General features: G+C 54.9%; 6 protein-coding genes across 11 annotated transcripts in view; 1 reads left to right on the top strand and 5 right to left on the bottom strand.

Moving 5' to 3' along the window:
• The first annotated feature begins 23023 nt into the window (after nt 1–23023).
• RPS19BP1 (ribosomal protein S19 binding protein 1) lies at nt 23024–27099 on the top strand. Of its 2 annotated transcripts, none has more exons than XM_082666506.1 (4): nt 23024–23117; nt 23280–23408; nt 26137–26234; nt 26628–27099. In XM_082666506.1, the coding sequence occupies exons 1-4, from the start codon at nt 23066–23068 to the stop codon at nt 26760–26762; spliced, it is 414 nt and encodes a 137-aa protein (XP_082522632.1). In that variant the 5' UTR covers nt 23024–23065; the 3' UTR covers nt 26763–27099. The 2 variants fall into 2 exon arrangements, with proteins under 2 accessions (XP_082522632.1, XP_082522631.1); XM_082666505.1 differs by having other exon boundaries at nt 26565–27099.
• Nucleotides 27100–30105: 3006 nt separating this feature from the next.
• On the bottom strand, nt 30106–32172 carry ATF4 (activating transcription factor 4). Its single transcript, XM_082666418.1, has 3 exons — nt 31987–32172; nt 31108–31425; nt 30106–31021 (listed from the first exon to the last, which is right to left on the bottom strand). Exons 2-3 carry the CDS (start codon nt 31331–31333, stop codon nt 30192–30194), a joined length of 1056 nt encoding a protein of 351 aa, XP_082522544.1. The 5' UTR covers nt 31334–31425; nt 31987–32172; the 3' UTR covers nt 30106–30191.
• A 2197-nt stretch (nt 32173–34369) lies between these two features.
• MIEF1 (mitochondrial elongation factor 1) lies at nt 34370–46634 on the bottom strand. Its single transcript, XM_082666270.1, has 5 exons — nt 46524–46634; nt 40655–40805; nt 39567–39744; nt 39105–39367; nt 34370–38598 (listed from the first exon to the last, which is right to left on the bottom strand). The coding sequence occupies exons 2-5, from the start codon at nt 40796–40798 to the stop codon at nt 37792–37794; spliced, it is 1392 nt and encodes a 463-aa protein (XP_082522396.1). The 5' UTR covers nt 40799–40805; nt 46524–46634; the 3' UTR covers nt 34370–37791.
• Nucleotides 46543–48883, bottom strand: MIURF (mitochondrial elongation factor 1 upstream open reading frame). The gene is made up of 2 exons (XM_082666271.1): nt 48750–48883; nt 46543–46880 (listed from the first exon to the last, which is right to left on the bottom strand). Exon 2 carries the CDS (start codon nt 46850–46852, stop codon nt 46640–46642), a length of 213 nt encoding a protein of 70 aa, XP_082522397.1. The 5' UTR covers nt 46853–46880; nt 48750–48883; the 3' UTR covers nt 46543–46639.
• Nucleotides 48884–69293: 20410 nt separating this feature from the next.
• MGAT3 (beta-1,4-mannosyl-glycoprotein 4-beta-N-acetylglucosaminyltransferase) lies at nt 69294–70895 on the bottom strand (the record flags this gene model as incomplete). The annotated part of the gene is made up of 1 exon (XM_082667045.1): nt 69294–70895. The coding sequence occupies one exon, from the start codon at nt 70893–70895 to the stop codon at nt 69294–69296; it is 1602 nt and encodes a 533-aa protein (XP_082523171.1).
• A 50927-nt stretch (nt 70896–121822) lies between these two features.
• Nucleotides 121823–129371, bottom strand: part of TAB1 (TGF-beta activated kinase 1 (MAP3K7) binding protein 1) — a 26221-nt gene continuing 18672 nt past the window's right edge. Inside the window, exons 8-11 of one of the 5 annotated variants that reach the window (XM_082666692.1) lie at nt 128152–128296; nt 126388–126614; nt 125227–125383; nt 121823–123640 (exon numbers count right to left, since the gene is read on the bottom strand). In XM_082666692.1, coding sequence (XP_082522818.1) covers nt 123437–123640; nt 125227–125383; nt 126388–126614; nt 128152–128296 — 733 coding nt within the window. In that variant the 3' untranslated portion in view covers nt 121823–123436. Of the gene's footprint in view, nt 123645–124945; nt 125390–126387; nt 126615–128151; nt 128297–129371 lie in introns of those variants that run through there. The other 4 variants (XM_082666691.1, XM_082666693.1, XM_082666694.1 and 1 more) reach the window with 4 other exon arrangements.

Here is a 129371-nt window from a genome sequence, read left to right as displayed (position 1 = left end):
AAATATTCACCGCTTCTTACCTTTTCGTCTGTCCAGGGAAACAAGACAAACCTTTGTCACCAGACCACAGTGCAAGGTCTTACAAGCACACACCAGAGTAGGCGGTGTCTCACAGGCATGAACTGAGCAGGCCAGAAGGTGTCCACCGGTGGGATGGATTTATTTCAGAATAGAGTGGGCTTCAGATCAGGAGTCTCGGGGAAGACCTCATCAAAGGCCAGAGGCTTGCACCGGGCCTCGAAGGCTTGTGCAGGATTGAGATAAGAGGAGACGGGGTGGGTGGAGAAATGGCATCGAGAAGGGAGAAAGGACATGCGCAAAGACATGGAGGTGGGAATGAGGTGGCGAGAGCAGGCACTCCATGCCCTGACCAGCTGAGTGCCCAGCTGTACAGCCCCAGGCCTGGGAGAGTGAAAGAGATCAGGCAGCAGGGCAGGGAGAAGATGCCGACTGTTGCTTGCTTCCTCTCCATTCTCCTCCGGCAACACTTAGGTTAAGTTCAAAGGCTGGACGGGACCCTGAGAAGCCACCAGACGGTGAGTTCTCAGGACTGGGGCTTTTCAGTCACAGTCTCCCAAAGTGACTGCTCAGCTGCCCCCACCCCAGCTGCATACCTGGAGTGACATAAATCTCACCATCTCGTGGGGCAGCTCCTTTGTTCTCTGTGCATCTCTGATCATTCAAGTTCTGTTTCAGATTTAAGGAGAAATTTGTGCCCCCCTCCATGATCCAAGTCCCTTTCCTGTCCCGACAGGACTAGCAACCCCTCCCAGCCTCCTTCAAGCATCCACACTGGCAGGAAGTCCTGCTTTATGTCCAACCTAAATGCTTTATGCTTCAACTAAAACCTTCATTGTCCAGTCCTTCACTCTTCTGCCCACCCCACCGCTCGTCACTGGGATGGGCTCTGTGGACATGCAGGGCGCACATAGACTAAAGGTCATGGAAGGACTGTTGACGAGGGGCGACCCTCAAAGCTGCTGGTGAACGGGAGTGCAATTCCAGGCCTCCGCAAGAAGCAAGGCTGTGGCCGTCTCTCCTGGAGGCCCTCGCTGGCTGCAGGAGCTTCATTTATTCATTATTGCTATTTATATTGGGCCTGGTATTTGCAGAAGGCTGCAGCAGCCGTGCACACTCATTAGGCCCCGCCGTGCCCTGGGAGCGGGAGCCTGCCAGGGCCCTGCCAGGAGGTAGGTGTGATGGGCCCCAGCCCGGAGTCCCCTAGTGCACCCACCTGACAGCTGGGCCAGGCTCCCTATCCCCTCCCCCAGGGACAAGACCCAATCCTTGTTGGACCCTCACTCCCTATTCCAGCAGCTGCTGGGCTTCTCTGCCCGTCCCCGAGGAGAACTTTCTAGCAATTGTAGCGGCTGGAAGGGTAGGGAACACCTGTCAATGGGCATAAGCAAGCTGGGACTAAAGGAAGCTGGGGCAGGATTCCTGCCCTAGGACATGAGATAGGTCCCTTCCAGGCCTAAAGATCCAAAGAGTACAGAGACAGAGATTCCAGTATCCTCAGAATCCACACGGATTTATTTCTCAAACACTTACAAAGCACTTTTCTGTGCCAGGCCCTGGTCTAAGCCCTTGACAAATATTATTAACGCGCTTAATCCTTTCCGCAGTCTTGTAAATTGTCACTACTATTTTACAGATGAGGAACCAGTGGCAGAGAGAAGTTAGGTGACTTGCTCAAGGTCACACAGCTAATAAATGGCAGAGCTGGTATTTGAATTCAGGGGACCAGGCTCCAGAGTCTGTGCTCTTAACGAGGATTCTGGATTCTAAGATTCAAAAACTCTGAGGCTTCCCTGGTGACGCAGTGGTTAAGAATCCGCCTGCCGATGCAGGAGACACGGGTTCGAGCCCTGGTCCAGGAAGATTCCCACATGCCGCGGAGCAACTAAGCCCGTGTGCCACAACTACTGAGCCTGCGCTCTAGAGCCAGTGAGCCACAACTACTGAGCCCACGTGCCACAACTACTGAAGCCCGCGCGCCTAGAGCCCGTGCTCTGCAACAAGAGAAGCCACCGCAATGAGAAGCCCGTGCACCGCAACGAAGAGTAGCCCCCACTCACCACAGCTAGAGAAAGCCCGCATGCAGCAACGAAGTCCCAACACAGCCAAAAATAAATAAATTTAATTAATTAATTAATTTAAAAAAAAAAAAAGGTTCAAAAACTCTAAGAGTCAAGGTTTCCAGGATTCCCAACAGGCAGAATAACCCCACCTACTAGAGCAGGGAGGGGATGGTCTGAGATACCCTCACATGGGCTACCCCGTGCCGCTTCGAGCACATTCCGCCGGGGCGTGGAGAGGGACTGCTCTCAGCCCAGTACCCTGGATGGCTAAGAACCAGGCCCTGGGAGCAGCCCACCATGATCAGAGCTAGGGATAGAAGAAAACCAATGGCAGAAAACGAACGTCAAAATTCCAAGAGCTTTTATTAAGCATCTACTGGGTACCGGGCCTGTGCCAGGGCTGAAGGACGTGACAAGATAGAAGGGTGACAGAAATGCTGACTGCGGATGAAACAGGGTGGAGATCTGGAGTCAGACTCAGAGGGAATGTGGGCCAAAGCTGGTCCCCCCAGAGGCAGGTGCTTGATGGGTTCAGAGAGGCCAAGGTGGACCCAGAGCTTAGTCTGGAGGGTCGTGGCTGGATTGGTCAGGGGAGAGAAGAACCGGAAGTTTCAGAGGGGAAAGAGCAGAGAGTGAAGGGAGAGGAGAGCAGATGAGAAGCCTGGGCCACAGGGAAGGAGAGCCCCTGGGAGGGGCCCCCAGAGAGGAGGACCCCGATGTGCCCGTCCCCTCTCCCCACAAGCCCCCAGAAAGTTGCTAGATGCACACAGGCCTTGTGAGAGTGGGGTTTTCAGTGTGGGAATGTCAAGAAAGGATGAAACCCCTTGGGAGCTGCTGTGCACAAGGCCAGCCCTGGGCAGGTCAGCCAGTTCATCCGCCAACTGGACGAAGCTGGCGGAAGCAAAGGCCAGAGCCAGAGGAGCCCAGGAGGACACTGGCATCCCTTCAGGGTCGCTGCAGCCACAGGAATCCTTCCCAGGCTGGAAGGGTGGTGGTCCAGCATCTCACCCAGCTGAGGAGAGGCAGCCCCCTCCCCCAGACAGGTGCCCATATCCTCTATCACCCCACTTAACCCGGCGAGAGGGATCATGGAGCTCATTTTACAGATGAGAGAACCAAGATCCAGAGAAATGAAGTCAATTGCCCAGGGTCACATAGCTAGTGAGCGGCAGAAACAGGATTCTACGCCACAGTGAGCGAGCGAGCGAGTGTGTGAGAGAGAGAGAGAGAGAGAGAGACAAGAAGAGGGAGGAGAGAAATTCATCCCCAACTGCCCAGGAAGGGGGCTGGAGGTGGCAGAGGGAGAGGGCACAGATCTCAGGACCCCCAGCTTCCTGCCAGGTGGGAGAGCCCTGACTCACAGCCAAAAGAAGCTTCCCAGATGGGGCTTGAAGAAGCTAGTCTGGGCGCAGCGGACAGGGCTGCCGGACGCCCCAGACGTCTGCAGTGGGTGGGGGCGGGGCAGGGGCAAGGAGAGGCGGCAGCTTCATTCCAGGGTGAACGGCAGCCCTGCCCAGACCCCCAGCCCAGACAGGACACCAGAAACCCCCTAACGTCCGACTAGCGCTTGACCATTGGCAGATCACCCCCTCTGTGCCTCACAGCATCGGGCGAGCGTAACCCGGCATGCAGTAGGTGCTCAGTATTTGCTCAGTGCATTCCTTGAATGCCAGCACTCAGTCATTTCCAGGTCCATGTTACTGATCAGGGACTTGCGGTGATGTGGCATGCGGACAGTCACTCCAGGTGGTCACTCAGTGACATTTATGAACCACCTACTCTGTGTCAGGTATTGGATGTATGGAGACGAATGAAACCCAGCCCAGCAGGGGGATGGCCATGTTCAGATAACCGGTGGTAAGCGCAGTGGAGAAGGGGGCCCATGAGGAAACCGTCTTTTCTGGTGGGGGAGGGTCAAAGCAGGCTTCACATGCAGAGCAACCCTCTGAAGGCTTGGGGGGGGGGGGCGGTGGGCGCAGCGGGCAGCGGGTGGGCAAGGGCTTTCCTGGCAGAACATTGCAGGAAGGTCATCTCAGGCAGGGGTCAGGAGGAGAAAGACCTGGGGCTGTGAAGGAGCAGAGCTCGTTTTGGGAAAAACCCTGCTTTGAATGCCAGGCCAAGGGGGTGCAAGGGGGGAGTGGCAAAGTCAGGTTTGTTGCGGAAGCCCGGACCTGGGTGCCATGTGAGAGCCCATCGCAGGAGGCAGGATGAGGGCCCAGAGGCCTAACTAGCCTGGGCTGTATGGCTGACAGGAGGGGTGGGGACAGACTTGAGGGACGCTTTGGAGGCAGAGGGACAGGACTTAGAAACTTAAGTAGGGAGGGCCCTGGTCTCTGGTCCTTCCCCAGGTGGACGGTGGTGCCTGACATCCCCCCCAGCCTGGGAAGGCAGACAGTGGGATGGGGGGTGAGACAGGCACAGTGAGGGAGACACAGCAAACGAAAGAGATGGGAGAGTATGAGATAAAGGACATGGGAAGAGAGAGGTGAAGGGAGAGACCAGAGACACAGTGGAGCCGGAGGGGAGAGCAACGGGAGGAACCAAGGGGAATCAGCCTCTGCTTTCTTCTCTCTGCCTCTGTCTCTGTGGGAGCGCTTCTCCTTTTTCCTGTTCCTCTTTCCCATCTCCCTTCCTCCTTTCTCTGACTCTGTCCATCTTTCTCCCTCCATCCCCCTCTGTCCATGTCCACCTCTCCTCCCAGTATTCCCCTGTCTCCCTAACTCGGGGGGCCACTCCCTCTCCATCTGTCTTCATCCTCTGTGTGTAAGTCTCCCTGCACACGTGCTCTCACTGTCTTTTTCTCTCTGCCCTTCCTGCTGTTTGGAGAAAGAATAATGGAGCAGGCATCTCTTCCCTTTATCCTCCGCTGGACAAACAAACGCTGGCACCCCTGCAGTCAGGCCTCCGGGAAGCCACCTTCAATGTCGCCCTCAAGGAGAGATGATTGGGGGCTGTGCGGGTGGGAGAGGGGCCCTGGGCTGCAGAGGCTACTCCAGGTTGCCCTCAGTCCTCACCCTGCAACCCCGGGACCCCTGCTGGCTCAGGATAGGCATTCGACGGAGCAGCTCCCTGCATGGTCGAAATTCTTCCTTTCCTTTAAGGGTCTGATCTTTGTTAAAACTGGAACCCACCTCACCCCACCTCCCACTCCCCTACCCGCCCCACCCCTGGCCCCGGGAAGAATCATGGAGCCCAGTTCCCCAGCCCTGGGGCCAGGTCTGTACCTATGCCAGCTCTGGGTTTTGGAGAATAATCCCCAGTCCTGCCCTCTGTCTGGCCTTGGTCTTGGGGGTTGGGAGGAGGGGATGAAAAGCCATGATCAAATGTCTCCACCTAGAGAGTGCCTTTGCGTCCTCAAGGCCAGCTCAGTCTCTTCCCCCCATCACACCAGACGAGTGTGGTCCTCACCCCTCACCCCCACCCTGAATTGACGGCCTAGCACTTTGTCCTGCCCCTGCCAGACTGGGACCCCTGCAAAGAAGGGCAGAGCTGGGCATAGAGCAGGTGGCAGGGGCTTGCTGAATGAATGAATGGATGAATGAATGAATGATTATCACACAGGAGGGTGTAACAGGGCCACTTTGTCTGTTTAGCAGCTCCTCTTGGAGCCCCAACTATGTGCCAGGCACAGTTTTAGGCCCTGGGGGTAGAGCAATGAACAAAATGAAGTCCTTGCCCTGTCACAGAGCTTACATTGTAGTCAACGAGTCAGAAAATACGTAAGATAAAAATGTGCAATATATAGTACATCAGATATGATCAGCCTGTAGAGAAAAATAAAGCTGGGGGGAAAGATAGACAGTGAGGATGGAGGGGTCATTTTAAGCGAGGTAGTCAGGGACATGATCAGACTCAGATCCTAAAAGATCATCCTGGCTGCTGCATAGCGACCAGGCTGGGAGGGGGCATTGCTCATCGGTCTCCGCACGCTCTAGGGCCAGAGGACTGATGCTTTCTCAGCAGGTCCCTGGTCCCTGATGCAAATGGCCCCTGACACCTGGGCCCACCTACCCAGCTGAGGGCCCAGACTCTTACTTCTCCCTGTGGGTGAGCAGAGCCTGGGGCTCAAGCTGCCCCACTTTATCTCAGCCCCTCCATCCATCTCTCATCTCCCATTCTCTTCCACCATCCCTAGGGCACACACATTCCCTTTATAAAACCTTTCCAGGAATCCTTCCATCTAGGGCGGAGACACAGACCATGGTCAGGGTGTTTGAGGGGTCCCCGGGGGAATGGAGGACACAGATGCACATCCTCAGGGGAGATCTGGAAGGCTTCCTGCAGAGAGTGGCTTTCAAGATGCACCTTGAAGGTGAGAGTAGCCATCCGCAGATTAAGATGGGGGGACACTTCCAGTGGGGGGCGGGGGGGTCGCAGAATCCAGCCTCCAATTCTATTTGAATGTCAAATTATATATACACAGTTGGGGAAGCAGTATGAGCTAACCCACTGAGGCAGAAAAGCGCACACCTGCTGGAGAGGCCTCAGGTGTTCTGGTAACCAGCATGACCTCACCACCTCCACATCCGTGAATTCCCTTGCTCCCCACCCCCAGCTTTTCAAGGTGAGCAGGGTCATCATGTTCCTCTGGCAGATGCAGAAGCAAGGACCAGAGAGGCCAACAGACTGGCCGAGGTCACACAGCAGAAAGCAACAGAGCTCAAAAGCCCAGCCTGGGTCCACTCTCTAGATAGTCTGGGGCTTGCAGCCACCCTGCTCCCAGTCTTTGGGGACCTTGACATCCCCCCGCACCCCAAGCCTCTGGGTAAAACTGGAGAGGGGTTCTCCACTACTTTCACTTCCGGGGTATAGAGCTGCACGCCCCCAGAGAAGAAGAAACACACAGAGACACACAATCCCCACACTCCTGTGTGTACACCACAAACACCACAGACAGCCTCACACATACACCCAAACAGATAGAATTTTTATTAAATACACCCTCACAGCAAGACACAGATTCGCACAGATACGTTCACACTCCCTCTCAAGTACACACAGCCACTTGAGCGTTACTGTTATTAGGTTCACACAAACACAAACACAGAGCAAAAATACCCTTTCTCAAAGGCACTCATGAAGGGAGAAAGGCATAGTTAGGTGTTAGAGAGACAGAGGGAAAGGGAAGGACGAGAAAGAGGAGGAAGGTGGAAAAATCGAGGGAGAGAGAGAGAGTGAGGGAACGGGCAGATCAGGGAGGGAGCGAGTTTAGAACATCCAGGAGGAGAGAGATTTAGGGAGAAAGATAGGAGAGGAGAGGGGAATGTTGGGGAGGAAAAATAAGGAGACAAGGAGGCAGTAAGGGGACGGAGGATGAAGACGGGAAAGAGGGAGAGGGAGCCTGTGATTGGAGCCTAACTTTAGCTGCAGCAGCGCTGATGACTCACACTGGGGGGGGGGGGGGGGGTGGAGCGTTGGGTTGGCTCCAGGCTTCTGTTTATATATCTCGATGAGCTAAATATACAGGCTAAGGGGTTCTTCTGTTCTGGTCCAGCAGCTCCTCTGCATTCTTCCTCCCGCCCTCACCTCCCCTCCCTAGCACACACAGGCACACACACGCGCGCGCGCGCGCACACACACACACACACACACTCAGAGCCCCTGCCTCTCCCTCCCCCAAGCCCACAGGGCCCTGCCTGTGCCCTCCTGCAGCCACCAGCACACGTCCTGCCCTTGCCTACAGCTCTCCCCACCAGTGTATTGGCTGCCAGGAGCTGACCATGGAGCTTGGCTCCAAGCTCAGGAATGACATGGTCCAAACTGCCCCTTTCTGATTTCAGGAGGTCAGGTGGGAGGGGTTGACACGTGTCCAAGGTCACACAGCATACAAGTAGATGAGCCCCACCAGAGCCTCCTGTGACTGCCAAGCCAGAAGCTCCCGCAGGAGACAGAGGTGAGGGCCTGAGGTGGTGGGACTGAGTGCCCAGGGGCAGGCAGGCTGGGGCCTGGAGAAGGGAGAGTGGAGCTTGGAGGGTGAGAAAGCGCGAGCCAGATTCTGCAGAACACGGAAGACATGGAACTGGGGCTGATGGTAGGGGGTGGTGACTGAGGGTCTTGGGAGAGAAGGAGAAAGAGGATTCCATTGGCGAAATCATCTCTGGACCCACAGGGAGCTCTTCTGTCATCATCAGCCCCCAAGCCCACTCCCTGCACCCAGACCTCCCGAGTTCGCGTGCATGGCTAGCCCACCACCCCGGTCATAAGCCTGTAGAATCCCGTCCTGCAGATCGCGGGCCGTGTCGCTGTCCGTGGTGCTGAACCTTTCCATGGCCTCTCCCAGGCCTGGACAGGGTCCATTCCCACCCAAACCTCTCCCAGCAGTTCAGCAGGGTTGAGGGATGAGATAGTGGTGGGAAGGAAGGGGGAGATGGAGACAAAGGACAGGGATTGTGAAGGAGGTGGCCTCGGCCAAAGGTTTTCAGGGAGAGAGAGCGATTTCTCCTTTGACATAATTTTCAAATAACCACAGTGACCAGGAACACCACAGCAAAGATGGCTGACGAGTCGCGGAACCAAGGCAGAGTGAGATGTCTGCAAATCTGGGCGAGTGTTGACACGCACAAATGAATCCAGGCCGGAGGGCGGAAACTGGGCAGCCTGAGAGTAATGTCCTCAGCAGACTTGAACCAAAACGCTTCTAGTTTTCCTGTGTTTTTATTACCCATCTTGATGAAAAGATTGTGCGTTTTCACACTGTCACAGAGCAAACAGAGCCGTGATTTCCGTTTCCCAGGGTACGTGGCTGGTTCATGTACTCCTCACAGCTCCATCACATTCCTGACAGTTCCGAAAATTTTTGTTTTCCTCTGGGAACATAGAAGCATGCTAACCCTCCCTTTCCCCATCACACGCCAGGCTCAGGAGCCCCGTTCCCTGGCACACACCTGCCCCCCCACCCCGCGCAATGCTCTAATTACACCTGCCCCCTCCCTATGCTGTCTCATGCCTCCAGGGCCTTTGCATATGCTGTTTCCACACACACACCTGAAGTGCCTTCCTTCCCCCTTTTCTCCTTCTAGGCCTAGTTTCTCTGTCTCCTCTGCTGGGCTCTGCAGGGCAGGAAGTACCACACTCATCTCAGTATCCCCAGCAGCCAGCATAGAGGCTGTCATACCCACTTACTGGGTTTCCCTTCCATTTAGATGAGTGAGCTGAACTGAAGAAACACTTGACTAAATATTCTAGGATTGGGGAGGAGGGGTGCAAATTGACTTTTCTAGCAAGGAGAGTGGTGCAGGTGTTCAAAGGGAGAGGTCTCCACGTTCTTAGACAGAAACTTACTGCATAAGGCAACCTTAAGGGAAGTTTAATACAATCCTCCCTCCCTGCTTTGTCTCATTTTGCAGAGGAGAAAACTGAGGCTGAGAGAGGAAGGGCCTTGGTGCACGGTTGTCCAGGGAGATAGTGGGCATCCCGAAGCTGCCCGAGACGACAGGGATGTCCTTCTGAATGGAGCAGGTGGGGAGGGGGCTGGCTCTCTCTTCCAGGCCCCTGGGCCCCAGCTTGACCATACATATCCCTTAGGAGAGAATCTATCAGCCCTGGCAGAAAGATGGCCCCACCCCCTCTCCTCCACCACCCCACCTGCCAGAGAATCCCAGCCTTCAAATAATGAACGATTCCTAATTTAATTACATCTTTAATTCATTTGGGTCTCTGAGGAGCTTTGAGCTGGAGTCTGAGGAAGTGCTCAATAGTTTCCGAGAGGGAGGGAGGATTTCCTTTCCTGTTTCAGGGAAGGGAGAAAGAGAGGCCGTAGTCCCCTTTTCCTCTGGGACTGTGTGTGTCCCCTACTTTCCCTGAAGGGAATCCCTCCATCAGACTTGGACTTTGAGACAAACAAGGTGCTGGCAGAGGGCAGGGTAGCAGCTGGTGGAGGAAGCAGTGGGTATTGGGGACCCCCCCGCTATTTTAAAAGACAGAGTGCTCACTCACACAGCAGGGAGTTGGTTGTGGACTCCCTTCCGTGTGCTGGGGCATCATAATCACTGCAATCATTTCTTGAGGGTCTTCTGTTGTCAGGCCCTGCATCCAACTTAACGTTTACCTCTCAATATTACCATCTGTGTTTTGCAAAAGAGGAAACCAAGGCTCCAAGGAGAGGAAATGACTTGCCCAAGACCATAAGGTAGGTAAGAGGCACAACCAGGACTCAACAGTTTTCTTTCTGGCTCGAAGCCGCTGCCCATAAACTCTACCTCCACCCCCACCCCGACCTGCCGCATCTCGGACAAGGAATCCCAGGAGATGTCTAATCCAAGGATGCTGACACTCCAGGGATGAACCTCTTGGAAGTATTTGGGAAATCTTGTGCCTATTGCAAATTTCATCAACATAATAATAAGGGCAGACATTTATACAGTCTTTACTGTGAGCTAGGCACTGTTCTAAGCACTTTCACGTATTACCTCATTTAACCTTCACATCAGTCCTATGAGGTAGGTGCTAGTATTATCACCCCCATTTTACAGATGAGGAGACTGAGGCACTGAGAGGCGAGCAACCTGGCTAAAGGTCACATACCTGGGAAGTAGTGGGTTCTTAGAGTCCTGCAGAGTAGGGTTTATAATCCTGACTTTAAAGATCAGGAAACAGGCTTAGAAGGGGCAGGGCATCTCTCAAAGACACACAGGAAATGACCTAACTTAAACTCACACCAGGTCTGACCAAGTTCCAGGCTCTCCATTGCACTGAGTAGGTGGGAACCTCAATTTCCTCATTTGTCAAATAGGTCAGACATCTGTGTCACAGATTAACTGGGAGGACCAGAGGTTAACTGGGAAAGCACTCTGTAAATGGATAGGCACCAAAAACATGATAGCTATGTTCCTAAGGCACTTAGAATGTGTTCATTTAATCCTCACAACAACTTACAGGGTTGACATTATGGTTAAGCACAATTTATGATGAGGAAACTAAAGCACAGAGAGTTTAAGTAATTTGCCTAAGGTCACACAGCCCATAGATGGTGGAGCTAAGATTTGAACCCAGGCAGCTGGTCCCAGAGTCATGCCCTTAACCACCATGCTCTGCTCCCTCCACCTGGGAGCATCAGGGAGGGTGGGGAAGGGATGGGAGCCAGTGATGAGACCTGGGAGGACACAGAAGGAGGTCATCTGGCAGAGAACAAGTGAGAGCAGAAGCAGAAGAGGGGACAATTCTGGGACCAGACCTGGGGCGGGGACACAGCCTAGCGCCCCACCCCAAGGACCGAGGGGTCTTAGGAGCCATTTGTGTAGAAGCCAAAGCCATGGGGCCCCAGGCACAAAGGTTTGTATGGTGGGGAGGGGGTGTGTTGCCAACCCAGGGGCCAGCAGATGGGGCAACAGCAGCCCTAAGGGCCACATGGGCCACCAGCTGGACAGGCAAAATGTGCCCAGCAACTCCTGCCACTAGGAAGCATCTGAAGGGGGACAGGCCTGGGGGCAGATGAGAGGCTGTCCAGAGGGGCTGATGACCTGTGCTGGGGCGTAGTCCTGGAGGTGGAGAGACAGGAGAGTCTGAGGTGATTTAGAAAGTTGAATGGACAGGACGGGTGACTCCTCTCATGGGGGGTAAAGGACAAGGGGAGAGTGGCACCCCAGTTTCTGGCTGACGTGAGACAGAGGAGAGGAGAAGCAGGTTTGGGGGAGGAAAGCAAACTCCAGTTGGGACAAGTTGAGGCTGAGAGGTTTATGCAACATGCAAGAGCAGAGGACACGCCCAGGAGGCCATGGAGACATGAGTCTGGGGCCCTAGAGAGAGGTCTGAGCTCATGTAGAAGCCATACAGCCTGGGATGGCTCAGCCACGGGCTGGTGGACTCACCAGCCTCCTTTTACCTGTTTCTCAGGAGAGGAGTTGAGTGGAGCTGCCAGGACCCTCTGGGGACATCTCCTGCCCCTGTCCACCAAGCCAGGGCCCCAGTGGGGGGGCCTGGGGGGCTGTCACCCAGGACTCCCTCCTAGACTGAGGCTGCAAGTTGCGCTGTCCTCAGGCTGGGCTTTGCCTCCCGTCCAGGCAATTCAAGAGACAAGACCTCAAGCACAGACGCTGGCAGACAGTGTAGGCACAAGGGGCTGACTTTACTGCAGTTTCTCCAAGTCTGAGAGCCATCCTGCCAGGGAACAGGATGCCTACTAAGGAGTGAGCTCCCCATGACAGGTTACAGCCACACAACTAATGAATGCTTCCTCCTCCCAACCAAGCCTTCCCACCCATCTCCCTGTCTTTGAGTCTGTGGACACCATCTGTACCCCACCCATCACACCAGGCTCTAGCGTCTCACATTCACACTCACTCTGCTCCCCTGTCACGCTTCCTGCCTCAAACCTCGCTCATACTGAATGAGGAAACAGTTTCCGGCACATAGTAAGTGCTCAGTAATATTTTTTACCTAACAAATGGCTTGACATTCATTCATTCATTCAACAAACATCTGCCAGGCACCACTTGAGGGTCTGCGGCTACAGGCAAGAACGAGATATAAACTGTTCCCCAGACAAGCAAAAGCTAAAGGAGTTCATCACCACTAAGCCAACCTTACAAGAAATGTTAAAGGGATTCCTCTAAAAAGAAAAGAAAAGGCCATAACTAGAAATACAAATATTATGAAAGAGAAAATCTCACAGTAAAGACAAACATATAATAAAGGCAGTAGAACAACCACCTATACAGCTAGTAAGAAGGTTAAAAGACAAAAGCAGTGAAACCGTCTATTCTACAATAATGAGTTAAGGGATACACAGAACAAAAAGATGTAAAATATGACGTCAAAAACATAAAATGTGGGAGGGGGAGTAAAAATGTAGCGCTTTTAGAACACACTCAAACTTAAGCGACCATCCACTTCCAAGAGATTGCCATACACATAGGTTGTTACATAAAACCTCATGGTAACCACAAACCAATAGCAGACACAAAAAATAGAGAAAGGAAGACAAACATAACAGTAAAGAAAGTCATCAGATCACAAGGGAAGAGAGAAGAGAAGAAAGGAACAGAGAAGAACAACAAGAACAACCAGAAGTAATTAACAAAATGGCAGTAAGTGTGCTATTACATTTAATAATTAATTTAAATGTAAATGGACTAAAGGCTTCAATCAAAAGACTCAGGGGAAAAAAGGGTGTATAGAAGCTCTGTGGCCCTCACATCATGATTGAGAAGACAGACAACCAACAAGAATAAGAAGTGGAAGTAGGGCTTCCCTGGTGGCGCAGTGGTTGAGAGTCCGCCTGCCAATGCAGGGGACATGGGTTCATGCCCCGGTCCGGGAAGATCCCACATGCCGCGGAGCGGCTGGGCCCGTGAGCCATGGCCGCTGAGCCTGCGCGTCCGGAGCCTGTGCTCCGCGACGGGAGAGGCCACAGCAGTGAGAGGCCCGCGTATCGCAAAAAAAAAAAGTGGAAGGAAAATATCTGGTGGTTAGACCTTGGTAAGTGCTGTGGAGGGAACAGCAGGGAGGGGTGCGGGGAGTGGGGTGTTGGGGGGCAGGCCACGGTAATTTGAAGATCCCAGGGTGATCCAGCTGTGGATCCATTACTGCCCCACGCTGGCTCGAGGCTTTACGTGCTAGCACTCCTGAGTCCTCACAGCCCTAGAAGGTGGGTGTCATTCTTTTCATTTTGCAGATGAGGAAACCGAGGCACAGGCAGGGTGGGTCTCTGGCCCCTGGTCTCACACAGGACCTGAACCAGGCTGTCTAGTTCCTGTGCTGGGAGGGTGGGGTGAGAGCGTCTTAGGAAAACCCTTCCAGGCAACCCGTGTGCCCTCACCCTCGGGAAGGGCAACATCACTGGGGTGTGACAGGCACAGTCCCACGGGGCTCCCCTCCCCCCGCCCCCGGAAGGGCCTCATGCTTAGTTTAATGCTCTGCTCTCAGCTCACCATCTCAATTATTTTTTAATAGTTATTATTTTTTTAATATTTATTTATTTAGTTAGTTAGTTATTGGGTTGTGCCGGGTCTTTAACTGTGGTACGCGGGATCTTCGTTGCGGTGTGTGGGATCTTTTAGTTGCGGCATGCGAACCCGTAGTTGCAGCACGTGGAATCTAGTTCCCTGACCAGGGATCGAGCCTGGGCCCCCTGCATTGGGAGCGTGGAGTCTTAACCACTGGACCACCAGGGAAGTTCCCCCATCTGAATTATTTTTGAACAAGGGGCCCCGCACTTTTCTTTTGCACTGGGATCCACAAATAGGTAGCCAGTCCTGCCCTCAGAGAAGAAGGCCTCTAACAGATGCTCCCCTCACTCCCAGCCCCTCTTCCTCAGGCCTGCCAGCCCTAATCACACAGTCAAGGGGCACTGTCACCCGTCTTCCCCAGGCTCCTTGACAGTGGTGGGGGCAGAGCATTCCTTCTCTGTGTCTCCAAAGCCCAGCGGGCAAAAGCAGACCCTCTGGGACTGTTGGCTGGGTTGGACCAGCTGGGTTGGGATGGAGTGAACTGGCCCCTCTTGCGGGTCCTTGGTGGAGTTATTGGTGCAAATCTCTAACAACTCTGCTTCCTTCTGGGAGATCTTGCGATTCCCCTCTGGCCACATCTGACTCCTGATGCCAGGCTCCTGACTGGGAGGCATCCTCTCAGGACACACCCAATTAGGGGCTCTGGGGTCCAGGGACGTCCCCACCACCCGCCCAGCCCCTGGCCCCTGCACCCTCAGCTCCACCTGTGTGGGGTGAAGAGAGTCAGACGTTTCACACCTTCTCTTTTCACGGGTTGGCAAAGAGGATCAAAGAGGGCTGCCTCTCCTGGGCTGAGAGCAAGGACGCACAGGAGTGCGATGAGAGCCCCAGCCTCTGACCCTTGTTCCTCTCTAAGTGCCCCCTCTGAGCATCTCAGGACGCTGGGACCTCCTCCTCTGTGGTTGAGGAAGCCCCAGAGGCCTGGCCAAAGTCTCAGTACACCCCCAGGCCTGAAGCTCCAGCTCCAGGCTTCTTCGTCCTCTGCATCCTTGAAGCCTGCGCCTGCAGGGGACCAGGGTTTTCACCACCGAGCAGACATGGGACCCTGAAGCCATGACAAAGCCTCCTCGTTCTGCCTCTGTTCATAAACCTCACATGACACCGGTCATTCCAGACCCCCAGCCTGACCTCCTGGAGGCTCCTGGGGACTGCCAGGAGGGAAACTGGGAGGTGTATTAGTCAGGATGTGACTGGCTGTGCTGTGGTAACAAATCGATCCTGAAATCTCAGAGCTATAAAAACTATAACAACAAAAGTTTATTGCTTGGGCTTCCCTGGTGGTGCAGTGGTTAAGAATCCGCCTGCCAATGCAGGCGACACGGGGTCGAGCCCTGGTCCGGGAAGATCCCACATGCCAAGCAGCAGCTAAGCCCGTGCGCCACAACTCCGAGCCCACGCTCCACAACTACTGAAGCCCGCGCTCCTAGAACCCATGCTCCGCAACAAGAGAAGCCACCGCAGTGAGAAGCCTCCACACCGCAATGAAGAGTAGCCCCTGCTCACCGCAACTAGAGAAAGCCCACATGCAGCAATGAAGACCCAACGCAGCCATAAATAAGTAAATAAATTTATTTAAAAAAAAAAAGAGTTTATTGCTTATCTGTGTCACAGTTCAACTGGACCATCCTCTGCCATCCACAGTATAATGTACCAAGGTCATGGTAGCAAGAAGCATGAGCTGAAGCTTGCAAGGGATGCTTGCAAGAGCCTGGCCAGGCCCAGAGTGGCATCATCCCCTCCACCAACACTCCATCAGCCAGAATTAATTTCCTACCCTACCTAATTGCAAAGGAAGCAGCGGTAGAGGTAGGGGAGCTGATGTAAACACCAGCACTGTCCAGTCATGACTGGTAAGAGAGTTAATGCACATTCTCTGGCCACTTCTGAGAACTGAGCCCCTGTCTTGTTCAGTATCTGGCCCCTCCAAGACCAGCCCCTAGAGCCCCACCCTTGTCCTTGCAGGGATGCAATCTTACCACTTTAGCATCAAGAACTCAAAATCAATCATCAGTCGCATTTTACAGCCGTTACTCCCCACCCCTGTCTTCCCCTCCCAGCACTTAGCATAAGGCCACAATCACCCAGAAGTTCAGGAGCTGAAAGGTTTGCACAGAACAGCCCATGCTCATTCTTTCTCTCGCTGTCATAATTGTTAATTTATCATTTATACTCTCAGCTATTTCTAAAGAGGGTTTCTTAGAAAGTGAAATAAAAGATTAGAAATCATTTAGGGAACAGGAATGAGCTAGATATATTAGAAAGTTGAAATGGACACATTACAGTTGAATAATACAGTAATGTAATACAATAATGTAATCGGTTACCTTTATTACTACAGCACAGTAATAATGCTATCCAACTGGAGCTTCCTAGCAACAGAGGCAAAAAGAGAAACAACTTCTCCCTCCATATAGGCATCCCTTCCTGCTTCTTTGGCCAGCGCTCTTTTCCCTTCCCAAAGCTCTTTCTGTTTATCCTCCCTTGTTTTCAGATCCACTGGGGATAGAGAGATCCCCCCACCACTTTTTAGGCACCCATGTCCCCCTTGCAAGGAAAGAACAGCATAAAGTCAAATGGCTAAGGACATGGAAGCAACCTAAGTGTCTGTCAACAGATGAATGGATAAGGAAGATGTGGCACACATACACAATGGAATATTACTCAGCCATAAAAAGGAACGAAATTCAGTTATTTGTAGCGAGGTGGATGAACCTAGAGTCTGTCCTACAGAGTGAAGTAAGTCAGAAAGATAAAAACAAATACTGTATGCTAACACATATGTATGGAATCTTAAAAAAACTGGAAAAAAAGGTTCTGGGCAGGACAGGAATAAAGATGCAGACATAGAGGACACAGGGAGGGGGAAGGGTAAGCTGGGATGAAGTGAGAGAGTGGCAGGGACATATATACACTACCAAACGTGAAACAGATAGCTAGTGGGAAGCAGCCGCATGGCACAGGGAGATCAGCTGGTGCTTTGTGACCACCTAGAGGGATGGGATAGGGAGGGAGGGAGGGGGATGCAAGAGGGAGGAGATATGGGGATATATGTATATGTATAGCTGATTCACTTTGTTATAAAGCAGAAACTAACACACCATTGTAAAGCAATTACACTCCAATAAAGATGTTAAAAAAAAGAGAGAGTCAAATGGTTACAGTATTAGTGTAAGGGAAGCTCCAACCTGAAGAACTGAGCGTACACAGGACTTGAAGGTCACTCTCACTCTTTTGGCTCTTGGTTAAGGGATGGAGCAGAGGCTAGAACTCCAGGGCAAGAGACACCTTATTCTTCACGGGGATGGGTCCAGGCCATGGCTTCATCAAGTACCCTGGAACTGCATCTGGAGGGCAGACGCCCCCTCCCCTGATGTCCTACACGTTAAATCACTGAATCCCCAGGATGACCCTGCGAGAGAGGCCTATATCCCCAGTTCGCAAATGGAGCTACTGAGGCCAAGAAGGGAAATGACTTCAGCAATGTTACCCAGCTTCCCCTAAAGACTGAGCCTCAGGGCAGGAGACCCCAAAACTGTGGACGAAATGCTCAGAGTTCTGAGAGGGGGAGGAGTGGGGTTCCCAGCCAGGCCCCAGCTTGGTCAGGAAGGTTCAGGAGATGGAGACCAGCTCCCCTCTCCCCAACCTCAGACTCCAGTTGCCATGACAACAGGGCCTCCATTCCGGGTGTTTGTTGGAAATTTGCATTTTAATGGAGATGTAATTAGAATTTAAAAGCTGAGGCTGGAAGGGACCGAATCCTTCCCAGTCCCTGGGGAGCCAGAACCCCCCCCTCCGACTACTCACCCTCTGCTCCACCCAGAGCCCTATTCTGACATTTTCACAACCGCTATAGTCCTGGCGTCTGTCCCCACTGCCCAGATGGGGACCCTGAGGCCCCGAGCAGAGAAGGGACTTATTCAGGATCTCACGGCGAGGACAAGTCCCCAAGGTCTGCTCTGCCCAAGGACCCCGTCCGTGGTGGTGAGGTCTCAGAGCAAGAGCTGGCTGGAGGCAGGGGTGCTGGCTGGCTGAGGGCCCCTCAAGTCCTCCCCTAACTCTTCCAGGCTCACCCTTCCTCTCCCTGTAATCTCACAACCTCTCAGTGGCCCTGGGGGCCTGGCAGGGCTGGGGGACTCCTCCCATCGCACCCCAGGGGGAACTGAGGCCCAAGGGATGTGCCACGGTCACACAGCAGCTTCGTGGCAGAGCTGTGCCTTTGGCTGGTCAGCGTTGAGCCCTTCAAAATATTCCACCCTTGACCCCCCACCCAGAGCCACTATCTGACCCCAGACCTCCGTGGAGAATTTCTAGCAGCTTCTTCCTGTGTCTTTACTAAGTTCTTAAAATCAGTCATGCCAGCAATTTTGTCTTTTCAAATCGTTGAACAGAAGCTACTCTGCCTCTGCCTGGACACCCCCAGACAGGCTGCTGTCCCTGGGGAGTGTCTATGCGCACCATCCTAAACTCCACAAACCCTGGGGTCCCAAACACAGGCCCTCAAGAGGCAGAAAAGGCTCACACCTGCTGAGAATGTAACACGAGTGTGTGAGCAGCACAGGACCCAGATCCCTTGTTCACCTAAAATCCACTTCCCTGCACATGGCCTGGCTCCTAGTATGGGCTCAGCAGATGTTTATTGAGTGAATAGAAGATTAAGTGCCGGGCCTGGTGATGAGAACATGCCATGCAAACTCCCACTGCACCCTCCCCCTCCACACACCCCTGAGGGAGACACCACCAGCGCCCACAAGAGCCCTTCCCCGGGTCACACAGCTGGTAGGTGGCAAAGGCTGCATTTGAACACAGACCCGCTCACTCCAGGCTCTGGAGCATTACTCTCCCCTTGTGCTGATCACAAAAGCATGGAGGTCCAGCAGCTACATACATGTGCAGGTCACACTCACAAACGTGGACACGGGTCCCACGGGCACACTGCTGGCCCACATGGCAATCCTTTATTTTCAAACATGTCGTGCTTACTCTGTGCCCAACGTGCTGTTCCAAGTATATACTTTGTACTCAGTCCTCACAGCCACCCTGCAAGGTAGGGACCGTTATTATAATCAACATACAGATGAGGAATCCAAGGCACAGAGAGGTTATGTGACTTGCCCAAAGTCACACAGCGAGTGAATGAAAAAGCCAGAATCGGAACCTACACAGCCTGGCTCCAGAACGCGTGCTCCCTCCAGACCTCAGGACCCCGGAGCCAGGAGCTCTGGGTCCCCACCACCCTCAGCCGTGGGAGGAGGGCTGGACAATATTTCTCAAAGCCCAATTCACAGAGGAGGAAACAGGTCTGGAGAAAGAAGGTGGCCTGCTTTGGGGTACACAGCTGTGTGAGCCCAGGCCAGGAAGCCCAGAGCATCTGCATCAGTCCCAGCTCCCTGGGGGTTCCCCCAGCCCTGCCCATCTCCCAACCCTTCCCTCTGCCCACGGTGCCCTCCCCCACCCGGGGGGACTGAGCAGGAGTGATTGCCTGGTGACAGCCTGGTCAGGAGGAAATGAGACCTGAGGCAGGAGCATCACCTCTCAGAAAAGAAAGCTCCAGAGACCCTGAGAGGGATGTGATGAAACCAGAGGCCGAAAGGAGCCCATTCCTCGCCCATTTAGAACCAGACAGCACAGAAATGGATTTTCTCTTGAGAGCTCTTGTGAACACACTTCAAAGCCACTGATGGCAGGAGTAGGAAGTGAGAGGGAGGGAGGGAGAGGGGCCTTGGAAGTAACGCAGGGCCAGGCAGCAGAGAGAAGGGAGAGGGCCAGGCGATCACCAGTCAGAAGAGGCAATTGGAAATTCCATTTGGGTTTTCAATTTGAAGGTGGAGAAAGGCCAGGAACTTGGGGGAAGGGGGGTGGTGACTGCATAAGAGAAGGAAAGAGTCAGAGATAAGGAGACAGAGACACACAGAAAGATGGGGAGGCAAAAGCAAATTACAAGATCCCAGGTGTCCCCCCCAACACAGAATTCAAAAAGGTCTCACACACACGCTCACCCACGCTATTGCTCAGGACTCAGAGACCTGGGTTCTAGTTTTCCCTCTGCTCTTGAAATACCCTGTGACCCTGCAGAAGACCCTACCTCCCTCTGAGCCTTGGGGATCCCCCCACCAAGGCCTAGTGAGGTTAAGTTGGTTCCAGAAAGGCCAGGAAGGAGACCGGGATGGGGCACGTGGGCGACAGAGGCTAGGGAAGTGGCCACCTCACTGTGATGCTCCTTCTGTGTGGCCCAGGGCCTGGGCTGAGCAGGCACCGAGGGGCATCCAGAGAAGGGCCAGGGCCCAGCGTTTCCACGTGTAGATGAGGCTGAGGGCAGGAAAGCACCCTGAAGCCAGGCAACCAGGACAGGAACCCACCTGTGAGACCTCACGACTCCCGCCCTCCACCCCCCACAGGGACAGGGACAGAGCAGGAGGGAGCTGCCCTTTCAGAGCCTGTCCCATCAGGGGTCCAAGACAGGCCTGGTACTTTTTAGGTGCCCATATGCGGGCACCTCTTTCTTGCTGAGTGGGGTGGACCCGTCTGTAACATCACTGACCCACCCGGTCCCTATTCGGGTAATAAGAGCTTTACCCGTATTAACTTACTTGCTCCTCACACCCACTTTATTACGGAGCTAAGTCCCATTTAACAGATGAACAAACTGAGGCACTGTCTATTAAGGGATTGAGCGAGTGAGTGCCCAGCTGTCATGTGCACACCTTTCCGGAAGAAAGCCTCATTTCCCCGCTGGGCAGCCCAGCCTGGTGGTTCTGCCTCAGCTTCCCCATTCAGTCTTGGAAGGCCGCGGGGCAGGGACAGCCGGAAGCCAGGGCCACGCAGGGCTGGTCGCAAAGAGCCAGCTGACGTCGAGGGGCGTCCAGACCCCACTCTCGGACACCCCAGCCTGGACGGCGGCGGACCAGATCGCGGTGCCGCGCCGCGCGAGAAAGCTGTCCTGCGGCGCCACCTAGTGGCCAGAGTGGCCGCTCGGCCCCTCCAGAGTCTGGCAGAGACGCTGCAGGAATCTACTGCTTCGCTGGGACATTGGAACACAAAATGTCCCTCCACCCTGGGGACCGTGTTCTGACCACCCCAGGTCGGGAGGAGAAAGAGGTACGGTGGAGTTTGGTCCTTTGCCCTCCTGAGGGGCGGACTCACTCATCCCACCTGGACATCTCTGCCTTCATCTATCTGATTCGTGCATTTATGGAGCCCTTACTGTATGCCAGGCTCTGTTCCAGGCGCTGGTGAACAAAGAAAGATCCCTGCCTTTGTAGAGTTTACAGTGGAGAATGGGTGAGGAAACAGTCACTAAACAATAAATGAGTGGGACTTCCCTTGTGGGCAGTGGTTAAGACTCCATGCTCCTCGTTCAGGGGGCCCAGGTTTGATCCCTGCTCAGGGAACTAGATCCCACATGCATACCACAACTAAGAGTTCGCATGCCACAACTAAGGAGCCCTCCTGCCACAGCTAGGACTCGGTGCAACAACAACAAAAAAAAAAATTAAAATAAAACAATAAATGAAGATAATAAAAGAAATTAAAAAACAATCTGGCTATTTCAGAAGCAGGAGAAAAAGAGCCTGTCTGACAGCATCACTGAGCTCCAGGGGACCCACAACCCTCAGGGCAAATCCGTGGAGCCTGATGCCAATGAAACCATGCAGCCCTCCTTGCTCCTCTGGGGTCACTCCTGTCCCAAGGGACATGCCCTCACTACAGGATCCTCCTGCCTGAGATACTCCCCTCCCACATGGCCGGCTCCTCTTCTCCTCCAGAGTCCTCCTGACTCCCACCCAGCGCCCCTGCAATGCTCTCCTGGGTGGGTGGCACTGGGGAGCAGTGCATAACTGCTCAGGCCAGGCTGTCTGTCTTGATTCCCAGCTCTGACACCACCTTGTGACCTGGACAGGTTCCTTGGCCTCTCTGTGCCCCTTTCCTCATTTGTAAAATGGGGGAAGCAGTTGTTCCTGCTCCAGAGGAGGGGAGGGCAGTGGTGGTATAAGTGAGTTAACAAATGTAAAACACTTAAGACAGCACCTTGACACAATGTTTGTTATTATTAACATCTGTTTAGGTTTTTCCCTCCTGGACTAGCTGATGGAGGTTAGTGAGGTTCATTCACAAAGGACCAACTGAGTCACCTCCATGTCCTACACGCTACAGTGTCATGTATACAAAAGGATCTCAGAACATGTTTGTACGGTGAATTCAGGGGTTCCCCCTCATTCACCACTGATTTATTGAGTGCCTTTTGCATGCCAAGTACTGGGCTAGGAGCTGCAGATGGAGCAGTGATCAAGACAGGTTTCCTCCCCACAGCAAGAAGAGTACTAATTTCTAAGCCAGAAGTTCTCAAACTATTTTGTCTAAGAACTCTTTACTCTTAAAAAAATTCAGGATCCCAAAGAGCTTTTGTATGTGTAACTAACAAGAGTTACCATGTTAGAAACTAAAACAAAATTTTAAAAAACTTATTAATTCATTTAAAACAACAATAACAAGCCCACACATTAACATAAGTGACATATTTTAATGAAAACAAAACAAAATAGTGGGAAAACACTGATATTGTTTTGCATTTTTGCAAATGTCTCTAATGGAAGATAGCTGGATTCTCATGCCCAACTAGATCTGTGCGATATGTTGCTCTGGTTGAAGTATAATACTTCCAAAAATACATTCCCCTTTTTCGTAAAAATTGAGAATACTAACTCTCCGTCCCGAGCGCGGCCTCGCCCACTACGGAGACGCCTGACGCGATAGGACTGACCCACCAGGCTGGGCTAGCGGTGGACGGCTTCCGGGAGAAGGCGGGGCCTGGCTCCCAAAGGGTCAGTGGGGTTGCGATTGGACGACAAATGCGTCCTTCGGCGCGTTGGCCCCGCCTCCAGATCCCGCCCAGTGGTAAACCTAACGCCTGCGTCCTAAGGAAGGTGGGCACTTCCGCCCGCCCACTGCGGAACCTTTTGTTCTAGCTCGCGTTTCCACCGAAACGATAAGGGCGGCCAAGGCGGAAGTAGTTGAGGCGTGTGGGCGGAGCTAAGCACCGCTATGTCGGTTTCCTTGCTGCGGCGAGGTTTGGAGCTTTTGGGGGTGCCTGAGGGTGAGGAGCTTCTTCCCAGAGACGTCCAGCCTGGGCGGGAAGGCGGCAGGGGCTGGGGGCAGGAGCCCCGAGGGTGCGAACGATCCAGACCGGGCTTAGCCTCGGTGGGATGGGAACCCTGAGCGCCCTCCGAACCGAGTCGGTTCCTCTCTTCCCCTACAGCCCCCAGGGACGCGCCAGGCCAAACCAAGATGAGCGAGGCTCCGATGAAGCGGACGCGGAAGGCAAAGGCGGCCCAGGCCCAGAAACTGCGGAACTCGGCCAAGGGAAAGGTGCCCAAATCGGCGCTGGGTGAGCTCGGGAAGGGGATGGACGCGCTGCTCCCGGGGTCGGGGGGCGGTGCCGGGGAGGAGGAGGCGCTAGAGTGAGGGCTTGAACTGTTACCCAGGAGTTTCTAGAATACCTGCTGTGCGACGGGCGTGGGGCGGGATCCTGGGAACACGGAGGTGAACGAATCACATTGTCCCGCCCTTCAAGGTCTACAGCCCTAGTAGGGAGAGAAGCATCGAAGAGTTTCAAAATCAGCGTATGGTTGCTGTGATAGGGTCTATGCATTAAGACTGTGGTGCTCTGAGAGGGACTTAGAATGAAAGGCCAAATCGGACTTCTCTGAGGAAGCAACAGTTAAGCCCAGACCCGATGGAAGTATACGAGTGAACCGGGGGAAGAGTATTCTAGAGAGAATGGCATATGCGGAGTCAGAAGTTTATTGCTTTTGAAATCTTGAAAAAAAAGAAGCCTGGTCAAAGTGACATACAGGGAACGAGGGTCAGAGATGGAGCATTAAATAAAATTAATACTCCGTGTGCCAGGTGCTGTTATAAGCCTCGTACAAATGTTTGCTCATGTAATTGCTCCCAGCAACCCTGTGAGGTCGGCACTATCATTACCTCCATTTTACAGAAGCAGAAACAGGCCCCTGCCCAGATAGTACAGGTAGAAACCAGGCAGATTGTCTCCAGAGCCCTGATCCCACCTACTGCTTCAAGATGCTATAGCCTGGGCGGTGGTGATGGTGCGGAGATAAGAGAATTGTGCAGGTGGAAGATGCGGTGAGGAGGGGGCATTGATGGCGTCAGTGGTGAATTGGCTGTGAGGATGGAGGCAGAGGGAGTCAGCGAGTACGGAATGTCTTGGGGGATGTGGCGCCACTTAACGAGACCTGCAGACTTGAGGAGCTGGAGTGGGCAGGAATGTAGGGTGTTTTTCACCTGTGGCAGGACTTGGTGAGCTCCTAGTGTCTTTGAATCCCCAGGGCCTCGTGCATAAAAGGTGTTCAAGTTGTTTGTTAAAAGAACTATGGTTGAGGTCTATCCCGATGGGGCTTTTTCTGTAAACCTACATCGTTGGAAACGCCTCATAGATTAACTGTGTGGTTTCCTTTACTCATAGAACTACCTGTTAGATCTGTGGGAAAGAACTACAAGACAGAGCTGCCAAGTAAACTATGAAAAACCTAACGAACTTTTTATCTTAGGTATTGGCATATCCCAATGATCTGTACTGTTCTAAGGTGTGATGGCTTAGGAGTGAATATGATTTGAACCTAATACATTTTTAGAGGATGTCAAATTCAGAACCAGGCAGATCCATCTCCTGACCCTAAACATGGTCCTAAAGTAAATCACTTGAGGAAATTGGATCCCAAAGATTACAGGTGGGGAATTTTGAAGTGTGTCCATATTTCATTGGAGATCAAAGAAGCCTAACTAAAAGAATTGTGGGCTGACTCATGATAACTTCTTTTTGAAAGGGCTATTTTATCTTGAAGATTTATGAGTTTGGAGGAACTAAGGGGAATGGCAGTGGAAAGAATCGAACGTGTGGAATTCCTTAAAAATTTATTGACTTAAATAACTGTCTGTGTTACACATAATAAAAAAAAACCCTTTAAAAAAAAAAGAAAGAACTATGAATTCTGAGGAAATACAGCATGAGCAAAAGTGTGGAGGCAGGAAAGTGAGCCTGGGTTGAGCCACAGTGGTGCTGGTGTGGAACAGGCACACAAGGGGCCCGAGGGAGGTCACGCCTCCATCCCAGCCCCCGCCCCACCACCCTGTCATGGCACATGACTGAGGACTGAGAGGATTCTCTCAACCCTCAGTGGCCAACCTAAAGAACACCTCTGTGGCTGCCACCTTGGTCTGAGCTACACACCATCTCTTGCCTGGATTATTGCAGAAGCCTCCTAACTGGTCTCCCTTCCACTGCCCCCTCCCCCAGTAATCTTGTTCTCACCATAGCAGCCGAAGTGATCCCGTAAAATCCTGAGTCAGACCTGTCTCTCCTCTGCCCTGCACCCACCAGGGTGAGAGCCTGAGTCTGTCAGTGCCTGCTCAGGCCCCACATGATCTGCTCCTTCCAGCTTCGTCTCCTCGGCTTCTCCCCTCTCTGTCCAACCACTTTCTGTTCTTCAAGCACATTAGTCACACTTCTGCTTCAGAGCCTTTGCACTGGCTGTTCCCTCTACCCAGAATGCTCTTCTCCCACAGTGTCACACTCTCTCCCTCCAGTCTTTGCTCAGAATTCATTTCAGTGAGGCCTTCTCAGAGCCTCCTGTTTGGAATTGCAACCCTCCCCCCAGCATCTCTCATTTCTGTTTACTATTCTCTTTTTCTCCATAAAATGATCACCCTCTGAAATACCATTTACCTTGTGTACCATCTCTCTTCCCACGGAATGGAAGTTCCATGAGGGCAGGACTTTTTGTCTGTTCTGTTTCCTGCTCTGTGCTCTTGCACCTAGAACAGTGGCTGACACACACACAGTAAGTGCCCAGGCCACCTTTGTGGAGTAAATCACTTGAGCAGGTGGAACCAAGGGGGACTTTGAGCAGGACCTGTGTGGGGTGTGGTTTTGACAGAAGAGCCCAGGCTGTTGCAGCAGCCTGGGGAAGGGACGACAGGGCTTTTGGTAGGGCCATGGGAGGTGGGAGTGGGGTGGGGAGATGTCAGGAGGGGACCCAGAAGGCTTCCAGGGAGTGAATCTGAAATGATGCCACCCTGCCTGCCATCCACAGCTGAGTTCCAGAAGCGAGAGCGTCGAGGTTACCTTGGAGTAAACCTGAGGTTTATGACTAGTGCAAGAAGCACAGTGGCCGAATCCGTCACCCAGCAGGTTCGTCAGGGGGATGGGCTGTGGGAAGGAACCTGGGGGGTGAGAACTGAGGCTGTTCCTGGGATCTGTGGGAGTCTCAGCCCTGAGCATAGGCTGGAGGGTGGAGCCCCCTCCAGGCTCCTAAGAGCTGGACACCCCGCTGTGCTGTGAGGGGCCTCCCCCTGGAGGGCCGAGAGCAGTGTGGGGAAGGTGGGAGGCCGGGCCTGGCCTTGCTCCCCTGGGACCCCTGTGGGCCTCCGCTGGCTCCTCTGTAAATGGAAACCACATGCCCTGCCTCCCGGGACGGTGTGAGGGCCAGGTGAGAGGGTGACACTTGGTCGGCTGCACCAGGTTGTGTGGCTGCAAGTGGCTGGGAGTCCCCACCCAGGGCTCCTGACTCTCACACCCCCCAAGATTGTGCGCCAGGACCGGGGCCGCAAGGCCTGTGACCGGCCTGTGGGCAAGACTAAGAAGAAGAAGAAGGCCGAGGGCACCGTGTTCACCGAGGAAGACTTCCAGAAGTTCCAGCAGGAGTACTTCGGCAGTTAGGCTCCTGGGAGGGCACAGCCGCCTCGGACCTCTCAGCCTGGCTCAGGAAAGCCGTGGAGTGGAGGCTGGCACGGAGCTGGCAAGCTGGAAGCCCAGGGGAGGACCTTCGCTCAGACCCGAACTGACATCTGCAGGCTCGGGAGGTACTATCTGCCTGCTGGAAAGGAACACATTGGACTGTTTTGTCTGCTTTGGCCCAGGGAGGGCCTCAGGGCTGTTTGCTGTGGAGAGGCCTGTCACTGGGCCCTTGGGGACCACACCTCTGATAGGACGAGGGCCGCTGGGTGGGCTTTCGGGTTCTAATAAACGTGGCCCGGGGCTGTGTGTGCTGCTCTAACAGGGTGTCTCCCGCCTCCTCTGGCACCGAGGAGCCTTCCCTCCCTCCCCCACCTCCCGGCTGGTTCTTAGGGCTCCAGGTCAGAAGTCCTGCAGCCCAGCCCCGGCGCAGGTACCACCAGAGAGCAGTTCACCCATCCGCAGACCCCGCAGGCCTCCTCTCCCTGGGGTGGCAGCCCCAGCTGAGAAGGCAGCTCTTGAGGAAGCTGAGGGCGGGAGCATGGCTGCCTCAGCCCAGTGCCCAGGGCTTGTGCCCTTGTGTGTTTTTTTGGGGGGGGGCGGGATGAAAGGCCACTTTTTGTTTCTCTGACCTCTGTCACAGGAGGTGGGGACTAGTGGGGCGACTCAGGAGGTGAGCTCAAGAAATAGGGTTTTACACGCAGGTCTGCCGAGCAGAAGGGTGGTGCTGGGCCCAGAGCTGCACCACCAGGGGAAGGTGGAGGCCGGGCCGCGTCCGGCGGGGGCAGCGCAGGGCAGGTGCTGTTGAGCAGATGCCCGAGTGAGCGGGTGGTGCTGCCCAGCTGGGTCTTCAGTGTGGCACTGATGACAAGTCCTAGAAGCCCAGGGGTCCCTTCTGGGGAGGGGGCCCTGGAGGCCTCCAGGCTGCTCCGTCTGGCTCGCCTAGTGCCACCCCCCGCACGCCTAAAGGCTCCCTGGGACACGTGTTGTCTGGTAGGGGACTTCTGAAGGGACCCTGCCGTGGGTTCTTCTGTGCAAGAGAAGGGGAAGTTTTACCCCTCACACAGCCAGACCCCGGCAGGGCTGTTCCTGGTTGCTATCCAGCTTTCCATGCCAAGTGGGGACAGGAGGGGACCACAGAATTGCCTGAGGCAGAGTTGGCGCCTGTCCTGTCTGCAGTGCAGGTGGCCTCCGAGAGTAGGAAGCAGACCAGGCATCCAGGAAGTCAAGATGGGCAGAAGAGGTGTCGTGACTCCAAACGGTATTGCGCCACCGTCCTCAGATGGCTTGTTCCAAGGGAGAGGGGGTGTTTTCCCAAGCTCTCCTCCTGCCTGCTGAGCTTCACTGACCCCTGTGAGGAGAGACACTCCGGTGTCCTTGGAGGCTCATTCCCTTCCTCTGTTAAGCAGCTTAGCAAGCAGCAGCCTCAGCTTCTTGCTTTCTCTCACCAGTTCTCTGAAGAACCGGCTGACCAGGGCCCCTTTCTAACGTGCATGCACCTGCTGTTATGTCATCACGAACAGGTTCCTGCCCCCTCCCCAGGTGTAGAATGAGGGGCCTGCCTCTGCGGGAGGGTGAGAGCAGGGGTCCTGCGCTTCTCTGCTTGTGAGTTTCCAGTAAGTCTTAATGTTTGTGCCGAGTAGCACCAGTGGGTGTGTGTCCGTGACCCCAAGGCATGACTGATGTTAGCGTTCACCCGAGACACTGGTCCTATGGGTCGGGGTGGGGCCCCACAATCTGCTGTTAAGTCACCCTGGACGGCTCCGTTGCAGGTGGTGAGAAGGCAGCGGGTGGGGGCCCTGGGGAGGCGGGTGCTGGCGATGGAAGGAGGAGGATGTGCCACCGGGGAGGGGTGCCGGTGCAAGAGCCACACATGGGGGTGCTGACCATGAGCCGCGGACCGGGTGACTGACAATCTTTTGGGAAAGGGACAGGAACCAAGTAAGAGGACACTGTGGTGCCACATTGAGGGCTGGGAGGAAGAGGCCTTCCCTGATGGAGCGGCTCTATCACTGGTGGTTTGGAGGAGCTGACACATTTGCCTAGAGACCCAGGAGGGCAGGACTGCCACGTGGGACCTCCGCCAGGGTGTGTGTATGAGGCTTAAGTTCCTGCAGGAGCTGGGCCGATCCCCATCAGGTGACATCTAACACAGCTGGGGCCAGGGAGCCCTCCTAGAGAGGTGGGTGGGACCGTCTGCCCATTCCTCCGCGGCTTTTTCTCAGGGTGCTCTCCCCATTCTACGTCCACAACTTTCCCTGTCCTTCGAAGCCCAGCTCAGGGCAGTTAAGACCTCGATCACCAGGTCCAAGGCCCACATGTGACACCTCCCTTGGTGCCTTGGGGAAGCATTCCCATCTGGGCCACCACCATTACTTCTCCCACATTACCCTCTGTTAGGCATCAGGAAGCAGGTGAGGGGAATATCAGCCCCACCACAGGAGGCAAAACAGGCAAACGCCCATAACCCTGGGTTCAAATAGGCTCTACAACTCCTCCAACCGCCCTCTACCGCAGGACCTGTGTGCCTGGTGCCCCATCTGCATCACCCTCATCCCAACCACTCTACACTTTCACAATGGAAAAATGGTCCTCCCTCAGCAGGCCCTAAAGGACCCAAGGAGAGAAGAAACCTGCGCCGGCTGGGCTCACTCTTGTACTCAACAGAAGATGACATCTCCCTTATCTTGCAATAAAATAAGTTACCAGCCAGGACTGCAGGGCCCTTTCATCCCGACATCAGGGATGGCAGGCCTTCCAGCTCGCCGAAGGTGCCAGCCAGGGAAGCAGCCAGCCTTTCGGCCCTGCTCTTCCATTTGTTCCAGCAAGAACCGAGAAGCCATCTTTCCCTGAATAGACCCTTCTGGAAAGGCCTCTAAGAACTGCAGCAGTTTATCAGTGAAACCGAATCCCCTTGTGCCCAGCTCAGACTGTGGGGCCTTATCTGGGTACTTACTGTTGGCACAAAGCAACAATCATGCGGGAACAGGGGGAGCCCAGGCTCCACTTCTCTGCCACCCTGCTCTTTCATAAAATTCCCCAGCCTCACTCGCACCCAAGGGTGCTTAACATCGAGTCAGACAGTTTTTGGTTCTGGGGAAATCACCCAGCCACCTACTAGGGGGTTATCTAGCCCAACTCCGTCTCAGGGGTCCAACTGGTCATCAGTGACCCTGACATACAGCCCAACAGTGTCAGAAAAAAAAGAATCTCACTCTGGGCTTCAATTCCAAGTCCCGATAGCCAACCCCAAAGCAAACTGGTGCTTCTGGGGATTGACTGAGCTCTTTACCAGAGGCAAGAAACCAGACGCAGCAGTCTGCAAAAATACTTTCACTACAAAATAATTTATTAAAACACACAGCTTCAGCACTAACCTATGTACAAACACACACCCTCCTGACTACCCTACAGCTAGGGGGTCCTCTTCTTCCCCCGTGCCTTGCGGACCTCTTCTATTAAATCCTTCAGATACTGGATCTCCTTGGCCAAGGAATCTGCCTTCTCTTTCAGAGCCTCATTCTTCTTTTCTAGCTCTTTACATTCACCAGTGAGGGCCTCCTGCTCTGCCCTCTTCTTCTGGCGGTACCTAGTGGCTGCTGTCTTGTTCTGCTCCATTTTCTTCAGTTTCTTATCTAGTTTCTCACCCTTTACTTTCGCTGCTATCATCTTCTCTCCAGGAGGGTCATAGGGCTTGGGGCGGGCAGAGCCACCAGGGGCACCTGGAGATAGCAGGCTTCTATTTGGAGAACCCCTGGAGGTAGGGGGGCTATGCTGGGGAGAGCCCAGATAGGAGTCAGGGCTCATACAGATGCCACTATCATTATCTGAGGGGGCATCCTCTTCCTTTACGCATGGAGGGACCAGCATAAGGTAAGCAGTGGAGTCTGGCTTCCCATCTTCTTCAGACGTCACTTCACTGCATAGCTCTAAAGTAAAAGAATGATCTGGAGTGGAGAACAGGGCCCCTGGGGAGAGGGGAAGAGGCTGCAAGAAAGTGAAAGGGGCACCCTGGTCAGTTGTTGGCAAACTTTCTGGAAGATGGCCTATTGGGTTCACAAGCTGGGGGGGCTCCTTAGTAGCCTCCTGGAGTAAGGGGTCAAAGAGATCACACGTGTCATCCAACGAGGCCAAAAGCTCATCTGGCATGGTTTCCAGATCATCTATACCCAACAGAGCATTAAAATCAAACTCCTTCAGATCCATTTTCTCCACCATCCAATCTGTCCCAGAGAACGCATCCTCTGCAAAAAAAGAAAGTTGGAACCAATGAGTCAAATGTACAGGACTATCACCAGATCCCACCAGCAAATAAAAGCAGCCCACTCACCCTTGCCGTTATCTGAGGCACTGACCAACCCATCCATAGCCAGCCATTCGGAGAAGCCCGCCTTAGCCTTGTCGCCAGAGAACCCATGAGGTTTGAAGTGCTTGGCCACCTCCAGGTAGTCATCTAGGAGACCCAGGCTCTCTTCAGCCCCCAAACCCGACTGGTCGAAGGGGGACATGAAGTCCACCACCAACACCTCGCTGCTCAGGAAGCTCTTCTCGGCCATGTCGCGAGGTTTTGGTGGAATCGAGGAATGTGCTTAACTCGAAGGTGTCTTTGTCGGTTACAGCAACGCTGCTGCTGAATGCCTTGAAAAGCCTTAAGACAAATCAGAAACCAAGTCCCATTAAAGATCAGCTGGCCTGAGAATTTCATCTTTTCATCCATGAGGCAAGATGGCCAAAATAGAACTCCATTCGGTGTTGAGAATCGGTACCACGTGGCCCCAGGGCCATCGCGTCACCGCCGCGTCCCTCAGGCTGCACAAAATGGACGCCCGGCCGTTCCCCACCGGCCAGAACAGGAAGCCGCCCCACCCGCACGTCCAAATCCGCCTCTGGACGCCCGGCCCCGCCCACGCCCCCCGTGACTCACGCGGCGGCCGCCACCGCCCTACCACGCCGCCATCTTGGCCGCTGCCACGTTTCGCGGGGCACCAGGTGGAAGCCGGCGGATTCGGGGGGCCGGGGCTGCCGGGGGCTCCCGACCCAAGGGAGCCGGAGTTTTGGGGACACCCAAGCAGGGGCCACGCGTTATGGGCGCTCGTAAAACCACTCCCGCCTCCGCGAAGCCGCCCAGCCGCCGGCCGCTCCCAAGCAGGCAGAAACCCCTCACCGACCCAGGGGTGCACGGCCAGAGCAGCGCAGGCCCAGTACTTACGCCATGGCTTAAGCCGCTGGGGGGTGCCGCTGCAGAGCCTGGTGCTGCTGCCGCCGCTGCAAAAGCCAATGCTGCCGCAGGCACTGCTGCCTCTAATACGCCATGGTGGCCGCGGACGCTACGGGAGCGGAGAAAAGAAGGCACGCACTCGCACGGAGAAATCACATATACAGACAGAAGGAGAAAAAATGGCGGCGAGACGCCGAGCTCGGGGCCTTTATAAACTCTGCTCCCTGTGAGGACGCATCACAGACCATATCCTTCCGCCGCGGTCACGTGACTCGCGCCTCCCACCCACGCATTGCCATCTATTCGACGGCCCTGTCGTTTCCAATCTCCGACTTTTAAGTCTAGGGCGTAGCTGTGAAGAGAGAATGAATTGTTTTTATTTACGGCCTCAAGAAAAAGACGCATTACTTTACAAGGATTTTAAGATGAAAGGGTCACTCCCGTCCGCCGCCGGGGAGCGCGGAGGGATTCGCCACACTCATTTCCGGCGTTAGTCCGAAGGGCGGAGAGAGAAGTCTTTCATCCCAAGAAAGGTTTTTACTGTGAAGTACGAGGTCTCCTAGTTCTCGCGCGATATGCTGGAGGAGAGCGCGCATCAAGATGATTGGTCAGACATGGTGAGTCATATATATCTCGAGTTTCTATTGGCTCAGGCCGCTGATCTGCGCGGGAAGGGGCGGAGCGGCCGACGGTTCCCTCCGTCTGGTTCTGCGGTGTCTCCGGTTTTCTCTGTGACGGCGCTTTGCAGTGGCTTCCTCAGCCCTGCCCACCCGCAGCCGGTCAGGATTGCCCCGGGCAGCCCGGGCCCAGTGCGTCCCAAATAGTGGCGTTAGGCCTCGCGCCTTGCAGTCCTTTTCTGCCGTCCTCAGTGAAGCTCCAAAGTAGCGACCAGGTTCAGGCCCAAAGATGAAACTAGGCAAAAGGAAATGTCATTTCGTGTGCGTTTTCACACACAAACACTTGCAAAATACTGAGGACGTGCAAGCCCTTCAGTAGTTGAAAGGGGAGGCTGATGACCTCAGTCGAGATCACCCGATCTATGCGCACCTACCATCAAAGGCGAGTCGGGGAAATGCGTAATCCTATAGTCTATCGTATTTTTACATATCCGTTTAGCTAAAATATGTTTGCTATTTTATTGAAGAATGCAGCCTATCACAGGGGAACTTCTTTCAGTTCATGTAGTTTCAGTTCCTCTAAGAAGAAAGATTTTATTCAGCTGCTCTCTCTCACTCTAGGGTAGTTTCAATTAGCTCCCAACGCTGTACAACTCCCAGGCATAACCGCTTCCCAGCAAGTCCTCCTAATGCCCAATTGCCGGAGTTTGTGTATTCGGAGGCCGCAGTCCAGGTCAGGCCAACAACTTGCTCTCTCTACTGGGGAACTGTTAAGAGCAACAAGAAAGCCCTCCCCCACCCTCCAGCCCTCTCGTCAGACACTGCGGGGGCGGAAACCTTGAGTTTCTGCTTCCATTCCTTTCAGTAAGCCCTACAAATATTATTTCTGAGGACTGATGTCAAAAATTTGGGAAGGACTGTCCTACATTACTGACCATTCATTGACTTGATTCAGTCTAGCCCAGCAATTTTACAATGGTAAACTGAGGACTAAAGGGATGAAGGGTCTTGCCCAGTGAAGGCAGTATGGGGTAGGAGTTAGAAGAGATTTTAGGGGTAAACCCCGCAAACTTGGCTCTTCCATTTATTAGCGGAGACATTTTGGTTGAGTGACTTATCCTCGCTGAGTCTCAGTTTCCTGAGCTGTAAAATGAAGCGAATGGTGAGTATCCTTGCACTTAGAATGAAGATAATATAAGAGGCACTGAGCTTAGCGCCTGGTATCTGATAAGTGCTGGATAAATGGTTGCTATTACTCCTATTATTAGAACTCAGGTCTCTGACACACCTCCCAAGGCCCCCTCCCCATCTTCATTACATCATCCTGCTTCCTCAGAGGACTATTATTAACTGAAATCAACAACTATAAACAACTGGTATATGCAAAGCATACTGGATGCTTGATGTGGTTTTTTTCTCCCCTTGGGGAATCACGAGTATCTAGATATATATAAAGGATCTAGTCTTTCAGTGCAAAGGCAGTGAGCTACTACTCAAATCTTAAAAAGGACCCTCGGGGCATGTCCTCCTTTCGCTGTCAGATGACCATGCAGATGGCTGAGAATTAAAAGTAATGCTGCCCCAGGTTGACACTGCAGAGGGGTGGGAGAATGACTCCAGTGGCACCTTGTCCCATCCTTTCTATTATGGTGACCCAGATCAGGCACTTCAAAGGTTCTCCTAGCTGCAAATGGAGAACCAGTCCCACTGCTGTAGGAAAATGTTTCATACCACACACACAAGTCAAAGCTGTTGGAAAGGAGACTTTAATTTTCTTCTTCCCATGCTGTGGAAGGACAGCATGTTCCCCAGCTTTATTCCCTCCCTCAAGGAGAAAAAGGACAGTAGTTTTCTGGGTCTCAGGGCTAAGCTGCTTCTATATGGACCTAGCCAAGACAGGACAGAAAGACTGGTGACTGATTCCAAATCTATCAGCTAAACACATCAACTGCTTATTGAAGGGCAAGCAAGTGACTGGAAGGCAGGTTGTGGACTTGGCCTCAGGGGCCAAGCACAGAGAACATAAGGTGATCAGAATGAAAAGGTAAACACCACGCTATATGCAGTTAACCCCAGAACTCACATCCCTGGTATTTTGGCCGCTTAGAATCAGCTAAGCATATCTACAAGGGCTACAGCCTCACAGCTCTAGTCCTAAGTCCTCTTTGGCCTTGAGCTTCAGCACGAAGAGCAGGGTTCTCACAAATCCTGTGAGAGCAGAGCCTCTGGACACATGCAGGGATCCCAGGCCCCCCGGCTCCTCTCCAGGACCTTTTGATCCTGAAGCTGATTCCTTGTCAAAACCATTTGAGCTCTCAACTTGAGTGGAGTAGAAAGGGGCAAAATCAGCTAATCTGGAGTGTGAACAGGACCACCAAGGGCTGAGCCTAGGAGGAAAGACTGTAGGCCTCACAACAGTTTTTCCAAACATGAGCTTCAATTATTTTTTTATTTGAAAAAAAAAGTCACAACCAAGCATATAAAGAAAAATACTGTTGTCCTGAACTCACGTTTTAGGAAGGGGCAACAGGGAAAAGCAAAATGCACTTTGGAATTGATTGGGTTTTCAAGATGATGAGTCTTTCTTCAAGCATTAGGCTAACTATGTGCTTTGCTAACCTAGATGGTGCAAAAAAACTTCCAGATGGAGAAGTAGGAGCAGATGCTGTTACTTCAGGCAAACGTGGGAGTTACTGAGTAGAAAGGCAGAAAAGCAGGAAAAGGCCCTACATATTTCCCCAAAGATTAAAAAAAAAAAAAAATGTGTGTGTGTGTTGGGGTGGGGGGTATTCCCCTCCTCTAACCAAGAATCTCAAAGCACTGGACTGTCGTCCAGGTATTACGATGAGACTTGCCCCATCTCAGTCAGCAAACCCACCAGGACCTGAGCCAAGGATTCCCACCGCTTCTAGTTCTGAGGACTTCTAAGAGGTTCTTGCTTGTGAAATGGCAGTTATGGTTTTTGGTTTTGTGAAACATAGGTAAGAGACAGAGCTGCCCTTAGAAAGATGCTCTTTAAGAGGAGATAAACTCAAATCACCATTACACTTGGCTTTGATAATTTGGGATTTGATCTTTAAAATCTTTTCTTTTTTGAGCTCTCCTTCCAATGTTTTATATGGAATTTGGTCAGACTCCAGCTTGGGAAAATTATAGGTTTTATAATATTCACATTGGGAAAACCAAATCCTTTATCTGAATGAAGACAAACCCATGCTTTTCCAACACATTCAGCCCTCCCCTCTCCCTTCCTTCCAGTGACACCAAATGGGCGCAATGGAACCGTCAGTGCCAGGCTCCACCCTCTGTGGACATCCTCTACACCAATCCCCCAGGGTAGCACTCAGGCATATGGAGTGTTTCATAAACTCCAAGTTGATTGTGATGAACAGCCAGGATGGAGACTCTCTCAGGGCTCTGGGCTTGCTATTTTTCATTCTCTCTCAATGTCTTCATACAAATGAAACAACTGAACCATTTTAGGGAAGCTTCGCATGTATATGAGAGAAGAGGCAGGAAGAGTCTCCAAATATAGCCAAGGTTAACCCTAGTTCTCAACCTCCTAATCCAGGACAAAAAAGGGGACAAGAAGCTCTACCTTAAATTCAAAGGGAAGCTAAGGTTTCAATGCTATTTAAAGAGTCATTTCATGTCGCGGTCATTGGGAAGTAATGAGACAGCTGCAGAGAGCTTCACCAGAATCTCACTGATGGAGAGGTAGTAAGAATAAAAATAATAATAGGATTTGATGGGAGGAGAACAAAATACTGGATGGGCAGATCAGAAACAGAATTATCATCAGCCTCTTGGCACAAACAGGAAAAAATAAACACAGAACAAGAAGATGCACTGACATTGTATATTAAACTTTCCTCCCCACTCTCAGGATACTTTTTACATTGCAATAAATAGTGCAATTCTAGCAGCGGGAAACAAGAAGGAACGTGGCAACTACCCACCTCCCTCTCAGATGTGTTTTAGCCATACGCTCTCTTCCTAGGTAGCACCGGTTTCCCAGGTGCTGGGTGAGAGACAGGACAGGGGGAAGAGGTCTGTGCATATGTGCCTGCCCTCTGGCCTCTGGAGGTGCCTGGAGAGCTCAGCAAACACCCCCATCACGTTCCTGTGACAGACACTGGGGAGCGGAGGGCTGGCTGCTGGGCCCGTTCTTCCTCTAAGGCAACATCCTAGAAAGGCAGGGCCTAACGTGGGAGAAACATGGTCACTGACGTTCAGCCGCCTGTCTAGCTGAACCTCTAGCACTAAGACTGTGTCCTTGAAGGCCTTGTCCTAATTGGCAAGAAGGTGGGGAAGGAGCAAACAACAGCCCCTTCCCTCCCAGTCTTTGTCTGACTCCCGCACGCAGTGGTGCCGGGCTGGACCAGCCACAGATGAGGCACAGACATCAGGCACGCAGACCCTCTCCACCACCTCCAGGTTCCCCCACTCTACTCTCTCACTGATGGCCACTAAGAAACACAGTCTCCGAATAACTACGCATCCAGTTTATCTTGAGCCCTCGCTCCCGTGTGCGGCAACAACAGTGCTCCCATGAGAGACCTTCTTAGCACTTCCGGATATGAGCTGGTCAAGAGGTTGGTGGGGGGGGGATGGGCTTCTTTTCCAGGAACCTGGGTCAAAGGCCAGCTTTTCCACCAGCTTTACCCCTAGAAACCCTAAATACTGTCTGGGCGCTCTCTGCAGAGTTCAGTTTGAAACATGCAATCATAACTTCAGTGACAGTCAACTACAAGGCAGCATCTTGATTAGGCAGATGTCCAGAAAAAAAAGCAAAACAGGTGTGAACAGGTGGAAAAAGAAGACACTGAAAAGGGGCAGGTGGCAGGGCAGACACAGCAGACCTGTGCCGAAATGCAAAACACCAAGTGGTCTCCACAGCTCAGGCCACTGCTCCACCTTCTCAATTCATTCCAAGAAAAACTAGCCTGGAGCAAGGGGGAGGGGAAAAGTAGGGAGCACAGTGGTTGGTAACAAAAATAGAAATGGTTGGTGATTAAAGAGGAGAGAGGGATACCTTTCTAATCAGCATGAAATGCCCAGGGCGATGACCAGCAAAGACGGGAGGCACCTAGGGACCCCGTGAGGCATCAACTATGGAACCAAGTGTTTCTAACAGAGAATCCAGGGCCTGACCGCTCGACACCTGCCTTCACCTGCCCTACGTCTGCAGCAGCACCTCTGGCTCAGACAGTGAGCAATAGAGAGTGTATCCCAATTCGTCTATTTCCTCAGGGGTAAGCTCTGCAAATAAGTTCACCTTGGGGTTTAGGGCACTGGGCAGAACTCCGGCCTCCAAGTAGCTGATGAGTCCCCGCAAGGCCTGCAGGAATCGGTCAGCCAGCACGTCGGGAGACCAGTCAGCCTCCTCCTGGGCCGCGTGGAGGATGACATTGGTGAGCTGGCTGGCAGTGAGGTGACCCAGGGCCGGGGTGGACTTGCACACGGCCTTGAGGATCTTGAGGCACAGAGAGCGGCAGCCAGAGTCGGCCTGGTCCAGAGCCCGCAAGCGCGCCGTCTCAGCAGGACGCAGGCTCAGCCGCCACAGGTTGTCATACTGGGCTAGCCGGTGTGGTTTGGCCACCAAGACAGTGTCACCAAGGGTCACCGACGGCAGGAAGTCAATGACGAGATGCCTGTCGCGCTCATACTGCACTTCCAGAGTCAGAGCCTCCGGGGGTGGGGCCGGTCGAATCACATAGTCCAAGAGGGACCCGATGGCCGGCCAGTTGATGGAGCCAGCCACCACCTTTTCGAACGTGTCTGCCACTGTCTTTGGAGAGAGGTAGCCCCCTACTACACAGCGGTCCCAGTAACTACTACCACGAGGAAAGTACTCTGGGTTCTCCCGGCGAACCAGGAAGAAGCCGGGGACGTTCATGATGGTGTCCTCTCCGGGGATACACGACCACAGGTTCTGCTCCAGCACAAGGGGCACGATGAGTTGGATGTGGTCGGCTGTCACCACCTGGTGGAGAAGAATTAAAAAGGTTTTGAGGGATTTAATCTTGAGCTCAAGAGCCAAGTTTCCCCAAACACAGGTCCCACCATCTTATATCCCCCCCCAACAAAAAGGGGAACTAAGAATTCTTCCACGTGACCATATCAATTCAGAGTGTGGATTTCAACCCAGGTCAGTCGGACACTGGCGCCCGTGCTCATTCCACACACCACGTCGCCTCTGGACACAGAAGTACACATGACATCCCCCAGGCCTTGACGGCTCAAAGGAAAGCCAGAAAGGAAAGATAGGGACAAGAATATAGGAAGGAGGAGGCCTCTGACAGCTTCCTAGAAGTTGTGAGTATGACTAAAAAACAAAAAACGTTAAAGGCAGGGATCTCCAAATGCTACCGCAGTATGTGGAATTCAGACGCAGTAGGACTAACCTTTCTGGCAAGCCTGTACCAACAGCCCTACTGAGAAGCATCCTGGTCAGTACAACCCTGCCCTTCGTCAGAACCCCCTGCTTACCTGCAGGTCATCATAGAGGCTGCCACTCAGGTACATGTCCCGAAGTGGCATGTCAGGCAACTTGGCCCGCAGGAAGCTCCGGAGCTCGGCACATATGTCCACGGCAGCTTGCTTGGCCCGAGCCTGCTCGCCAGCAGGGATGGCCGCCCGGTTCCGGTAGTAAGTAAGAAGTTTCTCCTGCAGGGACATGCGGAGTCGTGACTTCTTCAAGTCTACCTGGCCCTTCCTGGCCAATGGCTTGGGCCGGGGCGGGCAGAATGTATCTGCCAAGGCAAGAGAGAGAGGCACGTGAGCTCTTCCCGTGCTTGCTCATCCACGGCTGCCTCAGCCCCGAAGGAGACGGGCTTGGCACAAAAGGCTAGCATGGTGCCTGGCACGTATGTCCCTAAGAAATGTGTTGAATGCATGAGCAGCACTGAGAGCCCCGAGGTCAGTCCCAGAAGGGGTACCAGCCTTCCTCACCTGTGTCAAAGGCCGAGGAGCCTGTGGGAAGGGCCTGTAGGGACCTGCTCAGGCCTGTCTTCATGTCCTTGTTGAGCAATCGGGGGGAGCCCATCCAGGTTGGTTCTTCCCAGCTCCTTTTCCCTGAATGGCTCAGGCGGGTGGGGCTGGTAGGGGCACTGATTGCCCTATCATACATCTGAAACAGCAGAGAGGACCCAGCACATGACCTTCTTTCCTGTTTCCCTCCTTCCCAGCAGCTTTGCCTTAATGAGTTCAGCTACTATTTTTCAATAACTTTGTTTTATTCTAGATTATGGAATACTCTGCTCCACACAGAAAATCTCAGGAAATACTAAATGATATAAATAAGAAACAGATTTATCCATAATGTCATAACCCAGAGATAATGGTTAATATTTTGGTATATTTCTTTCTGAAAATATATATTTGTGTAATTAGGATCCTCCTCTATATATACTTTTGAAAACTGATTTTTTTTACGTATCATTTTTATCACTCCCCCATATCACTAAAAATGAATCAGTGTTGAACATTATGGTACAATTTCTAACTATACAACACTGTACTTTATGAATGTACTGTAATGTCAAACACTGGTCCATTTAACAAATACATCACTGAATGGCTGCTCTGTGCCAGGAGCTGTTCTAGGTGCACAGAATAAAGCAGTAACCCAAAGAGACCCAATCCCTGCCCTCATGGAGTTTGCAGTTTAGCAGAGGGATACAGGCAATACATAATCCAAGCTAAACCATGCAGATATAGGTGTTAAGGAAAGTAAAGTAGGAAGGAGAAATAGGAAAAATGTGTGGTGGGAGTCCTGCTATTTTAATCAAGGTAGTCAAGGAAGGCTATTTTGATTATTTGCAATTTTTCACTCGCTGGGATAAACTTTTTATTTGTATCTCCAACAGTTTCTTTAGGGCGGAGTCCTAAGAAGCAGATTTACTGAATCCTCTTAAGGTCTCGTCTAATAATGCCAAATTACCAAGTTACATTTCCATTAGCAGTAGCAAAGTCTTATTCTAAGTCAGCTCCACTCGGCAGCCTCACCACCTCTCCAACCCCTGGCTGAGTGTACTTACCCGCTTAACCGCCAGTGTAGCAATGCCCAGCATGGCTGCTCCACCCACCCCCAGCACCAGCCGGGCATTGGAGAGCACAAAATCAATGGCCGTCCCGATGCCATTATCATCCTTCTTGCTTTTGCGCTCACCAGCGCCTGCCATTGCTCACCTGAGAAGGAAGGCAGAACACAGCCATCACCACCTTGGACCTTGGGAAGCAGCCCTCCTCCTCCCTCCCCCATCAGGCCAGTCCCCAACAATTTCAGGGTACTCTGTGAGTTCCAGGAACCCAAATCCTCTGGCCTCTAGCACTCCATGTTCTAGGGTCAGGAGGGAGGTATCGTGTCCCTTGATGTAAGGGATGCAAGGCAGAGGAAATGATTATGCTAGTCATGGGAAAGCCTCCCCACCAATCTAGTGAGATTACAGAGAGCGATAATAAGCTCACTGTCAACCCTTTCTCGTATGAGAGTGAAGTACCCCGCCCCCACGCAATACCACCCTCCGGACCCCTTCCCAACATTACAATGCAGATCATATTTTGATCCTCTGACCACTGCTTATGGAAGGTTAGACCTGAGAAGGTGTAAATTAATTAGAGACCCATCTAATCCCATCACATCACTTCACATGTAGGGAGGTGACTTGCCAGAGGTCCCAGAGAAAAGGAATGACAAAGCCATATGCAAAACTCAGGCCGCCTCTCAACTCCTAGCATGACGGTTTTTCTACTGTATAATGTTTCCCCTTACCCAAGTCAAACTGTTCCTATTCTATGTATTTTCTGCGAAAAATAATAATAACAACAACAACACAGACTAAATACCCTGGCACACGGAGACAAAACTACAAGTCCACATGTGAGAAAGATCCAGAGAAGAAGAGAACTCTGTGGACAGGCACACTTGACAAATGCTTTGTTTCTTGGGGCAAGTGTGCAGGGGCACCACAAGAAGCTCAGGTGAGCCTGGCACTGTGACAGAGACTGAGAATAAACAAAACGGTCACTGCAGACTCAGCTGTTAACTGGAAAACAAAATATCCACCTGCTCAAGTGTGCTTGGAAAATGAACTAAAAATGTGGTCACCTAAGCGGAGATCAGGGCACAAGGCAGAAGAGGCTGGCCTCTGTACAGTGCTGGAGCGAGGCGAGCACACCTTTGCTCCCTGGCAACGACGCGGTCATCCTGACTGAAGTTCCCCTGGTCTCCCAGTAAGCGCACTTCCCATGCAGTTAGAACCCTGGGCCTGACCCAGATAAAGGATGGCAAAGTGGCTCAAATCTGAGCACTGCTTTTAACACTGCTACCCCTCCTACCTCCCGTGTCCTGTACGCCAGGAACCACGTAGGGAAAAACAGTTGTTTACCATTCACCAATATACCTAGAACGGGAGGACAGAGAGGGACAAGATCACTGGTGCATCTTCCAGTGCGAAGTAGCATTCTTTCTAATACCCTTACAACTGGGTATTGCTAGTGTCGCATGTCATGCCCCTGGCCTCCCCTGTCAACAAGAGAGAAATATTTCTGCCTCTACTTATTCCAGCAATTGAGTTAACTAAGAGTCGCTGTCGATCCCAAAATTATTTTTTCCCAACTAGAGTTCACAACCATGGCACTTTTCTCTTCTCCACCTTTTACCTTCGACAGGAGCTTCAGGTTTAGGGACGTAATGGGAAACTGCCTGGCTCAATGCAATATACTCCCACTTCAGATGCACAGAGCAAACAAGGCTGACGAGAAGAGTTAAACTCTGCATTTACAGGTGGGGTCAGGCAAGAACTCTAGTCATCCTCCCTCCAGTGGCCACTGAGACAGAGATGGGACATAAACTCATCTGAGGCAGAGTAATCCAATCAGGACAAAGGTGATCATTACACAGTTCCCAATACAAAACCATGGCTACCGTTTTATTGCTTTTAAAACAAAAGAACCTTTAGAGATGTATTTACAATAGGGAGGACCACCCTCTAAATCAGGGGACCCCAACCCCCCGGCCGGTAGTGGTCCACAGCCTTAGGAACCAGGCCATACAGCAGAAGGTGGGTGGTGGGTGAGGAAAAGCTTCATCTGCCGCTCCCCGTCGCTCCCATCACCGCCTGAGGATCATCATCCCCCCCTGAGGATCATCATCCCCCGCCCCCGCCCGGGCCCGGGGAAAAATTGTCTTCCAACCGGTCCCTGGTGCCAAAAAGGTTGGGGACCCTGCTCTAAATGATCCTTGCATGTGATGCAGCAGAGCAAGAAGGGCACATTCTCCCTCCACGCAGAAGCCGGAAGGAGCCTCTCTGGCTCCTTGGCCCCTCGGCCCCTCTGAGCCTGGGTTTTAGAGTCGGAAATCTTGAGACTGAGTACTTGCCTTTGAGCCCTGACTAATTAGCTGGGTGCCCTCAAATGAGTTAACCCCTCAGCTATGTAATGGGGAGAATGATGCCTGCATGGCCTAAATCATAGGGTTGTAGTGAGGAAAACAGATCTACTAAAATACCGTATGTGAACACTTTATACACCGTAAAAGGACTCTACAAATGTGGGCCATCATTAAGTCTTTTAAGATCTCCATCCACAGGACAAAAGGTCAGCTTCCAGAAGGCAGTCAGCAATCCAGACTGTCCTGTGAGTTACATCTTACCTTCTGAGACTGAGCCAGGAATGGCCTATGAAACCCAAGCTGATGCTATCCTGGGCTTGAGACCAAAACTATGAGGTTGAGCAAGCTTGGGAAAAGGCTTCTCTACTCCAGTGCAATATCCTCCCCGCCCCACCCAAGGACCAGGTGATGTCGAAGATCTGGTGGCCTGGAAGAGGAAAGAACGCCCACAGCTCCCACAGGGAGATCAAAGTTTCTATTCTAACACTGAACTCAATCTGTTCCCGTTGAAGCTACTTAACCACAGTCTACCCTCCACTCAGGCTCTGCCGCACTACCTGGGAGCCTGCAGGAGGTGGGAGCTCTGCCTGGCAAGGAGAAGGGCCTGGAGGAGCCCTGTCGTTTAATGCGTTTAGTTCCAGTTTTACAAGATGAAAAAGTTCTGGAGATCTCTTGTGCAATAATATGAATATCCTTTTTTTGTTGTTTTTAATTTATTTATTTTTGGCTGCGTTGGGTCTTCGTTGCTGCGCGCGAGCTTTCTCTAGTTGTGGCGAGCGGGGGCTACTCTGTTTCGCGGTGCGCAGGCTTCTCATTGCTGTGGCTTCCCTTGTTGCGGAGCATGGGCTCCAGGCGCGCAGGCTTCAGCAGTTGTGGCACGTGGTCTCAATAGTTGTGGCTCGCGGGCTCTAGAGCACAGGCTCAGTAGCTGTGGCGCACGGGCTTAGTTGCTCCGCGGCATGTGGGATCTTCCCGGACCAGGGCTCGAACCCGTGTTCCCTGCATTGGCAGGTGGATTCTTAACCACTGCGCCACCAGGGAAGTCCCCACAATATGAATATTCTTAACACCACTGAACTGTACACTTACAAACAGTTAAAATATTGAAAAAAAAAAAAAGAGGAGGCAGAACACTGACCTGGTGGGCAGGGCTGAGGATGGGGAATGTGAACTCTAGGAACATCTCAGACAAGTTGTTTAACCTGTCTCCTTAGATACAAAAGTGGGAACAGAAATACTCATCACCCCATTGCAGTGGGAATGATGAGCAATGGAGGCCCTGTATCTTCCTAGGATGACAGCACAGGACTGTGGAAACTCCACCTTATCCTCCTTGAAAAGGGCGTATGACTTAAACGGCTGGCTTGAGCACACTTGAGAAGAGCCAACATATCCTGAGCGTGCACCGTGTGCTGGGCATTTTACACCTATTAGTCCCCTTAGTTCCAACGATCCCAAGAGATCAGTCACATTGTTACCTCCAACTTACAGATGAAGAAACTGAGGCAGAGGTAAAGTGGTGGCCCCAGGTCACCGTGTCAGAAAGTTGTGCAGCCAAGAGTTGAACCTGGAGCTCACGGGGCTGGGGAGTAGCTTACAAGTAGCCTGCAGCCCCTCCTCGTACACGTCTCCTCTCTGCTAACCACTCGGACTTGGCCGTATGCTTCCCAGGGGCATTTTGGCTCATTCCCTGCTGTGTCCTCAGGGCCAGCAGTATTTGACACATAGCAAATATCTGTTGCATGAATGAGCTACTGATTCTATGGCTTTTTTTTTTCTGGGCGGGGGGGGAGGGGGGGCGGGCAGTGAGGAGGTGGTAGCAGCACCTGTAACCCAACTCAGTCAAGATACTAGGAACACAAAGCCTTCAGTGTTCACTTCCACTCTCCCTGGGCAGGCAGGCCCTTGTGGGCATCATCTCTCACCTGGCCCTTTACTCCCCAAAGCCAGTCTGCCCAGCAACCTGAGTGGCCGAGGAGGACCCAAAGCCATTACGCCAGGCTCCTCCTCCTGCTTTCCCTCTGTTAAAGACAGTGCCACCCACCCAGCTGGCACGGCTAACACCTCCCGGTCATCGCTCGCTCCCCTCTCCTCCTGCTGCAGCCAGCGTCCGCCTGGTGAAGTCCGCTGCTGCGCACAGTGTGCTCACGGGCCACCCGGCCGCCACAGTCCCTCCAGCTCACCTGGTCGGAGCCGCGGCCTCTGGTATCCCCTACCAATGTATTCTCCATGCCGCCACTGCCACGATCCCTCATCCACGCCATTCCCCTGCTGACAAAGCTCTGATGGTCTCCCTCTGTCAGATATCACAACCTCCTCAACAGGGGATTCGATGTCCTTCCAGACCTGGTCCAGCCTCAACTCTGGTCACCTGCCTTACAGGTGCACCACTTGAGCCACTCTGGACTCGGGTTTCCAGACTATAAAATGTGGTAGTCTCTGTTTCCAACTCCACACTTGCTTATTGCCCGTCTGCCCGGCAAGCTTCTATTTCTCACTTGAGGCAGACCTCAAATGTCCTCTTTTCTATAGCCACCTGTGATTCCTCCACTGCCACCCCACCCCCAAGGCACAGTTTTGGCATCATCCCTGTCTCCAAGCTCTTTACCTGACCTCTAGCACAGAGCTGTTCACCCTGGAATTACCTCCCGTCGATCTCCACATGAGACCCGTCCCTTGATGGGCCACGTCATTCACCTCAACCTCAGAGCCTACCAGAATGCCAGGGCCAGAGAAGGCCCTCTGGGAAGTTGCTGAATTAAATACAATCATTTGGTTACAGTGGGACTATCACACTGGCATGGGAACTAAATAGAACTAACATACCACTGGCCAAGAACCATTCCAAGTACTTTGTGTGCATTATCTCTTTTTTTCTTTTTTGGCCGCGCCGTGCGGCCCTCAGGATCTTAGTACCCAGACCAGGGACTGAACCTGGGCCCTCAGCAGTGAAAGCGCAGAGTCCTAACCACTGGACCGCCTGGGAATTCCCGAGTTGTCTCATTTAATTCTTGCAATAAGCTGAAGAGGTAGGTACTGTTATTTTACAAATGAGGGAATGGAGGCCTAGACAGATTTAGTGATTTACTGTAAATCCCACAGTTGTTAGTAGCAGTGTCAGGAAGGCACCGTCCTCCGAGGTCTGTACACTGTGCTTGCTTTAGAGACTGTTGCAACAGAGTCTAGTTATGTTTGGGGAAACATGATCTTGCCCTCAATAGAAGTGAATCTACCAAAGAATGAGGCAGCCAGGAACTGAGCTCTAATAGTTTTAACCAATGTGTTTTCTAGCATTTTCATATGTAAAATGTTTTATGAAACAAAATGGTCTCCTGGTGGGGCCTGAAACTCAGGGCCTTTTTTTTCTTAACAAGGGAACATACTGCTGTTAATATGTTTGTATTTCCTCCATTGATTTATGACTAAAGAACTCTGGTCACTAAAGGAAAGGTTCTCCCTCTCCTGGACCCCTGCAACAGAAAAAATGAAACCTACAGGAACAAGGGCCTACCTACCTGAGGCTTCTTACCGCATCTGTGAGGTGGCGGTGGGAGAGAGGCAGGCGTGTCTATGGAAGGCACTTTTGTCCTCTTTCCCTTGGAATTAGGATGGGAGGGGAAAGGAGAGGATTCTAAATAATCCCTCCCAGTTTGCTGTGGAGGAATACCAGGCCCTTTTCCAGCTGCCTCTCCCGGGCCTCAGGATCCTCTAGCTTCTGATTTTTCCGGAACTCACGGCGGATGGAGGCAAAGTAGAAGTCTCGATCAGTGTAGCGAAGCTCTCGGCCTTGGCGCAGCAGAGCCCGGTAGAGACTCAGCACCGCCTCTCGGCTCCATGGGGCCATGAGGGACTGACAGGGGCTGGGCGTCAGGCTATATGCAGAAGGGAAGAAAGAGAAGCCTAGAATCAGAATTAATGATGGAAGGGCCTGTGGAGATTATCTAATTCAGCAGTTCTTAATCTAGGTCTTAGAGACCCCCCCAGGTCACAATATGACTTAGTGGCGGGGCTGGGACTGTATCCCAGCCTACCGACTCCTGCTTGTGGGAAACCACCAGTTACGCTGAAAGGCCAGGGCTTGGAAGCTGGGCTGTGTGCTTGAATCTTGGCTCTGCCACTTATCTGCCACATAGCTTGGGGCCAAGTACATAACCTCTCTGAGCATCAGCTTCCTCACTCTTAAAATACAGATAATGCTATCTACGTTTACATACTGCTATGTGTCAATACGACATATGCTAACAGTACTTACCACATCGGGTTATTTTGAGAATTGCCTGAGATATCACTTGTAAAGCACCTGTAACTGAAGTTCACCACAAGGGGTGGTCTAGAGCCGTTGGAGACGAGGGGTCTCGGTCATACTTGAATCCTGGCACCACCGCTTATGAGCTCATTCATTACCTTGGGCAAGTTTCTTAACCTCTCTGGGCTTACCTTAGTTCCTCATCTGTAAAACGAGGATTAAAATTGTATTTTCCATATGGTTTATATGAGGATTAAATGCGTTAATGTATGTAAACGTGGTTAGAATAGCACTCGGCATATACTAAGCAGTCTATCAGGGACAGGTGTCAATATTACTAATGCTACCTACCCTCGTTTGTAAGTGCTCAGTAAGTATTAGTACACATAAACTGTCACCATCTTCCTTCTGTAACAATGAAGCCTTACACAATCACAGAGAGTTACCCTCTGTAAAGTGCTTTGTCATCCATTATCACATTTAAACTGAGGCATTTATGAAGTAGTCAAGGTTCGTAACAAGAAGTGTTAACGCTTAGAGTGTTTACTATGTAGCACGCATGGGCCAAGCAGATCCCACGTGACAACTCTTCTCATTCCATCAACAATCCCAGTGTCGTCAGTATCCCCATTTTAAGTGCAGGAAACTGACGCTCCCAGAGAGAAGTAACTTGCCCACAGGGGCACCCAGCTATAAAGGGGCGGGGGGCACTCCGACCCCAGCTCTGACGCCTGTGTAATGATGACTCCTATCTGCTGGGATCTTACCATGTGTGCAGCACTTCCAGGTGCTTTACAAACTTTCCCAGCTCACCGCCTGGCACATACCAAGGGCTCAAAAAAGAAGCTGAACGAAAGAGGGAACCCTCACAATGTCCCTGTGTGGAAAAAAGCATCGTCCCTCTTTATGAAATAAACAACTGAGACTGAGTGGAAGAGGTGTCTGACTGGTAAAAAGGTCTGGACTTTGGGCCCAAAGTCGGCTAGCCATCAGCCTCCGGCCTTCATAACTTGCTGCGCGAGCTCGAGGAAGCCACTGTCCGCGTCCCTTTTTCCTCAGCTGTAGAAGAGCGCCCCTCGGCCCCAAGGGCCTCCCGGAGTGGGAGATGAATCCAGAAATCAACAGGAAAAATGCTTTATGAAGTAGGAGGCGACTGTCACGCGAGGGCTGTTACTACAAGGTCGATCGGCGAGTGCACCGCTGGGCCCCGTCAGGTCCCCAGGTCCTCCCCCTACCGTGCGGGGCGTCGCACCTAGCCGGGGTGGAGAGACCCCGAGGCTGGAGCAGGCCGGCTCAGGGGCCCCGGGAGGGCTCCGGAGGCTGAGGCGGAGCCCCGGGGCGGCCTCCAGGGGAAAGCCCAGGGCGGGCTGGGGCGAGACCCCCGACGACCAGGCCGGTAGCCCGGGCCCGGGCCGGATGGGGGGGCCCAGACAGAGGCCCTGAGAGAAGGCGTGGCGAGTCCCCGACCCCGGCCCTCACTCCACCCCTCACTCACCTGCGGACCGCGCACGCTTCCACTCCTCGGGATTCGCCTCTCGCCCGGTATCTCTCCTGGGGTCACCCACCAACATGGCCCCTTCACTTCCGGGACACGACCTTGCGCACGGAGCTGAGGAGTGGGACCAAAGGGAGCCTGGAGGCAGGCGGGGGCTGGAGGACTTCCGGTCTTCCAGGCCTATGCTTCTCTAGGGGTGGGGCCAGGAGCCGCGTCAGGCTACGCCCCTTGAGCGGCTCCGCCCCACAGGCCGGAGTCCCGCCTCCATGCGTGACGTCACCTAAGGACGGGCTGGCCAAGGCCATTCGGGCCCCGCCCACCCATTCGGGCCCCGCCCAGTCGGGGGGCGGAGGAGCGGGAGTCCGGGTTGGGCAGAGCGGGGGAAGGCGGAGTGTAGACGTTGTGCGGCGTATTCCCCCAACCTGCTGCCAGCTCTGTAGCCTGTGTGGCCCCAGCACTGTCTGCTGATCTCGGGCTGGAGCCATGGGGGTGCCTGCGGGAGGTTTAACACTAAGGGTATTCCGTATCGTGGCTTTTAAAGGTCTTCCATTTTCTCAGATTGCTTTCTTTTCATCCCTCCGTGCTGTTCCCGCACCCCTGGCAAGGACCTACCTTTCAAGGTCCCCCTCAAATGTCCCCCTCTAGAAGTCTTTTAGATACCCTTCCTCGCCCCTCATCCAACACACTTAGGTGTCTCCTTTGGGCCCCACAGAAATGTCTGCACACCGCCGTCAGGGCTTCGCTCCTTCAACAGCAAAACGTGTTTATTGGCGCCTGTTATTTGCCAGGCACTGTTTTTTAATTTCTGCATTAGTTTCTGTCTCTCATCAGATTTGAGGGCAGGAGCCATGTCATTATGGAATCCACAGAGGGAGAGGGGAAGAGGCAGGCTTTGGAATCAGGCCCAGGCGGCTCCAGATGCAGCTCCACCACTTAAGGACAGCTGCCCGCCCTCTGACAACTTTCCTAACCTCCTCAGCACCTCTCAGCTTTTGTGAGGATTTAAAAGGCATCTATCAGAAAGGGGTGGGCACTTACACAGAGCAGTTGCCCACCCATCCATTTATTCTTGCACAGATCCTTGTTTGGGGTGTCTAATGTGCAAAGCACCGCCACAGGCATTGCAGGGAACAGAGAAATCAAGTCCTCATGCTTTTTTTTTTTTTTTTTTTGCGGTACGCGGACCTCTCACTGTTGCGGCCTCTCCCGTTGCGGAGCACAGGCTCCGGATGCGCAGGCTCAGCGGCCACGGCTCACCGGTCCAGCCGCTCCGCGGCATGTGGGATCTTCCCGGACCGGGACACGAACTCGTGTCCCCTGCATCGGCAGGCGGACTCTCAACCACTGCGCCACCAGGGAAGCCCAGGAGTTGCTTTTTTACTTGGAGTGTTGCTGGAAGGCCTGTCTGATAAGGGGACCTGAGTAGGACCTTCAGGAACGGCATTCCACGTGTTGGCCCTCAGGTGGGCCCTCAGGCTGTCCTAGGAGCAACAGGGAGGAGGCCAGTGCATGGGGAATAGTGCGAGAGCGTGAGCAAGGGCTAGGGGGGTGGGGGGTGGGAAGAGGCAGGACAGGGGGTCCTTATCAGGGGCAGGGGAGGGAAAATCTTGCTGGGACAGGAGTCACCAGAGAGTCTGGAGCAAAGGAGTGATGGGACCTGACTTCCATTTGTTTGTTTGTTTCTGGTGAAAACATTTATGTTTAGAGTTAGCCAGCTGGATGCGGTTTAGATGATCCCAACTTGGTTGGCACCACCTAAGCATCATAGTCAGGGCCTTGAACATATGCCTTCTTCTTTCCATCAGACCCCATCAGGGTGTTGGCCTTGGCTATGCGATGTCATAAAAGTGTCTTCCCAGCCTGTCTGATACGTGTTGATGGCCTTGACCTCCACAGTGAACACAAGTGTGTTGCTCTCTTCTTCATGGCAGACTCAGTGGTCTGGGGAACGTGGTGTCGGTGTAGTGGTCAAGCTTGTTTCTCCTGGGGGCGCGTATCCGAGGATATTTAGGCTGCCGTTGGAGCCGCTGTGTCTTTTGTGTGTGTGTCTGTGGATCCACTTCAGCACCGGCTTCTCGGCCTTCAGAGTCTTTGTTTTGGCTTCAGCTTTGGGAGGACAGGGGCTTCCTTCTTCACTTTCGGCACCATCTTGGTGAAAAGGGTCCCTGACTTCCATTTTTCACAGGATCAGTCTGGCTTTGAGACTAACGGAAGGATGTAAGGGCTAAAGCAGGGAGACTGGTCAAGAGGCTGCTGCAAAGCCCCAAGGGAGAGAGGACAGGGGTTCAGACCAGGAGGTGGCAGTGTGGAGGGGGGTGGTCAGATCCAGGAAGTATTTGGAGGTGGAGCCCCAGAAGTTGCTGATGTGGGGGTGAGATAGAAGGGTCAACCGTGGCTTCAGCGTCCTGCCTGAGCAACTGCCCTGCTGCCTCTCTGCTCCAGCCTAACCAGGAGCATCTTCCAGGCCTCCCAAACTGCTAAAAGAAGGCAGTTTTCCAGGGCCCTAGGGTCCCCACTCAGGTAAAGGAAGACTTTCCATGGCAAATGGAGCCCCATCAATACTGGGGAGATCGTGAACCCCTGGAACTTCTAGGAAAGGGAGAGGCCCAGGTGGGGGCCTTGAGGAGGCCTAAGGTTTAAGAGCAATAATGCGCGTGGCCTCTGGGATCTCAGGCGTCATTCTCCCAGGGCTGGCTTGGTGTGGGAAAAACACGCACACTGCGGTGGCACCAGCCGCTACATCTGCTTTTATGAAGCGTCTCTTGTGTGTCAGACACTGGATTGAGTAGTTTACAAATGTTGTATTATGTCTAATCCCAACATCCCTGTTTGGTCAGCATGATTATCCTGATGATGAAAACCAAAGCAGAGAAAGGTGCAGGCATTTCTCGAAGACACTGAGCCAGGCAGACAAAAAGCTCGCTGTGGAGCCCAGGTCTGTCTCACTCCAAAGTGTGTGTCCTTTCTGCTCTTCGAGGCTGCCCTACTTTGCTCTTTAAAGAAATAATTTTGTGACGCAAATAAATCTAATTGGTGACATTCCCAGCTGGAAGACCAGGGGACCTTTTATGTCTCTCCTAATCCCCCTGTCCTACAGACCATTATTTTTAGGAGGGAAGGAGGGAGGTCCCTTGGCGGGGAGGGGTCTGCCCTTCAGATCAGCTCCCCCAGACTCTTCTTACTCTTCAGGGTCTTCTCTTTATTTCCAGACTCACAAGGCTCCTCCCTGCCCCCCCCCATGCTCCCATGGCAACGGAGGTGGGGCAGTGGGGCAGGCATCTGGCACCCACATGCCTCCGTGGTCCCGAAATCTCAGGGCTCTACCTGGTTCGACAGGACGGGCAGGCTGAGACCTGCAGGAGATCAGTCCCCAGGCCACTGTGGTGTCCCTCGAAGGGGTCATCAGTGGGCAGTAAGAGTGAAGAGTTCCTGAGCTCTCCGCCTGTGCCGAGACACATGCACCAACCCCCACCTGCCATCAGAGTCCTGTGAGGATAAGACTGTCGTTGTCCCATCTGCATCCGAGGAGACGGGATCTCGAAGAGCCATAAGCGGTGGGACTAGGGTCTGAGCTCCAAACCATCCCAGGGCTAGATGAAATCACTCAGGACCAGGGTGGAGGCAGGGGAAAAGGAGGAGCAGCCCTGGCGACACCCATCGGAAGCAAAGGATGCTGGAGAGGACCAGTCAGAAGACAGGAGTGTCCTGCAGGCCTGGGGGGAGGAGAGTGTGTTCACAGAGGCCAGCGCCCCAGCCAGTCCCATATCATCCTTCCCCTGTTAGGAGCTGGTCTCTGACTGACTGGCTCAGCAAGAGGTGGGGGCAGAGGCCCAGGGACTGAAGAGTAAATGGAAAGTAGAGAGAGACACAGTGATTTTGCTGAGAAGGGAAAGAGCAAGATGAGAGGACAGTTAGAGGGGAAGAAAAGCAGATTGGGTTGGGTGGGCTTGGGCTTGGGGTTGGCTGGTGCCCGTTCTAGCCTCAAGCAGGGGAGGGAAGGAGCCAGTAGAGGGAGAGAAGCTGAAAATGCCATCGTGAGTAAGCCCTCCCTGGAGGGATGTCACAGAGGGGCAGGAGGGGAGAGTGAGAGCGGGCCAGGTACCCCTTTACCTGCAGGAGGAGTGGCTCAGCGCAGCCCCAGGCTTCCCTAAGAAGGCAGAGAGAGTGAGAACCCTGAGGCCTGGGTCTTTCCAGTCTCACTCCCTTTACTTTGCCCGGGAGGATGCCTTATAAACTTGAGATGCTCTGTAAATGCTTGGTGCCCTGAAGTGGAGGGAAATTGCTATTGGATGACAAGACAGAAGGCTCAGTCCAGCCCACCAGCCCTCCGCAGCCCTCCCAGGGGAACCCAGGGTGGAGTGAAGGTGCAGATGCTCTTATCACCCAGGATGACGGAGATGTTGGCTGTAGCCAGATCAATAAGGCTCTGGAGTTTCACCAGCCAGGGACCTGGAAATCATTCTCAGAGAGCCACCTGCCTCCTAACGGGCTTTGCTGTCCTCAGATGTCATTGATCCTGTGTTCACCAAACTAAAACCTGATATCGCTGGACAGGAGTGAGGTTCCCCCGTTGTCCTGTGAAATCTCTGCTGCCCACGTTGTGCCAGGTACTGTTGCAATGGGCAAAGGGAACGTAGGCTTGTTCATGGAATACCTCCCTTTGGCAGGCAGCAGGAGTGGGTGGCCAGGGCGGCAGATGTGTGGGCTCGGAGCCCAGATCCCATCTCCCCAGTTCCCACCTGTGCACCTCTGCACAGGGAATTTCAGGGCTTAGGAGAAGGATCGTGCCCAGCCCAGAGCAATCGCTCAATGAATGCTAGTTGGTTTCCCTTTACATCCTTCATCCCCATGGATCACTACTACAGCCTGCAAGGGCTGTGTATCAATGTGCCCATCTTACAGATGAAGCAGCACCACTCAGGCTGACTATAGCTTCCACCTCCTCAAGGGGCAAACTGGAGGTCCACGTGCCGGACTGGACTGAGAAGTGTTCTCCTTGCTCCACAAAGAACTTTGTAAGATGCAGACAATTATAAAAGACAACTTTCCAGGTTTGCTTGAATGTTTTTGTTTTTTTTAAATTTATTTTTAATTTATTTTATTTTTGGCTGCATTGGGTCTTTTTTGCTGCGCGCGGGCTTTCTCTGGTTGTGGTGAGTGGGGACTACTCTTCATTGTGGTACGTGGGCTTCTCATTGTGGTGGCTTCTCTTGTTGCGGAGCACGGGCTCTAGGCGCATGGGTTTCAGTAGTTGTGGCACACGGGCTCAGTAGTTGTGGCGCACGGGTTCTAGAGCACAGGCTCAGTAGTTGTGGCACATGGGCTTAGTTGCTCCGCGACATGTGGGATCTTCCCGGACCAGGGCTCGAACCCGTGTCCCCTGCATTGGCAGGCGGATTCTTAACCACTGCGCCACCAGGGAAGTCCTGCTTGAATGTTTAGGAGATCTGGAAGCACTGGACTCCCCACCTATGCTGAGGAGCTGCCACCACCTTTGGACAGAGTATGAGCTCCCCAGCTTACCCCAATCCCCACCGCTCCCTCTCGTCTCCTCCATGGGTGTTCACTCATTTGCATGACCCGTTGGGCTCCTCTAGTCTGCTGAGTCTGTCAAGGCCTCATGAGCATATTTCATATGATATGGGAAGGAAAGGGATTCGGAGAGAAAGCCTGACTGCCCACCAGAGTCAGGATGAATACCCTCTCTGACATGTCTTCCCAGCTCCAATCACAAAGCACCAAACCTGGGCTTCCCTGGTGGCGCAGCGGTTGAGAGTCCGCCTGCCGATGCAGGGGACACGGGTTCGTGCCCCGGTCTGGGAGGATCCCACACGCCGCGGAGCGGCTGGGCCCATGAGCCATGGCCACTGAGCCTGCGCGTCCAGAGCCTGTGCTCCGCAAGCAACGGGAGAGGCCACAACGGTGAGAGGCCCGCATACAGCAAAAAAAAAAAAAAAGCACCAAACCTTAAAATACAGCACAAGGAGACCAAAACAGCACAGCCGTGCTCAAGTCCAAGGTAAATACTTCCACAGCCCGGAAAGGAACTGAAGCAGAAGGCCTGGGTGCAGCCTGGGAGGTGGGCTCCCGAGGGATGCTGGGACCTGCAGGGCTCCCGCACCCAGGGGCAAGGAGTGCCAGAGAGCTGAGAATATTTCAGTCAAGGAGAAAGTGTTACAGGAGGCAGATGGGTGTGGTGGGCTGAGGTCTCTGGGCTTAGAGTCGGGGTGAAATGAATGAATGGCAGCTTTCACCGTTGTTAGACCTGGGAGTTTATCCAGCTCAATCCTCCCTACTGACCGCCCCCCCCACAAACACACTCAACTGTACAGCCACCCAGAGACAGAAAATACTGGCCAAATTGTACTTTTTAAAATTTTTATATCTGTGGTGTATTCATCTGGAATTCACTTTGGTGTAAGGAGTGAGGGAGGGATTGTAATTGGCCTTTTTTTCTAAATGGCTGTCAGATATTTATGAAATGATCCTTCTTTCCCCCAGTGCCATCTTTATCATATATTAAATTCTTGTGTGTACGTAAGCACCCCATCTCCAGTTCTTCAGAATATTGTGACAACTTTACACTTCCCAACTTCCGGGTGCGTGTGTCCTCCGCAAGGCTCCCTGGAGCCGCATCAGGAGCTTTGACTTGGCACGGCAGGTTATGCGGAGCTATCGACTATATTTAAGTTGGGAAGGGGTGGTAATAGAATCAGATCTAGAATGTAGAGGCAGGGCTGCTGGGTGTGGTTGTTCAGGTTACGTACTGCACAAGGACACCACATGCAAGGAGCACGTGTCACATCTTAGACCTTGTAGAGTTGTGCGTTTCTTATGACGTTTCTTTAGCAGAAGGCAGTGATTTGTCTCATTCTAATGAAATCGGTACATTATGGCAATTTCCCAATAGATGGAAGTAAAATGTCTTGAGGAAGAGATGTCCTTCCCAGTTTTGCACAAAAGCCTGTATGGGCTGGCAGCAGCCCTGCGTGGAGAATGGATTAGGAGGGGGAGACTGGAAGAGGGAAAAGGAAGAACAATGGATGATTTCTGCATTTCCAGGTCAAGGTCTGGGGTGTATGACAAGGCCAGTAATAGAGTCCTTGGGGCCCGACTGGGGACACACCGGTGGAGCAGATAGCAACATCTACTACTACTAATTCTAACGCCAGTTAGAGGCCTGGGAGACCAGTCACCCAAGGAAGGGTGAGTTACTACGTGCATCTCGGGTCAGTAGAATTCAGCAAGGATTTAGTGAGCGTGGCCAGGCCCTGGGCAGAGTGCTGGGGACCCAGAAGTGAGGCCCAGCCCTGCTGGGTAGACAAGACAAATGCTCCAGAGGTGTGTCCTCCACCGTTCCTCCTCAGAGCTCTGACACCTCCCGTGCAAGTTCTGGAAACTTCATTTCCTCTGTAAAAGGGGAGAAAAGGATCCCTTTCCTCTGTCTGCCTCTAGCACTTCGACATTCCCCCAGCACTGCCTTCAGCGTTTTGAGTTATATCCTAGGTTTGGTTTTCTTTTATCGTTATCATTTTCCACGGTTCTGATTTTTATACATTTGCTTTTCCATTCTGTGGCCTGTATTTGTATAATCTACCTCATATCCTGGGTGGTGTCCAGTGAGAAGGAAGAAAGAGGAAGGAAAGGAGAGAAGGGAAGCCAGCGCCGCGGGTCACGGACATGCCCGGCTCTCCCACCAGGTGGCAGTGCTGCACCACGAGAAGGCTGGTGGAACCCTGGTCCTAAATCCCAGCTGGGAAGCTGTGTGCCATTGAGCAAATTCTACCCTTAATGTCCCTAAATCCTAGGCTCCCCACCTCCAATCTCGTAGGCTGGAAAGTGGGAGGAACCCCCCCCCCAGATACTATTCAGATTACAGGAGATCGCATATGCAAAGGGCCTGGCGTGGACACAGCAGATGCTCAGCGGTTGGGTGCTCCTGCTTACCTCTAACAATGTCTGGAGGCATGTTTGGTTGTCACGCTTGGGGGAGTGGATTCTACTGGCGTCTAGTGGGTAGAGCTCAGGGATGCTGCTAAACCTCTGCAATGCACAGGACAGCGCCCCCAGCATAGAACGACCTGGCCCACCATGTTGGTAGCGGTGAGGTCGGGAAACCCCGGTCTACTCCCCATCGATTTTGAGCTCCTGGAAGGCAGAAAATGTGTCTTGTCCTTTCTGTATCTTCCTCAGGGCCTGTCACACAGCAGTCTGTCACTGAATGGAGGGTCAAGTTGAAAGGCAAGTAGTGGCCCGGATATGGTGGTAGGACCAGCGGGCGTCAGACCAGAGGACTGATGGTCATGGTGCAGGGCCACGTGCCTGACTGCATCAGCAGTGGGGCTTCCTGAGGGCTGAACGGGATTTGCAAGAACGTAACTGCTTCCTAAGCGCGTTAGTCAGATTGCTTCAAATGCTAACGATCAAGGGGCCTCTTTGAAAGTTTTATTGAATTGAGCACCCCCCGCAGAGCCTTCTGTCCCAAGAAGTGGTCTCATTAACTGGAACGGGTGAATCAGGGAACTCTCTGCCTCGTACAAATCTCAAGAATGTCGTGTCTTGTTCCTCCCACCCCTCAACCTACGCCCCAGGCCTTGACCAATGTTTGTGGAACCAAATGCAAGAACGTCTAGAAGTCCCGTTCCTGGAAGGGCAAGGGAGCGGCGGGCAGAGCAGATCACGGGAGGGAGAGGATTGTTATTTTTGCCTCCTTGATGGACTGTCACGTGGATGAGGGCCTGGCTTTGTCCTGTGTGACCCTCTAGAAGGCAGAGCCCCCTAAAGGGGGGCTTGTGTGAGGCAGGCTGGGTCTTCAGAGAGGCAGCCTGGCAGGACAGGCTGAAGGTTCTAATTACGCCACAGAGGCTGATCCAGTGTGATATTCAATAGAAGTGGCAAGTCTGGGCCAGGCTGGGTGGATAACTGCGGGGCAGCCGATACCTCGGGTGGGCAGGGAGGGTGTCTGTGACAGAACGTCAGCCCTTGGGCTGGCAGAGTGAGGTGACCAAGGAGCTGGGGGTCAGGGAAGTGGGGGTATCAGACAGCACTGGAGACAGTCCCGGGTTCAAATCCTGGCGCCTCCACTGTTTTGTGGCGTTGAGTTGTTTAGTCATTCATTCCTCTGATAGCCATTGAGTTGTGCCAGAACTGTTTCTGGGAGACAAACACAAAAGCAGACAATTCTAAGTCCGTGTGGAAAGGGCATCATTGGAGACATTCAGGCAGAACGGGATCCCAGAAGGTCAGCACCTAACCCGGGTGTGGAGAACCTGACACCGGAGTGGAGCCCAAAAGAGCGAACAAGTTGGGTGCAAAATGGTGGCAGAAGGTTCTGGGAGGAGAGAATAGTGGGTACGAACTGGCAGAGGAGTGATGAGTTCCATCAGATGAGTTCAAATGTTTTTGGCTGTGAGTAGCAGAAAACCCAACTCAAAGTGTCTTTATTTTTTATCTTTTTAAAAATATTTATTTATTCCACTTTCTTTATGGACGCATCGGGTTTGAGTTGCGGCACGCAGGATCATTGTTGTGGCATGTGGGATCTTTCGTTGCGGCGCGCAGGCTCTTCATTGCAGCTCATAGGCTTCTTTCTAGTTGAGGCACTCAATAGTTGTGGCGCGAGGGCCCAGCTGCCCCACGGTGTGTGGGATCCTACCTCCCTGATCAGGGATCGAACCCGCATCCCCAGCATTGGAAAGGGGACTCTTTACCACTGGACCACCAGGGAAGTCCCTCAAAGTGTCTTTAACAAAAGGGAATTTATGGGCTCACATAGCTGAGAAGTCCTAGCTGTGGGTTTTAGCAGAGGCTCCACACAGCAGCCAGTGCTATAAGCTATATGCTCTACACACACCCCTGTATTTTTTCTGGTAGTGGAAGGGAGGTAGTTCCTTTTCTATTATTCTTGAAGAAGAGAGAAGAACTTCTTTTCTAGGAGCTTCCGGCAATTTCTTCTATATCACTAGCCTGAATTTGTCCACTTGTCCATCCCTGAAGCAATCGCCCTGACCTGGCAGCGGATGTCACTAATCGGCTTAGCCATGCAGGGCTACCTCAGGAGCTGGTGTGTGCATGTGTGGGCATGTGTGTGTGTACATGTGCTTGTGTGTCAACCTTGCCAAAATGCATGGTTAAATTCTGGGAGGAAGATCAGGAAACTTGCACAAACCTCTTAGATAGCCTCATCCATCAGAGGGCAGACAGCAGAAGCAAAAAGAACTACAGTCCTGCAGCCTGTGGAACAAAAACCACATTCACAGAAAGATAGACAAGATGAAAAGGCAGAGGGCTATGTACCAGATGGAGGAACAAGATAAAGCCCCAGAAAAACAACTAAATGAAGTGGAGATAGGCAACCTTCCAGAAAAAGAATTCAGAATAATGATAGTGAAGATTCTATCTTCACCACTATCTTCACTCTCACCACTATTATTCAACATGATTTTGGAAGTCCTAGTCACAGCAATCAGAGAAGAAAAAGAAATAAAAGGAATACAAATTGGAAAAGAAGAAGTAAAACTGTCACTGTTTGCAGATGACATGATACTATACATAGAGAATCCTAAAGATGCCACCAGAAAACTACTAGGACTAATCAATGAATTTGGTAAAGTTGCAGGATACAAAATTAATGCACAGAAATCTCTTGCATTCCTATACACTAATGATGAAAAACCTGAAAGAGAAATTAAGGAAACACTCCCATTTACCACTGCAACAAAAAGAATAAAATACCTAGGAATAAACCTACCTAGGGAGACAAAAGACCTGTATGCAGAAAACTGTAAGACACTGATGAAAGAAATCAAAGATGATACCAACATACCATGTTCTTGGATTGGAAGAATCAATATTGTGAAAATGACTATACCACCCAAAGCAATCTACACATTCAATGCATCCCTATCAAATTACCAATGGCACTTTTTACGGAGCTAGAACAAAAAAATCTTAAAATTTGTATGGAGACACAAAAGACCCCGAATAGCGAAAGCAGTCTTGAGGGGAAAAAAATGGAGCTGGAGGAATCAGACTCCCCGACTTCAGACTATACTACAAAGCTACAGTAATCAAGACAATATGGTACGGGCACAAAAACAGAAACATAGATCAATGGAACAAGATAGAAAGCCCAGAGATAAACCCACACACCTATGGTCAACTAATCTATGACAAAGGAGGCAAGGATATACAATGGAGAAAAGACAGTCTCTTCAATAAGTGGTGTTGGGAAAACTGGACAGCTACATGTAAAAGAATGAAATTAGAACACTTCCTAACACCATACACAAAAATAAACTCAAAATAGATTAGAGACCTAAATGTAAGACCGGACACTATAAAACTCTTAGAGGAAAACATAGGAAGAACACTCTTTGACATAAATCACAGCAAGATCTTTTTTGATCCACCTCCTAGAGTAATGGAAATAAAAACAAAAATAAACAAGTGGGACCTAATGAAACTTAAAAGCTTTTACACAGCAAAGGAGACCATAAACAAGATGAAAAGACCATCCTCAGAATGGGAGAAAATATTTGCAAATGAATCAATGGACAAAGGATTAATCTCCAAAATATATAAACAGCTCATGCAGCTCAATATTAAAGAAACAAACAACCCAATCAAAAAATGGGCAGAAGACCTAAATAGACATTTCTCCAAAGAAGACATACAGATGGCCAGGAAGCACATGAAAAGCTGCTCAACAACACTAATTATTAGAGAAATGCAAATCAAAACTACAATGAGGTATCACCTCACACCAGGCAGAATGGCCATCATCAGAAAATCTACAAAAAACAAATGCTGGAGAGGGTGTGGAGAAAAGGGAACCCTCTTGCACTGTTGGTGGGAATGTTAATTGATACAGCCACTAGGGAGAACAGTATGGAGGTTCCTTAAAAAACTAAAAATAGAATTACCATATGATCCAGCAATCCCACTACTGGGCATATACCCAGAGAAAACCATAATTCAAAAAGACACATGCACCCCAATATTCATTGCAGCACTATTTACAATAACCAGGTCATGGAATCAACCTAAATGCCCAATGACAGACGAATGGATAAAGAAGATGTGGTACATATAAACAATGGAATATTACTCAGCCATGAAAAGGAACGAAATTGGGTCATTTGTTGAGACGTGGATGGATCTAGAGACTGTCATACAGAGTGAAGTAAGTCAGAAAGCGAAAAACAAATATCGTATATTACGCATGTATGTGGAACCTAGAAAAATGGTACAGGTGAACCAGTTTGCAGGGCAGAAGTTGAGACACAGATGTAGAGAACAAACGTATGGACACCAAAGGGGGAAAGCCGCGGGGGGTTGGGGATGGTGGTGTGATGAATTGGGCGATTGGGATTGACATGTATACACTGATGTGTATAAAATTGATGACTAATAAGAACCTGCTGTATAAAAATATAAATTAAATAAAATTCAAAAAAAATTCTGGGAGGAAGAGATATGGGAAAGAGCAAGTGCAGATGCCCACAGCAGGTAGCACTGCCTGAGTGCCTACTGGGTGCCCAGCTCTGTGTCAGCTGCTTCACAGGCATCATTTAATACCCACGACAACCCACGCTTTGAGTTGTCATCTCTACTTTTAAAAAAAAAAAATTTATGTATTTATTTATTTTTGGCTGCGTTGGGTCTTTTGCTGTACACGGCTTTCTCTAGTTGCGGCGAGTGGGGACTACTCTTCATTGTGGTGGGCTTCTCTTGTTGCGGAGCACGGTCTCTAAGCACGCAGGTCAGTAGCTGTGGCTCATGGGCTCTAGAGTTGCAAGCTCAGTAGTTGTGGCGCACGGGCTTAGTTGCTCCACAGCATGTGGGATCTTCCCAGACCAGGGCTCGAACCCTTGTTCCCTGCATTGGCAGGCAGACTCTTAACCACTGCGCCACCAGGGAAGCCCAGTCATCTCTACTTTACAAATGCTGAGATGAACACATCTAGGGTCATGTGATTAGCAAGTGGGAATCTGGGATTTGGACCCTGGATGGTTAGATCATAACACAGTCCCTGGTATACAGCAGGTACTCAATAAATGGTAGCTACTATTAGGGAGAATTCAAGAATGACTCTCAGATTTCCAGCTGTTGTGTTTGGGAAGATGAAGGGTAATCAATGGGATGGAAAGTACAGAACAGGAGGAAGAGCCTGTGGGGAAGCTGAGTTCCATGTGGCTCCTTGGTGTTTGAGGTGACCTTGACACCTTGGGGACTCATCTAACAGTGGGTTCCATGGACCAGATGCTCAGGAGACAGGACTCCCTGGAGAGAGTGAGCTGACGCCACCTTGACTAGAGTCATATACTGTTAGCAGAGCAGTGGGCCCAGGACTAAGCCATGGGGAGCCCCCTTATTGAAGGGGTGCATGGCGTAAAAGGAGCCCAGAAAGGCAACCAAGGAGGAATGTCAGGGAGGAGGAAGAAGTAGTCACAGAGGCTAAGGGAAGGGGTGTTGAGACAGGCTGTGTGATCCGTGTGTCAGATGCACCACGTGAGGAAGTGGAGCGGGAGAACATAGTCATGATGATGATAACTCTCACTTATGGCACTCTCACAGTGCTCCAGGCTTTGTCCCAAGCTCTGAGCATCTTCACAACCACTCTGGAAGTCTGTCCTATGAACAGCCTCATTTCCCAGATGATCCAGGAGAGGGAGTTTACCAAGGGCTGGTAAAAGGCCTGATGGAGGAAGTTGAGGTTGTACCAATGGTGACATCTTTGCACCCACTTTGGGGGGAACATCCCCCCTCCTTTTCAATAAGGCGATCAGTATATTCCAACCCCCCTCCAGTCTCAGTGCTCAAGGCATGATCACATGACCACATCCGAGTCAGTGAGATCCAGGCATAGGACTTTTAGGGGGGGGAGCTCTACTTCTTCTGTGCTGAGTACGCAAGATGAGATGGTGTGAGATCTGGAGCTGCTACAGCCATCTTGCAGGCATGGGGGTAAACCCATCTGAGAATAAGGACAACATGGGTTGGGATGTGGAACTGAGCTGAGCCACAGAGAGAGCTGGATGACAATGTGACACTGAGCTCTGCCTCAAGCTGGATCCAAAGCCTTTGCCATTACTGAACTTTACCCCCTGCAAGCCAATAAATTCCTTCTCTGCTTTTCTAGTTTGGGTTGGCTTTTCTGTCATTAACTGAAAACAAACTGTATCAGTTATGTAGAGCCACAACTAGCTGTGTAACAAATCACCCCACAGCTTAGTGGCTAAAGCAGTTCAGCTGAGACTGGATTGATCTTTAGGTTGGACTTGACTGGGAAATTCTCTGGCCTCAACCAGTTGGGATGATGGGGACAACCAGGCCACATGTCAAGGCCACACTGGTAATGATCTGTGTCACTGTTGACGTTTTGTCTCTGGAAGCTTTCAGTAGTCTAGGATAGGTGCTTCAAAGATGGTCTGTGAACTGCTGAGCCTGCGCTCTAGAGCCCACAAGCCACAACTACTGAGCCCGTGTGCCACAACTACTGAAGCCCGTGCACCAAGAGCCTGTGCTCCACAACAAGAGAAGCCACCGCAATGAGAAACCCGCATACCACAACAAAGAGTAGCCCCCTCTTGCCGCAACTAGAGAAAGCCTGCGTGCAGCCAAAAATAAATAAATAAACAAATAAATTTATATATATATATAAAGATGGTCTATGATACTGATACAGGGTTGGGCTTTTCTCGCCAATACTGCAGCACAGGGTTGCAGGCGATAAGGGGGGGTGTATATATGAAGGGCCATTTTTTGTGTAGATTGTTCCTTAATGTGGGTTTGTGTGATGCTCCTTGGGATCATCGTCAGGCAATGGCTCTTTTGGCAGTAGACCTCATGGGTGATGTGGGGTCCTTCTCAGAGCGTCTTCTCAGTGGGTCTGTGAGGTTGGGGGAGGCCTGTCTGTCTATGTGACGGCTGACTGGCTGACAGGCTCATTCTTTTGTGCGTTATCCCTTCCTTTGTCACCAACAGTGTAGGTCAGGTCTGAGCAGGTGGGTGCGTCCCTGTAGCAGCTGCCCGCCCGCTGCTGAGCAGAAGAACCGTTCGGCTGAACCCAGCCTGAATGGTAGAACTGTGAGCAGATAGATTGTTGTTTTATCTACTAAATTTCAGGGTGGTTTGTGTTACAGCAATAAATAAGCAATAGAGTAAGAAAAAAAAAACTATTAAAAGACTATATGAATTTGAAAGAGTTAGTTTCCTGCAATAACGGAGTCTCTGGAAATTCACTAGAACAGCAGGAGAGGGGCCAAGGATGCTGGCCCGAAGACTGGCCCTGGGCAAGGCCTTTCACTCCTTTGAGCTTTAACCAGAGATTTGTGGATGTTTCATGATTTGGGGCACACGGGTGGGGACTTCCAATGGGCTCCAGGATGATGGGCCTTCGGGATTTGGGGGTTTTACGTGCACACAGCTGAAGCTCCAACTTGCAAAGCGAACTGGGCAGGGCGGTGGTTAATGACTGGTGTTGACTGTAGTCGTCACTTTTGCTCTTGTCTCTTCCATCCTGATGGCGCTTAACTGGTTGCCATGCATTTCCCTTTATTTCATTTTACCCTCTATGTGCAGTAAAGCTTTCTATGGGCCATTTTTACAGAGAGAAGACTGAGTCTGGAAGGGAATACGCGTCCCTCCCAAGGTCATGGAGCCTGTCAGCACCCCACACCCTCCTGGACAGCCAGCGGAGGGGGAGTGCTGTACCTGATGCTCACGGACAGAGCACCATGCCGGTTCCTGGGCTCTGAGGACTCTGCGCCAGCCTCACCTCACTGTCCTGAGGTCGTGCTTACCTGTCTGTGTTTCCCCACTGACTGTGGTCCTTCTGCGAACAGGGACTGTCCTCGCTCTCAGTGTCCGGTGACCCAGCACTGTACCTGGCTCAGTTAGGAGCCTAGATGATGTCTGAACATTGACGCAGGCATCACTGCCATCCTGTCCTCACCTCTTCTCCCCTTTCTCCTCCCCGAGTGGATGCTGATAGAGGGAGTGCACTTTGGCAGTTAAGAGCTCAGCTTCTGGGTTTAGGCAAACTTTGACTCTGCCATTCACTGCCTATTTAATATGTCCCAGCCTCACTTTCCACATCTGTAAAATGGGAATGAGGGGAGGGAACACTCTTAGCCCAGAGTTTGGCACAAAATAGGCATTTAATAAATAATGTCTGTAAATGTTTATGATGGTCGTGATTCACTCTCAGACTTTTTTTCTTTTTCGGCCTCGCCGCCCCGGCAGTGCGAACGCCAAGTCCTAAACACTGGACTGCCAGGGAATTCCCTCAGGTGTGATTTAAGGGCTGTAAGCTTATCTTAAGTGGCAAGTGGGTCACCACCGCTCTCTTCCAGATAGATGCGACGTCTACATCTCTTCCACTCTCGCTCAATCCTGCACCTGTAGGCGCCTTCCTGGGCTTTGGGGGTGTGGCCGGGAGTCCAGGCATCAGATTTACGTGTGTACAGCGCCTGGCAATTTGCAGGGGCTCAGGAGGCATTAGCCCCTGCTCCAGCCACCAACACTGCTGTCACTCCTCTTCCTATCCCCAGCCTCAGTCTCCCCACAGACAGTTGCTTCACAGCCACCCCATGAGGTACCAAGGCAGAGTTCAAAGTGTGTCCGCTCCCACCATCTCTGACACTGTCCTTAGAATATACCCAGAGGCTCCCCTCCCCAGGACAATGCCGGGATCCAGAAGGCCTAGAGGAAGCTGTCGGGGAAGTCCCCACATTCCACAGCCCAGACACCATCACAGCACAAGTCCAGATTAGCTCCATAGGGGAGATGACCCATCCTGGAGGCTGCCGCCCTTACCTGCCCCGGAGGGCTGGTGACAGGACTAGTCCTGGGAATTCAGATCTGGCCCTGGTCTGCCACCAAGTGGCTGTGTGGCTTTAGGACCCCTGACAGGCGTAGGGAGGAAGACCGCTGAGAGCACAATTGCAGGAGAATCGCTCCACTCTCACTAGAGGCACAAAAGTCTTCATCTAGATCCCCAAAGGGGTCCCCACCCACCTCAGGAGGGTGGGTATAGCCAGACCAGGTCCTTCTGTGAAGGACTGTTAGCGCCTCCCTTTCCAGGCCCGTTTCCACCGGTGAGAGGGACAGATGCTCCCTTGGTCGGGGCAAGGGAAGGGGGTAACTGCATGTCTAAATGAAGATGCTCAGAACGGCCCCTCCCTCACCGCTGTCCAGTCCTCAGGAAGGCTCACACCCCACCGACCCAGCAAGACCAGAGCTACCCACTTGCACCCCTCCCTGCCCCAGAGCACCCCCAAACTGGCCACTCAAGCACACACTGCAGACTTTGTAGCTGTTTTTATTATTAATATTATCTTCTCCTTTAAGCATCCCTTTAAGGGTGAAATGAAATCCAACCATTTACAGAGAAAATGATTTCAGAATGTACATATTGATTTTCCCTTACAAAAAAAATAATACTATTATTATTATTGGTGTCCTTAAATTACACATTTCCCAGGACCCTGCCCGCTGCTTGGGCAAGTCCTGTCTCCCCACCCTGTCACCTTTGTCCCCAAAGCTCTTCCACGCCTGCCCATGGGAACCAACATGATCCGAGGTGTGCTGGGCCTCCTTGAGTCTGGAGGCCATAGGGCGGGTGGTTCCCAGAGAAAGCAAGCTGGCTACGGCGCCAGGGCCAGCAGTGCACTGGCGCTCACATTCACAGTTTGGTTTCCCTTCATACTGGGGGAGTGGCCCAGGGCTCCCCTGCCCCCGAAATTCCCAGTGTCTGACGTGCCTATAAGTGAAACTCTTCAACCCCACGCCTTGGCCCCCACAGCCCGCTGGAAGCCGTGCGCTCCGCTCCGTGGCCAGGCCTCCACTTGGCGGTGACCGTGAATGCGCCCGGCCCTCCTGGGTCTGAGAGGGAAGGTGGGGCCTGGCAGGTCTGAGCTCCTCCCCTCTGCCTTCCCCTGCCCCTGAGCTGGTGAACTGGAGGCCAGGGACCCCTGACAGCCTGGACAGGGGCATCCCTTCAGCAGCAGAGGGTGCCAGGGGCATAGGGTGAGGAAGCTGTCAAGGAGGGGGGCCCTGGGCTGGGGCTCAGGCACGAGTCAGAAGCCCCCAGAGACTGCCTGCCCGGCGGGGAGCAGAGGTGGCTGGAGGTGAGGCCAGGTCACCCTGGCCTGGGTGACCCAGAGCCACAGGGACACCCGGACCTCTTGAGCCCCTTAGCTGCAAGAGGGGCCAGAGAGAAGGGGGCTGCTCTACCTCCAAGGGAAGGGTTCCCTCGGGACACCCCCTCAGTGGGAGGGACAGTGGGGGCAACAGAGACCCCCATACCTGCTTCACACCCGCCCGCCCGAGGCTGCTCTGCGGCCAGCTCCCCGAGCCACACCCATGCCGGGCGCCTCCCCAGGCAGAGCTATGGCAAAGGAGACGCCCTCCTCTCCCGACCCATCAGGAAACCCCCAATAAGACACCCCAAGAAAGTCCCGGCTGGTGGCTGGAGGGGCTGGGATGGAGGGAAGGGGCCAGGGGGTCGTGGTGGGCTCTCAGCCCTACAGCACTCTGGTCGGGAGGATTCTCATTCCTTGGACTGAAAGACAGACAGACAGACAGATGGACCCAACATCCCCTTTAGCCTGGCTTTCCGGTCTCCCCAGCTTGCTTTCTGCCTCAGTCATTTCGGGAAGTTGCAGGAGGTGTGGCCCCAGGCTCCAGGTCTCGGGAAGGGTGGCCTGGGCCCTGCTTCCACATCCACACACAAGCATATATGTACAGGGACGCACCAACACAGTCACGTACAAGTATACAGCAAGCATGCACCCATGCCCATAAATACACACACACACACACACACACACACACACACACACACACTCACGCACAAACACGTACAGTTCCATGGCAGGCTCTGCGATCTGGCATCGCTGGGTAAACATCTGAGGGGGCCTCGGGGAGGGGGCGTCTCTCCCGGCCCACAGCGGCAGGCTCTCACTGCACCCCAGCCCTGGGCTGGCAGTGAGGGGGGCAGGGGCAGGTTTCAGGAGCTCTGAACATGCGAGCAGGATCTACAACTACAACAGTCATTTCTCCCTCTCCCCTCCTCCCCTTGTGCCAGAGATGCTCCTGTACCCATATCCATCCTCTCCTCCTCCTTCCTTTAATAAATGAGCAGGGCAGCCCAGCTGAAAACTACTTTTCCCGCTTCCCTTGCAGCTACCTGTGGCCATGTGACTAAGTCCTGGCCAGTGAGATGCCATCGGAAGTGACTGTGCCACCTCTGGCTCATGCTCTTAACAGGAAGGGTGTGCACTTCCATGCCTTTTTCTGGTTCCCTCAGACACGGATGCACATGTGATGGTGGGAGCTCGAGCAACCACTCTACCCAGAATTGGAAAGTGTGATGAAGGAAAGCAGAGCTGCCCTACCAGATCCAGATAACCTCCCTCTGGAGAGTTAAGTTAGAAACAAGCTTCTGTCTGCTTAAACCACTGTATTTGGGGGTCTCTTAATTACAGCAGCATAGAATCTACTCTAACAATACATCCCCCTCCCCCACGAGGCAACTAAGGAATGAGATAACATACAACTGGCCTTAATGTCCCTCTTGGGCCCAGGGCAACCTCATGGCCCCTTCCTGGCCCCTAGCCAGCCCCAAGGAGGGGCACATGGGTGACTCCACCTGAGATGGTGGAGAGCTGGGGCTGTGGGTTCCAGTGGGAAGGGGTGATGGGGGAGGAGGAGGCTCCTCCCCCAGGGCTGACTTACTAGGCTGGCTGACAGTCCCATCCCACCCTGAGAACTGGACTCCTGGTCTTGCAACGACTGGGTGGGCAGCCCACAAGACAGCAATATCAAAAGTAAGAAGGAATGTCAAGGCCAGGTTTGGAACCAAAAGGAAGACTTCCCAGGCTTCCCCAGGCCCCACACCTGTGTCAGGTCCGGAGGGGCTGGGGGCACAGGGCCATCCGTGCAGTGTGTCCTGTGGGGCAGCGGGGTGGAGGTCCCTGCTCCCTCTGGCCCAGCACTCCTGAGGACACTACAAAGCATCCACCCGGGCTTCCTTCCAGCTGCCACTTCTCATCCCCTCCGACCTTGGTGTCCCTTCTTCCTCCTGGGCCCAAATGCATCTATTTACAGAGCCCTGGGATCTCCCGGCATCCCCCTTTCCCACTGCAGGTCCAAAGCCCCAGGAGGCCGAATGGTGGGCTTCTCCCCAGAGGGGACCGTAGCTCCCACTTGGCTGCCCTAGGGAGTTCCTGCAGGCTCCCTTCCCCACCCTCCCCCGCTCCCCAGTAACCACCGTGCACTCTCCGTTGGCACCTCCGGGCTGCAGCACTCTTGGAGGGGTGAAAGGGCCTGCTCTCCTCTCCTGATGAGGAAGGATGTTTTCTGAGCTCACGGGCCTGACCCTGGATTCACAAGGGCTTGAGTAGGAAAGACTCCCCCACCTATCCACTCCTGGTTCTCTTAAGAGCCACCCAGACGGCGGAAGGAGACAGGAAGGTAACAGGGCGGCAGCCGCCCACCCCCCTACCCTGGCCACCGGCCCTATAAGATCATGTAGCCTTAGCCTTCAACCACGTCCAATTTGCTCCTGGAGGGCGGCCTTCCCTCCGGACGCTTGCTCCGCCGCCCACCGTCTGCTGTGCTCTTGGGCTCCTGATAGGGGTTGTCCAGCAGGTAGCGGAACTGGTGGTAGTTCTTGAGCAGGTACTTAGGGGCATACATGTGTTCGCTGGGGTCGGCCGGCGGGTACTCCTGCTGCGTGCCGTCGAACCAGCCCCCTGTGCGGATCAAGCTCCGGATGTAATTGAGGTCCCGCTTGTCCTCGTAGTCACCCCAGCGGGGGAAGTCGCCGTTCTGGGCAGACACCAGCTTGAAGTAGATGCCCTCAGGCGTGAAGCACCAGGAACAGTGCCAGCCGGCGAAGTGCAGGGGGCTGCCCAGCGACCACTGCACCAGGATGTGGCCCGTGCGGTTCTCGTACTGGCGGAAGTTGGGCATGGTGTAGTACTGGCGGCGCCGCAGGCGGATGCCGTCCAGCCCGTACACCGTCTGCAGCATGTCCACCGTGCAGCCCGACACCACCTCTAGGGTGCCCGGCTGCTTCCAGAAGAAGCCGTACAGTGACTTGCGCATATGGAAGGCGAAGGGCTCCGTCCAGCCGTCGTAGAGCTTGAGAAAGAGCACGCCGTCGCGAGCAGGGATCTCGTCGGCGTCGTCGATGATGAAGACGTCATCGGGCCGCAGGTTGCGCAGCCGCGACACGCCATCCTGCGTCAGGAAGGTGCGCAGGTAGTCGTCGGCGATCCAGCCGTCCTGCCGCCCGCCCAGCGGGAAGTGGTCCAGGAAGACGTAGAGCACCTTGTGCCGGATGTACTCGAAGGTGCCGTTGGTCAGCATCTCGCGGAACTTGAGCGGCCGCGGCTCCCCGTAGGCCGTGAAGTTGGACTCGCACACCACGAAGGCGTCCACCACGTCGCCCAGCTCATGGAAGCGCACGTCCAGCAGGTCGAACTCATGGTTGATGTTGATGGCGTTGATGACCCTCCGTGGCACCTCCCGGGGCACCAGGCGCTCCTTGGTGGGCAGGTTGGAGTACTGCACCACGGTGGGCACGCCGCAGCTCGGCCCGTGCCAGCCAGGGAGGCACACGCACTCCACCCACTTGCGCCGCGCGCCGCGCCCCCCCGGCCGTTCCCGGGCGCTCAGCAGCTGCCGGCCCGGGCCCCGCGCCGACGCGCCTTCGCCCGCCTCTGCCTTCTCCTCTGGCCGCCCTGATGGCGGCTTCTCCAGCGTCTTGGTACCTGGCTTGAAGCAGACGCCCCCGGCTTTGGTGCGGAGGAAGTACTCGGTGGTGTCCTCGGGCAGCACGAAGTCCATCCGGTGGATTTCCTCCGTGGCCTTGCTTGGCGACAGCGGCTGGAGCAGGGGCGAGTGGGAATAGAGCGGGGTACGCAGCAGGTCGGGGCTGCCCGGCTCGGGGCTGGCCTGGGGCGTGACCGGGGCATTGTTCCAGAAGAAGCTGGACACCAGGTTAGGGCTGAGGGAGGCCAGTTCTCGGGGGAAGGTGACATAGGACAGGGTCTTAAAGAAGTGCAGGAAGGAGATGAGGCACAGGCCGGCCATACAGAACATGAGAAAGAGCTTGTAGCGTCTCATCTTCATCCTGCGGGAAACAGGGAGACAGCAGATGGGTCAGGGGTCTGCAGACCCGGGCAAGGGGAGCCTGAGGCTCTTCTCCTAAGGGAGGGAACGGGGAGGGCTTTGTCGCCATCGTGTTTGTGCATGTCCTGACCAGCGCCTGGTGACCCTGCAGGACGTCACCTCCAGGCGACTCCCCTAGAAGTCAAGCCTGTGAGTCCAACTCACTGCACCAAGGACCCCTGGAAGCCCCAGCATCAAGGAAACCCCACCAGGCTCAGGACCCCTCCACTCCCACAACCTCTCCCCTCCAAGCCCACCAGGTCACCACACATACCCCTGGCAACCTGCCCGCCCCACCCTGACTGTACCAGCTGCATTGCTAGGCTTTGCCCCAGGAACAAGATGCATCCTGGGAAAAGCGCAACCCTGCAGTGCAGAACCTGCCCCAGGGGGCTTCCAGGCCCCAAGGGAGGGGGAGAGTGGGTCGCAGGCTGCGGAGGTGGGGTCCCTTCCCTGCACCACCCACAGTGCTTTCTCGTTCTATCTGTCCATCTCTCTGTCTCTTTATCTATCTTTTCTGTGGCTATATTTACAAACCTTTTGCACTGAAAAAATTCCCAGGTCTCAAGGGAACACTTCTAATTCTAACATATTTAAAGAACCAAATTAAGTAAGAGTTCCCCTTCATTACCCCTTGCCAGGCAGCAGATTGATATCCAGCCATAAACAGTTCATGTGTTTGAGGTGTATCACCAGTCTTACATGCAATTTTTCTGTTCTCAGTTTTTTATAATTATTATCATACTTGGTCGGGATGACCTACAGAGTCACGGGAGGGGCTGGGACAGAAACCGGCCTTTGGCACCTGGTGTTTTCATGTCCCCTTCCATAGATCCCTGTGTAGGGGACGCTGTCCCTTCCCTTAAAATGTTCCTTTCTGTGGCTTCCCCTTAACGTCTCTGGTTCTTCCTCTGGGTCATTTGGGTGCCTTCCTGCCATACCCTCCCCTCCATATCCTAACCTAAGCAAGGCTCCTCACCATTCTGAACCTCAGTTTCTACATCTGTGAAATGGGCACAGAGTTCCTGCTGTGCAGCTGGTGCTCAGTAAACTTTCGCTTCTTTCAAAGCTCGAGGCTGAAGACTCCAACATAAATTTTCTCTAAGCTACATGGTCATAAGGCACAAAATCATGAAATGTTGGACCCAGGACAAAACTTTAAGGACCACCTCCACCAACCCTTTCATTCTGTGGAGGAGGCCCGCCTTCCCCGGCCTCACCTTGGTGAGGAGTCCTGAGTACGCTAGTGAGAAGCAGTCGAGTCGCCGATCCCGCTGGCCAGGGCGGCACTTGTGCTCTCAGGACCCAGATGTCCCCCCTCCTCCAGTTTAAATGCTGACGCCCTGGAGCCTGCCATCGGGGGGCCAGCACAGCTGACTATAGGAGGCAGGACAATCAGGGGTGAGGGCCTGACCTCTGCTAAATGTCAGCTGCCCCAGGGGCAGAGGGGGGACAGGTCTCCACAGGGAGGCAGGAGGGAGGGCTGCTCCTTGGCAACGTTTTGAAGTGTGTCTTCCAGGTTCCTCTCCCCACCATGGGTTCCAGCCCTGCTCTGGCAAAGCGAGACCAGGCAGGCCAGGCCAGCAGGGCGAGTGGAGGGGCAAAGGGCTGAGGCCCAACAGAGGCAGGCGGATAGGAGGTCTTGCTGGGGTAGGGACTAGGTACAAGGCGACACTGCAGAAGCCTCCAGAGTGACCCACCCGAGGGCTTGTAGGACCTGGCAAGGCAGCCCTGATTCTTCTGGCGGATTATTTGTCCCCACTTGAGGCGTGTCTCTGTGGGGCACCCCAATCCCAGCCCTTGCTGGACTGAACTGGCCGTGAGCTGTGAAGGGCAAGGCCGGGGCTGCCGCTCAGACTAAATTCCCTGGCGGCAGTGAACAAAGGCCTTAGGAAGGTCAGTGAAACTCAGGGAGGCAAGTGAACGCCCTGCTTAGAGCAAAGGGGCCCCTACAGCCCTGCTGAGGTCACACTGACCCAGCTGCCCCTTGGCTCCCTGGTCAGGTTGGCTTTCAGGATCTAGTTACACCTGGCCAGCTGTGCGCTTCAGAGGACAGACTCACCAGTGCTTGGGATCCCCCTCTTAATCACTGGGGTCTTCAGGGTGAGGCCGTTTGATAAGGCCCCAGCCTGGCTTGCTGCCAAGAATCATGGAACCGAGTGTGTCTCCCTCATCGCTCGGGCCGCTAGGAGGCTCACAGACACACAGTGGTTGGCCCAGAGCAAGTCAGTGCGTCACAGGCCAAGTTTTCCAGGACACTTTCACACACAGCTGCCTGTGTTTTTTAAACTTCTTCTTCTTGGCCCGATCCCTTTTTATCTTATCTTCAAGTATTTTGATAAGTGCTTCAGATACATTTTTTAGACTGAATGGCATATTAATAGGAAAACAAATAAATAAATCAGCATTGGCACCCGGGGTCTCATGTAAGTCTCACCACCCCTGGGAGACTGGGGACTGTGAACGCCCCATTTTTACAGGTGAAATTGAGACTCAGAAAGATGATGAGACTTTCCCCAAAGAACCTTAAGAAGGTGACTGAACAGGACCTGAACATAAGTTCTGTTCCCGAGCCAGCCTCTCCCTCCTGACAGCTGAGACCATAGCCCTCCCTGGAGCAGCTGGCCTGGCTGTGGGCTAAAGCCATGGGACCAAATTTGGCCCCAGCTCCAGCATTTCTATCTCTGTTATAAAGCTTCATCCAGAACCATCAGGTGTAACGATAAAGCGGATGATTGCTGACCCTTACAGGCCAGCTACTGTCCTGAGCACATTACACGCATGTCCTCGCTGGATTCCCCCAACACGCAGCAGGTACCCTTGTCCTCTCCATCATACGGACGAGGAGACCGAGGCCAGAGAGATGGCATAGCTTGTTCAGGGACACACAATTAGTAAGGGTCAGACTCGATTCTGTGGGGTCAATAATGGGATTTCATCCAGTGGTAAAGCTGTCCTGGGTCCCTTCCATCTGCCAAGATCAACCCCAGTGGGGTGATAAGGGTCCCACGGAGAGTCCCCCAGTGACCAGGGAACACAACCCAGTGGATGGAACAGACACAATTGCATTTGACCCACACGACCCCCCGCGGGGTGTCACCCAACCTGTCTCCTCCATTCACTCAGCGACTACTTACTGAGAGCCCACTGGGTGCCAGGCGCTGTGCTGGCCCTGGGAGCACAGGGGACGCGGGTGACAAGAACCCCCGCCTGTGCAGGGCAAGGGACCGCTGCAAATCATATGGTATGTTACAAAGAGTCGTGCTCTGGAGAAAACTGAAACAGGGTAAAGGACAGGAGGGGGCAGGTTCAGTGGTCATCAGGTGGCCAGGGAGGGCCTCACGGAGAAGAGCGAGGCCAGAGGACGAGGGTGCAGGGGCAGCGGGCTCCGGGCAACAGAACAGCCAGCGCCCAGGAGAGTGTCTGCCGCCCATGAGCGAGGAAACACACGGAGGGCAGAGCGGAGGGAGGTGGACAGGCCGGATCACACGGGGCCCGGGGCCGTGGCCGGAAGTGCGGCTTTCACGGGAGGATTCTGAGCGGAGCCTCCAGCCTGAACAGCCTCACTCGGGCTGCTTGGCCGACGGCAGACTGTTGCCTTGAGGGCAGAGCAGGGAGAGTGGCGAGGAGGACACTGCATTGTCTGGGCAAGAGGCGGGGCTGCAGGAAGCGGTTAGATTCTGCTGGATTGCCGATGACCTGGATGTGAAGTGTGAGCGAGGAGTCGCATTCGGTGGATCCAGGACCTGCAGGATGGACCAGCTTTTGACTGGGGCGGAGGCCACCCCATGGCGGAGGCCACCATGAAGATGGGCAATGGCAGAGCTGGGGCTGGAGGCAGCTCTCTCTGCAGGGCCCTCTCTCTAAGCGCTGCCCTGCCCACTTCAAATGAGACACCAAATCGGAGAGACCAATGCACAGCCCCACCCCTGCCCCTTTCCCAGCGCTCGCCATGCTCAGCCCATCTCCGCGGATGTCTGTCTCCCCAGGTGGACACGAGCCCCGGAGGCCGCGGTCTCCAGAGTCGCCTCCACGTGCTCAGCCACGTGTGCGCGCACAGACTCTAGAATCAGACTGCCCAGCTCCAGTCCCGGCCCTGCCATTTCCTGTCTGTGTGGCCTGGAGCAGGTGAATAACATTCCTCCTTTGGCTCATCTAGAAAATGGGGGTCGAATAATAACCCATGTAGGGTACCTAGCACATGGTAAGAGCCCAGTAAGCTTCAGCTCTTCTTACCATTAGTGTTATTCTCCCGCCTGGAAGAAAAGTAGAGAGGGACTTCGGGCGGGGGGGCGCAGCTGGTGCAAAGGCTCGGAGCTGAGCCCCTGGCAGGGCCTGGGCCCTGGCGGGTGCTGCCTTGTTTAAGAGCAGCAAGGAGCAGAGTGGGAGCCCAAGTGAAGCCCGGACAGAACCTGAGCCTGACGGGCGGTGGGCTGGGAAACGAGTGACCCGCGTCCTGGGGCTCCAAGGAAAGGAAGGAAGAGCTGTGAGGCTCTCTGGGAGCCTCCCTAGAAGAGCCCACACACACATACACACGCTCCGTGAGTTGCTCCCAGCCCCAGGGGCCTGGGTTTCCGGCGTGAAGGGGATGGGGGATGGGCCAGGTGCTTCCTGGTAGCTAGATAATCATGGATGCAGGAGGCTGACCCAGACCCAGGATAGTGGCAGGACCAGCCCACCCTGGGCCTCCTCTTTCTGTACTGACTTGCAGCCGTGCCCATGCCCAGAAGGTTCTAGCTGGGCAGATTTTCTTCCTTCCCTCCCGCTTCCCACTTCTCCCTTCTCCTTGTGGCCTCTTTCCTTGGGCTTTGCTTGATACGATTATGAGGTGAGACGGAGCAGATGAGCCTCACCCCACGACCCAGTCACTACCTTGGGGTCTGGGCTCAGGCTGAGTCCGGTGGGTGCTCCTGGCCAGAGAGAAGACAGGTGCTCCCTGGAGGCCACAGGCTGTGACTTTGGGGCTAGCCAGGTGGGCAGCAGCCTCCCGGGTACAGACGCACCCTGACAGCTGTCACCGGGTGACAGGAATCTCCTGTGGAGCTCTCCGTGGTCCTGAGCTCACATGCGCTGACCAGGGTCCTAGGTCGGCCCTGGGATGCCTTTGGCCAGCGTCACCCTGGCCCCTGCCAGCCTCCCCTGTGGTTCAGCAGCTTCTGTCCTAATGGCCACTTCCCCTGTCTGCCACCCTCTGGCCCCCTTCCCCACCTGCCTTACAACACCCTGGTGACAGCTGTGATCCCTGGGTCCTCAGCTCTGGGAGATCCGCAGGGCACTCAACTCCTCCAACTGGGAGAACGGGCCAGCAGGGAACAGGTCCGACACCTAGTACGTGCTCAGGGTGCTCCTGGAATGTCTATGGGGGAATCCTGGAGGTCGCACAGCCCACCCTCAGCCTCCACTCCTGGCAGGAATTGGCCCATCTACAACCCCCAACCTAAAAGTACCTTCAGATGGACCCTCACCACCACCCATCTGCTTCAAAGGGCATCTTGACTCTGAGCTGAAGGCTGGCTTCCACCCAATCCCAGTTCTGCCCCACGTTACCAAAGGGCTCTGCCAGCTCCGTGTGCCAGGCCTTGCTCCTGGCCGGCTCTGCTAAAGGACTGGGCCAACGGGGGGGCTGCTTACTACTGACTGGCCCCCACCACCCTGCAGGGCATTCTCAGTGACTCATCTGGCTTTCAGAACCGAGGCCAGAACTGGGAAATCTGGAGCCCCATGGAGGGTCCAGACTCCTCTCCCAAGGTCTGAAGGACCCTGGAAAAAGAATATTGCCCAAACCTTCACCCTAGGCCAGTGTCCCTGCCAAGTGCCCATCTGGCCTCTGCTTGTCCAATCCTTAGTACCGCCCACCCCAGGCCATTTGAGCTGCTAGAAATCGTTCTTCCTATTGGCCTAAATCAGCCTCCCTGGAACTTCCGCTACCACTTCTGGGTTCTTCCTTGGAGCTAAGCAGAAGCAATCAGCGTCTCAGGGATCAGAAGACGGCAACCACCAGCCGACTCTGAAACGAAATAAAGGTCTTTCCAACGTGAGGTCCCATAATCCCACACGGAGAAGACACGCAGAGGAGGTGGCTATAGAATATGATAGATTCCAGGGTTCTGGCAAGATGGGAGAAACAGCTGACGCTGTGTTTATTCCTTCGTCTCTCCTTGTTTTATTCATTCCCTTGGTTCATATCCATCAGGCAGGCGCCACAAAAAACAAGCCTACACCAGCACATCATCCAGGCTGCTGGCGGACATTTACCAAGAACCTGCCGTGAGCCAGGCCCTGCCGACGCAAGGGCTGGAGAGAAATCAGGGGCACGTTCATGCGGCCAACCCTGAAGGAAGGTATATGTGTGTCTCCATTTTGCAGATGAGGAAATGGAGGCTTCAAGAAGCTAAGCTGGGGCTTCCCTGGTGGTGCAGTTTTTGAGAATCCGCCTGCCAACGCAGGGGACATGGGTTTGAGTCCTGGTCCGGGAAGATCCCACATGCCGTGGAGCAACTAAGCCCGTGTGCCACAACTACTGAGCCTGCGCTCTAGAGCCCGCGAGCCACGACTACTGAAGCCCGTGCACCTAGAGCCCGTGCTCCGCAACAAGAGAAGCCACCGGAATGAGAAGCCCACGCGCCGCAACGAAGAGTAGCCCCCGCTCGCCGCAACTAGAGAAAAGCCCGCACGCAGCAACGGAGACCCAACACAGCCATAAATAAATAAATAAATAAATAAATAAATAAATAAATAAATAAATAAATAAAAGGCTAAGCTACTTGCTCAGCCAGCCAGGGCTTGTGGGAATGAAGCAGCTGGAAACTGAGACTCCCCGAGCATCCTGCACCTGCCAACAGGTAGACCTGGAGCCCAGTGGGGCCGTAGGTTTGGGAGTCTTGTCCCAGGCTAAGCATGGATGTCTTGGCCAAGGGAGGGTCTGGTGTATCATGACCCTCAGTCCCCAGGAATTCTGCTCCCCTGGCACTCCCCGGAGAGAGGGAATCGGCTCAAGGGGCCAGCCCTAGCCAAGAACTCCCTCTGCCCAGGTGACCAGAATGTGCTGGAAAACCTGTTTACCATGGGCTGGGGGTGGGGCAGCTGCTGCTCTTCCCATCCACAGATGAGGACACCAAGGCCGAGAGGGGCGAGGCAGAGCCGTACTGGGAGCCAGGTCTTGGACTAGCCGGACGGGGCACCCAGGCCACTTCCCTGGGCACAAGGGTCTGGGCCCCACTCTCTCTGCTGGCTTGGCTCCAGGGTGGGCGCCTGGCTGAAGGCTCAGTCCCATGCCCATGCTGAAGCCCACCCCCTCCCTGCTACTCCACAGCAAGCTTCTGTGCACCCTGGCCCTCTCTCTCCTTCCTCCAAACCCCTCCCCACTCCGCCTGACCCCAGCCCCTTCAGGTGCCTGAGGACTTTCCCACAGAGTGGCTAGCACGTGCCTGGGAAAGTTAGTCTCCAAGACTGGGACCCGCCCTCGACTCCCTGGGGCTTCCTCCCCTCTTCCCACCGGTCACTGGCCCACCAGGACATCAGCCTCTGGTCCCCAAAAGCCCATGGGTGGTGAAGATATAGAACATTTCTACCATCCCAGAATGTCCTATTGGACAGCACTGGAGGCTAAACAGATGAGTCATCCTCAGGCACCAGCCAGTGGGGCGTTTGTGTTCAGAAGCCTGCAGTGGCTCCCACCGTCCAGAACCGAAGTTCACAGCTGTTGTGACCCCTGTCTTGAACACTGCCTCCGCCTTGCCTTATTCATGTTAACTCGATGGTCACCACCTAGCACGTGCTTAAACCTGTGCCAGCTGTCAGCTGGGGGCTTTACTTACACTTGACCCTCACAACCATCTTGGGAGGTAGGAATCATTGTCCCCATTTTACAGATGAGGAAACTGAGGCTCAGAGGGTAAATCAATTTGTAGAGCACTCCTCTGCTCATCTGTGCAACCCCAGTGCTCTCCAGGGTCTGAGACCCACACAGCCTCCACTTTTAAAGGGGGCAGGGGGAGGTGACACTGGCCTGAGCCCCAGGCCACTGAAGGCTCTGAGTGGAGCGACCCCAACAGCCTGTGCCTCAGGGCGACCAATCTGTTTGCTTCCAGAGCTGTCCAACAGCACAGCCTGCAGTGGTGGAAACGTCTAGGCCTGGACTGTCCATGCACCATCCACTAGCCACGTGTGGCTACTGAGCCCTTGAAATTGACAGGGGAGACTGAGGAACTAATTAAAATTTTAATTTAATTTTCAGTTTTAATAGCCACGTGTGCTAGTCGCTACTCCATTGGACCGCCCAGCATTAGACAGACTGTGGAGGAGCTGAGGCAGGGAGGACACACAGCAGGACAGCCGTGGTGCTGAAGCGAGGGGGCAGTGGTGAGCTGCTGATGAGGTACCTGCTAAATACTAGGTGACTGAAGGAGGGAGCGGGAGGGATGCGGCCCCGGGGGCACTGGGGCCAGACATCCTGGGACCGAGCCTGGGGGCTGGAGGCGGGACCTGGGGAAAGTCTGGGAAGGAAGAAGAGTAGAAGCAGAGCCGTGGAGGACAGGCAGGTGCCGGTGGTCAGTGCGAGGCCGGGACACACGCCGCCCCAAGCCTGGGGGCGGGGCCTAGGCCTGGATCTGCACAGAGGCCACCTGAGGCAGTGTCCAGACCCTGCAGCCAGACGGCAGGGCCTCGCCATTTCCCTGGGCCTCGGCTTCCTCATCAGCGTAATGGGGCTATAACGGCGTCCACGTCACAGGGCTGTGGTGAGCGGTCCGCGTATCTAAAGTGCCTGGAACAGGAAGTGTGCGTGAAACAGCAGCTGGTGAGGGGCACACGGTGAACGTTTGTCACAGGAGGAGGGAGACCAAGGCCTCTGAGGTGGAAGCAGGGACTCCTGGGTGGCCTTGGGGACAAGGAGAGGGGCTAGATGCAGAGACATACAAACACCCCACAGAAAGGGCTCTGTGGGCGCTGAGAACAGGTGTTCCCAAATCCGGCACCCCTCCAAGGTGCCCCAGCCCTAGCCCTAACCCTAACCCCCCCTCCATGTGACCGGGCACCACCGGACTGCCTCCTCCAGCCCCTGCTTCTGCCCTGTCACGGCAAACCTCAGCAGCAACTGGGCTGGTCCCCTGCCTCGCCAGCCTCTGCTCCCACACTGTGAATTCTCCAAGCCAGGTGGGGCCCACGCTCCCCACGCCCGGCCCGGGACCCAGACAGACAGACGTTCAGTGAGTGTCCGGGACAAGCCAGAGCAAGGAGCACTACCGTGGAACTTCAGGCACGGGGATCTGGGGGCGCCGGGCCAGGCTGGAGGGAAGCCACCCTGGGGCTGTGAGAGGGCCTTGCGGGCATATGAGGACCGAGGTCGGGCCGCCGGTGCTTCTGCCTTGTCCTGGGGTGGGTGGAGAGAGCAGACTGGTCCCGGGCGTGGAGCTGGGGGTGCAGCAGGAGCAAGATGGGGGGATGAGGTCCTCACAGAGCTCAGTCCAGTGGGGGACAGAGGACAAATGAGAGAACCGGCCAACAGAGGACGCCAGGCATCAGGGAGGGCTTCCCGAGGAGAGGACACTTCAGCCGAGATCCAAGGTCAAGAGGGAGCCACCGCGCAGAGTGGGGACAGCGGCCCAGGCATTGGGCCTGTGTGTCGGGAACCCCAGTGCAGCGGCAGCAAAGCAGGGGCCCCAAGTCTTGTGAGGGGGTGTAGGGCCTCGAGGAGTGGCAAGGACACTCCCCACACTTCAGGGGCTCCTTAGGCAGAAGCCCGGGCACCCCATCTTGGTCAGCAAGACCAAGGCTTCTGCGAAAGATTTTCATCTAAAATAGAACCAGAGGATGTAAAAGGGAGTCTCACGCATGTGCCCTCAGGGAGACGAAACTTAAAGACCAGGAGACTTGATTTCCGTAAATGCCGGATTTCCAGAAAACTGAGAGCGATGGGGTTTTCTTGGATTGGAGGGTTGATCAGAGGTTGCCTCCTAAAACCCTTGGAAAGTTTTGCCAGAGGCAGAATGGGAGATGACCCAGGTCGAGTTGGTCTCACAAAGTGGACCAGATGAGCTTTGTTTGTTTTTTTTTATGCGGTACGAGGGCCTCTCACTGTTGTAGCCTCTCCCGTTGCGGAGCACAGGCTCGGGACGCGCAGGCTCAGAGGCCATGGCTCACGGGCCCAACCTCCCCGCGGCAGGTGGGATCTTCCCGGACCGGGTCACGAACCCGTATCCCCTGCATCGGCAGGCGGACTCTCAACCACTGCGCCACCAGGGAAGCCCTGAGCTTTGTTTGTGTGACTAGACTGGTCCTGTCTGCTCAAGAAGTTTTTAAGGCTGGTCTCCTTTTGTTTCTGATTTTAACAAACCCTCCCTGAACTCTCCCCTCTACAGTCCCTGCCCGTAAATACGACCTGCCCCAAACCCTCCACAGACTCGCTCATAGTTGGCTCCAGTTTGCTTGTCCCAAACTGCAAGTCCTCACCTCTTTGAGCTGGCCTCAGTTTACCTCTTTACTGAGGTCAACACAGCTACACCCTCTAGCTGGGCAGGGCTGGGCAGGGCTGGAGAGCAGCAAGCCTGGAACATTCCTCCCAGGAGAGGGCGCGTCCATCACCACCGCCTTCTTCAGGGCAGCTGGAACTTACTGAGTGCCGCGGGTGCCGGCCGCTGCGTGAGCTGGCCTTACTCCATTATCCTCAAGGCAACTGGGCAGGAGGAGAGGGGCACAGGGGCTGAGGGACCTGCCTGAGACTCAGCTGGCAGCAGCAGGACTCACACCCACACGCCACTGCTGCGGCTTCTCATTCAGGCTTTCCCGCACAAAGTCTAGGCTGCTGCCTTGAGCCTAGCCCGGGTCAAAGGCCCCTGCACGTCTGCCCCGGCCCCCAGCAGGAGCCCGTGGGCCTGCGTTTGTGGGTCACAGTCCTCCCTGGCTCTGGCATGCGCCCAGACCAGCCACCAGAGCCCCGTGCCCAGGACAGCTGCACCCTCCCAAAACCCCTCTGCCGGCAGCTTCCCCGCCCCACCCCACCCCCGACTCCCCCTGGAACAGTGTGAGCGCCCCCTTCCCCCGTGGCACTCTCAAGGCTGGGCTGCATTGACTTAAAACCGCATGTCAGGGTTTCCCTGGTGGCGCAGTGGTTGAGAGTCCGCCTGCCGATGCAGGGGACGCGGGTTCGTGCCCAGGTCTGGGAAGATCCCATATGCCGCGGAGCGGCTGGGCCCGTGAGCCATGGCCGCTGAGCCTGCGCGTCCATGGCCGCTGAGCCTGCGCTGAGCCTGCGCGTCCGGAGCCTGTGCTCCGCAACGGGAGAGGCCACAACAGTGAGAGGCCCGCGTACCGCAAAAACAAACAAACAAACAAAAAAAACGCATTTCACAAAACCCAGGGTTCCCTGAAAGGCTGAAGGAGCCCCAGAGCCCTTTCCCATCCCCTACCGACTCCAGTGGGAACAGATCAACCTGGACAGGGTCCCGTGTCGGGGTCTCCAGTAGCCTGAAGGGGGTCTGGTGCTCTAAGAAGTTGAGAAACTTCTGAGGCCAGGCCTGGACTTCAGGAGCTCTGGCGGCCTGAAGCTCCTTAGGGGACCTGACTCCTGCAGACCCCTGCCAGGGGTCGTCGCCTGCCCATGTGTACTGCCCTCCTGCCCACACCCTCCCTCTCTTCAACTTCTATCCCCACCTTGCCCTTTACTTTTTCCCTAGCCCTGCTGGCCTGGAGCTCAGAGACAGTGAGAGAGGGCCCCACACCGCCTGCACCCACCACTCAGGGGTTTCTGTTTGCTTGCAGTTTGCCAGCTGGGCCTGGCCGTATGGCCTGGGGACACACAGACCCCCGCGCCCGTGGCCACCCCTACCAGCCTGTCACCGTGTGGGGGGAAGAAGAGCGCCCACCTGAGGCCTATCCCAGAGCCACTCTCTGGCAGGGGCACTAAGTGCTTTAGCTCTAATCTGATCCTTCCATGAGCCCCCATCACCGTCACAGGCGAGGAGGGGGGTTCAGAGTCTGAGTGACCAGCCTGACTCACCCTCTAGGCGGCAGCAGAGTGGCCGACCAGCCCCTGGGCCCTCGCGGTACCCACCACCCCACCCTGATCTCTGCCTGGCATCTCCCTGGAACCCCCAGGCCCACCCTCCCCTCACCTGACCCAGTACCTGCCTCGGGTCCGGCGTGGCACGCCACAGGTAAGGTAGTGTCCCATCCCGGCGGCTGCACCGTGCTTCCCGACCCCCTCCCGGCCTATATGGCTTGTTTCTCCCTGGAGGCTGTCCCCCCACCCCCAAGCTGAGCGCAGGCAGCAGCAGTTAGGTGGCGATGCGGTGAGCCAACTCTGGCCTGGCCTGACACCAGCTCTGCCCTTCATCAGGGCTGGTTTCCTGGCTCCACCTCTTCCCAGCCGGGTGGCCTCACCTCTATCCACGAGGTACAAACACTAACCGAGCAGCAGGGCAAGGCAGCCTCCCGCTGCGGGAGCCGCTCCCCAGAGCCAGGAGCCAAGGAGGTGAGGGCACCCGGCGTTTCCGTGTCACAGGTGAGGGGCCTGTCGGTGCCCTGCGCTCAGTAGACCGCGAGCCCAACTCCTCTTGGAGTCTCTCCCTGCTCGTTCTCTGGGCAGAAGTTCACCGTGACCTGTGCCCTGACTCCCAAGGTGCTGCTGGGCAAGTCCAGCGGGACGCGGATGGGACACGGAGGTCCACGCAGAAGAGCTCAGAAGCAAACTCGCTCCACTGGTGGGACCCAGTGGCTCAAACAAAGCGGGGGCTGGGGGCGGGGAGAGGAGCTGGGGGACCCGGGTCTGAATCCGACTCTGCCCACTAGGAGAACCTGGGCCGTTCACCCGCACGGGGGCCCAGCTCTCCGGGGGTGGGAAAAGAGGCTGGCCAGGGATGAGAAATCAGAGGGCTCAGAGGAGACCCCCAAACGGCTACCGTACTGCCTGGCTCCACGTCCAAGTCCACCACTGGCAAGGCATTAGTTCTCTGTGTTAGGAATGGCCCTCTCCGGGGTCCTCCCGAGAGGGTGAAGCAGTAAATCAGGCCCGGGCGCAGAAGGGGGCTGGCCGGCAGAGCTGCCAGCATTCGTGCTGCTGGAGGGTGGGATGCATCAGAGGCCTTTAAACACACTGCCCCGCACCCCTGGGACTCCTCCTCCCCTCTCCTCCCCCCTCCTCACAATGCAGCTTAGCCCTCGCCTCCCGGGGGCGCGCGCTGCAGGGGCGCCTCCACCCAGCTTGCTCGGGAGAGAAACTTCCTGTTGGTCTGTCTGCCTGCCCTGCAGCCCCCCTGTGCCTCAGTGTCTCCCTCTGTCACATACGATCAGCCCCAGCCAGTAGGGTGGCTGGAGGCCCGAGTGAGGAGAGTTGAGAGGACACCCCCAAGTAGGGGGACGTCCCAAGGGCCCAGGGGCTGGGTCATCTCTGCAGGGAAAGGGCTGGGAGAGGCGGGGCGGCGTGCGGTGCCGGTGCCGGAAGGGAGAGAAAGGAGGAAGGGAGAGGAGGCCAGGGTCCAGCCGAGGTGGAGCCGAGGCAGCAGGAGGCTGCAGTGGTGACTTGGGCAGACTATTACTCATTAATAGAGCTTCTGATTGAAGGACTGAGAAGAACCCGGCTTCTTCCAGTTCATGACAGTAACACGCTGCCAGTCCTTCAGCGAATGTGGACGGAGCCCCGCCCCACGCAGGCCTATGGCTCACATCCTTACGTAGCCCACTGGGGCCAGTGGGGAGGAAACCCCCCCAGAGACCCCTGCACCTCGGGCTTGCAGCTCCTGGCCCACCTCCCAGCCACTCGGCCTTCCAGACCCAAATGACCCACCCTGGCCCGTCAGGAAGAGAGGGCGGCCAGAGCAGACAAGTCCAGGGGCCGAGGCCGGCCCTGCCCTGCCTCAGTCTCCACATCTGTGGAATGGAAATCAGAACACCCACACCTCCCAGACTCACAGTGAGGAAAAACAAGGCCAGTCAGGCCGGAGCTGAGCACTTTGTGCCTCTACAAGAACTCATTTCTGGGCCCGGCACGATGTGAGATGCCCCCAGCCCCATCTCTCAGGAGCGAGAGGCCTCAATGACAGAGCAGTGGGGCAGCAGCTCCCTGGAATCCAAACTCCAGCGGAACTGTACTCAAATCCGGCCCCTGCGCCTTCTCGCCCCCCTGTGTGATCCTGGGCAGGTCACTCAATATCCCTGGAGCTCGGAGTCCCCGTCTACAACGTGGGATCATCCCAGCCCCTCACCTCAGGAGAATTAAATGGGGTAACGCCCAAAGCACCTTGACAGAGACCAGTCCTCTGATCTCCGAGGCTGAGCTCATGCCGGCTCTCCACACAGCCTCACCACGTGCCTGGATGGCCCGGCTGGGGCGCTGCTAGGCCTACTGGCACCTCCCTCCAAAATGCCTCTACTCCTCCTCACCGGCCCCGCCTTCCCTTTATTTTCTGTCTTGAAATTCTTAATTTTTGAACAAGGGGCCCTGCATTTTCATTTGGCACTGAGCCCACCAATTCTGTCACTGTGACTCCCCATCAGGCCACATCCCTCTGCGCAGACCCCTCATCACACTCAGAATAAAATCCAAACTCCTTTCTGCACCCACAGGCCCAGTCCCTGCATCTTTGCTGACCTCGCCTCCCTTGTCCACTTGACTCCAGCCACAGTCCCTGCCTTCCCAGCCCTTCCACACCCCAGGCTCACCCGTCTCAGGGTCCTCGCACTGGCTGTTCCCTCCGCCTGGAATGCCCTTCCCTCAGATCTCCACATGCCAGCCGCCTGCTCAGAGGGGCCTTCCTGACCAGCCAGCTAAAGGGGCCGTCCCCTCCCAGGTCATCTGCTCCACAACACTCCTCACTGCTGAAGCTATCTGTCTCCTTGTTTATGTGTTAGTGGTCTGTCTCCCCCACCCACACCCTGCTCGCTTGGAATGTCAACAACATGAGAGCAGGGTCACCATGGGCCCCAGTCATCGGTCACTGCTACTCCCCACCCCCTAGGACAAAGCCTGGCCCAGAGCAGGAGCTCCATAAACAGCTGTTGAATGAGGACGGAACTCATATGAGAAGTGATGCTAGACCCCTGGTGGCAAGTATCATCTGGTTTGGGGGTGCCTGAGGCAGCAGGCCCGCCAGTGCACACCCACACCTAGCAGGGCTCCCTCCACTGCTCCAGAGGAAGCCCCCCCAGCCCTGCTGAGATCAGCACCGTCCTGCCCAGGCAGCCCCAGCAGTGCCAGCCCCTCCTGCCAGGCTCGCCCATCCTCCAGGGACAATGTACAAAGGGCCACTTCAGTTCGGAGCCTCCGCTCCATCTCCAGCCCAGCAGGCCTGAGTGTGGGGGAAGAGAGGGGAGGGCACACCCCACCCCTCCTCTGTCCTCGTGGAGCTTTCTCTAGCACAGGCAGGATGCAGGGTGGGCGACAGAATCAAGCGATAGCTGGAGAGACTGTGTCCCATGTGCTGCCCCCTGGGGGGCAGGGGTAGGTGAGTGCCCACGTGCGGGGCGGAGCGGTGCCCATGCCCAGGGTGGAGGCAGAGGTTGGCCCCCGTGTTCCTAGGCAGTAGGAGTGGAAGGACTCCCACGGGCACCTCCCCACATGTACAGGGCGGCAGGTGGTGGGTACCTGTGCATGTGGGAGGCCCGAGTGCTGGCTGGGTAAGGGAAGAGAAGAGCAGAGCCAGTGGGATCTGGGCCAGGTTGCAGGGAGGGTGGGGACCTGGGCTTTAGAGTCAGTTCCCATCATGCCTAGAACCCTCCACTGCAAGACAGGGCGCAAGGGACTTCCCTGGTGGTGCAGTGGTTAAGAATCCGCCTGCCAATGCAGGGGACACGAGTTCAAGACCTGGTCCTGGGAGATCCACATGCCGCAGAGCAACTAAGCCCGTGCACCACAACTACTGAGCCCGTGTGCCACAACTATGAAGCCGGCGCGCCTAGAGCCCGTGCTCCGCAACAAGAGAAGCCACTGCAATGAGAAGCCCGCGCACTGCAATGAAGAGTAGCCCCCGCTCGCCGCAAACAGAGAAAGCCCGTGCGCAGGAACAAAGACCCAATGCAGTCAAAAATCAATCAATCAATCAATATTAAAAAAAGGGGGGGCTTCCCTGGTGGCGCAGTGGTTGAGAGTCCGCCTGCCGATGCAGGGGACACGGTTTCGTGCCCCAGTCCAGGAGAATCCCACATGCCGTGGAGCGGCTGGGCCCGTGAGCCATGGCCGCTGAGCCTGTGCTCCGTGGCGGGAGAGGCCACAGCAGTGAGAGGCCCGCATACCGCAAAAAAAAAAAAAAAAAAAAAAAAGACAGGGCGCAAAGAACTTGCTCAGTTGTTCCAACAACCTGAGCTGATAACCTGTGACCTGAGCCTGGCACCCAGGATGCTTGTACAGCTTCGGGCATTACCAACTTTCCTCCTTCTGGAACCCGTCAGGGGTGCAACCATCCACCTAGCCGCCCATGCCAGGAGCCCAGGAACCACCCTAAATCCTCCCTCACTGACCCCGCATGACTAGGCCTGTCTATTCCATGCCCCGATACCTCACAAGCCCCACCCTTTTCCCTGTGCCACTGTTCCACACTGGTGGTACCACCACCAATGCTCACCTGCACAACAGGAGTGGCCTTCCCAAGGGGACTCCAGCCAGGTGCCTGTGAGCCAAGCAAAAGCCCCATCTGGCGCTGCCCCTCCTAGCTGAGAACCGTGTCCTCAGGATAAAGTCCAGATCTTCCAGGAGGCTCGATGTTTCTGTGTAATCTTACACTCCCTCTCCCCATGCCGGTCTGCGGAGGGTTCAGCTGAACTAGACTTCCTCCAGGTCTCCCTGACCCCAGGCTATGGAAAGAGCCGAGCTGTTTCAACCCTGGCCTGCCCCCCACTCCCCTGGTCCCCAGCTCCAGCACAGCGCCTGACACAGAGGTTTGCTGAATGAATGAAAGACCTTCCTCCCACATCCACACACCTGCACTTTTCAGTCAATACCGCCGGGCTCTCAGGCCTGGTCTGGGGCCTGGAAAAGTGCCTGCAGGTCCCAGTCCTGCCTGCCACGTGACCTCGGGCTCAGCACGCCCCAGGGAAGCGGCGCATCTACGTGAATTCGAAGGGTCCCTTCCAACGGGCTGGTGGTGCTGAAGGGAACGGTTCCGTCCTCAGTCCTCAGCAACGTGATGGCTGATGGTTGGGAGGCAGTACGGGAAGGAAGAAGGTGGAAAATGAAGCAATGGCTTCGAGCAGGTTAGGATCCTCCCCACCAAGGCTCACCGCTGTGTGCTCAGTGCCCAGAGCCAGGCCTGGCCTTGAGCAGCCGCTGCTGAATGAAGAAATGGGCTTGAACCCTGGCTCTGCCACCCACAGCTCTGTGGCCCCAAGCAGAAGTCCTACCCTCTCCAGGCCTGTCTGCTGAGCCATTAAAGGGAGGCTGGTAACACCACCTGCAGGGTCCTCGGAGGGATGTGGGGCTGCACCTGGCCCAGAGCCTGTGGCTCCCGCAACCTGGGAACCTGAGCACAATTAACCTCCTGCTGGGAGTGGCTCTGACGGAGCAGGTGCACAGCTGGTTGGCTCTGCGGCTCTGGGCACCCAGTGAGCCTCCTCGAGGCTGAACAATGAGGCTTTTCTCTTTTCCCTTCCCGATTACTCTCTGTCCGCCCCTGCCTGCGAGGGGCCATAGCCTCCTTGGGTCAGTCCCCACCAAGGACTCTCAGTGAGCCCTCACCAAATGGCAGGGGGCCATCGCGCAGGGCTGCAGGCACTGGGCCCCTCTCCTTAATTTCATGGAAGCCGCCAATCTCTTCTTGCTTCTTTAATTACTTAGTCCTTCCCACCGCTGGATCCAGAGAGCATTCTGGAACAGGCCTGCAAGTGCTCAAACTTCCCACTGACGGTGGGGCAGCAGTGACAGAAGCATCACCACAGGTGCGAAGGTCATTCCAGGGGTCAGGTGGCTGGGGTCCCAGTCTCAGCAATTGCTAACCTCCCAGGAGACCCTGGGCGCCCAGAGCAGCGCCCCCTTCCCAGATGATGCGCTTCATCTCAGCTCATCTTCGCGAGCCCACCTCACAGATGGGGACCGGGGCTTAGAGAGGGGACATACCTTGTCCAAGGTCAGGTACCAGCAGGCCATGGGAAGGGCCTGGCTCAGCAGAGACCACGTGCATGCCCACTGCTGCTCACCAAGGTGCAGGACCGCCCCATCCTCTCTGGACCTCAGTTTCCCACTGACCCCCGGGGGCACGGACTTGACCTTCCAGCTCTGACTGATATCAGTGCTCCGCATTCCAGGCCACATTCTAGGTTTGCTGCTCCATTTCCCCCCTCCAATTCCATAATCCAGTTTCTCTCTTCTGAATTGAGGGGTTCCACTTCTAGGTGCTATGTTCTGGGGTCTGGTCCCGAGGTTCTCCTCTCATGGAAAGTTCTGCAGCCCTGGCTCTCCAGCCCACATGCTACTTCTTCAGGGCACTGTACTCTCCTCCCTGCACTGGCAGCAGGGCTCACAGCCCACAACTCCGTGTTCCAGCCCCATCAGCCTTCAGGAGCACTTCAGAGCAGTGAAACCAGCAAGGAGGGTCAGCTTGGGGTCCCAGGGCCATCGGGGGATCGCAGAGCACACCCACAGCTGGGCAGGAGTGCCCCTCCTCACCCTTCTCCCCGTCCTTCCAGGATGCCATCCTGCCCACCCCCACCCCTGCTGGCCACCGTCCCCACCAGTCTGCACTGGGATGTCCTGACAAGATGGGCACTTCCCAAGAGCAGAGACCTTGGGACACTCATCTTCAGGGTCATGGCCTGGCACCCCCGTGTGGGCACTCAATAAACGCTTGCTGAATGAATTAGCTAGGCATGATCAAGACTGGCACGGTTACACACGGGCACAGACTGAGGGACACGCATTCATATGACAGAGTTGCTCCTGCTGTGTGCACGTGCTGGTGACGCACACACACACACACAAATGCACAAAAACAGACACGCTCACACCCTGCAGTCGGCAGAGCTGTGCCCTGGCACCTAGCCCAGCCCCTGGCACATAGTAGGCACCGGTGATTAAGTGCTGAATGAATGAATGAGTGCTTTGTACCAGGGACAGAGCCAGGGGTCATGGAGGAGTCAGACATTGAGTCCCCACCCGGCCTCAGGGCTGAGCTGTGATTAGGAATACTATTACCACAGGGGAGAACCTGACCACGTTGCAGGACTGCGGAAAGGCACTTCGAGGCAGGAGTCCGTCAGGAGGGCAGTCAACGGCGATGCACACCCACTGGGCACAGGGGTGTGGGGGTAAAGCCAACAGCTCTGGGGTCACCCCTGGCTGGAAGGGGCAGGAATGGCTTCCTGGGTGGGTGGCAGCACCTGGGGTGGAGTGGGTTGGCTTTCCAGGTGGAGGGTCCAGCATACAGCCCCGAGGCTGGAAAGTGGGGTACATGGGAGAAGAGGAGCGAAGGCCGGACTGGCGCCATAGGAAGTCAGAGGTTGGGACGGAATTCTCGGGGCGCTGCATCCCAGTAGCCCCAGGCCTGGACCCTCACTGACCCGATTTCCAGGAATGAGAGAGACGCAAGCTGTTTGCCACGGGTGCACATGTTCTGGGGTATGTGCCTGGGACGGGCCAACTCCCACCCTGAGACCCCACAGCCAGTCCCCCTGGAGGCTGCCCACAGGCAGTGACCCCAGAATCCAAAATATGGGGAGGTGGCTGTTCTCACGGCATCTTTTCTTTTTTTTTTATTTTAAATTAGTTAATTTATTTATTTTTGGCTGCGTTAGGTCTTCATTGCTGTGCGCGGGCTTTCTCTAGTTGTGGCGAGCGGGGGCTACTCTTTGTTGCGGTGCACAGGCTTCTCATTGCAGTGGCTTCTCTCGTTGCAGAGCATGAGCTCTAGGTGCATGGGCTTCAGTAGTTGTGGCACGTGGGCTCAGTAGTTGTGGCGTACAGGCTTAGTTGCTCTGTGGCATGTGGTATCTTCCCGGACCAGGGCTCGAACCCGTGTCCCCTGCATTGGCAGGCGGATTCTTAACCACTGCGCCACCAGGGAAGCCCACGACACCTTTTCTTACCTCTCTCCTTTAGAATATTACTTCATCTCTCCGGTTATAAAGGTTTCTCATACATTCTAGGGAATCTGGACGTCACAGCGAAAGAAACAGGATGATACCACCCACCATCGCACCACCCCCTGGGCTAACATTTTGGCTTAAGTTCTTACGGAGTTTTTTCCTGTGCACATTTTTGCTGGAATGAGCTATTGACATGGATTTCCTGCCAGCTTTGGGGCAACACACATTTTTCCTAAGGAGCTTTGTCTCCCACACCGGAGGACCAGAGGGCAGACTTGAGCCCTGGGGATGCTGCTCTCCTTGACTCCTTCTCATCCACTCCCTAACCTGGACCCCATTGAGAAACACCCCTCGGGTGTGGGGTGCAGCCCCACAGTCCTGGGCTCTCCTCCTACAGACCACAAAGGTCTGGGTCAGTGCCAAGCACCCCGGGATCCAATCTTCCCTCTGGGAAATGAGCCGGTTCAGCTGCCCGGTGGCCCCAAGCTCCCCAGTATGGCCCCCTCTCTGGACTGAGGTGACAGTCACCGACTGGGCTGCACTTTCCCGTTACCTTCAGGAGCTGCGCCGGGAGGTCCCTTGGTCTTTCCCAGAATCCCCTCCCTTTGCCACCTAGACACAAGGAACAGCAAAGCAACCCCACTGCTGTCCCTTGGTGACCTGCACACGAGTCCCCTGACCCAGTCCTCTCTGTTCACTCCACTGGCATCCCTGCCAGACCCTCGATAGACCTGTCCTGCACACGGGTCTCATCCCATGGGGACGGACAGGCAGAAATCCCTAGCGAGGAGGATCAGCCTTGCCATTGGGGTAGGGGTGTGGCGTGGCTTCCTGAAGGAGTCTTAAAGGATGGGTCAGGAGAGGAGGGGAAGGGCATTCTGGACAGAGGGACAGCAGCAGAAAAGGCTTGAGAGGAAAGCTGGAAGCTGGATTTCTAGTCTGGCTGGGGGAGCTGGTGCATCGCTCCTGAGGTATTGAAATGAAATCACGCAAGAAAGCGCCAGCATCTCGTTCCCATTTCTGCCGTAAATATGAGTTACGACCATTAACATTCACAGTCCTGGGCGATGGGTCGAGAAGGCACCTTCTCTATCTTTCACCTAAACCAGCCAATCTGCCTTGTTTCCGGAAGTGGCCCTCATCTTCCACTCTCAAAATTACCATTCAACAAGTACTAAAGAAATACTTCTCGGGCTTCCCTGGTGGCACAGTGGTTAAGAATCTGCCTGACAATGCAGGGGACAAGGGTTCAAGCCCTGGTCCGGGAAGTTCCCACATGCCACGGAGCAAGGAAGCTCATGCGCCACAACTACTGAGCCTGTGCTCTAGAGCCCGCGAGCCACAACTACGGAAGCCCACATGCCACAACTACGGAAGCCCGCGCGCCTAGAGCCCATGCTCCGCAACGAGAGAAGCCACCGCAATGAGAAGCCCACGCACAGCAACAAAGAGTAGCTCCCACTCGCCGCAACTAGAGAAAGCCCGCACGCAGCAATGAAGACCCAACACAGCCAAAAATAAATTAATTAACTAAATAAATAAATTAAAAAAAAAAAAGAAATACTTCTCGAGTGCCTCCTCTGTGTGAGGCATGGTGTCAGCCCCCAGGGAGTGCCTGTGTGCCCAGCCCAGGAACGAGTCCCCCGCCTTAATGGGCAGCTCTCCCTGGTCCCCCTTCCCTGGCCACCACGGTTCACCCAGACTGTGTGCTGGTCCCCAGTAACAAGAGGAGAGTGGTGACGAGGGATTTGTCCAAAGTACTAAGCAAGCTCTGGGGGTTCCACAGCCAGCCCAGGACCTGTTCCCTGGAGGAAGCGGCAGTAGCAGGTGCTGGGATAAAAGCAATGGGCAGGGGGAGGGGAGGAGCGGGCAGGGGGCATGGCATAGTGTGTGCAGAGCTGGGTTGAGGCTGGGGGTGGAGCGGAGGCCGAGAACACAGGAGGGGGCTGAGTCATAGGGATCTGGGTCCCAGAGGGCGGGGGTCTCATCCTGGAATTCATGGGGCTAAGCAGTGGTTCTTGGAGTCCACAGGCCTCTGAATCCCCAGGGGATTCAAATCTGGGTTTCCAGCCCTCCCTCCCATGGTGTGATTCTGACTCAGCAGGGCAGGGTGAGGCCCGGGAAATACATACTTTCCCCAAGCTGCCCAGGTGAGGCAGGGCCCCGGGACTATGGCAAGGAAGGAAGTAGCACCAGGACCCTGAAGCGGGTGGCCTGGAGGCCAGGACACGGGTGAGGCAGCTGTCTCAGGCACCCAAGCCTCAGACAGCAGCCACCTCTGGGTGACTGAGGGGGCCTAGACAGGCAGCCCCATGAAGCTATGGGGTCCTACAGGCTAGATATAATCCTAGCCCTGCCACTTCCCGTCCCTGGGCCCCAGGCCGCCTCAAACTGCCAAATGGGATAATAATATTGGTAGCTCCTGCCTCGAGGGAAGTTAGAGGCATCTCTGAATGCAGACAAAGTGCTTTGGCCCAGTGCCCAGCACACAGTAAGCGCTCGATAAATAACAGCAAATTATTATGACTGGAAAGTCCTCCATCATGGGTCTCTCAACCAGAGTCTCAGAGACTGCCTCTGGCCACCCTCCCTCAACCAGACGCTGTCTGGCCTGCTCCTTCTGGGAAGTTCCTGGCCTGCCTAGAGAGGTAGCCAGAGGCTGGGCCCTTAGGAGGCCCCAGTGTCCACACAGACTCCTACCTTCTGTCCTGGCCTTCACCCTGCACCCCACCCCACCCCAAGGAGTCCCACTTCAGTGGGAACCAAAGTCTTAGCCAAACAAGCTCTAAATTCATGAAACAACAGAGTAATTAGGTGTGTGAATGATTCTTATTGTTCCAGTTTTATTTTTATGGAAAAGATGAAAATAAGTGAGCCAACGGGGGAATTTCAGCAGTGCAAGGAAAAGTATTTGGGGACTCTGTTAACTTCTTGGATTATGGGCAAAACCTTGGGCCCCCTTGTCAGCCCATTCTAGACCACAGGACCGTGGGCCACTACCCTTCCACCCCCCACCCCCCAGGCCCGCTTCCAGCCCTTGGGAAGTTCCCACCCGCTCCTGAAGCCTCTCTTTCCCCTTCTGGAAGATGGGCACAAGCAAGGTCCCTGTGACCACTCTGCTGCAAGTGAGGCTGCCCTGTGGAGGGTCAGCGTCCTCCATCAGGGATGGAGAAGGGGGAGGAATGGGTGGAAGGAAGAGCAGGGCCGTTCCCCTGGGCTGAGAATCAGTTACACCCCAGCTCATTCGAGACCCAGTTGCCGGCATACCACTGCCCCCTGCTCAAGCAGTGGGTACAGAAAGGCAGGCTTTGGCCCATGGGGACTCACAGACAGAGGGGAAGACAACGCGGAAGTGGACGACACATCTACGGGGGCAGGCTGTGTAGTCTCTGAGGAAGCAGGGGCGAAGAGGGAGACTCATTCAGGGAGGGGGGCAGCGAATGCCCAATGGAAACGGAACCAGGCTGTTCAAATAGCAATAATGTGCATCATCCCCATTTTAGAGACAAGGAAACTGAGGCACAGGGAGGCAGAGTGACTAGTACACTGTCACAAGGTAAGAAGTGACAGGATCGGGATTCGAACCTGGGCCACTGGATCTGGAATCCTTGCTTTTTAACTTCTGCACTTGGCTGCCTCATGGCACAATTATTGAGACTCTCAATACCTACCCCCAAGCAGCCAGCACAGAGCTAGGCAGACCATGGGTGCCCAGGGATATCTGCTGGCCAACTAGATTCCAATCTCCGGGGCGCAAGGCCTGTGTCCTCTCCACCTGGCTGCCTGGCACAGTGCCCCTCACAGGAGGACATCATGTTTGTTGGTCAGAATATCTGAAGAAACTTCTGGAAGGGAGCCCTGGTCCCCATGTGGTAGACTAGAGCTAGCTGGGAGTGGGGTGCACCATGTGGTGTGGGGAACAAAGAGGCTTTGGCCTTGGGGAGCAGAGCAGAGCCCCCTGATGGGCATGGCTGGGGGCCAGAAGGTGATGGGTGCCCACGAGGGCAAGAGGAGGCTGTCTGTGCAGACCACCCTGTCCCTGGTCACTCCTCACTGCTCCTCCTAGAAGGAGGACATGGACATACAGCTCCCCCAGGCCTCGGCTACCTCCTAGTCACATCCAGCCCTCACGGGATCCTCACCGTCACCCATGAAGTGGACGTGGCCCGCCAGCTGGTATCCATGTCCCTGTTTTACACGTAAAAATACGGATGCAGCAGCCAGCGCTTCCCGAGTGCTTCTCAGGTGCGGCATGCGGCATCTCATGCAGTCCTCGCCACAACTCTGTGGAGGATTCTCCCCATGTGACAGATGTGGAAACTGAGGTTCTGAAAGCTGCCCAGCCGGAGGTGGTCCAGCTTCCACAGTAAAAGGGATCACCAGTGTGGGTCAAGCAGCCCTGACCACATCAAGGGCACTGGGCAGACCCTCGGAAGAGGGACAGCTGAGCCAGATGGCGCTATCCCAGTCAAGTCACCCCTCACTGTGCTGTCCTCGTGCCAGCTCCCTGGTGTGACCCGCCATCTCGCCTCCACCTGGCCCTCCTTCCCTCCAGCCCTGGCTCCCCCTCTTCATCTGGCTTCTGATTTTGGCCTGACGCAGTGCTTGACCATCCCCCCACCTCCATCTCCCAGCACATACTCACATCTCTGAGCCTTTGCTCATGCCATCCTTCCTCCCAGAATGCCCTTCCCACTTTCTCCACCAACAAACCCTTCCAGCTTCCTTTTATGTTTCCCAGCAAGTTCTCTCTCCCCCTTGGACTGGCAGCCCCTTTTTCAAACTTTCCTAGGACCCTGTGCCTATCTCTTTAGCACTGATAACCCCACAGAACTCCCAGCTCCTCCAGGTGGGGGGGGGGGGCACTTGTCTTCTTCCCTCCATCCTCAGGCTTGGCCCGTTGCCTGGATTTTTAGTAACTGCCCAGGAGGTGACACAACAGTGCCCGCAACTCCCCCATCAAGGAAGGTCTGGCCTGGTGGCCCAGGAGTGAAGAGGAGTGCTCTGGGGTGGAGAGTGGCAGTGCTGGGGGACCCTGGAGAGAGCTCATTGAGGTAGTGTCCCTGCCCACGCCCCTTCTAGGAAGTCTTCTAGAGCCTAGACAGTCACCCGACCTCAGGTCACCAGGGTTGGCTGAGACCCATCTCTGCCTCTCTGGCACCCCAGCTCAGGCACACCCCCCCCCACTATAACCCAGGTGCACTCCCCTCCCCACCCCGGTTTCAGAACTCATTATTTGCAGATATTTATAGCGCCCTCCCCCAGCCTGGTTGCCTCCGCCGCCCTGGGCAGTGAAGTGGAAAGAGCGGGAGCCCCCTCAGCAGGAAGGGTTGGGGTTCTTCCCCCACTCCCCTCTGCCTGGTCCCGGCCTCCGCACCCGCCCAGCACCCAGACAGCGCCTGGGCCCCTGCCGCTGCCGCCGCCGCCGCCGCCGCCGCCGCAACCCGGGGTGGGGGGAGGTGGATGGGGGAAGGCGGGCGCTGAGGCCTCCCACCCCCACTGCCGCGCCGCGCGGGAGGTTTGTCGGGGGCGCAGCGCACAAAGCCTGGCTCCAGCCCCGAGGCTCGGGGACGCCCCCAGCCCAGGCCGGGGGTGGGGGGTCGAGGGGATGAGGCTTTGCCCTCCCGGGCCACGGAAAGCTCCGCTGAGCAGCCGGGTTGGGGGAGGGGGCGCCAGAACTGAGTAGCCGCCTCTGCATCCGCCCGTCATCTCGGCCCCCCACCCCGGCCCCCCAGCGTAGTTCTCCCGCCCCCGCCCCCAAAGGTCACGCTCAGGGAGAGGGTCTGTGGGAGCTGTGACTGGGGGCGCAGCGAGCGCGGAGGAGGAGGCGCGGAGATGGAGGCGGAGGGCCGGAGTGCAGGGATGGAGGGGGCTGCGGCTCGGGCCCCCAGGACGCCAGGGTCAACTCACCCATCGCCCGCCGGGTCTCAGCAGCGGCGGCATCAGCGGCGGCGGCGGCTCCGCGGCCCCCGGGGCCCCCGGCGGGGAGATGCTGCCGTCCGCCGCAACCTCTCGCCCCATCCCGGGCTCCGGCGGCGGCGGCTGCGGCGGGCGCCCGGCATCGCAGGCGGCGCGGCCCCGGCCCGGCCCCGATCCCCGCCCCCCGCCCCCCGCCCCCACCTCCACCCCGTCCCGCGGGCCAGGCGCGGCCGCCTGCCTGCACCACGGGGCCGCGGCGGGGGCCCGACGAGCAGACCGGCGCCGGGGAGGGCCCCACGGGAGGCGCGCGGGGGGTGCGGAGCCGAGGCCCGAGCGCCGAGCGCAGAGGTGCCGCTCCCTCCGGGCTCGGGCGGCTCCGGCCCCCGCCCCGCCCCCACCGGCGCCCCCTCCCCTCCGCCGCCAGCCGGGCTCTGCTCGCAGCGCCGGGACTGGGGGTGCCTCGGACCGCAGTCTTGGGCCGCCGCCGCTCCGCGCCTCCCGCGCGTGCGATCAAATTGTGTGTCTGTGTGTTTGTGTGTGTGTGTGTGTGTGTGTGTGTGTGTGCGCGTGTGTGTGCGTGTGTGCGCGCGTGCGCGCGCGCGCCCCTGCCTGTGACCGTGCGTGCGCCGGCCCACGGCCCGGTGCGTCCTGTGCGGTTGTGTGTGTGCGATGGGAGGCGGAGCGGGTCGGAGAGTATGTGTGTCTGGCATGTGCATGCGTCTGCGTGTCCGGTTCTGTGTGCGCCTGGATGCGTGTGTCTGTTTTGCAGTGTGAATGGGTCTGTGTGACCTGCAGCGTGTACCCGGGTCTGTTCCCGTGTGTGCATGGGCGTGGATCCCTGGGGCTGTGCCTGTGTGTACCTGGATCGTGATTGTGCGCACACATCTGTGACCGTGTGCAGAGAGGCCTCTAGGTCTTGTACTGTGTGCATGCCAGGCCCTGGGCGTCTGTGATGATGTATATACGCATTTGCGACCACCGTGGGCAGAGGCCTGGTTTTGTATTGTGGTGCGCGCATAGCGCTGGGCCTGTTACTGCGTCTACACAGGTCTGTGTGTTGGTAAAGCTCCCCGACGTACACTGGCCTGTGGGCCTTGGGCCTTGGCTTACTTGTATCCTTCTGACCCCCTCCATCCATGCATATGACCAACACAACTGTGTGCTCCCTCTCCCCCAGGCATGGCCCACTGACTCCGGGCGGAAACTTCCCCTCCCCCCGCAGCGGGCACTCAAAGCCCACTGGCCCTGCCCACGTTTTGGGCGTCCTCTCCTGCTACGCGGCCAGCATTAGCTCTCCAAGCGCCCACCATTTCACACCTTGGCCCCTAACGCTCTTGCTCCGGGCTCGAGGCACCCTCCATGTGCTTCCTGCCCTTCCGGGGCAGTGGGCTTCAAGCTTCTGCTCTGGGGGTCCCGTTGAGCATTCACTTCCACCCGTGTGTGCAAGGCATCTTGGGTATACAGCAGCACCACTGTAGACCATCGGCAAAGGGGAGCAGGACAGGGCGGGGAGATGCCTCAAGGCTAGGTCCCAGCACATGTTCCCAAGGGCAGCCCCACGGACCTCTGGAGCCACCTCCTGCTGGTCTTCCTACTCCAGGTGCTCCGGGCCCACCTTTATCCATTCTTGCTAAGCAGCCAGGTGGCCCCTTCTTCAACATTCATTTGAGCAGGTCACTCTCCTCCCCGAACCCCAGATGGCTCCCACTTGCTCTCAGCTTAAGCTCAGTTCTTGGGCAGGGAAGAAGGAGGCCCCGGTGGCCTGGACCCATCCAGTTTTTCAGCATCACCCCCTACTGTTCATCTCTGCCTGAAAGTTCCCTCTAAGCCGAAGATGAGCAAACTATTGTCTGTAAGATCCAGATAGTAAATATTTTCAGCTTTGCTGCTCATAGGGTCTCTGTCTCAACTACTCAACTCTGCCATTGTAGCATAAAATCAACCACAGATATTGTGTAAAGGAATGAGCATGGCTGTGTTCCAATAAAACTTTATTTATGACCACTCAAGGTAAACCATTATTCTTCTTTCGATTGTTTTTTTCCACTTGAAAATGTAAAAACCCTTCCTAGCTGGCACTGCTCTAGGTATATAGATCCCTGAGCCCTATGTACCATCCCCATGACTCACCTGCTTCAGGTACTCTGTCACGCCCCCCAAATCCCATCGATTCTACCCTGAAAATGTCAGCCTCCTCTTCTCCCCCACCTGCCTCTCTAGCAGCCTCTCTGCCCTTGTCTCTCCACCCCCGCGGAATCCTCACTACTGCTCACACACACTCACCTCCACCTCGCCATGCCCCTCCCCGTGCCTCTGCCTGGGGATTCCTGCCACCTGGAAAGGGTGCTCGCAGAGACACTTTCCTTGCCCCCCACGTCCCCGGGAGAATCTCCTCCCGCGGCCTCCCGCAGTAGCTTGGGCATCCCTCGGCCCAGAAGTGGAGCACTGTTTCAGGTCTGGCTTCCCCAGCAGACTTGTTCTGGGCATCTAAGAAACCTGGACACCGGCCCAGCACCAAGCTGGGCACAAAATATCATATCCCTAGGTCTTCACAGCTTCCGGCAAAGGGGAGGTGGTGAAATGACATGCCCTGGGCTCGAGTTCAAGTTTGTGGGGCTTTCTCCGTCTTCACTGTCTGCCAGGATGCTCATGGTGGGTGGTCCACAGTATTCATCTGTCACTTCGTGTGTGCTCTTTCTGCCCCTGACAAGCTCTGGCTCCCCCCTAGACTACGAGCCCCGCAGGTCCAGATCAAGGCCTGAGCCACAAGTATGCCTTTTTGTCCTTTGAAATTTTTTAATTGACTTGAATGGAGAGAGAATAGCTGCACACAGGGCAAATTTGAAAATTATTGAAGGGTGGCAGGTGGAAAGCACGCTTCCCTCTATGTAAGGATTTTACCCTTATGACATCTTTTGTGATGCAGCTCGTTTGATGTGAAGCCATTTTGTTGTGACCTAAAAACCAATCCATTCCACTTATAGCCTGACTCCCTTTTGGTTTTTTTAATAAGGTGCAAAATAGATGTGGTCACCTGTCGCTGAGCCCCCAGGCCCTGCCCATGGAGCCGAGTGAGAGGTAAGGCTTGTGGGCAGGTCACTTTGCACGGTGGTAACTGGGTTCAGGAACCAGAGACATCTGGCTTCGGTCTGGGTTTTTGTGCAAATGACTTAATCCTCAGTTTCCTTGTCTGTAAAATGGGGATAAGGAAGCCTCCCTCATAAGGCTGCTCAGAGGGTGAAATGGGTCCCTGTACACGAGGCCCTCCTCGGGGCCTGCCATCCAGTCTCTATCTTAGCTTCAGGGCTGCCTTCTCCTGAGCCCTGAGTACAGGGCTTGACATGCAGGAGGCACTCAGTCAACACTTGCAGAGAAAAAAAAATGAGTTCATGCTGTGTGCATGTTGCTTGTCATTAAAAAAAACAGTGATTGGCCATTTTGACCTGTCTGAAAATGGCCACTTGGGAAAGCTGTGTCCCCAGTGTCCTGCTTCAGGGGGCTATACCCTGCATCCCTCACTGGGGCACCTCCACCCACATGTGGGTGCTTTTAGGCCCATGCACTGGAGAGGGACCTAAAGGCAGGCACCCCCCAGGGAGGGCAGTTGTGTGGAGGAACAAGAGTGGGATTGGCCTGCCCTGCCCGGAGCTGGCCGGGTAAGGGAGACTCTGGGGACCTGCTCAAGCATGCTGTGTCCTCTCCCCACTTGGGTCCTTGTTCTCTGGAACTTTCCAGATTCCCAAGCTTCTTGGGAGACCACAGGGGAGTCAGACTTGGTTGGGGCCACACCAAAGTCAGCCTCCATCTGCCCATCGTGTTGGGGACTGCACGTAGCAAATGCCTGCCACCCACCCCAACAGAGATGACAGGTGACTTGCCCAGCCACACACAACCTGCCCAGGCCCCACCTCTCCACCCTCCCTGTACAGGCCCTGCAGCGCCAGGAGCCCACCTCTGAGTTAGCTGCCAGGAGGGAAACAACCCCCAGTTCCTTCCTCCCCAGTCTCTTCCCCTCCAGCTTTTATAGAGGGCTGGCCGCCAGTAGGTGCTCGACAGGGAGAGAAGCCAAGTATTGTCGTGATTAAGACCTGGGTTCTAGGGGCTTGTCTGGTGGCACAGTGGTTAAGAATCCGCCTGCCAATGCAGGCGACACGGGTTTGAGCCCTGATCTGGGAAGATCCCACATGCCACGGAGCAACTGGGCCCATGAGCCACAACTACTGAGCCTGCGTGTCTGGAGCCTGTGCTCCGCATCGGGAGAGGCCACGAGAGTGAGAGGCCCGCGCGCTGCAATGAAGAGTGGCCCCCGCTCGCCGCAACTAGAGAAAGCCCTCGCACAGAAACGAAGACCCAACACAGCCAAAAATAAAAATTAATTAATTAAAAAAAAAAGAACAGTTTTTTTTTTTTTTAAAAAGAATCCGCCTGCCAATGCAGGGGACACGGGTTCGAGCCCCGGTCCGGGAAGATCCCACATGCCACAGAGCGGCTGGGCCCGTGAGCCATGGCCGCTGAGCCTGCGCCCTAGAGCCTGTGAGCCACAGCTAATGAAGCCGATGCCCCGCGACAAGAGAAGCCACCACAATGAGGAGCCTGCGCGCAGCAGCACAGACCCAACACGGCCAAAAGTAAATAAATAAATCTTGTAATAACCTATAATGGAAAAGAATCTAAAAAAGTATATATATATATATATATATATATATATATATATATATATATATATATATATCTGAATCACTTTGCTGTACACCTGAAACTAACACAACATCACAACATTGTAAATCAACTATATTTCAATAAAATAAAACATTTAAAAAAAAGATCTGGGTTCTAATGCACCTCCACTGCCTGTTCCAGTCATTTCACTGTGCTAAGCCTCCGTTTCCCCATCTGGAAAATGGGGATGATCCCTGCCCAGTCATCACGTTGATATTAGTGTGGAACCTGGACGTCCCCATCTTCTCCCTTCCCCTCACTCACTCCCCGCCGTGTCTCCAGGCCATCAGAGGGATGTGGGGAGGCAGAGGCTCAGTAGGTGGTCCTCCCTCTCCACTCCTCCTCTGGGGCCAGGCTGCCTGACAAGGAGGCTGTGGGAGGCTGGAGCTGAGAGAGGCCAGATACAAGATTAGCCACCCCAAGGCAGGTGTTGCCTTACAGATCTGCTGTCCCCTTTCCCCCGGGACCTGTTTGGTTCTGGGAACAATCGCTGGGTCTGTTAGCCCTTTTGGCAGCTGCCGCCTGGCCTGTGGGAACTACATTCTCCCCTCCCTGGGTCATCTCACGCCTGGCCCTGGGTCTCCAGGACCCGTGATGAGGGCCAAGCACCTGTCCTGCCAAGGCTCCTTGGGGGCCAGGAGCACGGCAGCGCCACGGGCGGAGTGAGCTGGCTCAAAGCTTTGCCTTCGGGACTTCCCAGGCGGTCCAGGGGTTAGGACTCTGCACTTTCACTGCCGAGGGCACCGTTTCCATCCCTGGTCAGGGAACTAAGATCCCCCATGCCGCCTGGTGGTGTGGCAAAAAATAAATAAATAAAGCTTTGGCTTCTTCATCTGCAGAATGGACATGAGGTGACTGCCTGACAGCGTGTGGGCTGGCAGCAGAAGGATTCCATAAATGTTAGTCCCCTTCCTTCCTCATCACCTGCCGGATGAAGTCACCAAACTTGGCATCCTCTCCTACCCTCCCCCACATGCTCTCCATTCATTCATTCATTCATCCATTCCTTCATTACTGAGCCCCTCCCCAAAGCATACAGCAAGCAGCCCTCTGAAAAGCTTGTAGTTTCTCCAACTTTTCTTACCTCTGTGCCTTGGCATATATTAGCCCTGCCCAGAGAGCCTTTCTGGAAAAACTCCTACTCATCCTTCAAGACCCAACCCACATATCCCCTACCCCTGAAGGCCACTCTGGTTCCCAGAGGCCTTGCTCATGCCTTATGTGGAGAGTTCCCACCTCAAGGCCTTTGCTGCTACTGAGGGTCCATGGCTGTTATCGGATTCTCAAAGGGTGGGGGACCAAGCTGAGGGACTCCTGGGCTCTCCTGGCTTTTCAGAGGCCCCTCCCCCAATTCTTCCACTCTCCTCCCACGGTGGAGGATCCTGCGGGCTCCCACATTGCCCTCTCACCCCTCCATGGCTCTCACCTGCATTCTTGCCATAGCTTTTCCACTGATGCTTCTGCTCCTGCCTCATAGAACAGTCAGTGTGTTTCTGGAAGGCACAAGTCCGACCCCCTCCCTCCTCTGCTCAAACCCTGCTGTGGCTCCCATCTCACCCAGCGTGAGGCCAGAGTCCTTCAGAAGCCACAAGGGCCCGCCCGGTCTGAGCTGCTGCCCCCTCAGCGCTCCCTGAGCTCATCTACTTCCTTCGGGCTGGCTGTTCCCTCCTCTGGAATGCTCTTCCCCAGGTGCCGCACGGTTCCTCCTCTTCCCAGTCTCAGTGCAAATGCGGGGACTCCCCAAGCACCCTGTTAGGTGCAGGCTTCCTGATCGCTCTGCCTGCTCTTCTTTTTTCTTAGCACTTTTTGTTTTTTTAACATCTTTACTGGAGTATAATTGCTTTACAATGGTGTGTTAGTTTCTGCTTTATAACAAAGTGAATCAGCTATACATATACATATATCCCCATATCTCCTCCCTCTGCGTCTCCCTCCCACCCTCCCTATCCCACCCCTCTAGGTGGTCACAAAGCACTGAGCTGATCTCCCTGTGCTATGCGGCTGCTTCCCACTAGCTATCTATTTTACATTCGGTAGTGTATATATGTCCATGCCACTCTCTCACTTCATCCCAGCTTACCCTTCCCCCTCCCCGTGTCCTCAAGTCCATTCTCTACATCTGCGTCTTTATTCCTGTCCTGCCCCTAGGTTCATCAGTACCATTTCTTTTAGATTCCATATATATGTGTTAGCATATGGTATTTGTTTTTCCCTTTCTGACTTACTTCACTCTGTATGACAGTCTCTAGGTCCATCCACCTCACTACAAATAACTCAATTTTGTTTCTTTTTATGGCTGAGTAATATTCCATTGTGTATATGTGCCACACCTTCTTTATCCATTCATCTGTTGATGGACACTTAGGTTGCTTCCATGTCCTGGCTATTGTAAACAGAGCTGCAGTGAACATTGTGGGACACGACTCTGTTTGAATTATGGTTTTCTCAGGGTATGTGCCCAGTAGTTCACCTTCTGGCACACTAGGTAATTTCTTATTTTTCTTTCTTTCTTTCTTCCTTTCTTTCTCTTCCTTCCTTCCTTCCTCCCTTCCTTCCTTCCTTCCTTTGCTGTGCTGCACGGCTTGCAAAATCTCAGTTCCCTGAACAGGGACTGAACTCAGGCCACGGCAGTGAAAGCCCAGAATCCTGAACACCAGGCCACCAGGGAACGCCCCGTCCTATGTTTCTTGTTCTTTGCTTGTCTCCCCACTAAATATAACCCCTAGCAAGGCAGCGATCTTTATCCTGACCCCGCTGTTGTCTCCCCAGTACCCACTAGCCTGGCACACAGCAGCCGCTCAGTAAGCTCTGTTCCATACGAAGGAAGCCTCAGCCCCGTGTGGGTTTGGGGGACACCCCTCAGCTGTAAGTGTCTTCTGTGTGGGGCTTGAGGGCTGGTGGGAGCCTAGAGAGGGAAGTGTCAGCCTTCCGGAGGGAGCGGGGCGAGGGAGACCTTCGGACGGAAGAGTCCTCCCATCAGGGCCAGGGCGGCGGTGTGGTTGTAAACGGATGTGACCCAGGAAGCCAGTCGCTTTTTGTACCATGAGCTGCACACTTAGTTGGGCCCCAGCAACCTCTCCTAGAAACTCGGGAGCCTGTTCCATCTCCACCCCGCTGCCTTCCCCGGAGCCCCCCCAAGCCTCACACACTGGAACCCCAGGTGAGGAAACTGATTGACAGAGCCCACCCGACAGCTGAGGGCAGAGCCAGGACTCAGACTCCAGAGCCAGCGCTCCAGCCACCAGGGGCGGGTCCCCCCGCAAGTTCTCTCATCCACATCTGCAGACCCCATTGAGAGAGGAAGGAGAGTACATCTGGGCGGGGCTGAGGTTACATCTATTCATTGATTGAGCACCTACCGTATGCCAGGCCCTGGGCTAGACGAATCAGACTCTTTCCTGCCCCCAGGAGAACCTGGGACATGGGGAGCAGGGGATGAGACAGAAACACAACAGGAGGCAGCCCTGCCATCCCCCTGCGGGGCTGGGAAGGTAGAAGCAGCATCTCAGCCAGGCCTCAAAGGGGGGGGCAGATTCGCAAACTAGCAAAAGAGGGGAGAGGGCATCCAGGCTGAGGGTGGACAGGGAAGGGACTGGTTAGAGGCAGAAAGTGTGCAGGGGACACAGAGGGAGGGATTCAGCCTGAGGACCCCCACAAGCTCCAAGGACACCAAAGGTACTGAGAGCTGGACTGTCACCAGCTGAGCTAGTGCCCCCACTGTGGCAGATGCCAGCCAGGAGGGGGGCCTGCTGGAGTGAGGCTCGGGAGCTGGGTCGCCAAGGGGAACGCGCTGGGTCACACCAGTGGTTGTGCCCACAGAGAGAAGTACACACAACCACACCTGCGTGTCTATGCCTGGCACATGCACGGAGCAGGTGTGCCCACTGGAGACTCCCCACCCTAGTGTCACTCACACACTCACACATACACATCCAGCCTTGTACACAGAGACCCACAGACACACCCCATGTGCACACACACAGGATACACACCCTGTACCCACAAAACACTGCTGGGCACTCCCCACAGACTCACCCGACAACATTCCTGTGGGCCACAGATGGGAGGGCAGGGCTGGGCCCTGCCCACCCAGAGCCCCCTCCTCCTGCAGCCTCGGCTCCCATCCATACCACCAGCACCTGCCCTGGCAAAGGCGCCTTGAAACGCCATGAACAGAGGTAGGGGCACAAACCCACGATGTCCACCCGATGGCAGCTTGCGCTCCTGGGGCCCATCAGCGAGGTTCCATCCTCACAGCTGCTGAGCCAGGACCTTGCCCACAGCCCCTCGGTCACATCTCCCATGCCTGGAAGGCGACCTTTGGAACGTCCAGACTGTTTTCACTTGTCTGAGCCTGAAAGCCCCGGGCCCAGAGGTGGCCCTCCAGGGGTCTCAGAGGTCCTTTGGCTCAGCAGGCGCTCTGAGCCTGTAAATAATGAGGTGCTGCGGGGAGCCCTGGCTGTCCAGCTGGAGCTGGGCGGACGGGTGGGAGTGGAAGAAAAGAGGAGTTCACCCCGAAATCTGTTCTGTGGGTCGGCCACAGAGAAAGGCCCTGGGCGGGGCTGGGTCTCCACCTGGGGGCCCAAGCTGGCAGCAGGGGTCAGCTGGTTACCTCTCACCCATGTGCACCCCGAGGCTACTGTGGCTGCGCAGATGTGGCTCAACTGAGCCTCACGCTCAAGGTCAACTCCTCCGACCCCCGTCCCAGGCAGCTCTGCTTACATGCTTCTTGTGACATGGCGCTCACTCTCTCCCACAGCAGCTCTTTATTGTGGGACAGATTTGGCTGTTAGAAATCCTAGATCCCGCCACCTGGAACTGGTTAGAGCAAGTCAGTTTCTTCATGAATGCCACAGTCCTTCAGAAATTTGGCAAGAGTCCCTGCACCACTTCTCCTCCCAGGTTCTTCAGCAGCTACTCTTACGACAGGGTTTCTAGAAATTTCCATTCCAGCCACTCTCCCACTTGCCCCTGCCCTTCCCCAGCTGCAGCCTGACTAGTACAAAGGCCGAGGGCCTCTCCCCTCCCCCTACGGGCCGACCCTCCGGTTTACACCACCTGCCTTTGCGGTCAGGTTTCTGACCACTCTTGTACACTTCCTGCCAGCTGCTACCTGAAGTTCAGGGACTTGGCACTTGGAAAGGCTCAGGTGCTCATAAAAATTCTGGTTTAAAAAAAAAACCTCAGCCACATTATGGTATAGGATCGTGGGTTAGAACATGGGTCAACAAGGTAGGCTTTGAATTTTGCTATTGTTGCACTTTTGGGCCAGTCATTGAACCTCTCTGTGCCTCAGTTTCCTCTTTTGTAAATTATCAGTAGGAATAAGAATTGTATCTACTGGGAATTCCCTGGTGGTCCAGTGGTTAGGACTCTGCGCTTCCACTGCAGGGAGCATGGGTTCGATCCCTGGTCGGGGAAATAAGATCCCGCATGCCACGGGGTGCAGCCAAAAAAAAAAAAAAAAAGAATCGTATCTACTGCATAAGGTTGTTGTAAAGATGAAACAAGTTTACACATGTCAGAATGCTTGGAACAGGGTTTCCCTGGTGGCGCAGTGGTTGAGAGTCCGCCTGCCGATGTAGGGGACACGGGTTCGTGCCCCGGTCTGGGAAGATCCCACGTGCCGCGGAGCGGCTGGGCCCGTGAGCCATGGCTGCTGAGCCTGCGCGTCCAGAGCCTGTGTTCCGCAGCGGGAGAGGCCACAACAGTGAGAGGCCCGCGTACCACAAAAAAAAAAAAAAAAAAAAAATGCTTGGAACATAGCAAGGGCCGTTATTACTACTACTTGTAGCTGGTTACTGTCCAGAAACTCCAGCCACTCAGAGCCCCCCTGACTTCTCCCTTTCTGAAAGTTTAGGGTCATGGAATGGTTCCAGCCTACCCCCCATTACACCAGTGAGGAGACAGGGCTCAGAGAGAGGATGTGGCCTGAGACCATACGAAGCTGCGAGGACAAGACCCCATAACCATGGCCTTCAATCTACAGCATGTATGTGGCCCCAAGGCTCTGAAGCCCAGACCACTCCCCTGGGCTCTGCGCTGCCACCTTCAGAATGTTTGGCCCCTGCCTCCCGCCAGGACTGGGGCCTATGCAGAAGAGACACCCTGTTTCTGGCACCTTCTGTGGGGCTGGGGCTGCGGAGGTTGGGGTGGTAGGACCCGAAGAGGCCTCGCCAGGACTGGGGCCTGTGCAGAAGAAACACCCTGTTTCTGGCACCTTCTCTGGAGGGCAGAGCACCCACCCTCAGCCTGGGACCAGGGCCTTCGATGAGTCCAGACTTTCGGGGGCCTGCTGGCCTTACACCTCTTGGGAGGATGCTGGTAGCCTGGGCAGTGTGTAGAGAAAGCCAGGGTGGGAGCCAGGAGCCAGGGTTCTAGAACAGCCACACCCCTTGACTCACCACCAGACACCCGCACAGTGAGGGCCTTGGCCTTGGCAGCTCCTCAAAGGAGCTCTGCATCTCCCGGGTCACAAAGCCAATTCTCAGGCTTGTCCCTACAAGGGGGAGGAGGTAACCGAGGCTGGGGAAGGGGGATGACAGGGTAAGGGGATGCAGCAGGGCAGGGCGAGGCCTGGTTGAGCAGGGACCCTCCTGCCCCAGGGTCTGACTGCCCCATGGCCTTAAGCCTGCCAGCGTCTCCCACGTGGGCCCCTCTCATTCCCTCTGCCCTGGGGCAGCCTGGTCTGGCAGAGAGGGGTCAGGAAAGGTCAGAGCCAGAGGACTGAGCCCAGAGCTCAGTGTCCACAGATGGGGATGTTGGCAGGACAGGCTTTCTGGTGCCCACCAGGATGGCCAGCATCACTGCCCCTCCCCGCATGCCCCTCACTCAGGAGCTGCTGGACAGTCTCTGCCAGCTTCTTACCTGGCCCTGCCAGGGCTGCCAGCATTCCCTGGGCTTGGAGTCACACTTGGGTGAAAGAAGGAACCCTTGTGTTTTGCTGGTGGGAATGTAAAATGGTGCAGCCACCGTGGAAAACAGTACAGCACGTCCTCAAAAAATTCAACATAGAATTAGCCTGTGATCCAGCAATGTTACTTCTGGGTATATACCCAAAAGAATGGAAAGCGCGGACTTGAACAGGTAGTTATGCATCCGTGTTCACAGCCTCTTTAATCACAATAGCCAAATGTAGAAGCGACCCAGGTGTCCATTGATGAAAAAATGGATAAGCAAAATGTGGTATCAATATGCAACAGAATATTATTCGGCCTTAAAAAAGAAGGAAATTCTGACAGATGCTACAACATGGGTGAAACTTGAAGGCATTATAAATGAAATAAGCGAGTCACAAAAGGACAAATAGTGTATGATTCCAGTTCCATGAGGTACCCAGAGAAGCCAAATTCATAGAGACAGGACGGTGGTTGACAGGAAATGGGGGGTTATTGGTTTTTTTTTTTTTTCGGCTGCACAGCATACAGGATCTTAGTTCCCCAACCAGGGCTTGAACCCGTGCCCCCTGCAGTGGAAGTGCAGTCTTAACCACTGGACCACCAGGGAAGTCCTGGGGAATTATTGTTTAATGGGTAGTTTCACTTTGGGAAGATGAAAAGAGTTCTGGAAATGGATGGTGGTCATGGTTTTACACCAATGTGAATGGACTTAATGCCACTGAATTATACATTTAAAAGTGGTTAAAATGGTAAATTTTATGTTATGTATATTTTACCAAAAAAAAAAAAAAAAAAAAGGAAGGAACTAGGAGATGGGGAGCAGACACTGCAGGAGTGGATGGAGCATAGGCTCCGGAATATTGACTAACTGTGTGAGCCCAGGCTAGTTACTTGACCTCTCTGTGCTTTCATCTCCTCATCTGTAAAGTGAGACTAATAACAGAGCCCCCTGCCTCTAGCCCACATAGAGTTTTGGGGAGGATTAAATGAGCTGCTAGATGTAAACTGCTGAGTACAGGGCCTGCACAGAGTGGTTACATTTGCCCTCTCTTCTCCCCATTTTTTAGATGAGGCAACTGAGGCACAGAGAGGTAACTTTCCCAAGATGGTACAGCTAAGAGTGGCAGAGCCAGGATTGAATCCACAGCCTGTACTCAGGGGCCGCTGTGAAGTTTCTGAGGTCCTCAGAGGCTGGAGGTGGGGGAAGGGTTCGCATGGTCTTCTCCCCACTGGCCCCCTCATGAACATCACTATCTAGGACTGCATTTACTCAGAACCTGTGAGGCTAGGGTGGGGCCGAGGTGGCACTGCTGGACGGAAGTTTCTCAGTATCAGGGAGGACCGATCAGGGCAGGGCCGGTGGCAGGCAAGGCCACAGCATCTCTCCCTGCCAGCGAGGCACCCCCAGCAAAGCCGAGGCAGGGAGTTTTAAGAGTGCTGTCATCAACAGGAAGAGCAGGCCCGGCCTCATTCCCCACTGGGGCTCGCTGTCTCACTCCTGGGGGGCGGGGGCGCAGGGAGCAGGGCCGCTGGGCCTTAGGAGGGGGAAAGACCCAGGAGACTGGAGAGAGAGGGCTCTGAGACCTTGGGTCCCCTTGGACCTGGCCAGAACTGGTCTACCCTTCTGCAGCTGGGCCTCTGAGCTTCCTGGGCGCTCCCTCCTCTGCATTCTCATGAGCCACCATCCACTCTCCCACATGCCGCAAAGCAACTAAGCCCGTGCGCCACAACTACTAAGCCTGCGCTCTAGAGCCCGCGAGCCACAACTACTGAGGCCGTGTGCCACAACTACTGAACCCCGTGGGCCCTAGAGCCTGTGCTCCACAACAAGAGAAGCCACCACAATGAGAAGCCTGAGCACCGCAACAAAGAGTAGCCCTTGCTCGCCACAACTAGAGAAAGCCCACGCGCAGCAACTAAGACCCAACGATGAAGACCCAACACAGCCTAAATAAATAAATAAATTTATTAAAAAAGTTCTCCAGGACTGGATCAGGCAGACCCCTCTCAAGCTGGCCAAAGTCTCCTGGGACCCGGAGATACCAAGATGCTCTCCAGGGCTGTTGCCACAGGAACCTACTAGCTGCCATGTCCGCAAAGGAACACCACCCCTTCTGAGCCTCCGACCGTCCTGGGAGACGTATGATGGAGCTCCAAGTGACAGAAGGGGAGGGTGAGGCCAAAAGACAAAGTGACTCCCCGACACCACCTAGGCCTGTGCCTCCACGCCTGTCCACCTTCCCCTCCACCTCCACCTTTTCCTGCTCTGGGGAAGACAGAGACGTGCCAGTGGCCCCAGCCAGGCTACTCAGGGGCAGCAGACGGCCGTCCACTGCCACACCTCTGTCAGTCCCACCAAGGCCCTGCGGTACCGGGGTCCCTCTTGCGGGGCCAGGTGTGGAAGGGCCGGGCTGAAAGGGCCCTTGAAGGGCCTTGAGTCCACACAGAAAGAGAGCAGCAGCTTGGCCCACGCGCTCCCCCGGGGGGCCGCATTCCTCCCTCCGCCCACCATCCCATTTCTGGCTCTCCTGTTTGAGAAATCGATGGAAAGAAGGGCACTCAGTCTGCCCCAGACGGACTGTAGGGCCACATTTCTACACAGGAGAGGCTTGTGCAAGGGGGAATCTTGAGGAAGAGCTGTGTCTTCAGCTGCTCCCCAAAGCAAGCACGTCTACTTGGGGCTGATGGAGTTTGGGGGTTGCCAAGACAACCGTGGGGCCACCTGTCTGTATGTGTCTGTCCCCCAGCCGGGGGTCCACTTGCACCCCTGTGCCCAGCTTTGCCCTCCCCCATCCCCCACCCTCCTTCCTGTGGGCCTGGACACACGCACTGCTCACTGCCCGCTGTCTCCTGAAAGCCGTGTCTCCACACTCCTGCCACTTTATCTTGTGGGTCATCTCTGTGCAGGAAGGAGCCTGGGTGGGTGCCAGGGCCGCCTAAGCAGACCTTGCCATTCGCCCCAGGCGGGGGTGGGGAGGGTGTCCAAAGCAGCTGGGTCCCGGGGCTAGCCCCTAGGGGGCCAACCCTCGCTACCTTCAAGACCAGCCCCCAAAGAGAAAGCAGAGGCCCAGAGAGGGGGAGTGACCTGCCCACACCACACAGCAGGAAAGAGGCAGAGCTGGGCCTGGCCCTGCACACAGACCCCAGCTTCCCGATTGAATTCTCAGCAGCTCACGGGAAATGGCTCCTCTGCGGCTGAAGGGAGGACTAAGGTGACCCCAGATCCCCCCACCCCATTTCCTGTGACCAACACTCCACTGCCACCAAGATGATCACCAACTTAAAAATGCTCGTTCCTGGGACTTCCCTGGTGGCGCAGAGGTTAAGAATCCGCCTGCCAATGCAGGGGACACAGATTCGAGCCCTGGTCCGGGAAGATCCCACATGCCGCGGAGCAACTAAGCTCGTGTGCCACAACTACTGAGGCTGCGCTCTAGAGCCCGCGAGCCACAACTACTGAAGCCCGCGCGCCTAGAGCCCGTGATCCACAACAAGAGAAGCCACCGCAATGAGAAGCCCGCGCACTGCAACGAAGAGTAGACCCCGCTTGCCACAACTAGAGAAAGCCTGCGCACAGCAACGAAGATCGAATGCAGCCATAAATAAATTAAAAACAACAAAAAAAGCTCGTTCCTAGTAGAGGATGGTTTACCTATCATGATCTACTCTTCCTACTATCTCGGGAGGGACCATCTTCACTTTATAGACATGGAAACTGAGGCTGGGAGAGGTTTGGAAGTCCCAGGGCTCGCGGTGCAGAGCAAACCCTGAACTCAGAGTTGTTAGGGGGGCTTTAGAGCTCCTGCTTTCCCAACCGGTTTCCTCCACCTCCCAGGCTTATCAGTACTTGGGCCCTGGGGGTAGGAGGAGGCGTTGATGGTCACATGGCAGACTCTGAGGCTGCTGGTGGGGGCGTCTGTTACCTGGACTCCTGGCCCACAGGGCGATCTGATGGGAGTCGGGAGTCTGCCAGGCCTCCTACATCTGTCTTTGCAGACAGCCGTGAGATTCCGGTGTCTCCAGCCCTGGAGCCAGGAGAGGGGCTGCTGTAAATGAGGCTGGGATGACAGCCACTCTTCCCTCCCTGGGCTGCTCCTCTTCAACCTCCCTGGAGGATTCCAGGCCCTGCTGATCCCTGCAGTGTCTCTGCCTACCATTCCATGCCCATCCTACAGGTGGAGAAGCTGAGGCTCGGAGTTGGAAGGTAACACGCCCAACGTCACACAGCCACACCATGTAATGTGATGGCCAAGTGGGGTCAGGCCTGGGCCCAGCCCCAGGAGCACACCCCCTAAGCTGCACCGCCTTGGACATGTCGCTTCCCTGAGGCCCCCTTTCCTGAGGCCACACCAAGGCGGCTTTCTCACCACTTGTGGCTGGGGCACTCACCAGGGCCGCCAGGCTACGTGATCAGATCCTCCAGGAGCGGGGGCTGGATCACGGCAGGCATCCCCAGAGGGGCCCGGAGGCGCGTACCCACCTGAGGACCCAGGGAAGGTATCACAGCACCCCTCCCCCGATTCCTTTTGTTTTCCTCCCGCTCTTGCGGCGCTTGCTGTCATATGTCACTTACATTTCCTTGTTCGTTGTCTGTCTCCCACTGGGCAGGGCCTTTGCTTGGTTCCTAATCGGTGCTGCCCTAGTCAATGCATGTTTACTGAGTGAATGAGTGAAGGCCTGCTGGACGCAGTACATCCCTTACTGGCAGGGGAGGCTATAGGTGCAGGGATGTAGGGAAGAAGTGATGGTGGCCGGGCCAGGTGAGGTGGCGCTGAGAGAGGAGGTGAGACCAACAGGACAAGGTAATGTCCGGGGTAGGGGGAGGAGGGAGCTGCGGGGTGTCTGAGGGGGAAGGCTGGTCTCTTGGCCGCCCACCCCTGACAGTCGGGCAAAGCAGGGGCTTGTTTGGATGCCCTGACACCCTCTGGGCTGGGGCGGGTGCCTCCCCCCGAGATGGGTCCTTCCCCAGCCCCATCTTCTACTCCTCAAACTCCCTCTTCAAGACCCAGGATGCAGCCCCACCCCAGCCTTCCCTGAGTCTCCAGCTCCGCTGCCTCGCTGGCCCAGCCTGGACGCTGGCCCTGCAGGGACACAGAGATGACTGTGCTTCAAGGGAAACAGACCCAGAAGCCAAAGCACAGCGTTACCCCAACATCCAAGCAATGCCGTGTGGACACTCTCTTAAAGAAAAAAATTAGTTCCGGGACCCTGGGGCTGTCTTCGATGGTTTTTATTACAGTGTTTCTTACTACACACAGACTCAGAGCCAGGTATAAACCTCTTGTGCTTACGTTTGCCTCCCACATTAAAACCAAAGCAAATGTACAAACAAATATAAAGAATATTAGCAGAACCAATAAAAGTACAAGGTGACAGGGGAATTCCCTGGTGGTCCAGTGGTTAGGACTCTGTGCGTCCACTGCAGGGGGCAGGGGTTCGATCCCTGGTCAGGGAACTAAGATCCCACATGGTGTAACCAAACAAACAAACAAGTTGACCACAGGAACGGACCTTGCCAGCTCTCACCACAGAAGGTCTGCAGTCCAGGGGACACAACGAAGAGCCGGTTCTCTGGGGCCGGGGGGCCTTGGCCACAGTGTGGGCCCTCCCCGCTCCTTGCACCACCTCTGTCCTCTCCCACCCAGCCTGCGAGGCCCCAGCAGGGACAGTGCCGGGACAGCTCCTGGCCGTCCTGGGCAGCCAGGCAGGCCTCGCTGGGCACGAAGTCTCCCCGCATCTTTTCTCATTAACCACCAGAGACTGTAAACTCTCAACTGCCCTGGTCAGCACCCACCCAACACACTGAGGGGCAGGACCTATTTTTTTAAATTGTGGTAAAATATACATAACATAAAATCTACCATTTGAGCCACTTTTAAGTGTACAATTCAGTGGCATTAAGTACATTCACATCGTTGCAGAGCCACCACCATCCACCTCCTGCACTTTCTCATCTTCCCAAACTGAAACTCTGTCCCTATGAAACACTAACTCCCCATCCCCGCCTCCCCCACGCCACAGCACCCACCCTTCTACCTTCCGTCTCCATGAATTTGACTCCTAAGTACGGCATAGGAGTGAGACACACAGTATTTGTCTTTGTGGCTGGCTTATTTCTCTTTAGTGTAATCCTCAAGGTTCCTGTGTTGTAGCCTGTGTCAGAATTTCCTTCCTTTTTAAGTTGAATAATATCCCACTGTGTGGATACATTTCGCTTATCCATTCATCGTCAATAGGCATTTTATCCATCGATGGGTTGTTTCCACCTTTTCCCTACTGTGAATAATGCTGCCATGGACGTTGGTGTATAAATAATTGTTCAAGTCCCTGCTTTCTCTTCTCCTGGGTGTGCACCCAGAAACGGATTTGCTGGATCATGTGGTAATTCTATGTTTAATTTAGGACTTATTTTTAGGTGATTGCTCAGATGATCCTAAATAGGATTATCGTCAATTTGTTTTTAATTCATAGTTCTTTTTAAAATTAATTAATTTATTGTTGGCTGCGTTGGGTCTTCGTTTCAGTGCGTGGGCTTCTCATTGTGGTGGCTTCTGTTGTTGCGGAGCACGGGCTCTAGACGCGCGCAGGCTTCAGTAGTTGTAGCTCACGGGCTCTAGAGCGCAGGCTCAGTAGTTGTGGCACACGGGCTTAGTTGCTCCGCGGCATGTGGGATCTTCCTGGACCAGGGATCGAACCCGTGTCCCCTGCATTGGCAGGTGGATTCTTAACCACTGCGCCACTAGGGAAGTCCCTAATTCACAGTTTTAATTTGAAAACTCTCATACTCTGCAAATTATGTCCCGAGACTCTAGTTTGAGACTCTCTAGAGCTACGCCGTCCTATTGGGGTGACCATGTGCCACGAGTGGCTATGAAGTGCAGGAACTCGGCCAGCCTTCCTGTACTTGAGATGCTCTGTGCGGGTAAAGGCACCCGTGTTTCAAAGACTTAGCATGAAAGAACCATCTCATTAGTAGTTTTTATATTGATTGCATGTTGAAATGATAATATTTTGGCTATGCTGGGTTAAAGGAAGTAGAGTACTAAAATTAATTTGGAAACCCCAGCAATGCGTCTTGGGGGCTCCAAGGAGCTCTGGTTCTTTATGTCTCGGGGCAGAAAGAATTCAGCAAGAGGCAAAGTGATAGATAAGAAGTGACTTATTAGAATAGAACGTGTGAGGCTTACAAGCGGGTGGGCCAGAGGGTGCCACGCCCCGAGAACTTAGTGGGCTACAGTTTTATAATCAAAGGAAAAGTGAGGAGAGAAGACCACCTTCTTCCTCACTCTTGAGTAGATGTCAAGCTTCCATCATCAGTTCCTCCTCCACGTCAGGTGGGGGAGTTTTCTTGTCCCTCCATGGTCAAGCGGGGACTGTCATGGTGCAACAGAAATGGGCAAAAAGTGATAACATATACTAAAATATGGTAAATCATCTCAGGTTTCAGTATAATGTCACCCTTATATTTTTGTTAGCGCACACAGAGGAGTGTGTCCTGGGAATCATTAACTTACTGAGCTCACTGGGCAGGATGTGGGTCTCCTGCCACCATTGTTTTATTGTTTTGGGGCATCTCATGCTTCTGTTGCATGGTTTTGTTGCTAAGCAAACCTGCTTGGTTTTGTGGTTAAGCAAACCTGCTTTCTTGAGTTATCATTAACTTACAGGGGTCTCCCACACTTTTTTTCTTTACTTACAGTCCCCTATTGGGATTAACTATTTAATCACCTACTTTGTCCCTTTACTCTGTCCTTATCAATTTCACTTGTATCTTTTCACTTTTTGAGCGTGACCACTACGGAATCCAGCATGGCGTTTGTGGTTTGAATTCTCTCTCTGCTGGAAACATAACCCTCGCGGGTTAATCCAGGTGCTTTGCGAGTCTAGAGGAGGCACTTGGAGCTCAGAAGCCTTGGCCGGTTCTCTTACTTGTTTGTTTTTAATTCAGATAAAGTTCACATAACATACACTCAACCATGTGAAAGTGTACAATTCTATGTGGTCCCTGGGGTGTTTACATTGGACAACCACCACCTCTCTCTAGTTTCAAACTTTCTCATCACCCCAGAGAAACACGGCGTATCCACTGAGCAATCAGGCCCATTCCTTCCTCCCCCAGCCCCTGGCAACCACTAATCTGCTGTCTGTCTCTACGGATTTGCCTATTCCGGACATTTCACATAAATGGAATTATGTAATACATGACCTTTTGTGCCTGTCTTCTTTCACTGGGCATATTGTTTTCAAGGGTCATCCATTTTATAGAATCTATCAGGGCTTCGTTGCTTTTTATGGCTGAATAATATTCCATTGTATGCACAGACCACCATTAGCTTATCCATTCACCCACTGAGGGATGTTTGGGTTGTTTCTGCCTTTTGGCTGTTATAAGCAATGGTGCTATGAACATTTGTGGATAAATTCTGTGTGGACATGTTTCCATATCCTGGGAGTGGAATTGCTCGGTCATATGGTAAAGGCTGGTTCTGTTTGTCTTTTTTACCTTATCTACCAGAGTCCTAGATACTTTGTCGAAGAGACGGCTGCTCCCTCAGGGTGTGTTAGGACAGACACTTGATCTTGCTGAAAGGAGGCTTGGGGGGCACTTGCTGGGGATCCCCCCCCATGTCAGTATTTTTGGGACTTTGTTCTTGGGAGGATTCGAATCTCCAGAGAGCACCTTCAGTGTCCTGCCTGGAGGGTAAAGGCCTGGCTGTCGCTGGGAGCAGGACAGGAGACAAGGGTGGGACCCCAGACTCAGAAGCCCCTGACTCTCAGCTCCCTGTTTTCAGTACAATGCCCCTATCCCCAGGCCAGGGACCCCTGGTTTACCGTTGCCAGAGAATGCCTCTGGTTTCCTGCTGGGGTGGGGGAGGGTGACTACCTAGCAGCTCTGGGAGGGGATTTGGGGGTCTGACTGCTCCTTATTTCACCTCCATCCACTACCCCCACTTGGGGCTGCCAGCTCAGGCTGAGCCCTTGGCGGTCCTGTGGGGTAAATCATGCTGGGGCTTAGCTGCCACCCTGCTTGGCTGGCATGTGGCTTTTCTGAGTCCTTTTTTTTTGCGGTACGCGGGCCTCTCACCGCCGTGGCCTCTCCCGTTGCGGAGCACGGGCTCCGGACGCGCAGGCTCAGCGGCCGTGGCTCACGGGCCCAGCCGTTCCGCGGCATGTGGGATCTTCCCGGACCGAGGCACGAACCCGTGTCCCCTGCATCGCCAGGCGGACTCTCAAACCACCGCGCCGCCAGGGAAGCCCGAGTCCGTTAAGTCAGCCGTCACTCTACGTTTACTTTCCAGCTTCAAAATTGCACTCATTTGCCTCCTGTCCTGCTTGCCCCATCCTCATGGGTTTATACTTTTTTTTTCTTTTCCGGCTGTGCCACACGTCTTGTGGGACCTTAGTCCCCAACTAGGGATTGAACCCAGGTCCTCTGCTTTCAAGCGCGGAGTCCTAACCACTGGACCGCCAGGGAATCCTATACCTTAAAACTGGACCGCCAGGGAATCCTATACCTTAAAAAAAAGAAAAAGAGAATCAATTCCTTTCTGTAGTCTTCACGGGGCTTTAGGAGCAGAAGACGTTTGGCGTATGTGTTTAGTCTGCCACCTTTAGGGAGGTTGTCAGGATACGACTAGCCTGAAGCCCATATCCTTCACAAGTACGCCAGCCCCGACTCCAGGGAGCTTCTGAACCCATCAGCCGGAAGCGGTCCCCAGCTCAGCCTGGTTCTCGGGGCCTATTCGGGCTGGAGCTCCAGGTGCTGCTTTATCTTCTCTCCAGGTCAGGAGTCTTAACTGGGTCATTTGACTCCCTCCTCTCTCCACCCTCCCACCCACACCCTCTGGCTCAGGGCTGCACAGAGATGGCACTAGGCGTGTTTTGTCGCTAGACAGAGGAAAAAGGGAAGGGCACACGGGGAAGAAGACACAGCTGGGCAAAGGCCTGGAGCCGCCGAGCGCCGAGTGTGAGGGGACATCCCTCTGCCTTCAGCTCCTGACCTCCCCCTACCTGCTCTTGAACCCTTCTTGGATCTTCTTCCTGGGCCTGAGACCCCAGGAGTGCTTGGAAGTTCAGGAAGGCTGGGGCCAGGACCTCAACTGCAGGCCACCCCACTAAAGGGAACTGAAGCCCTGCTGGTCCCTGCGAGGCAGGGCCGACCTCATTAGGTGCTACAGACACAGAGCCTCAGGGGTTGGGACCTCCTGGGAAGGACTGGCGCCAGCAACACTGCCCCTCACTCCCTGCCACCCCACCACTGCCTGCCTCTCCTCCCAGATCCCTGTCACCTGCTCTGTCAGCCCAGCCCCCCCGCTCCCCGCTAAAACGTGCACTGTCTCCTCCAGGACTCTCGAGAAAGAATGGCCTGACCCCCATGGCGTCCCCAGGCCCCCTGCGGCCGCCCCGCCAGGCCCTCCACACCCTAGGCCTGTGCTCCTGCCTTCTCTCCCTTCCTCCCCCAGCTGATCACTACTGCTCCATCAAGATGCAAGCCCACTTCCTCCAGGCAGCCTTCCAGGAGCCCCTGAGTCTTGGTCAGGGGTAGCCCCAGCCTGTGAGCTCTGCCAGGACAGGGCTGTGGCTGATTCCCGCCTGGTCTGAAGTTGAGGGCCAAGTCCCAGTGCTGGGAAAGGCTTGGTACCTCTTTTGTCCCCAATCCAGCAGACAAGTTTGACCAGGTGACAATATTCCAGTGTGACCTTTGATCTCAGAGGGTCCTTGTGAAAGTTTCCCTCCTACACCCAGGAGAGTGTGTTAAACTAGCATGGAGAGATTGCCGTCAAATCCCAGCTCTCAGGCCTGGAAGGGCCTTTGAAAATCATGAGGAAACACTGTGGGGCACAGAGAAAAGTCCCGACTTCAAATTCCTGCTCCTGTGTGATCCTGGGCACCCGGCTTATTTTCTCCGAGTCTTGGCTTCCTTACGTCTATAGTGGGATCACTGACATCTGCTCCTTGCAGAGTTAACTATCCCGTGAGATCACGTCAGGTACATGCCTGGTACATGGTTACAACTCATTAAATGATAGGCGTGGGGCTTTGTTTTCACAAAAAGCTGAACTGTAAACCTTCATTTTGAGATGAGACAGGGATCAGAGAGCTTTTGGGCCTCATCCAAGGCCACTCAGGGACACACAGACGTAGGACTCACAGAAGCACCAAATCACGGAAGGGCACACGGAGCGGGCAGGAGGGCAGAAGCCATTCAGCCCGGCCTTTAGTCAGGAACTCCAGGAGCACGTGGTCTTGTGAGATTCCAGACTCGGGGGCCTCCCTCTGGAGGCTGTGATTTGTGAGTCCAGGATAGGGCCAAGGAATCTGTGATTTTCAACAACTACCCCCCACCCCCACTGGCACACAGCTCTGACGTGCACCCAGGCTGGGCCTGCAGCTCAACGCTGCTGGCTCCATCAGATGCTGTGGGTGCAGCTCTGCTCACACGCCGTAAAGATCGGAATCTCCCACCTCCCATAGGCAGCCCCTTCCGACGTTTAACAACTCACACGCCATTAGAAAGTTCTTTCCGATCCTGAGCAGAAATCTGTCTCCTGGTCGCTCCGCGCAAACTCCTTCACCTGTCTGTGCTTTATTTCCTCATCTCCAAAGTGGGAACTAACAATAGGACCCAGTGAACCTTCAGACACAAATCCCTGCCTGGTGGCACTGGGGGGCATGTGGGGGGCGACCACCGTGAGGGCCTCTCAGGAGTTAAGGCCTCGCAAGTTCCCATCTGGCACGTAGCAGTTAGCGGGTGTTATAGGGTCACCTGGGCCCCTCCACCTGGGTCCTGCTGGGTTCCCTGCGATGGGCTGAGACCTACAAACCTATAGGACTGACGTGGATCACTTCCTGAAGCATCAATTTACTTGACAATAAGTAATTTTAAATATTATTTTTGAAAAAAATGTTGCTTTTGTACTAAAACAACCGTGAGATTATTGTGGGTTTGCTTGCAGAATTCACCTCGATATTCAAAGTAAGGAGACATCTAACTGCTTACACACTTCCAAACTCGGGGGGTACTAGGGTGGGAGTTTTCTACAGGGTAAAGATGTTTCCTGTAGGAAAGTTCCAGAAGTTCTTCTCTGGGCAGTGCACCTACCATCGTTCACCTGACATTTCTTCGACCTGCCCAGGGGCTGTGCAGGGTCCCCGGTGAAGGGGCGGGGGGAGAGGGGTAAGCACACGAAGGACTCCAATGCAGCAGGTGCCTCGAGGCAGGACGCAGGAGCTCTGGAAGGTTCTTGAGCACAGCACCATCTGGGCAAAGGGCAGGCTTTGCTGAAGTGACAATTGCAAGAGGGTGCAGAAACAGGCGGGGGCCCTGAGGCCCACCCTGGCCCTGGCCCACCGAGGGACCTGGGAGAACGGGGCAAGAAGGGGCTGGATGAGCCGGCTGGTCCACACAGCCTGAAGGCAGGGGTGTCTCGGAGGCAGGAATGGAGTCCCTGAGCTGGTGTCAATACTCCTCAAAGCCGGCTGCCAGACACTGTATCCCTCCTTGAGGAGGCTGCACGCCCAGAGGCTCATGGAAATGCCCTTCTTTGCTCCGGGCTGACATCACCTCTGCGTGGGAACAAAGCGCGTGCTCGTGCCGAGCCCGTCAGGATTGGCAGGAATCTGTGTCCTTGTTTGGCTTCAAAGCAGGGGGCCCAGAAAGAAGAATCATGAAAGATGCCCTTGCTGGAGGAAACGTCCGGGAGCCCGGTTGACAGCCTCCCTCTAGGCTTCGCTGAGAAGAGGCAATAACCACACCCACGGCCCAGCGTCTGGGTTCCCAGGGGAAGTGGCAAGTAGGCCCCAGGCAGACCCTTCCTTATACGTGACTTTACAGTGTTAGAGGGACAAGGTCTTAAGTCCCGTAAAGCGGGAAGAGGCACTTTGTGGACTAGGATTCATAGAGTATCCTCCATGCAGACGAAACCAAAATGAGGCCGAGGAACCTTCTCAAGGTCTACTGACCAGTGGGGAGCGGGAGTGCGAGGACTGGGTCCTGGTGACCCGCAGCCCTGCCAGCCACACCACACTCACACGCCGAGAACCGGCCTTGCCTTCAGGAAGAGGAGGAGCTGGCGCGCAGCAGGGGAGGACAGTCACCCTCTCCAGGTGTGCAGGGACCTCGGGGGATGCTGAGCAACCCAGCGCCCTCCCCTCAGGCTGTGAGGTGGCAGCACCGGTCCGGTCCGGAGGCCGGGTTCGCATCCCGGCTCTGCCACTCCCAGGCCTGGTGAGCTGGTGCTTCCAGATGCTGAGCAGGGCAGGAGGCGACGGCCACCTCCCAGGGCTGCCGCGAGCTACACGAGACACCCGTAGACTATTAACAGCACGACACATTATACCACCCTTTATTATCTCTTTACTGACGTAAAGAAGTGATTCTATCTCTAGAGACCAAACAGCATAGAGAGACGTTCTCGGAAGAGGATCCCTTTGTGCCCAAGCCTCTGTGACTGATTTTGAATCTGCTCACCTGCACAAGGAGATGGCTTTGTAGTGGAGGGGGGTCAGGGCCCTCTGCCGAGATCCGCTTTTCCTCTGCTCATGCCGCGGCTCCCCTCGGAAACCGGCACCACAATGGGCCCCGCCCTGCCACAGGAAAACATGTTCCTGGACCACATGGGACCTTGGAACTGGCCTTCGACTTTTCAGAGTCCAAGCACACTGGAGGCCGTGCACAGCAGCCAGTCCCTGGTGAGCTGTGTCTGGGGCATCATGGGGCAGGAGGCTGGGCACCAGGTGGGGGGGTGTTGGCAAGAACCCAGGGGGGCCTCAGAGACTGACAAGAAAGTGTGAGTTCTGCTCCACCACTGACTGCGTGACTTGGACAAGGTGAGAGTCTCCTGAGCCTGCTTCCTCCTCTGAAAATACGAAAGGCAATTCCAGCTGACAGCCCTGGTGGTACCCCTTCCCCACTGAACGCAGAGAACATGCATGAAATGGTCTCACTGAGGGCCTGGGCTGGCCTGATCCCGACCCTAAGTGTCTGTAAAAACAGTGCACGTCTCCAAAGCCCCCGACCACCCAGAGCAGCAGGTCTCCAGGACCTTTTGGAACCATTCTCCACTGTTCTCTGTTTCCAGTGAGCCCCGAGGCCTGGCCTAAGACCTGTCTGTTACCGTAGAGCTGGCAGAGACTCACAGTCAGTGGTTAAGACTGCAGTCTTAGCAGCTCCCACCCTGGGGCCCTCCCCAGCTCCAGCGGGGAAAAGCAGAGCAGAACTGGCTCACCCCGATTCAGGGCCTCGCCACTCCCGGAGGGGCCTGACAAGGGCGGCCCCTGCCCCCACTCAGGCCGGGCACACCTCCCCTCTTCACCCGGCCCTGGGGAGCCAGCCCTGCCCAGCCTGCCCACTCTGGTGGGCTCCAGGACCAGTGCTCCTCTTGGACCAGTTCTCTCCGGTTCCTTTCCACCTGACTGCCCTCTCTGCAGCCATCCCAGTGCCCCTGAGCCCAAAGAGGCCTAGGGACGGGGCCCAGGGACGGGTGCAGGCCTCGAAGGTGCAGACGCCAACTGGGGTTCCACTCTGGAGGCCGGCTGGAGAAGGCGAGAACCACCCCCCAGGGGCGAGGGGGTGCTAGCAGTGGCCACAGGCTCCACCAGGGGAGATGGTGTCGGGAAGGGAGTGGCCTTGGGAAAGCAGTGGCTGCCACTTGCGGGGCTTGTGGGCTGCCGCCCTTGTGCCCCTTGTTCTGAGAAACAGCCATGGTCGTGGCTGAGGCTGCCGGGGGACTGAGCCTCCGGCCCCTGTGCTGCCGCCGTGGCAAGGGGTCCGGTCTGCGTTGGTGCACTGAGAACATTCTCTACAGCACCACAGGCTGTGGAGTGAGAGTACGATGCAGGCTGAGCACCAGGCCCTGCTGGCCCCTGGGGCACAGGCAAATGGCAGGAAAAGGCCTGTCCTGCCGGAGCTGGGCCCCGTCCCCAGGCAAGGTCCTGCTCGGGCTGCACTCCGCGGCCGGGCTACGGCGCCATCACCACACTCTGCTCGCCATGGTCCACGCTCCAGAGGCGGTAGAACTCCGCAAAGTCCACGTAAGGCTCGACGCGGCCATCCTCGCCGGGCGGGAGCGAGTGGGCGGGCCGGGAGCGGAAAAGGCCCCCGTCAGAGCTGGAGCTGCTGCTCTGGGTGTGCGTGTTGGTGGACTGCAGGGTCAGGGTCGGGCTCTGGCTGGGAGCACAACAGGGGCAAATCAGTGATGGGCCGTGGCGTCTGGCCAGCCCCTCAGGGCACAGGCCACAAAGGCAACCACGAGGGCCAGCCGGCCAGATGTCCTTCGGGGCAGAGGAAAAGTCAAATGTATTTTTGAAGCTCTAACCACATGCAGCTCTTTAAATTAACTAGAATGAAATAAAATGGAACCCTCACTTCAGTGCTCAATAATCCGCGTGGCTAGCGGCTACTGCGTAGGATGCAGAACTTGCCACCCGCGGAGCGGCGCCGAGCTGGGCGCCATCCACTCCAACCTCTCCAAATCCATCCCAGACCAAACCCCACTGGTCACAGGCAGGCCAGGGCTCTTCTCCCGGAAAACCTCCCTACTCCCTCCTCCTCGTTTCTCTCGCAAGCTGGGTGGGGACAGGCCCCCCATGTTCCCAGAGCTCCCCGGGCACCCACCCTCTGCCACACAGCCTGTAACATCTGGGAATTACCTGCTAACCCACTGTCCTGCACACTCCCAGCACTCAGAGCTGGGCCAGCCCGGCAGCGGGGTGGGGGTGGGGGCAACTAAGCTCTTACGCAGGATGGAGGGACCCAGGGAGCTGGAGGCACAGAAGAATGGCTGGTTCTCCTGCCTGGTCTGGGATGGCTGCTACACGCCCTGCCTTTGTGGACACAGCTGGTGGCTCCTCTGAGCAGCCCTGCAGGGGTGGGGAGGCCACCCGTACAATGCTTAGGATGCCCATCACTCAGCTGCCCGGCAGGCCCCTCCAGCCCACAGGGGAGGCGGCAGCAGCCTGGGGGCAGGGAGCAGGAAAGGCCCCTGCGAGGCACAGGGAAACCTTCCCGGTGGCCCTTCCAACCGGCCAGATCTTGAGTGGGCTGGGTGGGGCACCTCTATTATTCTGTGCAGGGCTGGAATGTGGAAACCAGAGCCCAGCCCCCTGGTGTGGCAGGTGGGGGTACATTCCCCAGACGTGGAGGGGGCGAGGCAGACACCCGACCTGTCAGGCAGGTCTGCCAGGAGTGAGGAGGGGGCCCGCCCACCACACCCCCAGGCTCCAGACCCCCTGCTGCCTCCACCCCTCCCCCAGCCTGAAACTAGAGAACTCGCTTCAAAGCTAAAATCTGACGCTTCAGTCAGAGAGCACTGGCTCTCATAAGCTGGCACAGGCCAAACAATGTCCCACAAGCACAGATACCATGGGGGAGGCCCCCCAAATCACACACTCCAAGACGGGAGAAGAGAAAAGAACAAGAGGACAACCTTCCCATTAAATGAAAACGAATACATGGCACCTGCAAGCAGAAACGAGCAGCAGGCTGTCAGCACGAGCTGCCTGTCTCCACCCCCTCCCTTCCGGCTTCAAGGAGCTGCTGGAAGCTGCAGTCCCGCCTGGGAGGCTACGGAGGCCTCCCCAGGGATGGAACTGGGGGATTTGAGAGGAACAAGACCCCAGCACATCTCAGGGCGTCTCATCCAAGGTTCCTCAGGCACAGGACGTGGCCCTACGGCCACTCCTGTCCAGGGACCCAGGGCTGTGCCCAGGAAGCAGGCCTGAGATGGCTGGGGCTGGAGGTGGCCGCTTACTTGGTGAGGGTGGGAGTGGCTTCGTCCAGGGTGGAGGCGCTGTGGGCCCCGTTGACTAGCTGGCCCTGGGAGGGCATGACGAGGGACAGGGTCACGCTGGTTTTGCTGGTGCTCTGGGCGCTTGAGTAAGGCACTGATACGGGGTACACGCGTCCTCCTGCAGCTGTGGGAGGAAGAGAGTGGTGGGCTACAGGGTGTGGCTCGGGGGGACCCTGGGGTGGCAGCAACAGGGCCGCTCCAGGGCCTGAGAAGGTAGGCGGTGGCCCGGCTCGGATCCCCTAACTTGACCCTCTGCCCCTTAGGACAGCGAAGGAGTACCCGTGGCAGAGACTCCTCCGGGCCAGGCAGGGGCCTCCGCGCAGCAGCAAAGCACTGCTGGTGCTCAAAGCAGGAAGAGAAGTGCTGAGCTGCCTCAACGAAAGGGTTACTGCCTGGCTTCCCACGGTGCTTTAACCCAAGGGCTAAGTATGCTCCTAGTTGAGGTTGGCCCAACAAAAATACGGCTGCAATAACAAGCTAGAGAAACTCCAGTAACCCCGGTGTCCGTGGGAGAACAAATCCATCTGATGCTTGAGTGCTAGGGCTTGCTTGTTTGAAAAAAAGAAAAAGAAATGCAGCCCCAGGAACTGCTGGTCTTGACACTAAAGCAGCACTGGGAGGGAGAACAAAAGAGTAATTCTTCCTGGGCAACATGATTTAGAATTAAAAGGTGGAGAGTAAAGCGTCTCTCCCTCACCTCTGACATGCCCGACCTCGGCTAGGTCCCTTCCTTCTAGGGCCTCAGTTTCCTTTCTGTAAAAGGGTTGTTAATGAGGACGAAAGGAAATATGCGGGCAAGGTGGCTGGCGCACAGCAGGCACTGAGCCCGCAGCTGCCGCTGTCCCCGCGATGTGGCCCGCGATGTGGCCCGTGGTGCTGCAAAGTGCTTCCCGTGCACTCAGGTTTTTCAAAGGAGGCCAGGGCAGGTGGTACTGGCCTCATTTCACAGACAAAAGGGGAAAAATAAGCACAGCTCAGACAGCTTTAAAGTCAGGGCCCGGCCTGGAACTGCTCAAAGCCAGGCCTCCCGACTCCACTCCGCCCCAGGCAGCAAGGCCGTGGCCTCGCCGCTCTGCCCCGACCCCAGCCCCGGACGGCCTCGGGCACGGGCTTGCGGCACACATACCTGGGGCTGGGGTGGGTGCGGCCTGGCTCATCTCTCCCAGGGGGTACCCAAAGTTCCGCACCAGCAGGGTCATGTCCTCGTGCCTTGGGCAGAACTTGGCACGCTCCCCGCCACTGGCGAAGGTGTCACTGTGGATGCGCTTCACCCGGTCCACCACGGCCTGGGCCACTGCATCCAGGGACGTCTGCTTGGCGAACTCCGTGTCGATCATGGCGGCAATCTCCTGGGGGCGACGGGAGCACAAACCTGGTGAGGAACGAGGGGGCCCAGGGAGTGTAGGCCACACCTTCACAGCCGAATCAGGACACTTAGGGGTCACCAGCCAAGCAAGTGGACGTCCCCACCGGCCAAGCCTGCAACCTGAGCTTCTCAAGGTATTCAGGATGATTCTTTTGGAACTTTCTCATTAGAAAAGGTGTGACCTTGTGATTTCTCTGATTTTTGGCTTCCACACACCAAAGAAATGGGGGAGAATATCCACCTCACTGCGTTGCAGTGAGGATTAAACAACATAATGGACGTGAGGGCACTTTAAGCTCAGTACAAACTGTCGGCTTTCCTTCCTGGAACAAACTTATTGTAGGAGATGATATGTCAGGATGAAGAGAGAGTCTCTGCCCTCAGAGAAGTCCACTGTCCCGTGTATTCTAGAACCCAGTAGAAGCCACTGGATAGTCTTATCACGAAGAGCAAAGAAAGGAAAAAAAGATCACATTTATGGTAAGATAAAAAATATAAACACAAAATCCTCTACGTGATGGCTGGCTGCAGTCTCTTGGAGGTAGGAGGGCAGGGGCAGGTAACGGGAAATGACCTGGGCCCGGTCCGGGGGGCTCAGCTCCAGCACTGACCAGCTTTGTCACCTCAGGCAAGACCCTGAACTCTGTGAGCCCCAAGTTCCCTAGCTTGACATGGCAGTGAGCCCCTGCCCCCACCATGTTATAAGGCTACTGGAAGGAATGAGATAAAATGGATGAAAAACCTTGAACACAGGTATTAGGAGACAGTGAGGCGCCTAAGACTTGCCCTCATTATTTTTAATTAGGACAGAGCAGAAAAGGTTACCTTCTCACCAGAATCACAGATGGAAGGAGAAACACAAGCTGAACTTCTCTGACTGACCCAGCAAGCCCAGGTCAGGTAAAGGCAGCTTCCCTTCAAGGTCATCCTCAATGTGACTGCCTCCAAGTCCCGCTTTACTGATGACTGTCTGACACGTGCATCCCAAGGTGTAGGAAAAAGCAGCAGCTCCCCCTGGCTGAGAACCTGTGTCTACCACGCCCAGCCTTCATCACAACCCCACAAAGGCAGAAGTCATCATCCCCATCTCAGAAACAAGGAATGAACTGTGTATCATCTGCAGCTCAAAGAGGGAAGCGACGGAGGCAGTGGAGCGGGACCTGGGCGGGCCGCATGACTCCTTGGCCGGCGCTCTATGTACCAGGCCGCGCTCCTGCTGGGCTTTCCTCCGCGGCCCACCCGGGCCCTTCCCAGTCTCCAGAGCCACGTGTGCCTGTGGAAATTCATTTCCCTCACCCTCTTCCCTTAGGCTTTGCTCAGGACCCTGGGGACTGGCACTGCTTCAAGCCCAGATGAGCAAAGCTTTTGGGTAGGATGGGTGTTCTTGGAACTCTGGGCTTTTTCTTCCCCCAACTTTGAACCCAGAGAAGATGTCTGGTGAGAGCATGTGAGAATCAGAGCTCTGGGGAGCATGCCACCCTGCAGGCTGGCCAGCCAAGCTCTGCTCGGGCCCAGCTCACCTGGTTGGCCTGCCCAGGCCCGTGGGCTGCCTCCAGGGCCTTGTACAGCCCTTCAGACATCAGCACCAGGAAGCCAGTCACCCCATCCAGGGGCTGTGCACCGTGGATTTCAGGCTCCGCGATGATGGGCTTGGACTTGGCAGCGCTGTGGGAAGAGAGCAGAGGGCACAGCTGTGCTTGGAATGGCCCCCTGGGGACATTTATTCTGGTGAGAAGAATCTACATCCAGAATGTAAAATAAAACACACATCTGACAAGAGGAAAAGAAAGAGAGGAGAGAGAAAACCAGAAAAACAGACCTGTCTTCTGAGGGCAGCTCTTAAAATAAAGCTCAGAGGGCCAGGAAAGCCAGGGCGAGGCTGGGGTCACAACGGCCAAGGTCAAATGCCCAATCCTGGTCCCACTCCACATTTCCTGTCCACAGAGCTGGGGGGTGGCAGGGGGAGGGTGGGACAGCCAGAGGGATGGGTTCTCTTTTAAAAGCCCACTCCTCTTGGGCTCCTCCAAGCTGACCCAGGCCCCACATACACTCTAGCTGCAGAGGGACTATGAACTGATGCACCATCAGAGCTGGTCAATGTCGGGAAGCTCCAACATGCACACATGCACACAGGGCAACGATAAGAAGATGTTCCCGGCAACAGGATTTGAAAGAGTGAGTCTGGCAACATCCTGAAGGTCGGTCCATCAGTAGGGGCGGGTTAGGTGAGTGCTGACAGCTACACACTGGAATCCTAGCAACTGTTACCAAGAATGCTGCCAGCCTAAACTGTAGGTGTGCAGGAATGGAGGAGTGGGTGCCTAGACTGAAAAAAGTGAGGTGCACAACACTGGGCGCGGAATGCTAGCATTTGTGGGTGTTTTGAAAAAGCAACTTGCTCCCTCCCCACCCCCAACAAGCACGCGCCATGCACAGTGCATGCGGCGCGCACACACATGCGCGCACGTACACAGAAACTCCAGGGCAGGATACCTCAGAAACTAGCAGCTTCTGAGGAAGGAGTCTGGGCTTGGGGTGGGAGGAAGATTCACTTTTCACTGCATATCCTGGGCACTGTTTGAATTGTTTTAAACCACAGATGGACCTTTCCATAAAGCAAACAGAACCCGACAAATTAGAGACAAAAGGTTCCAAACGTAATTATTTAAACCTTGTGAGGGTAAGGAGCTGTAACACATGTTTTCTAAGACACAAGGTGGGCATCTCACACACACACACA

The sequence above is a fragment of the Grampus griseus genome (assembly GCF_964374135.1).
Source record: "Grampus griseus genome assembly, chromosome: 11".
In the NCBI taxonomy this organism is placed as follows: Eukaryota; Metazoa; Chordata; class Mammalia; order Artiodactyla; family Delphinidae; genus Grampus; species Grampus griseus.
Note: the sequence above shows the minus strand (reverse complement) of the source record. Positions and strands in the feature narration are given on the sequence as shown.

Bases quoted from the DNA above. Each gene is read 5' to 3' on its own strand.
- MIEF1 (XM_082666270.1), bottom strand. From the start codon at position 40,798: ATGGCAGGCGCTGGTGAGCGCAAAAGCAAGAAGGATGATAATGGCATC. The intron at 39,745-40,654 runs GTAAGTACACTC...CTGCTGTTTCAG, and splicing joins CTACACTGGCGGTTAAGCGG to ATGTATGATAGGGCAATCAG. The intron at 39,368-39,566 runs GTGAGGAAGGCT...TTGCCTTGGCAG, and splicing joins CTCCTCGGCCTTTGACACAG to ATACATTCTGCCCGCCCCGG.
- RPS19BP1 (XM_082666505.1), top strand. From the start codon at position 23,066: ATGTCGGTTTCCTTGCTGCGGCGAGGTTTGGAGCTTTTGGGGGTGCCT. The intron at 23,118-23,279 runs GTGAGGAGCTTC...CTTCCCCTACAG, and splicing joins GCTTTTGGGGGTGCCTGAGG to CCCCCAGGGACGCGCCAGGC. The intron at 26,235-26,564 runs GTTCGTCAGGGG...CGGCTGCACCAG, and splicing joins CCGAATCCGTCACCCAGCAG to GTTGTGTGGCTGCAAGTGGC.
- ATF4 (XM_082666418.1), bottom strand. From the start codon at position 31,333: ATGGCCGAGAAGAGCTTCCTGAGCAGCGAGGTGTTGGTGGTGGACTTC. The intron at 31,022-31,107 runs GTGAGTGGGCTG...CTTTTTTTGCAG, and splicing joins TGCCTCAGATAACGGCAAGG to AGGATGCGTTCTCTGGGACA.
- MIURF (XM_082666271.1), bottom strand. From the start codon at position 46,852: ATGGCCCCATGGAGCCGAGAGGCGGTGCTGAGTCTCTACCGGGCTCTG.